Genomic DNA, 144,179 nt, shown 5'->3' with positions numbered 1-144,179 from the left:
TTAAAGGCACTTTAACATTTTTTGTAAAACTGGTAACAAAATCCTTTAGTTTTTTCTTTTCAGGAAGCCTCTTTATTTCTCCTTCAATTTTAAATGAAAGCTTTGCTAGGTAAAGTAATCTTGGTTGTAGGTCCTTGCTTTTCATCACTTTGAATATTTCATGCCAATCCCTTCTGGCCTGAAATGTTTCTATTGGAAAACCAGTCTTATGAGAGCTCCTTTGTTGTTAACTGTCTTTCTCTTACTGCTTTAAGATTTTCTGTTTGTCTTTAAGCTTTGCCATTTTAATTATGATGTGTCTTAGTGTGGATCTCTTTGGGGTCATCTTGTTTGGGACTCTCTGAGCTTCCTGGACTTGTGTGTTTATTTCCTTCACTAGGTTATGGAAGTTTTCAACCATTATATCTTCAAATATGTTGCCAATTCTTTGCTCTCTCTTTCTGTTCTCCTTTTGGTACCCCTATGATGTGAGTGTTTTTATGCTTCATGTTGTCCCAAAGGTCCCATAAAACATCCTTTTTTAAAATTCTTTTTTCATTTTGCTGCTCTGATTGGGTATTTTTTTACTTTGTCTTCCAAATTGCTGATTCGATCCTCTGCTCTAGTCAGACTACTATTTATTCCTTCCAGTGTATTCTTCATTTTAGACATTGTATTCTTCATTTCTAACTAGTTGGGTTGTTTTATGGTTTCTATGTCCTCTTTCATGGTGCTGAGAATCCTTGAACTTTGACTTTATATCTGACAAATTGCTTGCCTCCCTTTCACTTAGCTTATTTTCTGGAGATTTCTCCTGTTCTTTCATTTGGGGCTTGTTTCTTTGTCTCCCAATTTTGACTGCATCTTTGTGTTCATTTCTATTTATTAGATACAGGAGGCCTGGTGAACGAAATTCATGCACTCTGCGGGGGGCGGGAGAGGGTAGGGATCCCTCAGCTCGGCCTGTACCCTCTCACAGTCTGGGAGCTCTTGGGGGATGTGCAACTGATGGCTTAGGCCTGCTGCCCATAGGGAGTGGGCCTAAGCTGGCAGTCAGACATCCTTAGCACTGCTGTGGAGGCGGCAGAGGCTCCTGCCACCGCTGCTGCGCTCTCCAGCTGTGAGCCCAGCTTCTGGCTGAGTGGCATTCCCCCTGTGGGAGTGCACTGACCACCAGGGGGCTGACACTCAACACAGGAGCTGTCCACTGGTGGTCAATGCACGTCATAGCGACCAGTCGTTCTGACGTCAGGCTGAAACTGGCTCTCCAACGTCCCCCGAGGGGTCCCAGATTGTGAGAAGGCACAGGCCAGGCCAAGGGACCCCATTGGTGCATGATCGGGGCTGGGGAGGGACGCAGGAGGGCTTCAGGGCGTGTCTGGCCCTTCTCGCTCAGTTCTGATCAGCTGGACCCCAGCAGCAAGCTAACCTACTGGTTGAAGCATCTGCCCCCTGGTGGTCAGTGCACGTTATAGCGAATGGTTGAGCATCCTTAGCATATCATTAGCACATTATGCTTTGATTGGTTGAACAGCCGACTAGATGACTGGACACTTAGTATATTAGGCTTTTATTATATAGAATATCTGCTATGACTCCCAGGCATGGTAGGGTATTCTTATGTAATAGATATTCTGTGGTTTCCGGTGGTGCAGACTCCTTAATCCCTGGAGCTAGGTGCTCCAGCAATGCCCCTTGTGTGGGTTATGTGGGCCCTCCTGTTTTAATTGAGTACTGATTGCTATTGTCCCATTTGCACATGGGATCAACCCTCAGGCTTGCTGACTATAAGGCTCAACTCTGAACATGGCATTCAGGCTGCTGTGCAGGTCCTAACCACATGAGGTAGAATTCGCCTCTCCATGGTCTGGTGCTTGCCGAGATCTCTTGTGAAGTGTATGATCCTGCTCTGATGTTGTCTGAAGCTGGCCACTGGGTCTGTTGGTTCTGGGCCTCTCAGAAGGATTCTGATGCAGGCCATGGGCAACCAATTTGGAGCTATCAGTGATCCACAATGTGTGGTTTCCTTGCTGGGCCTGTTTCTACACAGGAAGGACCAAGATGTGTACCAAGGCTGGCCTTTACCAGCACTGGGCCCAGGGCAGGTTAGAAAAAGTCCCAAGGGACCCTGAGATCTGCCTCCACCTGCCTTTGACTGCCAGCTGCCTGTTAGGCTCAGTCACAGAAAGAGCTTCTCCAGTACTTGAGTTGCATGACTTAGGTTCTCGGTGAGTCACCAGGTACAGGTGATCAATTTTCACCAGATAGATACAGGTTCAAACTAAATGTCAGTGCCACTCAGCAAATGTCCCAGGTATAACAAGTCTTGCTGCTGCCCATTGCATGCTCTCACACCTTTTTGGGGAGTGGGGGGTCCCAGGGAGTCTGGATGAGGGCAGCAGAGTTTATCAGGCCCAAACAGACCAAGATTTGGCCATGTAAAGGGAGGGCTCTGCCCCAGTCCTAGAATCACTCAAGTCAGGCTGCCTGATTCTGCTGAAAGGAAATGGAGCTCAACAGGGTGGGGCCACTGGGAGTTGGGAGGTTGAGGCTAGTGAATCTCCCATGTGAGGGAGGTGCCAGTCAGGCTTTGGGAAAGGTAGGGGTGTGGCCTCCCTTTTGCCCAAGAGCCACACAACTTGGTCTGTTCTAAATTTTGCTCCAACCTTGGCAGGGTGGAGCCACTGCCAGTCGAGTGGGTGAGTCCACCAGAAGGCCAGAGGGTGGGGCTAGCGGATCTCCACTGAGGGGAACGTGCCAGTCAAGTTCACTGGAAATTGGGAAAATAGTACTCATACCAAAGGCACACAACTCAGTCACTGACACCCTCTGAGTCTTCCCAGAACTCTACATCTTGGCCAAGGCAGCCGACTTCCCAGCAAGGTGTAAGCTTTCGGGGGGCGGGGTGGGGGGCGGTGGAGGGAAAGGAGTCCAGAGGTGGGGCTATAGCTTTCCCCTGGGCTTATGTTGCACAAAAGGAGTGCTTCACCCCCAAAAATGGTATCTGTGGTATGGAAGATTGGGATCCTGGTGGCTGTTCCTTCAGCCCTCTCCCAGAGTCACAAACCCCAGACTCTCCTCACATGACTCCAGTCCACTCTGCCCTCCTGACGGGGCCCAGGGAAAGGGGCTGAGAATGAAATTGTGTGTGTTAGCCCTTTAAGAGTGAAACTGTATCTCTAGCAGACTCCTGTCTCTCCCTGGCAGGCAAAAACCCCACTGTTTTTTACAGTCAGTTGTCATATGGGTGACTCTTTCCAGCTCTGGTGGTCTGGGTTGGGGAGCCCAGCTTTGGCGTTGAGGCCACTTGCTTCTGGGGGGAACCCCCCCCCCCCCCACTGCTCAGATATACTTCCAGAGCCTAAACCAGCACCTGTGCATGCGGGAAATCTTTTTGCACCCCCATCCTTCCTAAAGTATCAATGAGGCTTCTTTAAATCCTTCTTCAGCTCATTCAGCATGATTGTTCTATAATTTGGTGGGAATTCCAGTTCGGTCCTGGAAGAAGGTGAATGTTGAGAAATGTCTTTTGACTGAAGCCTTCTCCACATTTGTTGCATATGTACACTGGTTTCCAATATGAGTCCACATGTACCATGAGATTTCCCTTCTGGATGAAGTCTCTCCCACATTCACTGTATATAAAGGGTTTCTCTCCTGCATTATATTCTGATGTATTTTTTATTTTCATTTACAGTTGACATTTAATGTTATATTTGTTTCAGGCGTACAACCTAGTGGTTAGACATTTATGTATCTTACAAAGTGACCACCTCCCTCCATAAATCTAGTATCAATCTGACACCATACATATATATTACAATAGTATTCACTATATTCCGTAGGGCAGTGGTCGGCAAACCGCAGCTCGCGAGCCACATGCAGCTCTTTGGCCCCTTGAGTGTGGCTCTTCCACAAAATACCACGTGCGGGCGCGCACATACAGTGCGATTGAAACTTCATGGCCCATGCACAGAAGTCAGTTTTTGGCCTGGGTGAGTCTATTTTGAAGAAGTGGCGTTAGAAGAAGTGGGGGGTGGACGTATAGAGAGGATGAACGAAAGGAGATAGATGAAACAAGTATACAAGACAAGTGTGGATGGGAGAGTTGGAAGGGGTTGACCTCAGCGAACGTACCTCAATCAGATTGAGGACATTTTAGTGAAGGCCAGCTTAGGAGGACCCTAATTAAGTTAATAACAATGTACCTGCCTATATAGTTTAAGTTTAAAAAATTTGGCTCTCAAAAGAAATTTCAATCGTACTGTTTATATTGGCTCTGTTTGGTTTGGCTCAGTGGATAGAGCATCAGCCTGCGAACTGAATGGCTCTGTTGACTAATGAGTTTGCTGACCACTGCCCTAGGCTGTACTTGACATACTCATGACTATCTTTTCCATCCCCAGGGGATCAGGCCTAAGCTGGCAGTCAGACATCCCTCTGGAAGCCCAGGAGCCCTCGGGTGATGTCCCCAAGGGAATAGGGAGCAGGCCTAAGCCACAGTCGGACATCCTTAGTTCTGCTGAGGAGGTGGGAGAGGCTCCTGCCACTGCCGCTGCACTTGCAGCCATCAGCCCGGCTTGTGGCTGAGCAGAGCTCCCCCTGTGGGAGTGCACTGACCACCAGGGGGCAGCTCCTGCATTGAACGTCTGCCCCCTGGTGCTCAGTGCATGTGATAGCAACCTGTCATTCCCAGTGTTCCTCAGTTAAGGTCAATTTGTATATTACCCTTTTATTATATAGGATTTATTTTACAAAATTAAATCTTTATTTTTGAAAGAATTACATATGTCCCTCTTTCTCCTCCATTGACCCCTTCTAGCCTACCACTTCCCCACCCGCATCCCAGGCCTTCATCAACCTATTGTCTGTGTCTATGGGTTATGCATGTATGCATACAAGTTCTTTAAAACTTTACCCACCCACAGTGGGAGCACCGCACAGCTGACGGGTGCCAGACACCGGGCTCACGGCTGGCAAGCACCACGATGGTGGCACAAGCCTCTCATGATCAGGACTGACTGGGCACAAGCCCACGGCAGGCACAGAGGGCTGGGATGAGTGGGAGCAGCACGACGCCAAGCCTGGGCTTGGGTTCCTCCCTAGCCGCCTGCCGCTTTGAGCACTACTATATCCCCCGAGGGGTTCCGGATTGCGAGAGGGTGCAAAGAAGATCACAAAATAATACTAAAAGGATAGATCCAACAAGAAAATATAACCCTTATAAACATATACAAACCCAGCATGGGGCAGCTAAATATATGTTTTAAACTTTTGGAGGATTTAAGGGGAGAGATCAATAACAACACAGTCATATTAAGGGACTTTGACACCCCATTGTCATAACTGGATAGATCTTCCAGACAAATATTCAAGGAAACAGTGACCTTAAATGACACACTAGATCAGATGGATTTGATTGATATTTACAGAACATTTCATAACAAAATGGCAACATATACATTCTTCTCAAGTATACATGGAACATTCTCAAAGATAGATCATATGTTAGGACACAAAATAAGTATCAACAAATTCAAGAACATTAAAATCATATCAAGCATCCTTTCAGATCACAATGGCATGAAACTAGAAATCAACTACAATAAAAATAATCTTAAAAACATTCAGAGACACCAAGATGGGCGGCATAGGTAAACACTGGAGATTGCTGCCTCACACAACCACTTCAAAAATACAACTAAAAGACGGAACGGACATCATCCAGAACCACACGAAGGCTGGCTGAGTGGAAATTCTACAACTAGAAGGAAAGAGAAAAGCATACCAAGACTCAGAGGAGGTGCGGTGTGGAAGTAAAGTACAGAGGTACAGAGGCGCATGCGGAGAGGACTGGCGGCTGAGGACATGGTTGTCTTTTTCAATCGGGAAGGAGTCTCAAGCTCTGAGCTCCAGTTCCAGGCAAGTCTGGGGACCCAGACTCATATGGGATAAACTGGACTGTCTGGCATCAGTTGGAACTCAAAGGCAGCTTTCTCTCGGGGGTGCTCACAGCGATTGTCAGGACACTGAGAAGCAGGGCCACCGAGGGCAGCCATAACTGCTCCCTCGCTCGGCCCTGTTGATCCCCTGGGACCCGCCTCGCCCGAGCTGTGCATGAAGGCTTTGCATATGAAAGGCCTGGCCCTTTGCAATCTGATAATTACCTAACAAACTGCAGCTGGCCCAAGGCCCCAGGACAACTTGCATTGCGTCACAGCTGGCTTCTGCTGGATAGCCTCAGGCAGAGGCTAGATTAGCACCTCCTTTGAGATCCAGGAGACAGTGCCCGGTGGTCAGAGTGGGACCATCCAGATTGCAGCTCCTCTGATCCATAAAGGACACACTCAGGGGGCAGACTCACTGAGCACCAAAGCCCCATTGAAGCAAATCTTGCCCCGGAGGGATGTCTCCAGCACAGAAGTTCTCCCACTGCAGACACAGCTGATTCTCGCAGCCAATTGGCCTAGAGCTCAATCCCTCCCAGAGTTACCTACAACAATCAAGGCTTAACTACAACAAGACTGTGCACAAAGCCCAAAAGGGTGTGCACCAAGAGTGTCTACCTCAGGTAATTGGGGAGGCTGAGTCACTGGACCCTATAGGACACCTAGCACAGAACGCAACTCTATCAACACAGGGAAGCATAAAAAATGCGGAGACAAAGAAACAGGACACAAATGACAGAAATGGAGGAAAGCAAACTACTGGATATAGAGTTCAAAACCACACTTTGAAGGTTTTTCAAGAATTTTCTAGAAACTGCCGATAAACTTAATGAGACCCTCAAGAAATCTAATGAGACCCTCGAGGTTGTGATAAAGAACCAACTAGAAATTAAGCATACACTGACTGAAATAAAGAATATTATACAGACTCCCAACAGTAGACAAGAGGATCGCAAGAATCAAGTCAAAGATTTGAAATACGAAGAAGCAAAAAACACCCAACCGGAAAAGCAAAAAGAAAAAAGAATCCAAAAATACGAAGATAGTGTAAGGAGCCCCTGGGACAGCTTCAAGCGTACCAACATCCAAATTATAGGGGTTCCAGAAGAAGAGAGAGAGCAAGATATTGAAAACCTATTTGAAGAAATAATGACAGAAAACTTCCCCTACCTGGTGAAAGAAATAGACTTACAAGTCCAGGAAGTGCAGAGAACCCCAAACAAAAGGAATCCAAAGAGGACCACACCAAGACACATCATAATTAAAATGCCAAGAGCAAAAGACAAAGAGAGAATCTTAAAAAGCAGCAAGAGAAAGAAACTCAGTTACCTACAAGGGAGTACCCATATGACTGTCGGCTGATTTCTCAACAGAAACTTTGCAGGCCAGAAGGGAGTGGCAAGAAATATTCAAAGTGATGAATACCAAGAACTTACAACCAAGATTACTTTATCCAGCAAAGCTATCATTCAGAACTGAAGGTCAGATAAAGAGCTTCACAGATAAGGAAAAGCTAAAGGAGTTCATCACCACCAAACCAGGATTATATGAAATGCTGAAAGATATCCTTTAAGAAGAGGAAGAAGAAGAAAAAGGTAAAGATACAAATTATGAACAACAAATATGCATCTATCAACAAGTGAATCTAAGAATCAAGTGAATAAATAATATGATGTACAGAATGAACTGGTGATTATAATAGAATCAGGGACATAGAAAGGGAATGGACTGACTATTTTGGGGGGGGAAAGGGGTGTGGGAGATGCGGGAAGAGACTGGACAAAAATCATGCACCTATGGATGAGGACAATGGGTGGGGAGTGAGGGCGGAGGGTGGGGTGGGAACTGGGAGGAGGGGAGTTATAGCAGGAAAAAAGAGGAACAAATGTAATAATCTGAACAATAAAGATTTAATTTTTAAAAAAACCAAGTGAATAAATAATCTGATGAACAGAATAAACTGGTGATTATAATAGAATCAGGGGCATAGAAAGGGAGTGAACTGACTATTCTTGGGGGGGAAATGGGTGTGGGGGATTCGGGAAGAGACTGAACAAAAATCGTGCACCTATCGATGAGGACAGTGGGAGGGGGAGTGAGGGCAGGGGTGGGAACCGGGTTGAGGGGAGCTATGGGGGGGAAAAGAGGAACAACTGTAATAATCTGAACAATAAAGATTTAATTTTAAAAAATCTTAAAAAAACATTCAAACAGGTGGAGGCTAAATAGCATGTTATTAAACAATGAGATCAATGAAGAAATATAATACATCCTGGAAATAAACTAAAATGAATACAAAACAATCCAAAAAATCTATGAGGGGAGGAGTTCATAGCATTACAGGCCTACCTCAAGAAACAAGTAGTAAACAATCTAATAAACAATCTAACACTACAACTAAAAGAATTAGAAAGAGAACAACTATAAAAGCCCAGAATAATTAGAAAGAAGGAAATAATAAAGGTCAGATTGGAAATAAATGACATAGAGACTAAAATAACAATACAAAAGATCAATAAAACCAAGAGCTGGTTCATTGAAACTATAAATTAAATTAGTGAACCTTTAGCCAAACTTATCAAGAAAAAAAGAGCAAAGACCAAATAAATAAAATCAGAAATGATAGAGGTGAAGTAACAACTGAACTCACAGAAATACAAAGGATTTTAAGACAATACTGTGAAGAATTCTATGCCAACAAACTGGACAACCTGGGTGAAATGGACATACAATCTTCCAAAAACTCAATCAAGAAGAATCAGAAAACCTGAATAGACCAATAACAACTAATGAAGTAAAAGCACTAATAAAACAAACACACAACAAAAAACTCCCATCAAACAAAAGTACAAGATTAGATGGCTTCACAGTGAGTTTTAACAAATATTCAAAGAAGAACTAATACCTATCCTACTCAAACTATTTTTTAAAAAATTTAAGAGGAGAGAAGACTTCTACATTCTTTTTATGAGGCCAGCATTATTCTAATTCCAAAACCAGATAAAGACACTACCAAGAAAGAAAATTGTAGGTCCATATCCCGATAAACATGGATGCTTAAATTCTCAACAAAACATTAGCAAATCACATCCAGCAATACATTAGAAAACCATACACCATGAACAAATGGGACTTATTCCAGGAATGCAAGGCTGGTACAATATTTGCAAATCAATAAATGTGATACATCACATAAAGAAAATGAAGGATTAAAAAAATCACATAATGCTATCAATGGATGCAGATAAATCATTTGACAAAATTCAGCATCATTTGTGATGAAAACACTGAGAAAAGTAGGAAAAAGGGGATCATAACTTAACATTATAAAGGCCATATATGAAAACCTACAGGCGAGATAATACTCAATGGGAAGAAATTAAAAGCATTTCGCTTAGGATCAGAACAAGACAGGAATTTCTGCTTTTACCACTCTCACTTTTTTCCCCCCACCACTCTTATTCAACATAGTACTGGAAGTCCTGGCCACAGCAATCAGAAATGAAGAAGAAATAAAAGGCATCCAAATTGGATAGGAGGAAATAAATTCATCATTCACAGATGACATGATATTGTACAAAGAAAATTCTAAGGACTCCACCACAAAACTGCTAGATCTGATAAATAAATTTGGCAAAGTAGCAGGATACAACATTAACATCAGAAATCAATGGCATTTTTATAAGCCAATAAGAACTCTCAGGAAGAGAAACTAAATAAACAATTCCATTTACCATTGCAACAACAACAACAAATAAGATAATAAACTGGGAAAAAACTTACCCAAGGAGGTAAAAGACTTATACTCAGAAAACTGCAGGACATTGAAAAAGGAACTAGAGGAAGATGAAAACAAGTGGAAGCATATACCATGTTCATGGATTGGAAGAATTAATAGCATTAAAATGTTCATACTACACAAAGTAAGCTACAAATTTAACACAGTCCCTATTAAAATACCAATGGCATATTTCATACATCAATAACAAATACTCCAAAAATGTATATGGAACCAAAAAAGATCCCAATAGCCTCAGCAATCTCGAGAAAGAAAAACAAAGTTGGAGGGACCACAATACCAGATTTCAAGTTATACTACAAAGCCATTGTAAACAAGATAGCCTGGAATTGGCACAAGAACAGGCATATAGATCAATGGAACAGAACAGAGAACCCAGAAATCAACCCAAGCCATTATGCTCAATTAATATTTGACAAAGGAGGCAAGAGCATACAAAGGAGTAAAGACAGTCTCTTCAGTAAATGGTGTTGTGCCTAGCCAGTTTGGTACAGTGGACAGAGTGTCCGCCTGCAGACTGAAGGGTCCCAGGTTCGATTCTGGTCAAGGGCACATACCTCAGTTGCAGTCTACCAGCCCTGGTTGGGGGCATGGGGGAGGAAACCAATCGATGTGTCTCTCACATCGGTGTTTCTCTCTGTGTCTCTCTCTCCCTTCCACTCTCTCTAAAAATCAATGGAAAAAGATATCTTTGTTTGAGAATTAAAAAAATAAAAGTCTTTTAAAAAATAAAAATTAAATGGTGGTGTGAAAATTGGACAGGTACATGCAAAAAAAATGAAAGTAGACCACCAATTGACACTATACACAATAATAAAAGATTTAAATGTAACTCACAAAACCATAAAAATCCTATAAGAAACTATAGGCAGTAAAATCTCAGACATCTCATGTAGCAGTATATTCATCCATACATTTCATAGGGCAAGAGGAACAAAGGAACAATAAACAAATGGAATGACATCAAACTCAAAAGCTTCTGCACAGTGAAGGAAACCACCACCAACAACAAAAAAATGGGAGCCCACTGTATAGGAGAACATATTCGCTAATGATACATTTGGTGAATGGTTTAATTACAAAATATACAAAGAACTCATACAACTCAGCATTAGGAAGACAAACAACCCAATTAAAAAATGGGTAAAGGGCCCTATCCAGCTTGGCTCAGTGGATAGAGCGTCAGCCTGCGAATTGAAGGGTCCCAGGTTTGATTCCGGCCAAGGGCACATGCCTGGTTGCGGGCTCAATCCTCAATAGGGGGTGTGTGCAGGAGGCAGCTGATCAATGATTCTCTCTCATCATTGATGTTTCTATCTCTCTCTCCTTCTCACTTCCTCTCTGAAATCAATAAAGAAATATATTTTTTAAAAAAAAATAAAAAATGGGTAAAGGGCATGAATAGACACTTTCCAAAGAGGACACACAGAAGGCCAAGAGACATGGGAAAATGCTCAAAGTCACTAATCATCAGATAGATGCAAATTAAAACGACAAGGAGGTATAAGCGAACACCTGTCAGAATGGCTACTGGCAACAAATCAACAAACAAGTACTGTTGAGGATGTGGAGAAAAGGGAACCTTAGTACACCGTTGGTGGGAATGCAGACTGGTGCAGCCACTGTGGAAACAGTATAGAGTTTTTTCAAAACCTTAAAATTGGCACAGCCAGTTCAGTGGTTGAGCATTGACCCATGAACCAGGAGGTCACAGTTTGATTACCTAGTCAGGGCACATGATGGGTTTCAGGCTCAATCCCCAGTAGGGGGTTAGTTGGAGGCAGGTGATTGATGACTCTTTCTCATCATTGATGTTTCTTTCTCTGTTTCCCACTCTCTTCCTCTCCCTGAAATTACAACAACAATAACAACAACAAAAAACAACTTAAAAATGAACTGCCGTTTGTCCCACTTCTGGGAATATATCCTAGGAACCCTGTAATACCAATCAGAAAAAACATACACACCTCTATGTTCAAAGCAGAGTTGCTTACAATAGCTAAGATCTGGAAACAGCCCAAGTAAGTGCCCATCAGCAGATGAGTGGATAAAAAATTGGTGATACATTTACACAATGGAATATTAACTATATATATAAAAGCCTAAGCGGCCATTGGACCAGTCGACTGGTCAACCGGTCAACCAGTCACTATGATGCACGCTGACCACCAGGGGGCAGACGCTCAATGCAGGAGTGTGCTTTTGACCAGTGTGCTCCCACAGCAGAAGCGCTGCTCAGCTGACCAATGGGTGCCAGACGCAGGGCTTATGTCTGGCCACCTTAGCCCGGGGACCACAGCGGAGAGGCAATGAGCCTACCGAGCAGCAGTGGCAGCTGGCACAGCGGGGCCAGGATGAGCAGGAGTGGCAGGCGGCGTTGGGCTGCTGGGTTCGGCCCGATCCCCACAGGCCACACCAAGGGACGCTACCAGTGCACAAATCCATGCACCAGGCATTTTATATTTAATAAATATTTGAATTGATGAACTCAATCACTTCTAAAAATCACCAAGACCACTAATGAAATACTTTGTTTGCTTAAGACTAAGTCCTGCCCTACCTGGCTTGGCTCAGTAGATAGAGCGTCGGCCTGCGGACTGAACAGTCCCAGGTTCGATTCTGGCCAAGGGCACATGCCTGGGTTGCAGGCTCGATCCCCAGTGGGGGGGTGTGCAGGAGGCAGCCAATCAATGATTCTCTCTCATCATTGATGTTTCTATCTCTCTCTCTCCTTCTCCCTTTCTCTCTGAAATCAATAAAGAAATATATTTTAAAAAAAGAGAGACTAAGTCCTACTGACTTGCATATAAAAATATATTCCAGACCGGCCAGTGTGGCTCAGTGGTTGAGTGTTGACCCATGCACCAAGAGGTCAACAGTTTGATTCCTGATCAGGGCACATACCTAGGTTTTGGGCTTGATCCCCAGCAGAAAGGCATGTACAAGAGGCAGCTAATCAATGTTGATGTCCCTCATCGATGTTTCTCTCTCTCTTTCTCTCTCTCTCCCCCCCCACATACCTCTTTCTGAAATCAATAAAAACATATTAAATATATATAGATATGTTTTTTCATTACAAAGAATCAACATAATTTCTGACAGTAACTCTCCTTTTATCTTTCCACATAAAAACATAAGATAAAATTGACACAACTGCTAATAGTCTAATAAAGCTGTTTCCTTACATTTATATGTATTATAAAATGATTGTGTATTTATGCATAAAGATGCAAAAAACAGACACTACAAAACCGAAGAAGTGAAGAGCAGTATCTTACTAAGAAATGAAATTAAGCCCCATCTCCCCAGATATTTAGGCCTAGAAGAAGATTATATTGCATCTATAACAGTGATGTTCCCAAATCTTTTAAAATATAAAAATTAACCCCTGCGGAGAAGCAAGCGGGCGGGCGAGGCAGGAGGGAAGCTTCGCTCCGGCCACAGGAAGCCCTATTCTTGCAGGAATCTTCCTGCAACAGGCCTCTGGTGGACTTATAAGCGTATATGCATAACCCATGGACATAGACAATAGTGCATGGAAGGGGTCCATGGAGGGACAAAAGGGACATCTATAATACTTTCAATGATAAAGATAAATTTTAAAAAAGAAGCCGAAACCGGTTTGGCTCAGTGGATAGAGCGTCAGCCTGCGGACTGAAAGGTCCCAGGTTCGATTCCGGTCAAGGGCATGTACCTGGGTTGCGGGCACATCCCCAGTAGGGAGTGTGCAGGAGGCAGCTGATCGATGTTTCTCTCTCATCGATGTTTCTAACTGTCTATCCCTCTCCCTTCCTCTCTGTAAAAAATCAATAAAATATATTTTAAAAAAAATCATATGATCTCACATGTGGACTCTAATGAACAAAGTAAACTGACAAATGAAATAGGACCAGAAGCATGGAAACATGGAAGAGACTGACGAATCTCAGAGGGAGGGGTGTGGCGAAGGGAAGAGACTAACCAAAGGACGTATATTCATGTATGTGTAGCCCGTGAACACAGACAACAGTGGGAAAGGACTGGGCCAGTAGGGGCTGTGTGGAGGGGAGAAAAGAGGTGGCACCCGGGGACACCTGTAACACTGTCAGCAAGAATCTTTTTGTTAGACACAGCGGACTCTCATAGCCAGTTAGCCTGGCGGTCAAATCACCCCCACTATTGCCGACAACAATCAAGGCTTAACTACAACAAGACTGCGCACAAAGACCACTAGGGGGTGCACCAAGAAAGCATAAAAAATGTGGAGACAAAGAAACAGGACAAAATTGTCCATGGAGGATATACAGTTCAGAACCACACTTTCAAGGTCTCTCAAGAACTGTCTAGAAGCTGCCGATAAACGTAGTGAGATCCTCAAGAAATCTAATGAGACCCTCGATGTTGTGATAAAGAACCAACTAGAAATTAAGCATACACTGACTGAAAAAGAATATTATACAGACACCCAACAGCAGACCAGAGGAGCGCAAGAATCAAGGCAAAGATTTGAAATGCGAAGAAGCAAAAAACACCCAACCAGAAAAGCAAAACGAAAAAAGAATCCGAAAATACGAAGATAGTGTAAGGAGCCTCTGGGACAGCTTCAAGCACACCAACATCAGAATTATAGGGGTGCCAGAAGATGAGAGAGAGCAAGATATTGAAAACCTATTTGAAGAAATACTGACAGAAAACTTCCCCCACCTGGTGAGAGAAATAGACTTACAAGTTCAGGAAGTGCAGAGAACCCCAAACAAAAGGAATCCAAAGAGGACCACACCAAGACACATCATAATTAAAATGCCAAGAGCAAAAGACAAAGAGAGAATCTTAAAAGCAGCAAGAGAAAGAAACTCAGTTACCTACAAGGGAGTACCCATATGACTGTCGGCTGATTTCTCAACAGAAACTTTGCAGGCCAGAAGGGAGTGGCAAGAAATATTCAAAGTGATGAATACCAAGAACTTACAACCAAGATTACTTTATCCAGCAAAGCTATCATTCAGAACTGAAGGTCAGATAAAGAGCTTCACAGATAAGGAAAAGCTAAAGGAGTTCATTACCACCAAACCAGTATTATATGAAATGCTGAAAGATATCCTTTAAGAAGAGGAAGAAGAAGAAAAAGGTAAAGATACAAATTATGAACAACAAACATGCATCTATCAACAAGTGAATCTAAGAATCAAGTGAATAAATAATCTGGTGAGCATAATAGAATCAGGGACATAGAAAGGGAATGGACTGACTATTCTTGGTGGGGAAAGGGGTGTGGGAGATGCGGGAAGAGACTGGACAAAAATCGTGCACCTATGGATGAGGACAGTGGGTGGGGAGTGAGGGCGGAGGGTGGGGTGGGAACTGGGAGGAGGGGAGTTATGGGGAGAAAAAAGAGGAACAAATGTAATAATCTGAACAATAAAGATTTAATTTAAAAAAAAGAATCTTTTTGTTAATTTCCACCCAAGGATATTTTTCCATTGGTTTTTAGAGAGAGTGGAAGGGAGAGGGAGAGACAGAAAGAGAGAAACATGGATGTGAGAGAGACACACGATTGGTTGCCTCCCACAGGCATGGATCCGGAGCAGAGCTGGGGATCCAGCCCGCCACCGAGGTCCAGGCCCTTGACCAGAATCGAACTTGGGACCCTTCAGTCCACAGGGCGGCGCTCTTGTCACTGAGCCACAGCAGCTAGAGCAACAACACATTTTTAGAAATTTGTTTACTGCCGTAAGCTCTGCAGGGTTCTTTATCTTATAGATTGCGCTCTGGCTAAGTAAAGTTACATCTGATTTTATACCTTTTCTCTGTGCAAACGTCATGATTTTGCCATAACAGAAAATGCGTTTTGCCTTGATGGGCAGAATGTTAAAATGTGTTACGTTCACGACGTTGTTCTCTGTTCCCCATGCTTTCATTTTGCGCGTCTTTAGCGGATGCGCCACCTTTTCGGACCCCGCGGGCTGGACCGCGGACTCCTCTTCCGCTGCGCCTGTAACCCCGTCCGTCCGCGCGGGCCGGGCGTCCGGGTGGCCGGCTGCTGGCCCGGCGGCCGCGAGCGCGGACAGCACGCACCCGAGACCACGGCCCGGGCGGTCAGCGGCGGGAGGGCACCGGCCGCCGCCCCGGCATCAGCGCGAGGGCCTCCCCCGCCCCGGCCGAGCCCGCCCTCCTCGCCTCTGAACCGCGGCCGAGGCGGAGCGTCTGCTGTCAATTTCTGTTCAGAAACCTCAGGCGCGGCCGTGCGCCTCGGAGCCGCCCCGCGCCCCGCGTCCCGCGTCCCGCCACGGCCTCCTGGGCGGACGCGCTGCGGCCCCAGATGCGGGAGAGGCCACGCGGCGCCGTTGAAAACGCTCCGGCTTCTAGCCCCGCTCACCGCCCGCCATTGACTTCAGAGCTCATTTCGCCATTTGGGCTGGGACTGTGCCCTGGTGCCGGCCGGCCGTCGCGCCCCCCACCCCCGCCCCCCGCCTAGCTCCCACGGTTAGCCTTCCTGGAGAGGCTGCGTGATTGCTGTGAAAGGGCCGGGCCAGCAGCTCAGGAAACAACTGCCATTGACAAGATAGTTGGTTTCTCAGTGACCAGGAGGCCGCGCGGAGACCCAGGACCCGCCAAGGGCTCAGGAGGGAGACCAGGCAAGAGACGGGATTGTGACCTCCAGGGTGAGGCAGGAAGAGAGGCTGCGGGAACCAGCCAGGTCTCCGGGTAGTCAAGGCTGGTGGGAGCACAGGGGCCTTGTTGTCAACACACCAGAATGGCCACAGGCCGAGCAGGGAGGAGCCTCATTGGAATGTCCAAGGACACTGAGCCTGGGAATCCTCACCAGGCCAACATACCGGGAGCAAATGCAAGGACACACGGCACACTGTGCCCTTCTGCCGCCAGTGTGATTGCTGTCACTGTTGGCACGAAGACTTCTTTGTGCAAATGGTGTAAAAGTAGGTTACTGACCAGCTAGTTGGCTGGAGTCGGCTGGAGGGAGAAAAAGTCTGCTGGACAGAGCAGCTGGGATGGAGGGAGAAGAAGTCTGTTGGAGAGAGCAGCTTGGATGGAGGGAGAAGTCTGCTGGAGAGAGCAGCTGGGATGGAGGGAGAAGAAGTCTGCTGGAGAGAGCAGCTGGGATGGAGGGAGAAGAAGTCTGCTGGAGAGAGCAGCTGGGATGGAGGGAGAAGAAGTCTGCTGGACAGAGCAGCTGGGATGGAGGAAGAAGTCTGCTGGAGAGAGCAGCTGGGATGGAGGGAGAAGAAGTCTGCCAGACAGAGCAGCTGGGATGGAGGGAGAAGAAGTCTGCTGGAGAGAGCAGCTGGGATGGAGGGAGAAGAAGTCTGCTGGACAGAGTAGCTGGGATGGAGGAAGAAGTCTGCTGGACAGAGCAGCTGGGATGGAGGGAGAAGTCTGCTGGACAGAGCAGCTGGGATGGAGGGAGAAGTCTGTAGACAGAGCAGCTGGGATGGAGGAAGAAGTCTGCTGGAGAGAGCAGCTGGGATGAGGAGAAGAAGACTGCTGGACAGAGCAGCTGGGATGGAGGGAGAAGAAGTCTGCTGGAGAGAGCAGCTGGGATGGAGGGAGAAGAAGTCTGCTGGAGAGAAGGCAACTGGGATGGAGGGAGAAGAAGTCTGCTGGAGAGAAGGCAACTGGGATGGAGGGAGAAGAAGTCTGCTGGACAGAGCAGCTGGGATGGGGGAGAAGAAGTCTGCTGGACAGAGCAGCTGGGATGGAGGGAGAAGAAGTCTGCTGGACAGAGCAGGTGGGATGGAGGGAGAAGAAGTCTGCTGGAGAGAGCAGCTGGGATGGAGGGAGAAGAAGTCTGCTGGACAGAGCAGGTGGGATGGAGGGAGAAGAAGTCTGCTGGACAGAGCAGCTGGGATGGAGGGAGAAGAAGTCTGCTGGACAGAGCAGCTGGGATGAAGGGAGAAGAAGTCTGCTGGAGAGAGCAGCTGGGATGGAGGGTGAAGAAATCTGCTGGACTGAGCAGCTGGGATGGAGGGAGAAGAAGTCTGCTGGAGAGAAGGCAACTGGGATGGAGGGAGAAGAAGTCTGCTGGAGAGAAGGCAACTGGGATGGAGGGAGAAGAAGTCTGCTGGACAGAGCAGCTGGGATGGGGGAGAAGAAGTCTGCTGGACAGAGCAGCTGGGATGGAGGGAGAAGAAGTCTGCTGGACAGAGCAGGTGGGATGGAGGGAGAAGAAGTCTGCTGGAGAGAGCAGCTGGGATGGAGGGAGAAGAAGTCTGCTGGACAGAGCAGCTGGGATGAAGGGAGAAGAAGTCTGTTGGAGAGAGCAGCTGGGATGGAGGGAGAAGAAGTCTGCTGGAGAGAGCAGCTGGGATGGAGGGTGAAGAAATCTGCTGGACTGAGCAGCTGGGATGGAGGGAGAAGAAGTCTGCTGGAGAGAAGGCAACTGGGATGGAGGGAGAAGAAGTCTGCTGGAGAGAAGGCAACTGGGATGGAGGGAGAAGAAGTCTGCTGGACAGAGCAGCTGGGATGGGGGAGAAGAAGTCTGCTGGACAGAGCAGCTGGGATGGAGGGAGAAGAAGTCTGCTGGACAGAGCAGGTGGGATGGAGGGAGAAGAAGTCTGCTGGAGAGAGCAGCTGGGATGGAGGGAGAAGAAGTCTGCTGGACAGAGCAGCTGGGATGAAGGGAGAAGAAGTCTGTTGGAGAGAGCAGCTGGGATGGAGGGAGAAGAAGTCTGCTGGAGAGAGCAGCTGGGATGGAGGGAGAAGAAGTCTGCTGGAGAGAGCAGCTGGGATGGAGGGAGAAGAAGACTGCTGGAGAGAGCAGCTGGGATGGAGGGAGAAGAAGACTGCTGGAGAGAGCATCTGGGACGGAGAGATGGGAGAAGCTGCTCAGTTGGAGCTCAGGTGCCGGTACGATGTGAGGCGGTGAATCTAGGAGGCAGCATGTGGCTGCTCAGCTGAAGGTGTGGGTTCAGGGAAGGAAGGTGCTTCATGGGCAAGAGAAATGCTCACCAGCCAGTGTCCGCTGCCTGCCTGCATGGACTTGGCTGTGGGGACTGTTCTGTCTGAGGGCTGTTTGGCCACTGGCTCCTGCAATAAGGACTCATCCTTATACACCCACAGCCTCTTGTGGCTTCTCTGACTAAGACCCAGCATCCTAGGAAGTCCAGCCCCAGGCAGAGGGGCTCAGACCCGACACCTGTGACTGTGAGCAAAGGACAGAGCAGGAACTTGGCTCTTGGACTGAGTTCCCACAGTCAGCACAGTGGGCCGGTTGGAGCAGGACATGCCCGGAACAGTCGGAGGGGAGGGTTGGGAGGATACGTGGACGCACAGCCACTCGGACCAGGCAGCCCGCTGGGCGGTGCTCTTGCTACTGGCCCTGACAGAGGCTAAGCAGGCTAAGGATTGGGAAATGGAAATAATTTCAGCAGGTGAAGGTGCAGGGGCCACCTACTACTTTTTGGATGTTAAGTTACATATTAGAGTGCTGGGATCAGGCCGCGGCGCTGCCGGATGAGTTGAGAATATGTTGGTCTTTCATGGTAGACAGAGTGGGCAGTTCATGGCAGGAGTCTCTGGAGAAACCCTTTGCAAGAGCAGAGGTGCCCTCGGGAAACACCCGTTTCTGTAGCCACCAGACTGTTTCCTAAAGAAAAGGAACCTTCTAGCCCTTGGATATAAAGCTGGCGATCAAAGCTTGGTTACAGCAGAGCAGTTTGAATGTAAGCATCAGTTTCAAATATAAGATTTTGCTTATATTTTAGTTCTATACTTAAAGTATTGATGGAAATCGGTGAAAAACCGTGTGTATAATGTGCTAGTAATTCTGTAATGGCAGTTTCTCACCTTGCTTTATACATTTCAATCAAAAGAGGAGACGTAAGTGGGTTACATGAACTCCATTGGTGACAGATTAGGGAGGCGGGAGAAAGCAAAGAGGGGGAGAACCTCTGGGATTGGATAAAAAGTAAAATGATGGACACATACTTCCTTTACATGAGTGGGTGCAGGATAGTTAACAGCCAGCAATGAACTCACTAACCATGAGGGGGTTTGTGGTCTCCACAGAGCGGTGCCTGAGCTTTGAGGGGTCCGGGAAAAGGAAAATCACGTTGACATTCCAGCTATTAGTATATGTTATGGTGGATGCAAAAGGACAATAGACAGGCCCAGTTAAGGTAAAGATCGACCTTGTCAGGGAAGATACTGGCCTAGGACATGACTACCCGCCATAAACTGCTTTTTAGTTTAAAAAGTTTTCATTGCAGACCATCCTTTGTTGTTACTTTAGGTCTCTGAGTTTGCAAGGCTGCCACGCAGACCACCCTGAGCTTGTCAGGTTAGCATGTGGCCCCTTTTGTACACACACTGTACATCCTATTCAAAAGAACAATATTTAAAACATAAAATGAAAGGACTCATGGTTATTGTGCCGGGAAGCCCAAACCCTGAATGTCAGGCTTTGTCATCACCATCAGAAATCGGCCCCGCTGAGCCACAGAAGGCAGGCCCAGCACCTGGCCCTTGGGAACAGCCTGCAGGAGCAGCCTCGCACCTGGCCTGCCGCTGTTGCCGCAGCTGAGAAGGCCAGCTCCCCCCTTCACAGCAGAGGCCCAGGGACCTTGGGGACATAGAGCAAATCAGAGCTATGGTTATGGATTGAAATTTTTAGGAGGAAGTTCTTGTTCTCAAGGGACACACACTGAAGTGTTTTAGGACGAAGCATCTTGATGCCTGAACTTACTTTCCAATGGTCAGGGAGAAAATGGGTATACACAAACACAATCTCACACCTAGGAGGGCTGTGAGGGCACAAAGAACATGGTGTTAAAATGTGTTAAGTCTGGTGGTGAGCTATAGCTGTTCATTGCACAGCGCTTCCAAATCTTGGGGAAGATTAAATATTTCTAAATTAAAAGTTGAGAAAAGTGCCGAAACCTGTTTGGCTCAGTGGATAGAGCGTCAGCCTGCGGACTGAAGGGCCCCAGGTTCGATTCCGGTCGGGGGCATGTGCCTGGCCTGCGGGCACATCCCCAATAGGAGATGTGCAGGAGGCGGCTGATCGATGTTTCTCTCTCATCGATGTTTCTAACTCTCTATCTCTCTCCCTTCCTCTCTGTAGAAAATCAATAAAATATATTTTTTAAAAAAGTTGAGAAAAGAAATAATATATTAAAGTGTTTCTAGCCCTAGCCAGTTTGGCTCAGTGGATAGAGCATCATCCTGTGGACTAAAGGGTCCCAGGTTTGATTCTGGTCAAGGGCACAATCCCCAGTTGGGGGCATGCAGGAGACAGCCAATCAATGATTCTCTCTCATGAGGTTTCTCTCTCCCTCTCCCTTCTTTTCTAAAAGCAATAAAAATATATAAAAGATAAAATAAAAAGATAAAGTGTTTCTAAAAAAATCAGCTTAAAGAAAAAAAAATTATGTAGAGCCTTGTTTATTCCTAGATAGTAGCCTATGTGCTATAAATACATACATTTGTCCTAGACTGGTCGCTTTCTAGATGTACCCACTGCACCTGATGCCAAAGACTGGAGTGCCTATTAAGAGAGTACTTGGGGAGAAACCAAGATGGCGGCATAGGTAAACACCGGAAATTGCTGCCTCCAACAACAACTTCAAAAATACAACTAAAAGACAAAACAGACATCATCCAGAACCACAGGAAGGCTGGCTGAGTGGACATTCTACAACTAGAAGGAATGAGAAAAGCACACTGAGACTCAGAGGAGGTGCAGAAGTAAAGTGCAGAGGTACGGAGGTGAACGTGGAAAGGGCTGGCAACTGAGGACGTGGCTGTCTTTTGCAATCTGGAGGGCGACAAGCTCCTAACTGCTCTGATCTCCAGTTCTGGGCGAGTCTCTGGGGACCCAGACTCATACGGGGAGAAACTGGATTGTCTGGCAGCAGGCGGAACTTGAGGGCGGCTTTCTCTCAGAGGTGCTTGCAGCGATTAGCGGGACACTGAGACATGGGGCCTCTTAGGGTAGGATCAGCCATAGCTGTTTGCTCCACCCTGTTGATTCCCTGAGACCCCACCCCACCCAGGCTGTGGCAGAGACTTTTGCATATGAATGCCCTGGCCCTTTGCAATCTGAAAATTACCTAACAAACTGCAGCTGAACCAGACAGACCAAGAACTTCCAAGAGAAGGCCCAAGACCCCACAGCAGCTTGCATTGCTTCACAGCTGGGCCTCATATGGGCACCTCCAAAACCCAAACAAGGAAGGGGAATCTGCAGATCTTTTCGTAGCTCCTGCTGGGTAGCCTCAGGCAGAGGCTAAATTAGCACCTCCTTAGATCCAAGAGCCAGTGTACCCAGTGGTCAGAGTGGGACCATCCAGATTACAACTCCTCAGATCCATAAGGGACACACTCAGGGGGCAAACTCAGTGAGCACCAAAGCCTCACTGAAGCATGTCTTGCCCCATAAGGGTGTCTTCAGCACAGAAGTTCTCCCACCTTAGACACAGCTGATTCTCACAGCCAATTGGCCTGGAGGTCAATTCCTCCCAGTGATACCTACAACAATCAAGGCTTAACTACAACAAGACTGTGCACAAAGCCCACAAAGGGGGTGCACCTAGAGTGTCCACCTCAGGTAATTGGGGAGGCTGAGCCACTGGGCCCTATAGGACACCTAGCACACAAAGCCACTCTACCAACACAGGGAAGCATAAAAAAATGCGGAGACAAAGAAACAGGACACAAATGACAGAAATGGAGGAAAGCAAACTACAGGATATAGAGTTCAAAACCACGGTTATAAGGTTTTTCAAGAATTTTCTAGAAACCGCCGATAAATTTAGTGAGACCCTGGAGGATATGAAAAAAAGACCAACTAGAAATTAAGCATACACTGACTGAAATAAAGAATAATATACAGAGATCCAACAGCAGACAAGAGGAGCGCAAGAATCAAGTCAAAGATTTGAAATACGAAGAAGCAAAAAACACCCAACTGGAAAAGCAAAAAGAAAAAAGAATCCAAAAACATGAAGATAGTGTAAGAAGACTCTGGGACAGCTTCAAGCGTACCAACATCCAAATTATAGGGGTGCCAGAAGAAGAGAGAGAGCAAGATATAGAAAACCTATTTGAAGAAATAATGACAGAAAACTTCCCCTACCTGGTGAAAGAAATAGACTTACAAGTCCAGGAAGTGCAGAGAACCCCAAACAAAAGGAATCCAAAGAGGACCACACCAAGACACATCATAATTAAAATGCCAAGAGCAAAAGACAAAGAGAGAATCTTAAAAGCAGCAAGAGAAAAACAGTCAGTTACCTACAAGGGAGTACTGGTACGGCTATCAGCTGATTTCTCAACAGAAACTATGCAGGCCAGAAGGAAGTGGGAAGAAATATTCAAAGTGATGAATAGCAAGAACTTACAACCAAGATTACTTTATCCAGCAAAGCTATCATTCAGAATTGAAGGTCAGATAAAGAGCTTCACAGATAAGAAAAAGCTAAAGGAGTTCATCACCACCAAACCAGGATTATATGAAATGCTGAAAGGTATCCTTTAAGAAGAGGAAGAAGAAGAAAAAGGTAAAGATACAAATTATGAACAACAAATACATATCTATCAACAAGCGAATCTAAAAATCAAGTGAATAAAAATTCTGATAAACAGAGTAAACTGGTGAATATAATAGAACCAAGGGCATAGAAAGGGAGTGGACTGACAATTCTTGGGGGAAAAGGGGTTTCGGGGTGCAGGCAGAGACTGGACAAAAATCGTACACCTATGTATGAGGACAGTGGGAGGGGTAAGGGCATGGGGTGGGGTGGGAACTGGGTGGAGGAGAGCTATGTGGGGAAAAAAGAGGAACAACTGTAATAATCTGAACAATAAAGATTTAATTTTTTTAAAAAAGAAAAAAAAGAAACAAAAGACTCATGAAGAATCTTTGACCCTCCCCCCTTACCTGCCCAAAGGAATTTAGGTAGAAAAACCTGCTTAAAGGAAGGGGCTACCACCTTAGCATCATAATATAAACTAAATATAGCAGACAGGGAGAAATCTAGCAAAGGCTATTTCTGGAGCTGCCCTCTCTGTCCTGTTGTTTTGGGTGGCTCAGCATGTTGTTTACCGCATTTGCTGTGTCTTGTCTACCTGCGTATTGCCTGCTTTCCCTTTGAAATCTCAGACCCCTGCCTTTCTTCTCCTTCGTCCAAAATAGCATAGAAGCCTCAATTGTCCAAAGTGTCTTTGGGTCTCATATTCTCATGGCACCTCCACATGTATGTCTGATACCAGAAAGCTACCTGTGTCGGAGGGACTCTCCCCTGCTCAGTTCTTTTTTTTCAACGCTGATTTCATGTTTTATTTTCTGGAACCATTTTATGTCTTCCAAGTTCAGAAATAAAAATAATATATTTATCCCTTAACCCTCTTCGGTTCTTGACACGCTCATGAGAAAGAATCCAGACAAGGACAGAAAGCAGTATTGAAGCAAATCAAGCAAATTTATTAAGAATGCACTTGGCATAAGCACAAGCAGGCAACAGCTAGTCTGAGCGACCCAGTGGGCGGGGATTTCCCCCTATAGGTTTCAAGGATCCCCTGCCGGATATCTTGGGCAACAGACTAGATTTCAAGGTTCCCCTTTTACATTGTTGCGGCTTTTCCCAGAGTTTATGAGGACATCTGGCAATTTTATCTTGGTGAGGATTAAAAGAAAAAGTTCTAGGTCCACCCTACCTGATTTGGCTCAGTGGATAGAGCATCTGCCTGCGAACTGAAGGGTCCAGGTTCGATTCCGGTCAAGGGCATGTACCTTGGTTGCGGGCACATCCCCAGTGGGAGGTGTGCAGGAGGCAGGTGATTGATGTTTCTCTCTCATTGATGTTTCTAGCTCTCTATCTCTCTCCCTCGCCCTTACCCTCTGTAAAAAATCAATTATAGCCCTGGCTGGTTTGGCTCAGTGGATAGAGCGTCGGCCTGCGGACTGAAGAGTCCCGGGTTCGATTCCGGTCAAGGGCATATACCTTGGTTGTGGGCACATACCCAGTGGGGAGCGTGCGGGAGGCGGCTGAATTGATGTTTCTCTCTCATCAATGTTTCTGACTCTATCGCTCTCCCTTTCTCTCTGTAAATAATCAATAAAATATATTTAAAAATCAATTATATACATAATATATACTCAGTATATATATAAATTTCTGACCTAGAGTCAGACAGCTGACTAGAAGCAAAGTTGGGACAGAAATCAGATCCCCTGTCCCCAGACATTAATCCGATGTAGTTCAACAGCTTAACACAGATGACCTCAACCTAATCCCCGGACTTAACATGGAAAAAGGAATTTGTTGATGTAATTAAGGTTATGAACCTTCAGTAGATTATTCTGGATTATCCTAAAAGCATAGACGTTTTCCCGGGTTGGTCAGAGAGATGAGGTAGAAGGAGGAGAGGAGATTTGAAATATGAGAGGGACTTAACTTGCATTGGTGGCTTTAAAGGTGGAGAAAGGGGACAAGACCAAGAAATGTGGGTGGCCTCTAGAAGCTAGAAACAACTCTCAGCTGAGATCAACAGGAAAACACACATCTCAGTCCTACAGCCGCAAGGAACTGAATTCTGCCAATAGCCCAAATAAGCAAGGAAATGGGTTCTCCCCTAGATTCTCCGGAAAAGAAAGCAGCTGACTTGATACCTGGTAAGTTTCACTGTTGTAATGTACCCCGCGAATCACAGAAGGATGCCTCAAGAAGTCGAATTAAGGAGTCATATGTATTGCAATCCATGACTATGAGGAGTCATTCCCAAATCTCATAGTAATAAGATGGTCGCAACTCCAGGTTTATATAGGCAAAAATCACAAAGGTATTGATTACATCCCAGGGTTTGGAATGAGGAACCTGGTTTGCAAAAAAAGCAGTTTACAGAAGCAGAATTAAGCATGTTAATTACAGTTTTGGGTCTCCGGATCACTTAAACACATTATCTGGGACCGATGGGTTGACATGAACACATTATCTAGAGCCCTCGCGTCTTGAGACCACTGAGTTGCCAGGAACATATTATCTAGAGCCATCGAGGCAATTTAGAGTAATTGTGCTGTCCTGGTCTTGGGACCACTGAGTTGACAGGGAAACATTATCTGGAACCCTCGGGTCTTGGGATAATTGTGCTGTCCTGTTTTCCAGGTACAGAGGAATTTGCTTTCTAAAACCAGTAAGATCACAATCAATGGGATATTCACATCACAGTCAATAAGGCATTCAATCAAATGGGATGATTTATACAATTCAGAAAATGAAAATAACTTTCCTATTGTTAAACAAAGCAAATAGGTGCAGAAGCCAAACATCAGGGCTAAAGTTAAACTACAGTTTCTACCTGAGATGACTGCTACCACACTTCATCACATCAGATGGATACCTGCAGAACAGTAACATAATAATGGTGGGTTTTGCCGGTGTGGCTCCGTGTTTGAGCATTGACCTATGAACCAGGAGGTCACGGTTGGATTCTCGGTCAGGGCACATGCCCAGGTTGTGGGCTTAATCCCCAGTGGGAGGACATGTGGGAGGCAGCCAATCAATGATTTTCACTCATCATTGATGTTTCTTCCTCTCTCTCTTTCCCTTCATTTATGAAATCAATTTTAAAAAGTTTGCCAAAACCGGTTTGGCTCAGTGAATAGAGCGTCGGCCTGCGGACTGAGGGGTCCCAGGTTCGATTCCGGTCACGGGCATGTGCCTGGGTTGCGGGCACATCCCCAGTGGGAGATGTGCAGGAGGCGGCTGATTGATGTTTCTCTCCCATCGATGTTTCTAGCTCTCTATCTCTCTCCCTTCCTCTCTGTAAAAAATCAATAAAATATATTAAAAAAAAAAAAGTTTGTGGGTCCCCCCCGCCAGATATATACTAGAGAACACACAGAACCAAAGGCAGAGCTGAAGGGGCAGATCTCAGAAGGGCAGGAGCCCAGGGGTTATCAGAACTCTGAGGGACTGTCTGTCACAGTGACGGGGCTCCATGCACCGCGTGTCTCCGCATGTCTCCGCGTGTCTCCATACAAGTGTCCAGTTCATGGGAGAGGATTCACCTTCCCGTGGGGCCCACACCCAACCTGCGGCCAGGGGAGAGGCCTTGGGATTGTCATCATTTCACAGAGGGGTGGGAAGATACGGATTCCTAAAAGGAAGGGCATTTGCTCACTACAATGTTCAATCGTGGTTCTCCTATTAAAGACATTTGAACAACTGTTCTTAAATGAGACTTCCATCGCCACATAGGCCTCACCATAAAAATATTGTCATAATAATGAGAGCAAATTATTAGTCCTTCGACTCTGCCTCCACTCCTCTGTAGGGAAGTTTTATTGTATTTACATAATACTCCCTGCATGCTTAGCCTCTGTGGCGTGCCTGTCACTCAGTCTACTGTTGAAGTGAGTAGTCCATTCCTCCTGTTGGCTCCATAGGATGTGCGCCATTGTCTTCTCTGGCTATGCTACCAAACTAAAGAATTTTGTTCACCTGCACTCATCAGAGCCCAATCAAATGAGAATGGGAGTTTGCAGCAAAGAAAGTAACGGTTTCTTTTTAAGAAAATGATGCCAAACCTGGGGTCACAGATGAGTTGTTGCTCTAAGACCTGGCTCCCTATGGCTTCCAGGGGATGGGCTATGTAGGGGGAATCATTAATCACGGTGACTAAGGGAGTTAGGCTCATGGTCTCTATTGATTGGTTGGTGCTAGTGTGGGAGGTCCTGATATCAGCCATGGCAATGCTCTGTTGGGTTTCACATGGGTGTGGTCAGTGAGGCCAGTCTGCTTTTCTGGGTGTGGAGCTGAAACACAACCAATGCCTACATATTATATTTAACTTGACTAAAACTCAATTTCTGTGGTCAACAGATCTGAGGTTTTGTTCAGAAGATTATTTGATACTGACCAAAACCTTATTGTCCTGAAGTCTTGATGATTAAGGGACTGGTTGTGCAAGGGTGAGGGAAGTGGCTGAGGATGGACAAGGCCAATTTGAACCAAAGGGAAAGAAGGAGAAAATTTCAAATGAAAGAAATGAAGTTTCTGTGCAGTGTTTCTGCACAGTTACAGCTGCGGGATGATCGTCCCTGTCTCTGCTGATCCCACAGACAGACAGGAAGCTCTGATGTGGGCACGCTCAGCTCTGCTGCTGGCAGCAATAGCCAGACCCCAGGATCTCAGGACACAACCCTGGCATTTGTTACCTTGGAAACTGCTCACAACTATGTTATTGGTTCCTTAAATTTCAACTTTCCAAAGAGGCTGAAGTGAAAGAACTTTCTACCTTTTGTGTTTCTCTTTATCCTTTGCATGAGTTCTATACAAATACCATTCATTGTTACTGAATAGCCAGGCTTCCCTTCTTTCTTAAAAATTGTCTCTTCAATTTTTAGCTAGATACATTGCCACATTGCCTTCAAGGTAAACAAAACGACATTTCCAGCCTCCCTGGCAGCACAGCTGTGTTCTGGTCATTGAGCTGTGAGTGAGACGCCCCATGCAGCTTCCAGGAAGTGTCTTTAAGGAGACAGAACAGGGCCTTCTTTGCCGCTTGCTCCTGACGAGATGAAGGAGTAAAGGCGTGGTGTAGTAAATAATTTGTCTAGTCTTTGGGCTGGGTTCCTGGCATCCAGCTTCAGGAACTTCCTGGCTGATAGATCCATCTTTGTTGTGCTAATAAGGTAACTCCTTGCGGTTCTTACTCCTGAGGGATACCTGCCGTGGAGGCTCCCCGCCAGGATGCAGCCCACCTGCCCGGCCCAGGAGTCTGGGGACAGCCACCTCAAGCCTGGGAGGATGGTGGTGGTCATGCAGCCCACCTGCCCGGCCCAGGAGTCTGGGGACAGCCACCTCAAGCCTGGGAGGATGGTGGTGGTCATGCAGCCCACCTGCCCGGCCCAGGAGTCTGTGGACAGCCACCTCAAGCCTGGGAGGATGGTGGTGGTCATGCAGCCCACCTGCCCCTTCAAAAAAGAGTCGTTGGTATTTGTGGATATCACAGTCACCAGGAACACAGAGAGGGTTCAAGATTATTTGCAACACCTCCCAGAAGCCAGAACAGTACCTGGAATCTTTATCAGTACGAGTGTATAGGTGGATACAGTGGTCCAGTGGAGACGGACAGACATGGGGAACTGACGGTGCGGCTAATAGAAATGGGGGCTCCACAGCCGTAATTACTGACCCAGGCTGATGTCTCCCTTGAGAGCACTGGACAGCGGCAACACTTCTGGTGGGTGGATCTGGGGCGACCATTACCCAGCAACCGATTACTCAATCTTCTGAAATATCTAAACCAAAAAAATGGGAGCATTCTCAGCAAAAACCGGCTTTTCTTCTTTCAACGCTATTGAAAGTGGAGCCACTTGCCACAAACCACAGGTCTGAGATGGTGGATGGACACCTTGGGTTTCTCCCGGATTGGCCCTTGGGTTTCAATAGACCAGCGGTTCTCAACCTGTGGGTCGCGACCCCTTTGGCGGTCGAACGACCCTTTCACAGGGGTCGCCTCAGACCATCCTGCCTATCAGATATGTACATGACGATTCATCACAGTAGCAACATGACAGTTATGAAGTAGCGATGAAAATAATGTTATGGTTGGGCCACAACATGAGGAGCTGTATTTAAAGGGCCAGAAGGTTGAGAACCACTGCCATAGACCGTAACAAGTTGTGGCTCAGGGCTCCCTCACTGACCCACAAAAGTTCTTTCTCTTACACGTGGCTCTTACTATTGTTCGTGTGCCAGGATTCCTGCCGCTCAGCCAGTGTTTCCCAACCAGTGTATCCCAGGCTCCCTAGGATGAATTGATAGTTAACTTTACGCTACTGCCCAAAAATTATTTTGTGGCGTTTGAATTTATAGTTTGTATTTTGAAATCAATAGGTATTTTGAATGTGCTTTTCCAAACTCCATGTGTCTCCCCCATCCTATCTTGATCACTGCTCTGAACTTGTGTTCTTAACCTTGACAACTCACGGAGGTCATAGGAAATGCTCAACAATTCTGGGAAGGGTCTGAGGGCCGATGTGAGAAGGGCCACATGAAATGTTAAGCAAAGTGGGTCTTTACTTGGTCTGCAGGGCTCAGAGGTACATGTGCAGATGCTGTGATCATGTGGCAACACTGTTTTGTGAGATGATCGGCCAGGTACTCCTGCACAAGTGTGTATGAATTTGTTTCGATGATGAACAAAAGTTAAATTTAAAACATTATCATAAAAATCTTGCAACCCCCCTCCCAAGAATGTCTGTGAAAGTAGCTCTATTTGAGAAACACTGTCTTACGTGATTTTATCACCTTTTATTCCATACTCTATGAAAACTTTAGAATCCCTCATTATGAAGTTTGTTCTAGAATTACAAGATTAACTTAACTTCCTTTTGCAGTCTCTAGGGTGAAAGGTTAATATATTTTGGTAATAAAAAGCAGTCATAGATGACTTGACTTTTTTTGTCCAATTCTCTTCTATGTTCTCAGGTCCTTAAGGAATGATATTAGTGTGAACACATCAAGTTGAAGCTTTATTCATGTCTGTCCCCTGCCATTATAAATAAAGGTACATGCTATTCACTGAGGGGGGGGGGGTAACTCCTTGTGAGCCTCTAAATTGCTTTATTTTAGTGTAGAGGTGGCGCGTAGGGACGTTTAGATGTGGGAATGAGAAGGGGGCTGGGAGTGGGGCTGGAGATTGAGCTCAATTGTGCGGCCAATGATTTACTTTATCATGCCTACATAGTTAAACCCCAATAAAGATTCGGACATTGGAGTTCAGAGGGGTTTCCTAGCTGGTGAACATACTGATATGCGGGTAGGGTGACCTGCCCCAATTCTATGAGGAGGGCATGAAAGCTCTGTGGTCCCTCTCAGACCTCACTCTGTGTGTATCCTTTGAAATAAAACTGTAATCATAAGTAGAGTGCTTTCTGAGTTCTGAGTCATCCTAGTTAATTATTGAACAAATCTGTGAGAGCCCCCACATTTATAGCAGACAGAAGTGCAAGTGGCCGGGGGATCACCTGAGACTTATGGCTGGCGTCTGAAGTAAGAGCAGCTTTGTGAGAAACTCTGCCCTCAACCTGTGGACCCTGTGCCGAATGGGTGGTTAGTGTCAGAGTTGAACTGTAGTTCACTCAGTGTTAGACCAGAAGGTTAGAGCTGATGCTGCCAGCTTGGATCGTGAGCCAGAGAATGAAATCTGGCAATGCAGAAGGTAGTCATCTGGACCCTTCTAGGTTGTGCAGCCACCTTACCAACGCTGCACTCTCTACCTTCAGATGCTACGCTTTACCTTCTCAGCTTTTGGCCACCACAACCAGACTCACTCAGGTTAATGTGAATTTATCAAAGAATTATGCATGGCTTTAAAAATGGGTGCTTGTTCTGTCATAAGGAGCAGGCCACAGGTTAAGACCCATGAGGTTCCTGATAAGTTTAGAGACTGAGTAGCTGGTCAGTCTGGCTTAAGAGGTGTTTGTTCCTCTCCCACCCACTGCCTAGTGAATCGGTCCCTCCACATTTCCAGCTTCTACAGCTGTCCCCGATTGCTCACTGACCCTGGGGACTCCGTGCTACACTTTTCTGTCATGGCTTCAGCTTATTCCTGGTTCAGCTTTCTCGTGGCTGTCATGGGCGCAGGCTTGCTAGCCTCAAATCTCGCTACATCACGTTCACGTTCTGGAGAGAAGTGAGGTTGCTTAGCTGTATGCTTTTTAGTGTGCACAGACCTTTCCTTTCAGTCAGACTACAGAATAGCTGCCCTAGCATCAGATGGCATCCCACACTTGGTGTATCTGTTAGCTATTGCTGTGTAACAATAACCACAAAATTAGCATCTTAAAACCACACACATTTCTTTTTCTTTTTTTAAATATATACTTCTTTATTGGTTTCAGAGAGGAAAGGAGAAGGAGAGAGAGATAGAAACATCAATGATGAGAGAGAATCATTGATCGGCTGCCTCCTGCACACCCGCACTGGGGATTGAGCCCGCAACCCAGGCCTGTGCCCTTGGCCGGAATCGAACCTGGGACCCTTCAGTCCTCAGGCCGACGCTCTATCCACTGAACCAAGCTGGCTAGGGCAACACACACATTTCTTATCTCACAATATCTGTGTTCAGGAGTTCAGGCCTATCTTAGCTCAGTCCTCTGCCCAGGTATCACAGGCTATAGTTAAGGTGTCAGCTAGACTAGGTTTTCCTCTGGAAGTTCAACTATGAAAGAATCGGCTTCCAAGTTCACTCAGATTGTTGGCAGAATTCATTTCCTTGGTGTGTAAAACTTAGGGTCCAGCCACTCTAACTCGTGGAGGTTTCTTGTAGTTCCTACAGGCCACCTGCAGTCCTTGCCATGTGAGCCATACAGCTGCTTCGTCAGGCCAAGCAGGAGCGCCTCTGGTCTGGCAGCAAGGCCGTCTTATGTAATATAACATGGTCCAGGCAGTGACAGCCCATCATTTTTGCCACCGTCTATTGGTTAGATAAAATTACAGGTCCTGCCTATATTCAAGGCAGAGGAATTATACAAAGGCAGGACCGCCAGGAGAGGAATCATGGGAGGTCATCCTAGGGTCTGTTGCCACAACTCGCATATGTACATTTGGGATAGGGACGGTGGGGCAGAATGTGGTGCTTGGAGGGGACAGATGCTGAGTTTGTCCTGGGTATAAACAGATGGAGGTTATAAACACAGCAGACGGAAGCAAGTTCAAAAGTTTCATATCCTTTATATGTGTCGCTCATTTAACCGATACAATCAAATTGAGGTAAGTAACGGTATTCTCAATTTATGAGTAAGTGATCAGGAAGAGACTAGTATTTCCCTGGCTAGTGAGTTGGCCAAGGGGGGTGTCTGGACTTAAAAAAACCACTGAAGACTATGACTCCCTGGCTTGGTGAGGCAAACCAGCCCCAAGGAGAGCAGACCAGACAGCACGGAGCAGGCTGGCACGGAGCAGAGCTCTCTAGCTGGAGCGGGGCCTGGCCCCAGGGTGGCCTCACAGCTGTGCTGTATCACATTGACCTGCTTTGCACTAGTTTCCTTCTTCACTGCACCCCCAATTGGGGATTCCTTTTGGCCTGGAAATGGCGCTAACAACCATTGCTTGACACTTTCTAGGTAGGCACTGTGGAGTTGGAAGCGCTCTACCAGGTGACTGCCGAAGGCTGAGGTCTAGAAAAGGCACTTCAGGCTTGGGCAAAACCCTGGAGCCAAACTGTGGAGAACTGGTGGAACTATTGTTGAGATCCAATGTTTGGAGAGGTCAGAGAAACTAAATTATTAAGCCTTTGAATACTGGGATTCAAAATTTGGAATATATTCTAAATTAGCATATCGTGGATGAAAAGGACTCAGATTAATGCTTTAGAAAAAACTCTGTGGAGAGCAGATTGTGGGTAGGAAGAGAGGGAGTAGAGGCAGCACTCCTGTAATCCACACAAGCAATAATGAAAGTGTGATCCAAGCCCTAGCTGGTTTGGCTCAGTGGATAGAGTGTCGACCTGCAGACCAAAGGGTCCCAGGTTCGAGTCAGGTCAAGGGCACATGCCTGGGGTTGTGCAGGAGGTAGCCGATCAATGATTCTCTCTCATCATTGATGTTTCTATCTCTCTTTTCCTCTCCCTTCCTCTCTGAAATCAATAAAAGTATATTTTTTTAAAAAACAAAAAAGAAAAGAAAGTGTGACCCAAGGCTTATGGAAGGGATGGAAAGCGGGTAAAGAGGTACATATGGTGACTCTGGAAGATGAAAGAGTAGAAACAAGATAAAACTAAAGGCAGCAAGACTGGTGATGCCATTAACCAAATCCAGAATCACGAGGAGTAGGGATGAAGCGCATTAATAAAGGTGACTGATATGCTAAATTGCAGGCGCTTGTAAGACACATGCATTGATTGGTGCAGCAGGTGGAACTGTAGGTGTAAAACTCACTGCCATGTATTGTAAAGGGGCTGGGAAGGCTGGTTTTTGTGAAGAAGGCACAGTGGAGATGGACAGGGGTAAGCGGAGAACCAGGAAAAGGGTGGCCACAGAGGCCGAGGGGAGGAGGTTTTAAGCAGCATTATCCTGAGCCGGACAAGGAGAAGTCGAGCAAGGCGCCTGCGAGTTTGGGGGCGCATTTAAAGACGGGTGGCAGGAGCAGAACCCATCAAGGGTGGAGCCTGCCTAAGGAGAGGCGGCTAAAGTGTGTTGCAGCAGTTATTTCAGAAGAAACGTGGTAAGGGAAGAAGGTGCGAGCGGGGGAAGGCCTGAGGAAGGAGGCGGGACGCTGAGACTCATCGGGCGGCGCGTGCGGGTAGGAGGCGGGCACAAAGCTCCAGCCTCCACTTCCACCCGGGAAGGCGGGCCGTCCCGGTTATTGCCAGCCCCAGCTGTGCCCCGGCAGCTCGGGCGCAGACCTGCCCACGGGATCAACGCCCACCTGCACCCCCTCACCGCCCCGCAAAACAGTGCTATCCCCCTGCGCTTCCCCGGAATCGGGAAAGACAGCAGGCGCAGCGCCGAGCCGCTGCCGGAAGCGCTGTCGGAGCCGGCGGCTTCAACCCGGCACTGTGCCCCGATCGGCGCGGCCGTCCGTGGCCTCCGGTGGCGGCGTCCAGTGCCACTATCAGCGCGGGGAAGGCAGCCTCTTCGGGAACCCCCCCCGGCCCCTGCTCCGCTGCGGCAGGCCTCCCTCACCCGGTTCCCGCGCCGCTCTCCCCTGGGGAACGTGAAAGCTAGCGCCCTCAGCAGAAGCAAAAGGGCGGGACCCACTCTTCTTAACGCGCAAAGGGAAGGGCCAGAACCACCCTGAACATCGAGGAGGGCCTTTTGCCTCTGCTGAACCGTCCGGAGGCCCCGCCCAAGCCCGCCTCCCAGCGCCGGGGACTACATTTCCCGCCGGCCTTCGCGGCCCCGAGGGGCAGACCCGCCCTCTCTCCCGCTCACACTGGCGGTGACTGGCTCCCCGGAGGAGGGCGGGGCTTGCCCCAGCCAATAGATGAGGGGCTCGTTACGGCGGCGGAAGCAGCGGCGCTGGGCTAAGTGGTGGGGGACAGAGTGCTTGCGCCCCGGCGGCGGCGGGGGCGGCGGCTGCAGCGGAGGGTCCGGAGCCGAGGACGTGGGCCCCCGAGCTGCGAGCGCACGGGAACGAGCTCGAGGCGGCGTGGTGACCACTCGGTGCAGCGCCCAAGTAATGGCGGGACGGGCGCCCGGGAATGGAGGGGCGAAGAGGGGAGGAGACGAGGGGGCGGGGCGGTCGAGTCGGGCTGCAACGTCCGTCCCGCTGCGCGTCCCCGGGGAAGGGCAGTGGTGCCGTGTCCCCAGTGGCTCGGACCCAGGCTGTGTGGCGAGCTGGGCTCAGCGGGCGGACCCGGCGTCCTGCAGCCAGAAGGGGAGAGGCGCTGCGTTGCTTCGGGTGGGCCTGGGCTTTGGCGGGGAAGCGAGCGGCTGGCGGGCGGGCAGGCAGCCTGGGAGTTTGGCTCCCGGAGCAGTTTAAAGTGACTCTCCACATCCGGGCCCTGCGCCCGCCGCTTTTAGACCCCGGCGGAGGCGAGGCCTCCGGCTCTCCGCCCCCCGCTCCGGAGCGCCCGTCTTCCCCTGTCATTGGCTCCGCCTCGCAGGGCTGGGACGGCCACGGCCAGGCTCGCGCCTGATTGGCTGGCAGTCGGCGGGAGGGCGGGAGGGACCGGAACGCGCAGGGCGCGGCGGATTGGTGCCAGCCTCGGTGACGCGCTTCGGGGGCCAATGGACCGGCAGGGCTGTTGGGGGCGGGTTCGGGGAGAGGGCTGGAACCCTGCCGCCCGGAGCGGCCGGGCGCCGGGCTGAGCGAGCGGAGGGGCTGGACGTCGTCGGGGCCGAAGCGCACTCCGTGGAGTCCGGTCCGCGGCTCGGAGATTAGCGCTGCCGCCGAGATGGGCCCTCCGCGGCCCCCCCAGGCCGGCGAGATGCAGGCGGGGGCGGCGGGCGGCGGCCGCAGGTAGAGACCCACGGCGGTCCTGGGCTCCCGGACGCCCGCTCCCGCTCCACGTAGCCTCGGAGGCCCGCGGTGTCTGGAAACTGTTCTCCCGTCTCAGCGGGGGGCTTGGGGCTGGGAGGGGGCTGAGGGCGAACAGGCATGTCCGTAGAGCGGGGCTTGGAGGAAAAGGGGGTGCATTTTAGAGAAGGCGTGAAGGCCTCCGGTCCCTCTGGCTCTGAGGGGGTCTGTGAAAGCGAGCAGCGGAAATCCGGCCGGGGAGCCGGGCAGAAGAAAGCTCTTGGGAATTCGGCTCGGATCAGGGCCTCCCGGGAGGCTTCTGGTTCTTAGGACAGGGCATCTCCCCCCGCCTCCTGCGGCTCCCCTTGCCGTGAGGGTCACAGATGCACACCCGCTGTGTTAACGTGTTGTGGCTGTTGTGCAGGGCTCAGTGTTGACGTTTTAGTGTGGCAACCCTCAAAAATATTTGTGGAGGGCCAGCATCCCCCAACACCATATTAAACTTCCGTACATCCAAAATTACAGACTGTAGTTCATTTCCGCACTGTATATTGATCACAAGTAGTTGTCATAGATGAATGATGCTGCAGTAATTGTTTCTGAGGGGAGATATAGATACTAAAGGTACTTTAATTTTTCATTATAGATTCTAATCTCAGAATCCAGTAATAACCATATGACTGTATGCACTGCAGGTGGAAATGAGTTCTCAACAGTTTCCTCGGTTAGGAACTCCTTCCACTGGGCTAAGCCAGGCTCCTTCGCAGATCGCCAGCAGTGGTTCTGCAGGACTGATAAACCCAGCAGCTACAGGTGAGACCTGTGATATTCTATATTGCTTCTGTTTTAAGAATATTGCCAGTTTTCTCATTAAAAATTAGCAAATTTCTTCTGGGATTTTAGTAAAGACTAGGTTATCAAATTTAAAGAAAGGATATGTTACAATTCTAATTTAAATTTAAGCAAGTCTTTTTTTTTCCTGTTTTAATCACATCATGTTCTAGTGTATACATGAAAGTTATAGTAAAGCATGCCTGCAAGAACTATTTTTATAGATGTATTGATGCCTTCTCATTTTCCTAAGGCCCAGAGATACGGTAATAAGAGCCCAAAGGTAGGTCGGGCATAGGCCTTGTTTTAGAGGTCAGAGATGCTGCTAAACATTCTACAATATGCAGGACAGTCCCCCACAGCAAAGAATTCAGTTGAATTAACAGGGCTGAAGATGAAGAACTCCAAACAGTCTAGTTCTCTTTAGATATCAAGTAAAAAGATGGTGCTGCAAAGGGAAATGAAGCACTTTTTCTGTTTATTTTTCTTTGCTACCTGATTGCTATGTTCTTTATCATGGTAAATGGTACCACTGTCTACTCATTGCTCAAACCAGGAACTCAGGCATCATCTTTAATTGCTCTGTCTTTGTCTCTTGCCTATGAGCTCTGGCCTTTTGTCTAACGTTTCAGCCTCCTTTTCCATTGCTTGGCTTCCCTCTGCCAGCTTAGTTTTTGTTACAAATTTATTTTAGTTCTGTTTATTCTTGAAGTAACTCAGAGCAACTCTATGCCTCCTGCATAATAATATCTATCACATTTTCTGACTCATGATAACAAATTCTAGGCTTTCTTGACCTTGAGAATTTGAACATTCTGTTCCTTTTGCCACAATCTTGCTTCTTCCTTTCCACACTTATTTGTCTGGCTAATTCCTGTTCTTAAGGCTTTGAGTCAGATGTCACTTTCTCTAGGAAGCCTTTGCTGACTCCCTTGATCCACAACAGTTGATTTAGGACCATGTCTGTCTCCTGCAGTTTTGCTGACCGGTGTAGGGCACACAGTAGTATTCAGCAAGTTATTGTAGAGCAACGAGAAGTGCTGTACTCCTTCAATATTGTTACACTATTTTGTCTTTGGTGTAAGTTCAAACCGAATAATTTAAAAGAGCATAGCTAAGAATATTTTTGAACATCTCTTCTTTACATGGAATAATATTGCTCATTTTAAAAGCTGTCAGCAATAATTGCACTCAGATTTTGTTGAGAAGGAAATCATTGACTCAGACCAAAGTTGTCTATAATTTCAAAGTTCAGACGTATAGATTACAACAATTCTCTATTGCTTCAAGATTCTTTTCTGGTAAAAAAAAAAAAAACCGGAAATCGAGAACTCCAGATGTCTGGAAGGAAATGATAAATGGTTCCAAAAAGAGCTTAATGGTAGATGATCAGTACATTATATCTTTTTAAAAATATATATTTTTATTGATTTCAGAGAGGGAGGGAGAGATGGAAACATCAATGATGAGAGAGAATCATTGATTGGCTGCCTCCTGTATGCTCCACACTAGGGATCAAACCCATAATCTGGGAATATGCCCCCCAACCTGAAATCAAACCGTGACCTCCTGGCTCATAGGTCGATGCTCAACCATCGGGCCACGCTGGCCGGGCAGTACGTTATATCTTAATGCAATTGTCAACAATCAAAGTCTTCCTGAACAAATAGATTTGGGAGAAAGTTATGAAATTGTCCATTTCCCTTAAAATTCTAATTAGGGGAAAAAATCTGCCTAGACAGTGGGGAAGGTTAAAAATTGATAATGAGAGACAGAAGTAAAACTGCTTTTATTCACAAACAACATGATCGTCTATGCAAAAAATCCTAAAGAATGTTTGTAACAAGCTGTTAGAACTAATAAATGAAATTAGTAATGGTTTCAGGATAAATGTTTAATATACAAAAAGCAATTCTATTTACTAGCAATGACCAATGAAATTTTTTAAATCTCAGTTACAGTGGTATAAAAAAAAAAAAAAGACCACAGAAAAGTTAGGGACATGCTAACAAAATATGTGTAAGACCTAAGATTAGAAAGATACGTAAAACATTGCTGAGAGAAATTAAAGATCTAGATAAATGTAAAGATCTGTCATGTTCGTAGATTGGAAAACTCAGTATTTTTTTTAATAGTATGTTTGGGGGGGGGGGGCGGGGCGGGGAGAGAAACATCGATTGGAGGCTGTCTCCTACAATGTCCGTCCCTCCCGCCCCCAAGATCAAGCTAGCAACCTTTCAGTGCATGGGACAACCAACTGAGCCACACCAGCAAGGGTGGAAAACTCAGGATTTTATTTTTTTTCGTTAATCCTCACCCGAGGATATTTTTTTCATTGATTTTTATAGAGAGTGGAAAGGAGCGGGAGAGACAGAAACATGTATGTGAGAGAGACACTTCCGATTGGTTGCCTCCCACATGTGCCCTGACCAGGGCCGGGAATCAAGCTGCAACCGTTAAGTGCCCTTGACTGGAATTGAACTCAGGACCCTTCAGTCTGGCTAGGGCAAAAAACTCAGTATTTCTAAGAGATCACTTCTACCAGAGGGATCTATAGATTCAAAGAAATTCTAATCAAAATTTCATCAGGCTCAGTGTAAAAATTGACAGCCTAACTGTAAAATTTGTGTGGAAACCTAAGGACCTAAAATAAAATAGGCAAAGCAGTTTTGACTAAAAAGAGAAATTTGGAGGATTCTGCTACCTTACTAAGACTTGTTATAGCTACACTAATCAAGACAGTGTAGTTTTGGCATAAAGATAGAAATATGTATCATTGGAACAAAGTAGAAATAAATCCACACATAATGGTCACTTGATTTTTAACAAAAGTACATAGGTAATTCAAGAGGGAAGTGATAAAAAAAAAATAGGGAAGTGATAGATTTTTTCAACAAAATAATGCCAGAACACCAAAATACACATGGAAAAAAATGAACCTTGACCTTTACCTTCACCGTACACAAAAGGTAACACCAAATGTGTCATCATGAATCTAATATAAAACTTAAATTTTCTAAAACAAAACATTAAAGAAACTTTGCAACCGTAGAGTAAGCAAAAATGGCCCTGCATCACGAAAAAAAACTCTGTATAAAGAAGGAACTAATACATTACAGATGACTGCTTGTCAAGACACTTAATAAAATAAAAAGGTAAGCCACAGATTGAGAGAAAATTTGCAATAAATGTATCTACAAAGGACTTACATTCTAAATTCATAAAGAACTCTTGTAACTCAGTAGTAAAAAGACAAACATCCTGATTGTTTGTTTTTTGTGTTTTTTTTTTTTTTTTTTTTCAGGGCCCACATTTCACATTTTATTGCACTTTTTCCACAATCACTGAATCCTGCTGGGCTGTGCCCAGGGCTCCGCTGATTGTTTTTTAATGGGCAAATATTTGAATGGAAACTTTACCAAAGACTCTTTTTTAATGTCAAATAAGCACAAAAAAGATACTCAACAGAATTAACCCTCAGGGCAGTGCAAATTAAAACCCCAGTGGGAAACACAGCCATCCACTGAAGTCACTAAAATGAAAAGACCACCAGTACCAAGCTTTGATGTGTCTACGGAGCAAGTAGAACTCATACATTGTTGGTAGAAATGCAAAATAATTTAGCCACTTTAGGAAACAGTTTGTATCTTATAAAATTACATAAACGCATTTCTATACAACCCAGCAGTCCCATTCATAGGTATTTACCCAAGACAAGTGAAAACATATCATACATACAAAGACTTACCCTTCAATATTTATCAAAGCATTATTCATAACTAGAGGCCTAGTGCAGGGATTCATGCACTGGTAGGGTCCCTTGGCCTGGCCTGCAGGGATCGGGCTGACACCAGCCCCATGCATGGGTTTGTCCAGGGCGTGTCCGGCTCGTGTCCAGCCTGTCTCGCCTAGTCCCAATCAGGGCCAGTGGGCTGGGGAGGGACTGCAGGAGATTGGCTGACTGGGAAGAGACTGGGAGGGCTCCAGGGTGTGTCCAACCTCTCTTTCCCAGTCCCAATCTGCCAGACCCCCCCACCCCCCGGTGGTCAGTGCACGTCACAGCGACTGGTTGACCAGTCAGACACTTAGCATATTAGGCTTTTATTATATGGGATAGCCAAAAACTGGAAACAACCCAAATTTTCTCACCTGGTGACTAGATAAGCAAAGTTTGCTTTACCCATTTAATGGAATACTAAGCAATAAAAATAAATAAACTTACTGGAATATACAACATGAATGAGCCTCAAAAACATAATAGAAAATCTAGACACAAGGGACCACGTGTGTTGTATGATTTCTGTTTATATGAAATTCCAGAAAAGACAAAGCTGTAGTGATAGAAAACACATCAGTGGCTTTTAACCCTTTGAGTGCCAACCAATATCCTAGGAACTATGCTAAAATTGCCAAGGCATTTTTGCTGATTTTACTGCAGTTTAGGAAAAAAACTATGAATCGCAAGTAAATGAAGTTACATATTCAATATCTTCCACAAAATCGTCATCTTCACAGCAAGAATTGACATTTAGCAATATCATCATCACTAATAAAAGCAGACTTAGAACTGAACACTGCAGGAGGAGCGCGATAGTGCTCTTGGCGAAAGACAGGAGGAGCGCGATCACACTCCCTGGCACTCTAGGGGTTAAGGAATAAATGGGAGGAAGAGAATTCCCTGCAAAGGGCCATGGTTGAACTTGTTAGAGTGGTGGGAAGTGTTCTATATCATGATTATGGTGTGTTCCAGTAATGTGTACTCTTGTAAAAATGTACCTAATTTTAAACAAGGAATTAGTGGATTTTATGTGTAAATTGTACTTCAGTAAGGCTGATTTAAAAAATGGGGGAAAAGTCTGGCTGGTGTGGCTCAGTGATTGAGTGTCAACCCATGAACCAAGAAGTCGCTGGTTCTATTCCTGGTCAGGGCACATGCCCAGGTTGCAGGCTTGATCCCCTATAGGGGGCATGCAGGGGGCAGCCAATTGATGATGTTTCTGTCTATCCCTCTCCCTCTCCCTCTCAAAAAATCAATAAAAACATTAAACAATTGAAAAAAGATACAAGCATATCCTTGACAAAGGAAGATATATATGAATGGCCTATGATCACATAAAAATTCAACATTACTAATCGCCATAGAAATGCTCCAAAACCACAGTGAGATACCCACTGCATGTCCAGTAAAATGTCTGTATCAAGAATTGGTAAGGATGAGAGCAGACTGCTGGTGGGAACAAAATAGCAACTGGTCAACCAGTAGACTTTCTGCCCCCTGGTGGTCAGTGCACTTCATAGCGAGCGGTTGAGCAGCCTTAGCATATCATTAGCATACTATGCTTTGGTTGGTTGAATGGACGACTGGACACTTAGCGTATTAGGCTTTTATTATATAGGATAGGATTGCACTTTAGTAAAGTTCTAAATATCAAAATTTAGAAAAATCTGAATGATCTGGGGGGAAAATCAATATATGGCAAAATATTAAATATATATCCATCTTTTCATCTAACACTTGTACTTTTGGAAAATTTTTCCTAAAATGATTGAATAAGGACTCAAAGTACATATGTAGCCCAGCCAGTGTGGCTCAGTGGTTGAGCATCCACCCACGAACCAAGAGTTCTATTCCCGGTCAGTACACAAACCTGGTTGCGGGCTAGATCCCCAGTGTGGGTGTGCAAAGAGGCAGCCAATCAATGATTCTCTCTCATCATTGATGTTTGTATCTCCCTTTCCCTCTCCGTTCCTCTCTGAAATCAATAAAAATATATTTTTAAAAGTACATATGTATATTCATCCCAGAGATTTGTTAACAGCAAAAATTTGGAAATAACACAAAAACCCATCATTGATATAATGGTTAAAAAAGCTATAGAAAATGTATATAATGGAATTCCATGTAGCATTTTAAAAATGATGCAGAGCCCTGGCTGGCTGGCTCTGTTGGTTGGAGCATTGTCCAGTACACCAAAAGGTTGAAGGTTTGATTCCTAGTCAGGGCACATACCTAGGTTTCAGGTTTGATCCCCTGGTGTGTGTATATGAGGCAACCAATTGATGTTTCTCTTTCACGTCAATGTTTCTCCCTTTTCCTCTCCTAAAACCAATAAACATATCCTCAGGTGAGGATAAAATAACAGTAACAATAATAATAAAATAAGATGATGCAGAATATTTTTTTCTATCACTCAGCAGTTTCATTCCTAGGTATATATCCAATAGAAATGGATCACATGTTCACCAAAAGACATGCAGGAATATAACTAACACTATTATTCACAATAGCGGAAACAAATCTAGCTAAATGCCTATTAACAGTAAAATGGATAATTTTTGTTTATTCATGCAATGGCACACTATACTGAGTTTGAAAGATCTATAACTACGTGTAATAGCATGGGTGAATCTCATACCTGTGAGTGAAAGGAGCAAGACACCACAGTGGGATAACATAGATTCTGATCCTATATAAAGTCCAAAAACAGACAATATTAATCTATTGTGTTAGAAGTTGATGAATATGCTTGGAGGAATAAGAACTGGAATTGGGCTGGATATAGGGGTTCTGGGAAACCAGGAATGCTTTGCTTTTTAAAAATCTAATTTGCAAATCAACCGAAAAGTGGACTGACTGGTCGCTATGATGCGCACTGACCACCAGGGGGCAGATGCTCACTACAGGAGCTGCCCCTGGTGGTCAGTGTGCTCCCACAGAGGGGAGCACTGCTCAGCCAGAAGCCTCCAAGGCATTGCTAAGGAGCAGCGAGCCCAGCTTTAGGCTGGCGAGTGCAGCCACGGTGGTGGGAGACTCTCCCGCCTCCATCTTTGCTGCAGGTAGGCAGTAAGGAGTGACGGGTCCTGGACTGCAAGAGGGCGCGGCAGGGCTGAGGGGGGACCTCTGATACATACATATTTATTATATTTATTAAAATTTCGTGCACCAGGGCCTCTAGTACATATATATTTATTAATTTCAGAGAGGAAGGGAGAGGGAAAGGGAGATAGAAACATCAGTGATGAGAGAGAATCATTGATCAGCTGCATCCTATATGCCCCACTCTGGACAGATCCCACAACCCAGGCATGTGCCCTAACTGTGAACCGAACCGCGACCTCCTGGTTCATAGGTTGACGCCCAACCACTGAGCAACTCTGGCTGGGCTGTTGTGTTTCTTGATTTGGGGTGCTGGTTACTCAGGTGTATTCAGTTTGTGAAAGTTCATTGAACACAAGTCTTTATGAGGGTTTTATTTCAGTTAAATAGCCCTGGCCAATTTGGCTCAGTGGATAAAGCATTGGCCTGCAGACTGAAGGTCTTGGGTTCAATTCCGGTCAAGGGCATGTATCTCGGTTGCAGGCTCCATCCCTGGCCCCAGTTGGGGTTTATGCAGGAAGCAACCAATCAATGTCTCTCTCTCACATCTATGTTTCTCTCTCTCTATCCATCTCTTAAGATCAATGAAAACATATCCTTTGGTAAGGATTAAAAGAAAAAGAATCTGAGTGAAAAAAAAAAAAAAAGCCTTCATTAAAAAACAAAACAAAGTAATAATAATTTGCCCCAGACCAGGGATCAGACCCACAACCTAGGTTTGTGCCTGACCGGGATTGAACCCTCGACCCTTCAGTGTCTAGGTCTAGGACAATGCTCCAACCAATTGAGCCACACTGGCCAGGGCTTAGATTATCTTTTTAATGTTAGTTTTTATAATACTTTAAATAAACATTTCAAATGAAATTATATCATGTATTGCACGTTCAATAAGTTGAGCTCATTTTAGTAGTTGTCAAGTCCTTTGTTCATAGGAAAGGGAAAGCCACAGGAACCAAAACAAGTCCCGTGTCTCCCAGCTGTGACTTTTGGTTTGCTCTCCATCAGGGGAACTTAATGCCCAAATTCTCTTAAGAAAACCTTGCAAGGAAATTGTCAGTTTATCAACTGAAATTAACTGCAAGTTCCAGTCTTGTATATGCTGTTAAGTTAACTAATATTGGAAAGGTGTGACATGCTGTGTTACCTTATGTCTTTACTAGTCAACGATGAATCTACTCGAGATGCTGAAGTCACTGCCAGGGAGCACGTGGGTTCCAGCAGCTCCCTCCAGGCCCGTGAAGAGAAGCAAGAGCCCGTTGTGGTGAGGCCCTACCCACAGGTGCAGATGCTGTCGACACACCATGCTGTCGCATCGGGCACCCCTGTCACTGTGACAGCCCCGCCAGCACATTTGACGCCTGCAGTGCCACTCTCATTTTCGGAGGGACTCATGAAGGTAATGGAGAGGTTTAAAATTTGAACCACAGCTAAAGACTGGCTGTAATATTGCTGACAGTTTTTACAAAGTTTTAGGCTGTATCCTAGTATCATAGTTTGTTTTGACCTATCAGTTCAGCTCTTCTCTGGAACTCCGAGTTCTGCTGTTCTGCAGTGTCTAGTCTTGTGCGGCTGAGCAGTTGGCGTCACAGGAACTTTTCCAGTGCTCATTTGACATTGATTTTATTCAAGTTACCGACATGCTAACTCAGTTTTTATCTTGGAGTAGCACTCTTCTCCAAGGTTTGGTTTGGTTTTATTCCTCACCCAAGGATATGGTTACTGATCTTTTTTAGAGAAAGAGAGAGAGAAACATCCATGTGAGAGGGAACATCAATTGGTTGCCTTCCATACATGTCCTGATGGGGGATTAAACCCACAACCTAGTTGTGCGTTCTGATGGAGAGTTGGACCCACACCCTTTCAGTGGACGGGAGGGCACTCCAAGCCAACTGAGCCACCTGCCAGGGCCAAGCTTTTATTTTTTGTGTGTGAGGGGTTTTTTTGTTTGTTTTTAAAATATATTTTTATTGATTTCAGAGAGGAAGAGAGAGAGGGGGACAGAGAGAGAAACATCAGTGATGAGAGAGAATTATTGATCAGCTGCCTTCTGCACGCCCCACACTGGGGATCGAGCCCGCAACTCGGGGATGTGCCCTGACTGGAATCAACCCTGGGACCCCTCAGTTCGCAGGCCGATGCTCTATTCACTGAGCCAAATCAGCTAGGGCCTAAGGTTTTATTTTAATAGCTTGCTAATTTGAAGATATAGGAGAATATTGCCTTGTATATTGCCTTGTAGTTATGTTTCCGTTACTGTGAGTTGTTTACTTCTGCTCAACCTTGGGGGAGGCAGCATTGTATGGAAGAATGTAGGCTGTGAGCCATACAGATCTGGGCTTTATTCCCCGTTCCAGTTGTTGCTCTGTGTGTGGCTTTGAGCAAATGACTTAGACTTGTTTTGCATGTTTCCTCATCTGTACAGTGGAAACGCTATGATGATGCGAGAGAAAACATATAAGGCTTCTGGCATCTTTCCTGGCACTCTCCAGGGTGGACTTGTGTACTTTGAACTTGAGAAGGAAACACATTGCTAGTCAGATGTCACTGATCATGTTTCGTGTGCTTTTCTGTTGGCAGCCGCCTCCGAAGCCCACGATGCCCAGCCGCCCCATTGCTCCTGCTCCACCTTCTACCCTGTCACTGCCCCCCAAGGCCCCAGGGCAGGTCACGGTTACCATGGAGAGCAGCCTCCCGCAGGCCTCAGCCATTCCCGTGGCAACCATCAGTGGACAACAGGTTTTTTCCTTCTTAATCTACTGATTTTCAAACTGAGATGCCCAACTGTTTATCATTATTTATTGGATGCCAGCAGTATATTAGGCACGGTACTAAGTAAACAATAAAGTCATTTATATCTGCAAGAGGATGACGGTAGATTTGAGAGAGAAGTAGCTACAGTGAATAAAACCAGTATGCACAGTGGTCTTTGTCATTTAGCCAGTAGATACTGAGATCTGCTGTGTGTGAAGCACTACCTTCCCTGAGGTACAAATCTAGATAAGACAGCCCATGTCCTTGCGCCCAGAGCCCCTTGTGCTTGGTTGTAGCTCAGAATCTGGGTGGGTTGACAACTCCCACAGCAGTCGTGCTTTTCTGGGTTTTGCTCTGAGGACAGCAAATGTGTATCTCTTGAGTGACTGGCGGGTTCTCGCAAGGAGCCCACCTATCACGAACAGTTATTTATTTTTAACCCTTTGAGTGCCAACCAATATCCTAGGAACTATGCTAAAATTGCCAAGGCATTTTTGCTGATTTTATAGCAGTTTAGGAAAAAAATTATGAATGGCAAGCAAATGAAGTTACATATTAAAAAACTTAAGGAAACCTTTACTACATTGACATATTTAGCAATATCATCATCACTAATAAAAGCAGACTTAAAACTGGACACCATTTCGAAGCTTTGATAGCGCTCCCGGCACTTTTGGCGGAAGACCGGAGGAGCGCGGATCACGCTCCCTGGCACTCGAGGGGTTAAGTCTTGTGGGGGTTTTTGGTATGTGTGTGTTTTTGTTTTTTTTTAATCCTCACCCAAGGATATTTTTCCATTGATTTTAGAGAGCATGGAAGAGAGAGGGAAAGACAGAGAGAAATATTGATGTGAGAGAAACACATCGATTTGTTGCCTCCTGCATGTGCCCTGACCAGGGCCTGGGCCAGGGAGGAGCCTGCAACCCAGGTACATGCCCTTGACTAGAATCGAACCTGGGACCCTTTGGTCTGCAGGTGAACTCTCTATCCACTGAGCCAAACCGGCCAGGGCTTGAAGTCTTATGTTTTAACTTAAAAATTTTTTTTGAAAAGGTAATCCTTATACATAATATATACAGTATTTGATTTACTTAAATATTTTAAATTACCAATGGAGAAAAACTAAATCTCAAAACTATCCCTTTTAAGTTTTTAAGAAACAAAATTGGTATTCCAAAAAGATGCATTGTGTTTTACTTTTGTCCCATTGCTGAGTACTCCCAGAACCCAGAAGTTACCCCTTCCACCCCCCGCACAGCCCTCCCCCCGCTGCGCGCGCGCGCACACACACACACACACACACACACACACACCCCTGAGAAGCACTGGCATTGGGTGGGAGGATTTGAGGAAGGGGTGTTTGAGGGTGAGCTGGAGAACTGGTAGGGAAGGGCTTGCTTGATGCTAATTGACATTTACTTAGAAACAGAGCATAAAGAATGGATGACTGCAGTGGCATGCGAAGGATATGGTGAGAACAGGAAAAATAAGCTTTTGGCCAAGACAGAAAACAAGCCTGAAAGACTAATACTGAAGATGAGAGTGTCCAAAAGTGGCCAGTCTGTTGTGTCATCTGTCCCAGGGTCTAGCTAGTGGGTGTGTTCTTGCAGTCACTCACCATGCCTGCCAGCACAGGCCACCGTGCAGTGGGCTATGGGGAGAGCTCACTGTCCTTTCCCTGGGCGATACCCTGTCTGAAAGGAGCAGCCTGGTCCACATTTGGAGACAGCTGACTTCCCAGAAGCAACGTCTAAGCAACAGGTGCTACGACTAAGCAGGTAGATGACATTGCAGCCTGTCCGTTGCAGGGCCATCCCAGTAACCTGCATCACATCATGACCACCAACGTGCAGATGTCCATTATCCGCAGCAGTGCTCCTGGGCCCCCTCTACACATTGGAGCTTCTCACTTACCTCGAGGTAAAGTCTGCACATTTTGTTCAAATTCTCGAAATACAATATACATTTGGTAGGAGACACAAAACATATCCGGAATCAGTTTAATCGCATTACAAGACAGCAGAAATTAGTGCAGTACATGTTTTTGGCATCGTCCAGTATGTGCATGTTATAGATACAACAAGTATGTGTACGTGTGTGTAAACTTAAAGCAATTGAGGTTTTTAATGTCTAAAAAATGTCCTTTTTAATGAACTCATCAAGGCTATGATAGCCTAAATATGGTCTTATTTTTACTAAATTGCAAATACAAATACTGATTAGTTGCTAATACTAATTCCTATATGTTTAAAGTTTAGTGATAACAGTTAACCAAAATTTTCTACTCCCTTAGCAGTAAGATGAATTTATTCTTACAGTTAAGTTCAAATCGGTGATGAGTTACTAAATTTAATGAGTTTTCTCAACTACTTGGTCAAAAGTTATTACCTTCTAATGGAGAGTATAAAATCATTGTTTGCAAAATTAGATCAACAAATACAAAATCAGGTTTACTCTGTCTTAACGTAACTTAGTAAGTTACAGGGTGAGGCTCACAGATGGCAAGGCGTCTGTGTAAGATGGAAGCTGTTTTCAGGAACATACTAAGACATCGTCCGCCTGTCGCGGCGTTGGCATTTGCACTGATGGGGCAAAGGCAGTGGCGGACCCAGTGAACTCTCCCTGTCGTTCTGGTGCTCAGACTGTCGGAGTGTTGGCCTGCATCAGCAGTGGCACCAACCAGGCTACCCACTGCTTCATTGCTACATACTTGCAGCTAAAAAATAACAAAAAAACAGCCAATTTCATTTAAGAATGTCTTTCAAGAAGCAATACAGATCAATAAACTTGTTAAATCTTAGCCCTTGAGTGCACATTTTCTTAGTTTTCTATGTGATGAAATAGGAAGAATTTCCACTGAATACTGACATTGAGTTTTAGAAATTCTGATTATATTCCCAAGGAATATAATGAGAACTATTTAAATTTTGAGTCTACTAATGAGAAAAAACTTTCTCCAGGTGCAGCAGCTGCTGCTGTGATGTCTAGTTCTAAAGTAACCACAGTCCTGAGGCCCACTTCCCAGTTGCCAAATGCTGCAGCAGCTCCATCAGCAGTCCAGCACATCATTCACCAGCCAATCCAGGTGCGTGTAGGGTGTGGGGAGTCAGCCAGGACGTGTGAATGCCTACTCGGAGTCACTCCTTCTGCTCGGCAGTGAGCGTCCTTGGACCTTAGTGACTTTCAGTCTACTTGGGAAGATGTAGGGAAGGTTGAATTGTATACAGTGTCTCATCCTCTATAAGAATTTAGAAGAGGTAGTAAAGAAAATTCGCTTTTTTTTTTTTTAAATCATCACCCGAGGATTTATGTTTTTATTGATTTTAGAGAAAGGAAGGGAGAAAGAGAGAGAAACATCAGTGTGAGAGAGACATGCATCAGTTGCCTCCCGTATATGCCTGACCAGGATCAAACCTGAAACCTTTTGGTGCACGAGATGACACTCCAACCAGCTGAGCCACACTGGCCAGGGCACGGCTTTCTGTTAGGATGGGTGTGGTCATGGGGATTCAGAGAAGTGAGGGGGCAATACAATGAACAGTGGCAGGGAAGACAGGGAAGATTATAGACAATGCTTATTAGTAAAGGCAGTTAGAACTGAGCGGCTCTCATTTGAACCCCTGAATGTTTTATGCACATATGTGTACTTTTTTAGGAAAACAGTCTATGTATGCTTTTCAGCTTCTTTTCAAGGAAATTTGCAGTCTCAGTACTACTGAAGTATAATGCATGATTAAGTGATATTGTGGTGTCTCAAATCAGAACTCTTAAGATATGGAGTGAAAACTTGATTTTGTACGCTGCAGAGTGCTACTTAAAGTTTTTTGAATAGAGTAATGTATGGTCAGACAAGTATCTGTGAAAGATTAACATAGCTGAATTACATGTAGGAGGTAGAAATTGAAATGCTTTTGGGGACCAGATTGGTAATATGTATCAAAACAGGTTTAAAACAATAAGGAAACGTGCTGATTAGGACACTGGGTAATACATGTCCAGCCTAGAGCTTTCTAATTAAAACAAATAGAAGACCTTGCTGGTTAACAAAACATTTGGAAACTGATTAGGCCCCCCAGGAGGATATGTGGCATAGAGGGAGGATTGGAGAAGGAGGAGAACCAAACGGGAAAGACAGTGAAGCAGCTCTCGTGTAAGACAACAAGCTGTAACCATAGGCACATAGGGAAGAGGTTGGAAGGTGAAGCACAGAGATCAAGAATGGCCAGAGTTTGCCTGGCTGTGCCGCTCAGTGGTTGAGCATTGACCCATGAGCCAGGAGGTCACGGTTCGATTCCGGTCACGGGCACATGCCTAGGTTGCAGGCTCAAACCCCAGGAGGTGGCATGCAGGAGGCAGCCGATCAGTGATTTTCTCTCATCATGATGTTTTTCTCTCTCTCTCTCCCATCTCCCTTCCTCTCTCTGAAATCAATAAAAAATATTGTGACTTTTTTTAAAAAAAAGAATGGGCAGAGTTTTCAGATTTTAGTATATGTAACAAGGTCAAAAAAAGAGGTAATGCCGATGTGCAGACAATGCAAGAATTGACAGTGGACAAGCAGGGGAAGCCCGTGTGGAGCTCAGTTGTCAGATGGAAGGCCTTACACACACGTAGCAGTAAGGGGAGTGTGTCCATGTGAACACCTCCAGAGAGCATCTGGGCACTGAATTTGGGCCAGCAAGAATGCCGCCACTGTATGTTTGCCTTTAGTACGCTGACGTGGATGCCCTGAGGGTCAGCCGCTCTGTCCAGTGGCTGAGGAGGCCCTCTGTGGACAGCTCTGGTTGCATGGTCGTGTAAAATGTCTGCACCTGGGCCAACAGCAGACCTGTGGGAAATCTGGATCTGAAAGGTTCAGTCCAATTTGTACTGACACTGATAGTAGGACAGAATTTTTAATCCAGTTGTACTTAGAAAGAAGGGACTTATGTTTTATCCAACCAGAATTGGATTTGTTTTTTATAATTCTGACTCTTGTATAACAGCGTATCTAAAAAGAGAATTCCTTAATAAGAATGGGACATAAACATACTTACTTGAAGGCCCAAGTTTCAAAGTGTACTTTTAGTGTTTGGCTTACTATATTTTATTTTGATTTTTGTTTTAAGTGAAATATTTTTTTCTCTACCTTGGTAGTCTCGTCCACCTGTGACGACTTCTAATACCATCCCTCCTGCTGTGGTAGCAACTGTCTCAGCCACCAGAGCTCAGTCTCCAGTCATTACTACAACAGCAGCACATGCTACTGATTCAGCACTTAGGTATGTTTGGGGGTTTGATGATCAAGCCATTCTTCCTTCTCCTTCTCTCCGTTTTTCCTTTCCATCCTTAATGCCTTTTTCTGACTCAATACTTATTGAGTCCTTTTTAAAATGAGCTATTTGGTGCTCTAATTACTGAGGATAAAACAAATTCCTGCCTCAGAGTTTCTATTTCTAGGGTTTGGAGACACAATAAATATATATATACGTATACTTCTTTAGATGATGAAAAACGTTTTTGGGGAAAATAAGGTAGGGTGAATGACATTAGGAGTGATAGAGTGAGCACTACAGGGGCCTTAATTTTTCGTAAGGTGACCAGGGAGGGCTTTGTTGAATACATTTGAGAAGATGTGATGAAGTAAACCATATGGCTGTTGGGCTGAGAGCATTCTATGGTGGGGCCCTGAGACAGGATATGTTTGCCCATAAAAGGAGCAGCAGGAGATTATTTTAGTAGTTTACAGGGTTCCCAAACCACGTAGGGCATTATGGCCCACACTGCAGTTTGGACTTTGCTGGGCGTCAGTGGAGAGCCTTAGTGGAGTGTGATCTGAAGTTTTAGTAGGATCAGCCTGGTTACTGGATAGAGGAGGCTTTAGAGAGGCAAAGTTGGAAACAGGAATTGTTTAGAAGGGCATGGCAGAAATCCAAGAGATGATTGTTGGGTGTAAAAAGGCATGGTTTAGATTCTGAATAGAATTTTTTAAGATAGTCAAGAGGATTTTGGAGGAATTGCATAGAGAACTGTGGAAGAAAGAAAAGAGTTAGGATTATGCCAGCACTAGTTGGGCTTGCAGCTAGGAGGGTGGAGTTGCATTAACTTCAAATGGAGAACAGTGGGGGGATAAGTTTTGGGGAGGAAGTCCAGACTTTGGTGCTGGGTATTTTAAGGTTGTACTGACTTCTGAGCATCCAAGTGGAGATACTGAGATAGGATAATATACGACTTTGGAGCCAGGGAGGAGTTCTGGAGTAGAAAATTTAGGGTGACAATATAGTTTGGCAAGAGGTTTATGCGGGAAAAATAGCTCCCAGTTGAGAGAGCTGTAGGGGCAGAAGTGTTCACAGGAGAACCAAGATTCATTAGAGCAGGAAGGTAAGGCTATATATTCAGAGATGAGGTGGAGGATACATGTGATTTTACTAAAGATGAAGTTCTGGTGGTCTTTCTTGATTTGTCATTGCTTCTGTGGATGCCAGGGAAAACCTTTGGCAGTAGAAACACAAAGTGATTCACTAAAGGAAAGAAGGAGTAGTAGGTATCAGGAATAGAGCTGTCAAAAACTAGAGACTCTCCATAAAACTCCATTACCAGGTGGAGGCAGGAGAGACTAGAACAGCGGGGAGTCTGGGACTCTGCGTGAATTTCTTCTTGCCGGACCAAGTACATTGAGAGGAAGCAAGGACAAGAAAGCACATTTAGAAAGAAGGTTGTATTTTAGGTTACTGGGTTTCTCGGGGACTATCAAATGGCTATGGTGAACAGGTGGTTGAAGAGAGAATGGATTTGGAAGTCATTGACCTACAATTAAATGTGTGAGGTATCTGAGTCTATTCAGGAGAAATCAATAGAGTGATGGGGCCTAGAACCAAACTGAAGAAAATAACATTTCAATACAGAATAGTGCCTAGAACTCAGCTAGTAAGTGATAGTGCCTATTAGCTCTGTCATTACTAGCTGTGTGACATAAGGCAGGCTTCTCAGCTTCCCTCATCTTTAGTCCCCTCTTCAATAAAATGAGGACACGTTACTTCTTTAGTAATTTAATATATTGCCTGAGGTACAAAGAGACACAACTACCCAACGTAAAATAGACTCTGTGTAATCATTTTAACTTTATATTACCTTTAAAAAGTTAATAGATTCCGATGGTATGTTGAAACTCAAAGGCATAAATATGTATACAATGAAAACTAGGGCTAAAGTGGGGTTTTTTCCCCGTGTTATTGGAGCATCTATTTTTTCTAATATATTGAGTTTTTAATAAAAAATGGACATTGAATTTTGTCAGATTGTTTCAGCATTCATTCATACAACAAATATTTGTGTACCAGTCAGTGCTCTAGACACTGGAAATACATTAGTGAAACAGACAAAAACCCTAATGATCAGATGATTTTTCTACTTACATAAATGTGATAAATTTCTAGTATCTAACTTCCTTTGAATTCTGGAGATAGAAAATTTAAGCAGACCATTTTCCATAGACTGAATAGAATAAAATTTTAAAGTAGTATCTCCCAGAAAAGCAACAGGCCCAGATTATTTCACTGAATTCTACCAAATTCCCAAAGAGCAGATAAGCCAATGATGATTAAACTGATTCAAGACAGAAAAAGAAGGAAAGTTAAAATAAAAATTTAAGTAGTAGGTGGCTGTTAAATGATTCAGTCTTTTCTATCAGTATTTGATTATTTTGTTGTTTTTCATTATTTGGTGGAATGAAATTCTCTTACTTTCTTTGAGAAGGGCTTATGGGCATGGAATAGAGTGTGTCATCTCAGAGGGAAGTTGGGAAGGGCGGAGAGGGGAGATAATCAACCAAGGACCTTGTTTGCATATATGTATGGCCCATGGACACAGACAATGGGCCTGTGAGGGCCTGGGCAGGCAAGAGGGGACCAGTGGGGGAAAACGGGATAGATATATATAATGCTTTCAACAATAATTTTTTTTTTTTTTTAAAAAGAGGGGCTTATAGGATCCTGTGGAGTTGAACAGGGATAGCCACAGCTAATTTGGAGCAGGTTGGGGTTCTTGTTCTACCCTGCCTGGGGGGCAAAAGCTGGTTCCAGACTGACCTTTTGGTGTGTGAAATTTTTCTTCAGCATCTGCATGGGAAGGCGGTGGTTGAGGGGGTAAGAGATCAACCAAAGGATCAATTTCTGGGTTTTCTGTTGTGTTCCATTGGTCTATATGTCTGTTCTTGTGCCAGTACCAGGCAGTTTTTAGAACATCGGCTTTATATTATAGCTTGATGTCTGGTATTGTGATCCCTCCAACTTTGTCCTTCTTTCCCAAGATTGCTGTGGCTATTGGGGGTCTTTTTTATTCCATGTAAACTTTTGGAGAATTTGTTCTAAGTCTTTGAAGTATGCCGTTGGTATTTTAATGGGATTGCATTGAACCTATAGATTGCTTTGGGTAGTATGGACATTTTAATGATGTGGATTCTGCCAATCCATGAACATGGTATATTCTTCCATTTGTTCATGTCTTGCCCTATCTCTTTTTTCAGTGTCCTGTAATTTTCTGAGTACAGGTCCTTTACCTCCTTGGTTAAATTTATTCCTAGGTATCCTAATTTTTTTGTTGCAATGGTAAATAGGATTGTTTTTTTAGTTTCTCTTTATGTAGAGTTCATTATTGATGTATAAAAAAGCCATAGGTTCTGGGTGTTAATTTTGTATCTTGTTACATTGCCGAATTCATTTATTAGTTTTAGTAGCTTTTTGATGGAGTCTTTAGAGTTTTCTATGTACAATATCACGTCATCTGTGGATAATGACAATTTTACTTCTTTTCCAATTTGGGTGCCTTTTATTTCTTCTTCTTGTCTGATTGCTCTGGCTAGCACTTCAGTACTATGTCGAACAGGAGTGGTGAGAGGGGACATCCCTGTCTTGTTCCTGTTCTTAGGGGAAATGGTTTTAGTTTTTGCCCACTAAGTATGATGTTGGCTGAAGGTTTGTCATAGGAGGTTTTTATTATGTTGAGGTATGATCCCTCTATTCACATTTTGCTGAAAGTATCAGGAAAGGGTGTTGAATTTTGTCAAATGCCTTTTCTGCATCAATTGATATGATTATGTGATTTTTGTCTCTCAGTTAGTTTATGTGATTTATCACATTTATTGTTTTGCAGATATTGTACCAGCCTTGCATCCCTGGAATAAATCCCATTTGGTCATGGTGTATGATCTTTCTAATATAATGCTGGATCCCATTTGCTAGAATTTTGTTGAGGATTTTAGGATCTATGTTCATCGGGGGGATTGGCCTGTAATTCTCTTTCTTTGTAGCGTCTGTCTGGTTTGGGGATCAGGGTAGTGCTGGCTTCATAGAAAGAGCTTGGAAGTATCCTTCCTCTTGAATTTTTTGGAATAGTCTAAGGAGAATAGGTTTTAGTTCCTCTTTGAATGTTTGGTAAAACTCCCCTGTGAAGCCCTCTGGCCCCGGAGTTTTGTTTGCTGGGAGCTTTTTGATGACTGCTTCGATTTCCTCTTTATCTGCCTATTGAGATTTTTCTATTCTTCATTGAGTTTTGGAAGGTCGTATTTTTCTAGGAATATTTCCTCTAGGTTATTTAGTTTGTTGGAGTAGAGTTGTTCATAGTATTTTTTTTTTTATAATCCTTTGTATTTCTGTTGGGTGTGTTATTTCACCTCTTTTATTTCTGATTTTGTTTATTTGGGGCCTCGCTCTATGTTTCTTGGTGAGCCTGGCTAGAGGTTCATCAATCTTGATTATCCTTTCAAAGAACCAGCTCTTGGTTTCATTGATTTTATGTATTGTGTTTTTTTTTGGTCTCTATGTCATTTATTTCTGCTCTAATCTTTATTATCTCCTTCCTTCTGCTCACTCTGGGCTTTTCTTGTTGCTCTCTTTCTAATTCTTTGAGTTGTAGGGTTAGATAATTTATTACCATTTTTTCTTGTTTTTTGAGGTAGGCCTGTAATGCTGTTGAACTTCCCTCTCAGGACTGCTTTCACTGTGTCCCATAGGTTTTGGATTGTTGTGTTTTCATTGTCATTCGTTTCCAGGATGTTTTTAATTTCTTCTTTGTTCTCTTTGGTAACCCAGTCATTGTTTAATAGCATGTTAGTGTTTGAATCTTTGTGGTTGGTTTTTTTTTGTAGTTGATTTCTAATATTATGCCACTGTGATCTGAGAAGATGCTTGATATGATTTCAGTCTTCCAGAATTTGGAGAGTCTTTGCCTGTGACCCAATATGTGGTCTATCTTTGAAATTGCCCCATGTGCACTCGAGAAAAATGTATATTCTGTAGCTTTGGGATGAAATGTTCTGAAGATGTCAATTAAGTCCATCTGATCTAGTGAGTCATTTGGGATTGCTGTTTCTTTACTTTTTTTTTTTTTTGTCTATAGGATTTATCTAGTGATGTCAGTGGGGTATTAAAGTCCCGTACTATGATTATATTACTGTTGCTCTCTCCCTTGATATCTTCTAGAAGTTTTATATATTTGAGTGCTCCTGCATTAGGTGCATATATGTTTACCAGGGTTATATCCTCTTGTTGTATTGATCCCTTTAGTATTATGAAGTGCCCTTCTTTATCTGTTGTTATGGCCTTCACTTTGAGGTCTATTTTGTCAAATATAAGTATTGCTACCCCTGCTTTGTTTTCATTTCCATTTGCCTGAAATATATTTTTGCATCTCTTCACTTTCGTTCTGTGTAAGTCTCTTGTTCTGAGGTGGGTCTCTTGTAGACAGCATATATATGGGTCATGTTTTTTTTTATCCATTCAGCCACTCTATGCCTTTAGATTGGAGCATTTAGTCCGTTTACATTTAAAGTTAATAGTGATAGGTATTTGTTTGTAGCCATTTTTATTTTTTGTTCTTTCTTTCTCCTTTTTTCCTTCTATTTACAACAGTCCCTCTAGCATTTCTTGTATTTCTGGCTTGGTAGTGATAAATTCCCTTAGCCTTTTTTTGTCTGTGAAGCTCCTTATTTCTCCTTCAATTTTGAATGATAGCCTTGCTGGATAAAGTATTTTGTATTCAGTCCCTTGTGTTGCATCACTTTGTATACTTCCTTTCATTCCTTTGTGGCCTGATGTGTTTCTGTTGTGAAATCATTTGATAATCTAATGAGAGATCCCTTGTATGTAACTTTCTGTCTTTCTCTTGCAGCCTTTAAGATTCTCTCTTTATCATTAACGTTGGCCATTGTAATTACGTGTCTCGATGTGGGTCTTTTGAGGTTCATGTTGTTTGGGACTCTGCACTTGTATAATTTTTTTCTTCCCCACATCAGGGAAATTTTCTGACATTATTTCTTCAAATAGGTTTTCTAACCCTTGTTCCTCTTCCCGTCGGTCTGGCACTCCTCTTGTACATCTGTTGATTTGTTTCATGTTGTCCCAAAGCTCCCTCAGGCTCTCCTGTCTTTTGATTTTTTTTCTCCAATTTCAGTTCAGATTGGGAGGATTTTGCTTCCCTGTCTTCTAATTTGCTAATTCTGCCCTCTGCTTCTTCTAGTCTACTGTTGAATGCTTCCATGGAGGTTTTTATTGTAGCTATCATTCTTTATTTCTTCCTGGTTCTTGCATAGGTTGTTGATTTTCTCATCCATCTGGTTCATGAATTATATGACCCTTACCTGAATTCTTTTTCTGACATATTGGTATGCCTCTGTTTCATTTAGTACTTTTCTGGCGATTTCTCCTTTTCTTTCCTTTGGGTGTGTTTGTTTTTTTGTCTCCCCATTTTTGCTCTCTCTTTCTGCTGACTTTGGTATCCTGTTAAGTGTTCTTGCTGTTGTTGAGTTTCAGTCACTTGTTGCCAGTTAATTTGACATTTGCATTGGTAACCTTTTAAATCATTAGACAGTCACAAATAATTTTTTATTATTTGGTAAGAAATGGTGTAAAATTGTGGGGCAGGGGTTTCAGTACTTCAGGTGTCACAGGTTAAGCTGCTCTGAATCAAGGTTGTCTGTTATCTTCCCTGATAACAGTGAAAACCTTGCTGTGTATCTTTAGTTTTCTCCATAGAGCACAGTGTGTTTATCACAGTAACTTGTGGCCTGGTGCACGAATTTGTGCACATTGAAAGGAAATTAATTAGAAGAAATGTTTTAATATTGCTCTTCACCCTTTCTCTATAATTGAAGTGTCAACCAAATTCATGATTGACAATGACAGATGGAAACACACGCATGCAATTGATGCCAGCGAGAGCTTTAACCCTTTGTGGTCGTTTGTCTACTCTCCGCCACCAAAGCTTTTGTACCGTTCTGGTCGTATGTCTGCTCTCAGCCACCACAGCAAGGAACTGTACGAATCTTAACTCTATTCATTCATTTATCAGTTCATAATTTCTCTGAAAGTTCTTAAGTGTCTAAGCGACCTTGTCACGAACCAAAACACTGCCCCGACAAATCGGAGATATCGAAACTCAATATAAACAAACGCGGTCGTTCCACACTCGCAATACAAAACACCGTGGCAAGTCAGTCGCCTTTTGAGAGTGAAGAAATCGACAAGCTTCGGAGATACTTCGCAGAATTTCAAATAAAGCTTTACAAATTACGTTTAACTGTAATTAGGCATTCTCGCTTGTTATTTCAAAATATTACTCCAAAAGGGCAAAAATAAAGTTACCGAAAGAAATGTACTGCGAATCTGAAAGTAACAATGAAGAGTTTTATTTTGGCACCTTGAATACTGACTCTGACGTAGAAAGTGATAACGTTTGTAGTGATTCTACTAGTAGTGATGTAGTTCCAAAAAAGAATTAATAAATCTTGTTTATCCTTCATAATCTTGCATGTTATGTATCACTGCTCTTTCAATGGAAATTAATTCCGACCAGTACGACACCCATGTCCAAATTTAATACGACCGCAAAGGGTTATATGTATTGTGCATGTGCGATTTAGCTTAGCCTTTTATAGATATAGAACGAACTTGCTTAATTAGACCTGCTTCCCGATGTAGCTAAACTTCTTCCAGCCCAGTGAAGCACCCCAACTTCTCTTTCAGGTAGTTGTCAGCAACACAGCAGTAAATAATCAACATGAAGCAGATTATTATTGTAGATCACGCAGGGAGAACAAAGGGTAAAATATTTAACTGCAACAGTGTTTGACTATAATCTGTGCAGTGAGAAAACCTGAAGTCATTTTCAAGGTCCACCATTTCTTTTCAGTCAGGTCAAGTTTCTAAGCTTTCTAAATCTCTCTTTTCCGGCGAATGAAAAGAAAATAGGATTCTGCCGAGTCTCCTATCTACCTACTCCAGGAATTCTGTGAGGGTCAAATGAGATGAGGCACGGGAAAACGCTTCACAGACATTTGGTTACAGTGTAAAACGTTTCCACCTGGCTATATAGCAAATCGTGTTCCTGGGCTGAAGAAACTGCAAGGTGGCTAATTGCTAGGGAGAGGAAGCCGGGCGTTGCTACGTGGGGCCCACAGTGACCGTTTCCGGGCTGGGCTGCGCTGTGGGCCACAATTTGTGGGTCTCGGCAGCATAGGCTGCGACTTGGTGGGTTTTACTCCAAGGTGGTGGCTGGGCCTCTGTCCTACTTAGAGGAAACCAAGTGTTGCTTTGTCAGCGCCGGGTCCACATTGCCGTTTCTGTAAATGGCAAGTGCGTGTCACGGCAGCTCCTGTGTTGAGTGTCTGCCCCTGGTGTCCGTGTGCGCCATAGCAACCGGTCAGACGGGTGGAGGGACACAGCATATTAGCCTATTATATATATAGATGCTTCCTTGAGATTGTCATAGAGCTTTGATTTAACTATATGGAGGGTGCTGAGAATGACCTAGGTTTAACTTCTTCAGGTCATGTTACATGTTGATTGCTTTTGAAATGGGGCTCACAGTTTCAGAAGAGAAACTTGATGGGCCATTTACTTTACTGGTTCGACAATGGACCTCACAGACTTCTGAAAAAATACAACTCTCTCTGGCTAGTGTTTGAGTGGTTAGAGCATTGGCCCACTGTCCAAAAGGTCGTGGGTTTGATTCCCTGTCAAGGGTGCACACCTGGGTTGCAGGTTCAATCCCCAGCCCTGGTCGTGACACAACGTGGGGGGCTAACAGTCCATGTGTCTCTTGGGTCGATGTTTGTCTCTCTCTTTCTCCCTCTCTCTTCCTCCCCCCCCCACTCTTTTTCCTTCCTCCCCCTTCCTTTCCACTCTCTCTAAAATTCAAGGGAGTAAGTACCAGGGAGTAAGTGGCATCGGTGCCTGAGCTGTGTCTGGAGACAAGTTAAAGATCATGTCTGTCTGTCTTTTCAGTCGGCCAGCTTTGTCTATCCAGCACCCACCATCTGCGGCCATCAGCATTCAGCGCCCCCCCCAGTCACGGGATGCAGCAACAAGAATCACACTGCCCTCACACCCTGCCTTAGGGACACCAAAGCAGCAGCTTCACACCATGGCTCAGGTAAACCAGAGGGGAGAACCATCTGCGTGCTTCTGCTGTGGTTCAAGTGAGGACTGTGCAAAAGTTGCGAAGCACATGCAATACTGAAGGCAGTGGTTGCTTCTGAACTAGATGGAGTGGCAGATGCTCGTCTGTAACTCTGTGTTCTGGGTCTCCCCACAGAAAACAATCTTCAGCACGGGCACCCCAGTGGCTGCGGCGACAGTGGCACCTATTTTGGCAACCAACACAATCTCTTCAGCGACCACAGCCGGTGAGTCAGCAGCCCTGCTCTTGCTTTCTGCCCGGTTCATTTTCACTCCTCGCTGAAAGAGTAGGCTATGAAAATTATCTTAACTTTTCCCAAGAGCTTGTTTCAGGTTTTAGAGAATCTATAATGTTCAGAGAGGCAATTGTTGAAGAATTTTCCTTTTTTTCTCCCTTTTTAGGATCTGTGTCACACACACAAGCCCCCACGAGTACAATTGTTACCATGACAGTGCCCTCCCATTCATCCCATGCTACTGCTGTGACCACCTCAAACATCCCAGTTGGTAAGTGTGGTATACCCTTCAGACAGGAGTTTCAAAGGGATTTTTCAGCCCCTCTGACCAACTCTTCTTATAGATGGATAGTATTGATTTTTTTTTAGTTGTTGATTTTCAAAGTAGCAGTGAATTTAACTTTTAACATTATTTGTTGTACAGATTTGGCATGACGGTGGGGAGAAAGGAATAATAATCTTTGAGAGCTCAAAGTAAACTTTAACTCTACTTTTAACTTTCTTGTGCATCAAACTACTCTTTTTATGTGTACCTTTTAAAGAAATAAATTAAATTTACTGACACGAAAACAACAGGAAAAGCCAGCAAGAAGCAGAGATCTGAAATGAGGAGAACTGATGGATTGTTCAGGAGAAATCTTTGGGTGACAGTAGTGGGAAGACAGCTAAATGTAGGCTTTCGTTGAAGTGCTATCTCAAAACACTTGATAACTGTTTTAAAGTTTCTTCTAGGCTTCATTATTCCCCCTTTTAAATATTGTATACTTTGAATATTTTAAACATCTTTGAAAGGTTTCTGGCAGTAGACGTTGGTCACTGAGAGCAGGGCCTGGCCAACGACCCGTATAGCAGGGCCAGATAGTAGATGCAGGCCTCCTAGGTCTCTGCCCCAGCTGCTCGCCAGTGGCCAGTGTGCACAGGGGCTTTCTGGACATGGACATTTGCATTTCATATAATTTTTAAGTGTCACAAAATGCTTCTTCTCCCTCAGCCGCTTCAATCCATATGCCTTGCTTAGCGCAGGCCTCACGGAAGCGGGCAACAGGCAGCATTTGGCTCTTGGGCCGCAGGTTGCCAGCCTCTATCCTAGGGGCTGCTCTCACTTTCACGGGCTCCCAGACAGACTGTGGCCTGTGAGGCTGCTCTCGCTAGTCCTCTGGCTGCAGGTTTTAGCTCTAGTGTTAGCTTCACCTCCGGCCAGCATGATGAGCATGCCATCGCGCGCCGCCCCCCTCCCACCGCCCCCAAAATAAGACTGTGTTCTATCAGATGGCATGCTCACATGCTGAGCACTGAGGCCTCGGGGTCTAGTGGCCAGATCAGAGATGTGGCTGCCCACCCATATATATAATAACCTGGCTGCTCTTCTCCTTGCTTGCTTTTTGCACATGCGAGACAGACTGCAGCTGCACGGTCCTCCTACCAAACTTTGAGGACACTTTTCAGAATAATGGTAACCCAGGAAATCCTTACTCCTCTTTCAGGTAACTGGGCTTTGCCCACCCTAAATTGGTACTAAGCACCCCCCCACCTCCCAAGACAGGTAACCGAGAAGACACTGCTGCTGGCTCTTTCTCCTATCACTGCTCACTCCAGCCTGCCACCACACTTCTCTCATGTCCCTCTGGAGTTCACTTCTCTTCTGTGAAAAGAAGTTTGTTATGTGTGTCTGGTTTCAGCAGTAATGCACTGTTATTGAAAAGATCATTGATAATTCCATATTTTCGTGTCAAACCAATGTCTGGCTATACTTGCCATTGTCGGCAGTTATCCTCAGCTGTAACATCAGAGCCCAGCCCGTTCTTTTCATGTTTTCAGTCCAGAGTCTCACGAAGGAATCTGCAGCTGTGAAGAAAATCAGAACAGTAAAGAGGGGGCAGTGTATCTTATAGGGGCGCTTTGGTTTTCTCTTGATCCCTCTGAAAAATTATTTTGAGATTAGTTCTTGTTAATGTCACTGTATCTTCCTAAGAAATCACAGTGGAAGTCACCTCATAAATGTACCAGGAGATGGTCTGGAATCTCAGTGGTTAGAGCATTGTCCCAATACACCAAGGTTGCGGGTTTGATCTCTGGTCATAGCATATACAAGAACCAACCAATGAATGCACGAGTAAGTGGAACAACAAAATTGATGTTTCTCTCTCTCTTTCTCTATCTCCCTTCCACCCTTTCTCTCTTCTCCCTTCCTTCCCACACTCTCTCAAATCAATAAATAAAAATTTTAAGTAAAAGTACCAGGAGACAGAACTATGATCATACATTTTTGCTTAAACTAGCAACTTTATACCTGTCCTAAGTTACTGTATTACTATATTCTATATCTACCCAGCTCATTTATTTTTTAATTTTAACCATTTACTGAATTCTAGATATGAAAATCATTTGACAGAAATACCAGAACATTTAACATCTGCCACCTTAATGTGATTGGTTTCATCTAAGTTCAGTTGGGTTTATGCTCTAGTTTTGTTTTCCTCTTTTATAGTAACCCAAATACTTTTTTGTTATGTCATAATAGGATCCTTGTACAAAGGTTGAGAAGGAAAACTTGACATTGAACCTAGAGCATTGATCTTCAAGTTTAGGTCTAGGGGATATATTAAATCACCTAAGTGGTTTTTTCCAGGTGAGATTAAATATTGAATTCAGCCATTGTTTCTAATAAAAATATATTGGGTCAGGAATAAAAATGATAAACAATGAACATAGGGTTTTCTCCTCTGATGAATGCTCATCTCCAGTAGATGACCATACTGTCTTAGAATATACAAAGCAGAGTCAGTCACAGCATTCAGAAAATGAAATTATCTTTGGAGGTAGCAGTATGGCCAAGTTATGATTTCTGCATTATATTTTTCCTTAAATTTTATTTATTTTTAATAATAGAGAATATGGCTTTTTTAATTAGAAAAAAGTAAAGATTTAAAATTTGGGATGTGTTTACGTTTATGAACCACTGTTTAGTTATCCTACAAATGATAACTGCATTCTTTGGAAGTATTATTTTTCCTGCCTTTCATGGGAAGAGTGAAAAACAAGGCTTCGTTGCTTTCCACTCAATACTCTATCTCCAACTGATGGAAAATGTGCCATTACAGTGCCTCTCTGCCTTAGCCAGCAGATGCCATCATCAGTGCTCCAATTGGGCACCCAGGGCATCCTGCAGAAACTTCTCCGGCTATCTCCCTCAGGAAACGGCTGGGCATCCATGGTGGTTTGTGCTGCTTACCTTTGGTGTTTGATGCATTGCACTGTGGGTAATGTGGGGCATCATCCTAGTCTCTAGTGGTTATGTGCCTGTCACTGGTGTAACCTGCGTCTTTACACAGATGGAACCTTTGTCCCTCTGGAGCGGGTGGGGAGCGTCCCGCCCGTGGGCCATATAGGCCGGAGAAATCATTTGGTCTGGCCCTACCAAAGCATTAGGGGTGAGTTTATGTTTGACCAAGTATAGCAGACTAATTTTTTAAATATATTTTTATTGATTTCAGAGAAGAAGGGAAAGGGAGATAGAGATCAATTATTGATCAACTGCCTCCTGTACACCCCACCCACTGGGGATCAAATCGCGACCTCCTGGTTCATAGGTCAATGCTCAACCCGTGAGCCACACCAGCCAGCCTAGCAGGCTGATTTTTAAGTTGATAATTGTGTGTGGCCTGAGAATGATGTTATAACTATCCAAATGGCCCTTGCTCTGTATCTCTGAGGTCACAGCTTTTATTTGCAAATTTCAAGGCATAGAGTTAATAGGTCTCTTAAGAACCATAAAGTATGTCCCAGTTCAGCTATACCTTCGGCACAAAATTTGATTGTAAATTGTAGAGGAAAGCAAATTTTGAGCCTGATATTAAATTTGAAAACTCTGTTGTTTATTTTGACTTTGCTGTAAGGTTTTAGATAAAGTCATAGGATATTCAAAATTAAATGATTATCTAGAGAAAGCCTAAGAGATGAGGAAGCTGGGACTTAGAAATTAAAATGATCTACTCAGTACTAATTAGCCACATTGCTACTTCCTTATGGACCCAATTACTTATGGAGTAGAATCTAAGGTCTTTGTCATTTCTATAGCTATATTTTCATTTGTTTATGGTCTGTTTGATATTTTTAATAAAAAGTTTTCTCCTCAAAAAAAGGATATCGAAGAAGCCAGGTCAGGGGAATGGGGCCTGGTTGCTGATATTTTTGTTAAAGGAATAATGCTGAACCCTGCTTTGACAGTGTGAATATATTAGTGGACTAGAGGCCTGTTGCATGAATTCGTGCACAGGTGGGATCCTTCTGCCTGGACGGCGATCGGGGCCATCTCGCCCAGTCCTGATCGGGGCCAGCCGGCCAGGGGGAGGGGTCACAGGAGGTTGGCTGTCTGTGGGAGCACACTGACCACCAGGGGGCAGCTCCTGCATTGACATCTGCCCTCTGGTGGTCAGTGCGCATCATAGCAACCATCTGGTTTTAACGGTCGCTTAGGCTTAGATGAGATACATATTTACATCATCTAAATTGCCAAAATTTGTGCACAGGGGCAGGGTCCCTCAGCCCGGCCTGCACCCTCTTACAATCTGGGACCCCTTGGGGGATGCAGTCGGACATCCCTCTCACAATCCGGGGCTGCTGGCCGGCCTGCCTGCCTCATCGCCCCTAACCGCCTCTGCCTCCGCCCCCGCTGCCGCAGCTTTGTCTGGAAGGATGTCCGGAATGATGTTTGGAAGGTTGTTCCGCTATCTGGTCTAATAAGCATGTTTCGCTTTTATTATTATAGATTAGATTGAAATAATTTAGTTGAACCTTGTGTACTTATCTTTCATTTTTTATTTTGATTAAAACTAAAATCCAGACTTCTTATTACTATTTGCATTAAGATTGTTGGGCAAGAATGATTTGTCTTGACAGTGAAAGCATATGAACAGTGATGTCATTGGTTTTCCTTTTTGTAGCTAAGGTGGTGCCTCAGCAGATCACACACACTTCTCCTAGGATCCAGCCTGATTACCCCACGGAGAGGAGCAGCCTGATTCCCATCTCAGGACATCGGGCCTCTCCAAATCCTGTGGCCATGGAGACTCGCAGTGACAATAGGTAGGAGGCAACGTGCCAGTTACACTGCCTCAGTGTGTCATTCATTGTTTTGATTTTTCAATATTATAAAATGTCCCACAAATATGGCATGCATGTACTTATTCTTATTTTTAAACTAGAGGCCCGGTGCACGGATTTATGCACCAGTGGGGTCCCTCGGCTGGCCTGTGCCCTCTCACAATCTGTGACCCTTCAGGGGATGTGGGACTGCCGGTTTCAACGCAATCACCACAGGCCAGGCCGAGGAACCCCACCAGTGCACAAATATGTGCACTGGGCCTCTAGTATGCATAGAAGATCTTTGGTTACTCTCTTCCCGCCCTCCTCCCTTCCCCCTTAGATTCATCAGTCTGCTCCATGTTTCCATGCCTGTGCATTGAGTATCTGCTCCATGGTGGTCAGTGCACATCATAGGTACCAGTCCAACAGTCAGATACTTAGCATATTAGCCTTTTATTTATATAGATTTTCTCCCTGAAAATAATACATTGTATTATTTCTCTTTTAGTTTTATGAAAATGTCTGTATTCAGCCATTCTCCTTTTGATGGCTGATCTCTTAGGATCCATTGTTTTGTTTTGTGTGTTTCTCTGTATAATTTATTTTAAGAGTAAAGGTTGCAGTATTATGGCTCTGAATATTTCCATTTTCATCGCTGAAGAACAAAGGCATTCTTACTTAATCTTGAAAATATAGTTACTCCTGAAACAATTTTTTAGCTTTCTATCCTCTTTCATACATTGACATTTTTTAAGGATATGGATAGACCAGTTTTTGTAGAATACTCAGTTTGGGCTTATCAGATTGTTTTCTCGTAGTTAGATTCAAGCTATGCATTTTTGGAGTGAATACCACGTGGTTGATGTGCTCTTATCACTACTATTACATTAGAGAGCTCATGCTATTTTTTTGTCTCATTATTAGTTAGGTCAACATTAGTTATTTAGTGAAGATGTGATGTTTGCCAGATTTTCCTACTATAAAGGGATGTTTTTCTTTTAATTAAGTAATCTGTGTGGAAATACTTTGAGGCTATAAATATCCTTTCCCCCAATAAACTTTCACGAAATAGTTTGTTTACCGATGATTCCTGGCTAAATCAGTTGAGGTTTGTTGAAATATGTTGGTTGCAAAATAGTGACTTTTTCTAACTATTGTTTCACATTTATCAGTTGACATTTTGATATAAAGTTATTTCTCCCATTTATTTATTTTGTGTATTTTTTTTTTTTTTTTTTTTTAGAAACAGAATAGGCTCATAGATTTGTTTTTATTCATTACTACAGTCTCAGTATCATCTATTTTGATGTTCAAATTCTCTCTGGGTTGGTCCATGGGAGCCCCTTCAGACTAGTTCCTGTGGTTTTGCCATGGCCTGGTCATTCCAGCCCTTCCCACCACCATAAGGTTATCAGGCCCCTCCTGAACTTTGTCAGCATCTTGGAGTCCGCCATTTCTCCAAGGAGCCTGGTACCTTTCATCATTTATTTATTTATTTATTTATTTATTTTTAAATATATTTTAATGATTTTTTACATAGAGGAAGGGAGATAGAGAGTTAGAAACATCAATGAGAGAGAAGCATCGATCAGCTGCCTCCTGCACACCCCCTACTGGGGATGTGCCCGCAACCAAGGTACATGCCCTTGACCCGAATCGAACCTGGGACTCTTCAGTCCCCAGGCCGATGCTCTATCCAGTGAGCCAAACCGGCCAGGGCCCTTTCATCATTTAGAAACCAAGATGTAGTCATTAGCTGTTTATTGTCGTTTTCTCTAGGCTCTTTCAGCAGGCAAGAAGTATGTAACATTTTAAAAACTCTTTACTTAGCACATGGTTATACGTCTAATTCCACCCCATCCCCTCCCCCATTGCGTACGTGCACAGGAACTCACTTTAGCATCGGGTCACTTTTCAGTTGTCCTGTCCCATTATGGTGCATAGGGGTGCTCCTAGCTTTTCCTGTATCCCATGTCCATCCTTTCTGCTGAGCATGACTTAGCTCTGAAAGGTTGGAAGTCCTTTTGGATTTCCTACTTAGATGTTTATCTCATCTACAAATAAGGACAAGTTTTTGAGGGATAAGGGAGTTTTTTCATTTCTGTTTTGTATACTTATGTTTTTCTTGTTGGCTAAACTTCCAATGTGATGTTGAATGTAGCAGAGATAGTGGGCATCCTTGTCTTGTTCCTGACTGAAATGGGAAGTCTCTGAAATGTCATAATCAATTTTTGTAGATACTGTTTTCAGTTTGAGGAACAAAGTTTTGTTTCTGTCCCACTTTCTTAGACATTTATGTCAAAAATAAGTATTGAATGCTAATTTAATAGCAATTTTTATATCTTTTGCAAAGTTTCAAGTGATTGTTCTTTTGTACATTTTTAATATGATCTAAAACATTAATAGAAATTCTGATATTGAATCATTCCTACTTCCCTGTGATGAATCTTATTTGATCATGATGTATTTAATTTTATATAATAACTAGTGACCCAGTGCACGGATTCGTGCACATTGAAAGGAAATTAATTAGAAGTTGGCCACAGGGCGGGACTGGGTGAGACGGGCCAGGCACACCCTGGAGCCAACCTCTCACCGTCCCTCCCCAGCCGGCCACACCAGAGGTGGTGCTGTGGCTCAAAGGGCTTCTGTGGAATGAGTGGGTCCCTCTGCCAGGTGGGGTCCCTCAGCCTGGCCTGCAGGGATCTGGCCGAAACCGGCTCTCCAACATCCACCAAGGGGTCCCCGAGTGTAAGAGGGCACTCTGCAAAGTTGCTGTCGTGCAGGGTGTGGAACACAAACGCAAGTGTGCAGTAAACCAGATTCGGGGCTGGCAGTGCCCCAGCAGCTACATAACCCATGGCCGAAGGTGGAATCGCCTGGCCCCATGAGGAATCGGGCTCCCTCCTTTCTGGTTCCAGGGTGCATCACCCAAGAACCACCACTGCCAAGTCACTGCACCTGGTCAGTTTATGCATTGAGCATCTTCCCCCTGGTGGTCAGTGCTTGTCATAGGTACTGGTCAGATGGGAACTTAGCCTTATATATATATATACTATAGGCCCGGTGCACAAAAATTTGTGCACTTGGTGGGGGTCTCTCAGCTCAGCCTGTGCCCTCTCACAGTCTGGGACCCTTCGGGGGATGACCACCTGCTGGCTTAGGCCTGCTCCCTGGGGGGATTGGGCCTAAGCTGGCAATCAGAAATCCCTCTGGCAGCCCGGGAGCCCTCAGGGGATGTCCACTTGCCAGCGGGGAGCAGGCCTAAGCTGCAGTCGGACATCCTTAGTGCTGCTGAGGAGGCAGGAGAGGCTCCCACCATCACTACTGTACTGGCAGCCATCAGCCTGCCTTGTGGCTGAGCAGAGCTCCTCCTGTGGGAGCGCACTGACCACCAGGGGGCAGCTCCTGCATTGAGCGTCTGCCCCCTGGTGGTCAGTGTGTGTCATAGTGACCAGCCATTCCCAGTCTTTCTGCTGTTAGGGTCAGTTTGCATATTACCCTTCTATTATATAGGATAGAGGCCTGGTGCTCGGGTGGGAGCCAGCTGGTTTGCCCTGAAGGGTGTCCCGGATCAGGGTGGGGGTCCCGCTGGGGTGCCTGGCCAGCCTGGGTGAGGGGCTGATGGCTGTTTGCAGCTGGTCACACCCCCTTCAGGGTGGGGGTCCCCACTGGGGTGCCTGGCCAGCCTGGGTGAGGAGCTGATGGCTGTTTGCCAGCTGGTCAAGCCCCCCCACACAGTGGGGACCCTCACCCCATGGAGGTTTGGCCAGCCTGGGTGAGGGGCTGATAGCTATTTTCAGGCTGGCTGAACCCCCTTTAGGGTGGTGGGTCCCCACTAGGGTGCCTGGCCCATCTGGGTGAGGGGCTGAGGGCCGTTTTCAGGCTGGCCAAGCCCCCCAGCGACAGAAGCTCCCAACCTCTCCTTATTTTCTCTTTTTTTGGTTCTGGGATTTATTTACCTTCTATAATTGAAAGTTTGTTGCCTTTAGTGGAGCTCAGAGCCAGCCAGGACGGGCGGGAGGGAAGCTTGGCTTCCTCCATCACTGGAGCAACGAAGCCTCCTGATCGCTCCAGCTCCTTGGCTGCCGGCCGCCATCTTGGTTGGGTCAATTTGCATATAGTCGCTCTGATTGGCTGGTGGGCGTTGCTTAAGGTGTAGCGAAGGTATGGTCAAATTGCATGTTTATCTTTTATTAGATTAGACTAGTAGCCCGGTGCACGAAATTCGTGCGCATTGAAAGGGAATTAATTAGAAGAACGTAATTTGGACTCACTATCTAATATCAATAATATGTGAGCGTGAGGCAGTCTGCATTTCTGAAATTCAATGACATGAATTTTAGCTATTACTTTGCCAAAGAAATGGAATTTACATATATCATTTAAAAGAGCATTCAGCTTAATATTACAAACTCTGGCTACCAAGTCAGGTCTGTTTTCAACTTTTTGCCAGAGTTGTAAATTGTTTGCAACATTTGCCCATTTGGGGTTGCATGTCATGGTTATGAATAAATCAGGCTTGCCATACTTTGTTACAATTGCCATAGCATCCTGATATCACTGCTGCATATTTCTGGGACGACCCTCCGAAGATGATGGAAGTATTATCATTTTACCAATCGGCACATTGTCATTTTCAGATCTAGATTTGAGATAATCCATCAAACCACTATATTTTTCAACTCTCAACTTAGATTGGTTTGCTTTGATGAAGTTTATCCGATTGGCCTCCATTTTTTAATATTAATCCACAATAAACTGTTGAGTTAATTTTCCTGCATTTAAAGTAGGATTGAATGTGTCCCGCACAGAGATATGAAATCTATAATACTGCATTTGTGTGACTCGTGTCCTTATACTTTGTCTAGTATTATTGTCGATTACACTGTTGTCTCTGAGTCTTAATGCAATATCCATTCCCCAGCCTTGTTCACCATGTGGAAAAAGAATGGGATATGTCATTGCATCTAATGTAGGAAACAGGATATTGATTTGTTTGATTTTAGTGGCATTTGGATTAATGGGATCTGGTTTACAATGCATGAGCAAGTCCCTTTTCAAAAGGAGGTTCTCCATCTTCGTTTCTGAAAGGACAGCAACCTCAGTTACATGGGGAGAATTATATCAACCCAGATCACTGTTACGCTCATATTTAATCGCCATTGTTACCTCTGTGGGAGCAAAATACCCTTTGCTGCTGCTTCAGATTGGGCTTCCTTTTCTACCTCATGTAGCATCTTGTACGATTTTGTTAATTCATTTATTTCATGCATGAGGTTGTTGATGTTGATCATGAGTCTTTCTGAGCAGCCCTGGTTTTCTGGCATTGCTAATCTTTTACTTTTGGCTTTGGCTGTATCCAAAATATAGAGTTAAGCAAACTTCCGAGAAACACCATCCAAAGGATTTAAAGTTCCAGTATGGTGATAAACTTGTCCGTGTATTCTAAAACAGTATGGCCCATATCCTGATGGCAATGCAATATTTGCACCCATGGAAGCAAAAGCAAAAGAACTAATTATGGAATGAATATTTTCCATGAAATTTTTACTGTCAGAATCTTTGTTTGTCATTAATCTTTTTAAATATGCCGGGTAATCTGGAAAATGTATATGATTTGGACAGACTTTCCCTTTGCTACAATATCCAGTAAATTTCCCATCGGTTGGTTTTTCATCCAAGAAATTTAGTAATAGGCAAAATTCACATCGAACAGTCATTCCACCACAACTATGTTTGAGGATTGCATCCTCGTGTACTCCATTTTCGCTGAGAAGGCAGTTCCTACCGGTATTGGTCGTACTTGTTGATGACTGTTCTCTCGACATATTCTGTCGTCGCCACCGCCTTCTTTCAGCTTCAAAGGCACGTTGGTCTTACATTTTCTGTCGATGACACCAGTGTTTTTTGGCATCAGAGCGACGTTTTTCCAGTAGCTGGTGTTCAGATACATTCTGTCACAGGTGCCGCCTTCTTTCAAGATCAGACGCACGCTGCTCTGCAGACACTTTCTGTCTATAACGCCGGCATCTTTCGGCTGCAGAGCTACGTTGTGTCAACAGGTGTTCTTTAGACAGAGTCCCACCTCTCTACTGTCACGGTCTGAGATGCAGGTGAATGAGAGTCCTGGCTGTCGGGCCGCTGAGAGCTATCTGACCAATGGCTGATTCTGGCTCATTCTGTGGGGGTGGGACTTCCTCCTCCCTGCTGTCAGTTTCCACAGCTGTGATGAGGAAGCTGGGGTGACAGAGGGAGCCACGCCCTCTCTCGCTCTGCTCTATGTCCAGCGGTCTCCTGCTCTGCCAAGTCCTCCAAACCTCCCAACCTCCCGCTCTCTGGCGGCAAGGTCCCGGGAGCCTGCGGGCGTTGCCACTGTCACCTCCTGGGGCGCTTGACACCTGTGTATGCAAATTAACTGCCATCTTTTTTTGTTTTTCGTTTTTTGTTGTTTTTTTTTAATTTTGTTTTATCACTTAAAGTATTACAGAGAGTATTACATATGTCTCCTTTCCCTCCCTCCCCCCCCCTTGACATGCCCCCGGCCTCCCTTACCACCCAGTGTCTTATGTCCATTGGTTATGCTTATAAATGAGTGAGATCATGTGGTATTTTTCTTTCATTGACTGGCTTATTTCACTTAGCGTAATGCTCTCCAGTTCCATCTTTTTCGGGTTAATTTGCATAGTCAGTCTGGCTGGTGGGTGTGGTTTGTGGGCGTGGCTTGAGTATAGCAGAGGAACGGTTGATTTGCATGTTTCTATTTTATTATATAGGACTCGAAGCTCGGTGTACAAAATTCATGCACTTGGGGATTCCCTCAGCCTGGCTTGCACCCTCTCTCAGTCCAGCAGCCCTCGGGGGATGTCCGACTGCCTTGGAAGTGGGAGAGGCTCCCACCATCGCTGCTGTGCTCACCAACTGTGAGCTCAGCTCAGGGCTTCTGGCTGAGCGGCGCTCCCCCTGTGGGAGCTCACTGACCACCAGGAGCTTCTGGCCCCTGCTGGTCAACGCACGTCATAACGACCGGTCGTTCTGCTGTTCAGTCGATTTGCATATTAGCCTTTTACTATATAGAACTATGTAGGATAGATTGGTTCAGTTTTGTTTAGGAACTTTTGTGTCAGTGTAGAGAGTGAGATTTGTTTATAATCCTTTCTGATACTGTCCCTGTCCAGTTTTGATATCAAGGCTATCTTAACCTCAAAAAGTAAGCTAAGGCCCTAACCGGTTTGGCTCAGTGGATAGAGCGTCGGCCTGCGGACTAAAGGGTCCCAGGTTCGATTCTGGTCAAGGGCATGTACTGTGGTTGCGGGAACATCTCCAGTGGGGGGTATGCAGGAGGCAGCTGATTGATGTTTCTCTCTCATCGATGTTTCAAACTCTCTGTCCCTCTCTCTTCCTCTCTGTAAAAATCAATAAAATATATTTTTTTTTAAAAAAAAGTAAGCTAAGGCCACTTTTCTTCTTTTTCTGGTCTCTGAATCAGTTTGTATAAGTTTAGATTATCTGTTTTACGTATATTTGATAAAATTTGCCAGTAAAAACAGTATGAGCTTAGCGTCTTTCAAGTGGAATTGAACAGGGAAGACCTTTTATTAATGCAGGGGCTTTTTAGTCAGTTTTGCCGAGTATTGTTCCATGTATATTTACATTTATTGATACAGTTATTTATAATATTCATTTATTTTAAAAATAGAGGCCTAAAACAAATTCATGCAAAGATAGGATCCCTCAGCCTGGCCAGCGATTGAGGCCTATTGTGGAGGCCATACGACCAGGGTGAGAAACCCCAGGAGGTTGATCAGCCTGCCCCTGATCAGGGCTGATGGGGGGCCGACCAGCCAGGAGATTTACCCCAGCCGGCCTGGCCCCAATCAGGACTATGCGAGACGCCCTAATAAGCCCTGATCACTGGCCAGCCCTAGGGACCGCACTCATGCATGAATTTTGTGCACCAGGCCTCTGGTGCAAGAAATACAGATACTACTCTGTAGATCTGTGTCCTTCGATCTGACATGTTTGAGACCCAGTGGGAGATGTTGGTATGGCCGTAAGGGTGTGGGAAGGGTCTGGGGACAGGATCATTTGCAGGTAAAGAAGACACCAGGCCGCTCTGGTTCATTATTATTTGTGTTCCACCCATAGACCGTCTGTTCCCGTCCAGTTCCAGTACTTTCTGCCAACATACCCACCTTCTGCATACCCACTGACGGCACACACATACACCCCAATCACCAGCTCTGTGTCCACCATCCGACAGTATCCAGGTATGATTCCCACTGTGAAGATGACTTCACATTTTCATTTTTTCAAGCAATGAGATCGAAATTGATCACTGGGTATTTACTATGGCTTTAACTACTCTAGCTTCTATGTTCAACTTCATTTCAGGCTAAAATGTGAAGCTTTAATGTTTTAAATTACCATCTCTTTGTTCAATAAAAAGTTGTTAGTATTGTTAGTGACATTTGCATGATTTTTGTCCCACCTGAGGAGAATTATGTTAACAATTTTTGTTACACCTTAAAATGGTAGTGCAGTTAAAACGAATAAAGCTGCACTCTTACAGGGCTTCTTTCGTTTTATGGGGTGTTTGTTGTGTTTTTAACGTTGGTCCAATTATGCTCAACACTCACTATTCTTTCTTGTAAATGGCATGTTTTCTTTATCCAGAAAACAATTCTTAGACGTCAGTGTTTGTATAATATGTTCCTTGGGACTCAGCTCACTTTAGGTATGAGAAAGCCAGGTTGTCTCTCTGTGGACATGGCCTTCTGTTGTGCCAACGAGGCCTGCAGCCAGGGCCACAGGTGGCCATTGAGCATTTGAAGGGGGAGGTGGGGGACTCAGCGCAGATGAAGAACTGAATTTTTTGTTTTACTTAATTAAAACTAGACAAACTTCAAATATGTTTGGAGAAACTTACTGATATGAAACTACTTTCTCAAAATGTAGATTTTATGGAATCAAAATATAAATCCAATATTTCTAATAAAAATTTTTTATCTGAATTGAGAATGTGCTGTCATAGCAAAATATGCCCTGAATTTTGAGGACATACTATAGAAATAAAATGTAAAATAACTTAATAAAAATTTTATAGTGATTACATTTTGAAATGATAATATTTTGGATACATTAGGTTAAACAAAATATATCTTTTTTTTTTTAACAAAATATATCTTAAACATATACTAATATTAATCTGGCCTGCATCTTTTTACTTTATGAATTTGGCTACAGAAAATGTTTAAACTGCACGTATGGTATATTTCAATTGGAATGCTGGTCTAAAACTTTGAAAACATGGTATTTAAATCTCTTTAAAAACCGGTTCCTTCATCTCTGCATTGGTTTTTGTATATTGGTTGGTTTTATTTTTAATAAAAATTTCTCCAAATTTTATTCTAATTTTTATCTCTAATGTGAAAAAGTAGCTGAATTTTCCTGAATATTCTATCATTTTTTGCTGTTCATCAAATTAATATCTTTTTAAAGGACATTCATATCCATGTTCTTTATTAACAATCTTACAGAGATAAAGTCATGCTTAATTGCTGCCAGAAGTATTAAGATTATTGATGCAAAGTCTTAAGTCTTTTTCTCAGTGGCAGCACTTACCTCCTCCTACCACCTTGGCCCTCTCTCACAGTGCAGTCATTGTGCCTGTCTCCAGAAGGTAGCGTGTGAGCGACATGTATTTCTCTGATAGTAGCCAACTGTAAAGGATGTGCAGAGTATCTCTTAAGCTGACATTGTCATTGTATATAAATATTTATTGTCAAAACCCATGATACTAGCACTGTCAGTAGTGTTGTGCATCCTGCCAGTCACCTGTGTTTCCACATTATTATTCCAAGTATCTTCTCTTACCGCTGCAGCAGACCTGAAAACGAGTAGCACAAGCCACAGGGCTTCTTCCCATCCCAGTCTGTGCACCAGTGTGCTGCAGGCGAGAGGGAGGGGTATGTCTTTCTCTGACATCATAGCAAGCAGTCCAACTCCCATTCGGTCAAACTCCCGAGGGGACAATTTGCATATTAGCCTTTTATTATATAGGATTGTTCAAGGTCTCTAGTTGCTTATAAAGATGGAATCTTGTTGGGCCAACAAGATATTAGTAGAATATTTATATGACTATATAATTATAAATATATATACATAATCTATATAGTTTGTAAGTGATTGATCCCTCTCAGATTGTTCCTGAAATTTCACTTGTTTCAGAGGTGTATCTCATTCATTTAGTTATTTGTTCATGCATTTATTAATTCCACAAATATTTATTGACACTCTACTATATGTAAGGTCCTATGCCAGGCTTTCTTTTTAAAGCTCACTTTTTTTGTTTAAAGAAATATTATTTTTTTTAAAAAAAATATTTTTATTGATTTCAGAGAGGAAGGGCGAGGGAGAGAGTTAGAAATATCAATGATGAGAGAGAATCACTGATCAGCTGCCTCGTGCACGCCCCCTGCTGGGGATCAAGCCCACAACCTGGGCATGTGCCCTTAATCAGAATTGAACCCAGGACCCTTCAGTTCACAGACCTACGTAAAGCTGACTCTTAAACAGATATTGCTGTCAGCGAGCTTAGAGTCTAGTAAGAAGAGTAGGACTTAAAGAGATATTACAGTAGACAAACGTATGGGGTCCCAGAAGAGAGGCTTGAGCAAAACCGTGCTGCTTCTGCCGTTCGAGATGTGATTTCTACATGAGACAGTAGGGCTGGAAGTCAGGAGTGACCTTCCTCGGGGAAGTAATATGTGGAAAGCATCGCTCAGAATGGAGAGGACAGAGGCATGGCAGTTCAGTATTGGCTGAGCACAGGGAGTGACCTGGAGAGGAACGGTGACTGATTGCATGCTCTCCAGGCAGACAGCCCAACTACCACTGAACAGAGACAACAAAGCTCACTTCTCAGAGACACGAATAATGCTCTGTGGGTTATTTATTTTACAGCAGGGAAGAATGACATAGCAATGGCTGGAAATTCACACGTGTACTAACTTCACTATACTTTTCTCTTTCATAATAAAAATTTATCTTTTTTTCTCTGGTTCATAAAACTTTTAATTATATCTTTTTTTAAATTGAGGTGTAATTGACATATGACATTAGTGTCAGGTGTACAATATAATGATTTGATAATTTCTGTGATAGCTTTTAAAATATATTTTTATTGATTTCAGAGAGAGGAAGAGAGATAGAAACATCAATGATGAGAGAGAATCATTGATTGGCTGCCTCCTGCACGCCCCACACGGGATCGAGCCCGAAACCCGAGCATATGCCCTGACTGGGAATGAAACTGTGGCCTCCAGGTTCATAAGTCAACGCTCAACCACTGAGCCATGCCAGCTGGGCAGTAACTTTTAAGATCTCTCTTGATAGCTTTCAAATATGCAATTTAGTCACCCTGCTATATTTTACATCCCTGTGACTTATTTTGTAACTGGAAGTTTGTACCTTTTGACCCCTTCATCCATTTTACCTACCCCTTCCAGCCCTCCTACTTCCCCCAGCCCAGCCTCTGGCAACAGTTAATCTGTTGTCTGTGTCTGTCAAGTTGGTGTACTGGTATTTTTTTTTCTACATGCCACAGATAGGTAAGTTCATCCATTATCTGTCTTTCTCTTCCTGGATTACTCACGTAGCATAATACCCCAAGGTCTGTCCATGTTGCAGATGGCAAGATTCCCTTCCTCTTTATGGCTGAGTAGTATTCGTGTGTGTGTCCCGTTTTCTTTATCCACTTAACTGTCAGCAGACACTGAGGTTGTTTCTGTATCTCAGCTGTTGTAAAGGATGAGGGTGAGATACCTTCCTCTGGATTTTTTTTGTTAACTGGGGAGAAGGGTTGTGTTTGTTTTCTTTCCACAGTAGTGAGAAAGTTTTTTTTGTTGTTGCTTCCTGGGAGTGCTTTTATTTTCAGTTTTGTTGTTTTTGAGGTTTTTTTTAATGTACACATAGATGATGTGTTTGCCTGATAGGAAAAAGGAAACTTGCGTGTTCTCTCTTTTTAATGGGTATATGGAACTTAAAATTCATAATTATTGTATTTCAGAAATGCCTATATAGTGATTCTATAGATTAAAACAAAAATTACTGACTTGGGAGCTATGGGTGTGTCTCAGAAGTTTTAAATTACTTATTTAGCACAGTTGCCTGGCTCACATTTGGAGTTTAATAGAGTGCTTTTTTGCTTTTTTTTAATGCCATTTCTATTAATCTGCAAAAAATTCATATCAGATTGGTAGGAAGTGAGTGGAGAAGAACACCTTAACGCATTAAGTGCCATGTCAGTCACCGGTGACTGACACTCTACTTTCCATCCGGACCTCATCAGTTACTGGTTCAGGCCGGTCAGTCACTGTTGGCTGATGATATACAATTTAAAAAATTATATTCTTCTATTCATAAATTTTAAATAACTTGAAGATCATAAAAGAATGTACTTAAATATTACTTGTTACCAAAAAAAATTTTAATGAATATTATTAAAACATAGTCTACATAGAAATGGTTGTCCTGTGCAGGTTTCACAGACTGTTATAACTTGTTTTGTGAACTTTATGGCAATAGTTCATCCAAATCGTGCTGCATTATCTTCGTAGCATTTCTTACAATATCTTTGAACTTTAGCCACTCTTCTAGTTTTTTGTTGCAGTTTGTGATGAGATATTTGAGGTATATTTACAGCACTGCCACTTGGAATTTCTTCATCCCGACAATTTGTTAGATGGACAGCTAATTTTTTCTGAAATTCTGTGATACTCATATTCTTCTTGCTAATATTTTTAAATAAAATATGAGCATTGAGAACAGCAGTATTTAGTAGGAGCTCAAAGGCTAGCTTTTATACCATTTCATGGGTTTTCATAACGGATTATTATAGGCACTCATTTGATCAGATATGTCAACTGCTTTTCCTGCATTATAATCCACTACAATTTTTGGTTTCAAGTAGTGACCTGATCTATTTTCAGCAATCACCATCTCTGACGTGTGTTTTGTTGAAAGAAGTAAGATGTCCCGCTTATCTTTCCATTTCAAAATGGTTATTCCTTTTTTGTTCTCTTTTGCTATAATTTCTCCCCGTTTTAATTTCTTTGACGTTACATCATGAGGATTTCCCCATCAATTTGAATGTAATGTTCCTACTAAATGAGTATTATTATCGAGTAATTTATATGCTAACTCTAAACTCGTGTACCAGTTGTGTGTACAACGTGTGTCCCTTATTGAATACATCTCTACAAAGAGACATTACAACATTAGTTGGTGTCATATTTTCTTTTTCTAAACTTTTCCCTGCATATACACAAAAAGCATACGTGTACCCAGATCCTCAGTACAACTTAAATAATTTAATACCATATTTATGGCATTTTTGTTTTAAATATTGCCTAAATATTATGTGGCCACGAAATGGTATCAAAGATTCATCGATACATACAGCTTCACATGGATAATATTTTTTGACATTTCATGTTATCTATTAGTTGTATTTTGCATAAACGATTGGAAACATCTGTCTCCCTATTGTCTGAAAAATTCAGCATTTGTAATATTTCAAATCTATTTCTTGACATTTTTTTCGGGAAAGTTTGCATTTATGCAGGATCATGGGACCAGTATAAATGTAAAGATGGTAGTCTAACTAGTCCATCCATAGCATCAACCAAAAAATCATTTCATTTCATTTCATTTCTGTTTGTCACAGTCCACCTGCACAAACGCTGCGAGTTTTCAGCCCCTAATTTTTGCGATGCATATAAGTTCGTTTGGCAATATCCTCAAACAATTCATCAGGCACAAATAGTTCATAAGAATTCTCTACTGTTGCACATGACTTTACATTCAAGTCTTCAATCCTAAAGCCAAACGGATAGGTGAAAGGCATAGTCCTTGGTTAATGACCTCTCGGATCATGCCATTCTTCAAAATCCTTATCCTCATCCTCTGATGAAGAAAAAGAACGACTTTACGACATTACTTAGAAAAACTAATTTCACTTGAATCGCTTTCACGTGCTTCTTCTACTGACATTGTCACCGTTACGGGTAAAGAAAAATTTTTAAACTGCACTGGAACACGAACCACAGACAACTGACCGAAGAGAAAGCATTTCTAAAAGAATACAGAGTACAGATTGCGATAAATACATACAGGAATATGCCTGAAGATGTACATGCAGTCTTATCGCAACCTTACACAGATCTCCGGCCGCCAGCATATCGGTGAAATCAGATATCGCGGGCTAAATGGAAAGGAAGACAAAACGGGCCTGGCACTTAACGTGCTAATATATGGTTTATGTAGTGATTTTTCTTTTGTTTATTTGTTAATCCTCACTCAAGGATATTTTTCATTGATTTTTAGAGAGAGTGGAAGGGAGGAAAAGAGGGAAAGAGAAAACATCCATTTAGTTGCTTCCCACATGGGCCCTGACTGGCGCCTAGTCAGGATCAAATCTACAACCCAGGTCTGTGCCCTTGACTGAGAATTGGACCAGATGCTCTAACCCAGGGGTGGGCAAACTTTTTGACTCGAGGGCCACAATGGGTTCTTAAACTGGACTGGAGGGCCGGAACAAAAGCATGGATGGAGTGTTTGTGTGAACTAATATAAATTCAAAGTAAACATCATTACATAAAAGGGTACGGTCTTTTATTTCAATAGTTTTATTCATTTCAAACGGGCCGGATCCGGCCCACGGGCCGTAGTTTTCCCACGGCTGCTCTAACCACTAAGCACACCAGCTGGGGCTGTAGTTATTTTTATTTTTTTCAGAGAGTAAGGGAGAGGGAGAGAAAGATAGAAACATCAGTGATGAGAGAGTCACTCACTCACTCCTGCACAACCCACACTGGAGACAGAGCCCGAAATCCCACATGTGCCCTGACTGGGAATCAAACTGTGACCTCCTGGTTCATAGGTCAAAGCTCAACCGGCCGGGCTTTTTTTTTTGAGGATTTAGATGTTGTGCAGTTTTCACTTTGGTGTTTTTCTTCTTATGTGGACTGTGTCTAATCAAAGCTGCTATTGTAGTCAGTTTTTGCATCTTTTTCAGTTTCAGCTCAGGCTCCAAACTCTGCCATAACAGCTCCGACTGGTGTTGGGGTGGCATCTACAGTTCACCTAAACCCCATGCAGTTGATGACAGTGGATGCATCTCATGCTCGACATATTCAGGGGATCCAGCCTGCACCCATCAGTACACAGGGGATCCAGCCAGCCCCCATTGGGACCCCAGGAATACAGCCAGCACCAATTGGCACACAGGGCATTCACTCAGCAACCCCACTCAGCACTCAAGGACTTCAGCCTGCAGCAGTGGGGACTCAGCAGCCTCCGCCTGAAGGCAAAACTTCAGGTAATTGTCATGTTGGGGTGAACTTTGGTGTGGAGAAAAGAGAGACCCTGGGTTTCAATTCTGATCTGCCACTTGCTGGCTTGTGGTCTCATCATTTCTCTAAGCTTTCGTTTTCACTTTGTAACATGAGATGCTTAGAACCTATCTGTCAGGGTCATTGTTGCTTTAGAAATGCATGAGCAGCCTTATAGCTGTTGGCACAGGTGAGGAGCACTCCGTGGAAAGAGTTCTAAGTTGAGAGAACAGATTCACCTTGTAATAGGAGGACTCTCATTCCTTGCAGGAGGTTTTTTAGGAGAGTTTATGTAACGCTGTAAAATTAAGATAGACTGGAATGTTTGGCACCATTTTTAGGATTGAACGTGGTTGTATTTTACCAAAACTGGGAGATTTCCTGAAATATACTATACAATTATGTATTTTTCTCATTTTATTAATAATTACGATTGTAAACCAATGAAAATGATTATTGATCATGCATCAGTAGGTGAGTAACCTCCTACTTGCCTTTTGCTTTTAGGCTCATGAGCATGATGTTCCTATTTCTTATCGTCTTGAAATTGGATGGTCAGAACATAGAGACACTAAGTCTGGTGGTCTGATTGTTTCTACTTATCTTATGTGATACTTTAGTAATGTTATTTCATTTCCCTCTCCTCATTGTTCTTGTCTGCCCCGCCCCTGCCTGTCTCCCAGCAATGGTGTTGGCAGATGGAGCCACAATCGTAGCCAATCCTATTAGCAGCCCATTCAGTGCTACTCCAGCAGCAACCACTGTGGTGCAGACCCACAGCCAGAGCGCCAGCACCAGCGCCCCCGCCCAGGGCTCCTCCCCCCGGCCAAGCATCCTTCGGAAGAAGCCTGCCACAGATGGGTGAGTGAACCCAGTAGTGCAGTAACCCCTCTGGTTCTGGTGTCACTTACATAATTGGTGTGATTGGGGTGTAGGCTGTGCTTGTGTTCAGCTCTAGTAGCTCATGCCAATAGTGTTTCCAAGTGTTTATATCCACTTACACCCTCACCAGCTGTGCGAGTCACTGCGTTCATCGCGACCAGGAGACACGGTGCTTGTGGGTTTGAGGACCAGCGTCTGGATGATTATTAGGCGTTGTAACACGAGACACTCTGGTTGTCGCCACCTTCTCTCAGATCCACTCTTGTCTAACATTTGCTCCCACTCTGCGAAACTGAACGTGTCGAGCTCCCTCTGGACTCCACATTGTTAAATCCAGTGGTTAGTTCTCAGTCTGAAAAGTATTGGTCTTTGATCGCCTTGATCCATGTATGTTACTTATCTTCCAGGAACTTGCTAGGTCAGCACAGATACACAGACACAATAATGATCATAAATACTTACCATGGATTTAAATTATAATGTGAAGTAGAAAGGAGATAAGGCGTGCTAGAAAAACAGCTAGAAGAGTCACGGTGCCTGCTTCCTAGAGCATGCTGGGTCAGAAGTGAGGAGGGCAGGGAAGGGACTTGCTGTATTCTGTCTTGTAGTACTGTTTGACTATTCTCATAATATCGTGCCTATGTTACTTTGATAAAATTCTTTAAAATCCATGAAAAGTACTTAGCCAATGTAGTGCTTTTATTTTGCTGTCCATAGCCTGGGAAATGTGCCTGGTACGTCTTTTAATTCCCTTGAACTGCTGTTTTTTGTGTTTGTCTCTTTCAGAATTGCAGTTCGGAAAACCCTCATTCCTCCTCAGCCTCCTGAAGTAGCCAGTCCTCGAGTGGAGGGCTCTGTGCGGAGCACATCCGGGTCCCCGAGGCCTGCAGGGTGAGCACGTCACTCAGGCCTCCAACTTCCACTCGGGCCTCCAACAGCACATACAGTGGGGCCTTGACTTATGAGTTTAATTCGTTCCGTGATGGAGCTCGTAACTCAGATTACTCATATGTCAAATCAGTTTTCACCATTACAATGAATTGAAGTGCTGGGCTGATGTTGTGGCGTTTACTGTGACGTTCGCTGCGCCAACTCGCAGTGGGGTATCTGAAGCTGGCTCGTAACCCGAAGTTTAGCTCGCAACTCAAAGCAAAAAATCGGCCAAGAGATGGCTGGTATCTTGAAAAACTCGTTCGTCGGGACACTCGTAAGTCAAGGCCCCACTGTAATTGGGAAGCAAAGGGTCTCACACATGTGACAGATTTCACATCATGTGCTTGTGTGCATTGTTAATGTGCTCTTTCTAGCTCTGTGGTCGGCACACAGTTTTCCACCTCTCTAACCCTCATTTGCTTCGCTTATGAAATGGGCATATATATATAACATTGAGCTCATCAGATACTTATCTTTTTATTTTTTGTAATGAGGTTTTTTTTAAATATATTTTTATTGATTTCAGAGAGGCAGGAAGAGGGAGAGAAAGATAAAAATATCAGTGATGAGAGATAATCATTGATTGGCTGCCTCCTGCACGGCCCCCTACTGGGGATAAAGCCGGCAACCCGGGCCTGTGCCCTTGACTAGAATCAGTCCGCAGGCCAGCACTCTATCCACAGGGCCAAACCAGCTAGGGGGATACTTAACTTTTTAAATAAAATGACTCATTGAAAGTACTTAGAACCTGTGACATAGTAAATACCCAGTTATTTCTGCTATCATCAATGGCATTATGACAATAGTTTATTCACCCTTTTTTCTTTATTTTTTGTCACCTTAGTTCCAGAAGAGGAATTATTTTGGATAAAAATGAGACAATATAAAGACATTTAAAGTATAAAGTCAAAATCACTGTTTTATTCTTCACCCACCTTGTCCATCCCATTCCTCAGAATATTATTGATTGGTTAAGTATCTTTCCATGTCTTTTTCTACATACACAAATAGATAGATTGACAGATCCTTCCTCAAAAACAAGATCTTACTGATTGATTTTTCTGTATCTTACTTTTTTCTACTTATCGCTATTAGCTTACCATGTTAATATTTTTAGATCTACTTCATTCCAAATAATTATGAATGCCTAATATGTGCCAAGTGTCGTTTTAAAATCTGGAATTATATAAGAGTGACTAAAATTACTTTCTAGTGAGTGTAAAGAAATAATAAAAAGAAAATGTAAAGGGAACATAAACTGATGGAGGAAGAGATGCCGTCTTACAGAAAGGCTCATCTCACCAGACGCCAAAGAGCGTGAAGGAGTCAGCCACATGCTCCCTGGCCTTGGACTGTCGGGCAGAGCAAAGAGCGGGGATCAAGGTTTTGGGGCCATAACTTTGCACACTAATGCAGGAATGTTAAAAAGTAAAATGCAGACTGAAACTGCAAAGTGGTCTTAATCAGTGGGGCAAAATAAAATCATTATATGAGCTTTAAAAACATTTGTGAAAATATTAACAACTATCAGTTACAATAGATAGGAAATGACAAAATAGTGAAACTAATATTTACTTAGTATGCTGTAATTCAAAACATTAGAAATATTGAGAATGCAAATGTTTTCTTTCTCATGATTCAAAAATATTGAGAACATGCTGACCGTCACATTGTGTGACTTGAACGCAGGACAGGAGTTTGTCTGCCATGATGAACTGCATCGCCCCTCTGAGTTTGGGTCTGCTCTGCCACTTGATTAGCACAGTTGGCATACAATCGGATACTGTCAAGCCTCGGCCTTGATTATCTCCCATCTTCAACAGTTTGGTTCCTGACCAAGTTGTTCACAGAAAAAATGTCTCAGTTGTTGAGCAAAACTTCGGTTCTCAACCCAACACTTCCCTTTCATGCTGATACCTGTAGGAACAGCCACGTGTCTCTCAGGCATCCAACAAAGGAGAGAGGGTGCGAGTGTGAGTCAGTCACCCCTAAACCTCACAGTAACGTCTCAGGAAATTGTGCTGTGAATATTTTGGTGGGTTTCTTTTTTCTGCTTTTGTTGCTGCTGCTTATTATTAAATACATACAGTAAGTCACCATGGGTCCTAAGAAGGTTAGCCATAGCAGCAAAGTGAAAAGGAAAGTTGTGAGAACAACAATAGAGCTTAGACATGTAGTGTAGATAAAAAAGGTTAAAACGGAATCATTTGGGGGTTTGGAATGGATTAATTCAATTTAAATTAATTCTAAAGGGAAATAATGATCCGGTTTTTGTACAAATCGCTTCTTGAATTGCCTTCTGGAACAAATTAGGTTTGAGAACCAAGATTCCACTGTAGTAGTTTCAGGTGTAAAACGATGAGTAGACGTTTGTATATCTTGCCGTGTGCTTTCCCCATATTCTTTACTGTACACCCTTCAACTTTCCTCCCAGCCTCAGCCCCTCCTCTCTGGCAACCATCATTTGTTTCTATGTAACTGAAATTACTCAGTATTTGTCTTTCTCTGACTTATTTCACTTAGCATAGAACCCTTTAGGTTCATTTATGTTGTCACAAATAGGATTTAATACTTTTTATTTCTGAGTAATATTCCATTATATATATGTGCCGCATCTTCCTTATCCATTCAACTATCGATGGATACCTAAGTTACTTCCATCTTGGCTATTTTAGATAATGCTGAAATGAACATTTTTAAAAATAGTTCAGCTAAGTGCCGTGACGGCGGTATGGCATAGGCTGGTAAAGAGCCCACCGACAAGGTCATCTGGCCAGAGGAGGGCAGAACGGGCCAGCCATGCCGAGTGCTGCGGCACCCAGCTCCTGCTGTGGCAGCAGGAGGACCTGGTGGTGCAAGCCCTGCTGGCAGGAGGCAGGGATCTGGAAAACTGGTGTTTTTCATTTCTTTCTAATAAAAACCTAGAAATGGAATTGCTGGGTTATCTGGTAGATGTACTTTATTGTTTTGAGGAATCTCTGTATTGTTTTCCACGGTGGTTATACCAGGTTACACTTCCGCCAACAGTGCCCGCGGGTTCCTTCTCTCCACATCCTCGCCCACACTTACTGTGCATTGCCTTTTCTCAGAGCCATTCCGGCAGGTGTGAGGTGGTCTGGTTTTGCATTACATTTCCCTGATGATTACTAATGTTGAGCAAGTTTTCATACGTCTGTTGGCCATCTCTATGTCTTTGAAGAAATGTCTCTTCCCTCTTAGAACTGTTTTCGCTGCATCCCATAAATTTTGGAAATTTGTGTTTTGTTTCAAGGTATTTTTGGATTTTCTGTTTGATTGTCTCTTTGATCCATGAGTTACGTAGTAGCATGTTATTTAATCTCCACATGTTTGTGTTTTTTCTAGTTTTCTTGCTGTAGTTGATTTCTATTTTTATGCCAGTTTGGGCAGAAAATATATTTGATATAATTTCAATCTTGAATTCTTTGAGGCTTGTTTAATGCCCTAACATGGTCTATCCTGGAAAATGGTCCATGTGCATGTGAGAAAAATGTGTACCTGCAGTTTGGGGATGAAATGTTCTATAAATGTTTGTTAAGTAATCTGCTCTAATATGACATTAAAGCCATTGTTTCCTTATTAACTGCCTTGTGTAGGTGATCTATGCATTGTGGCACGTAAGGTATTAGGTCCCCAATTGTTATTGTATTAACTGTTAACTTCTGCCTTTGTGTCCATTAATATTTGCTTTATGCCGAAACCGGTTTGGCTCAGTGGATAGAGCGTCGCCTGCGGACTGAAAGGTCCCAGGTTCGATTCCGGTCAAGGGCATGTACCTGGGTTGCGGGCACGTACCTGGGTTGCGGGCACATCCCCAGTAGATGTGCAGGAGGCAGCTGATCGATGTTTCTCTCTCATCGATGTTTCTAACTCTCTATCTCTCTCCCTTCCTCTCTGTAAAAAATCAATAAAATATATTAAAAAAAAATATTTGCTTTATGTTCTTTGGTTCTCCTCTGTGGGATACACCTGTATTTAGAGTTATATCCTCTTCTTGGGTGGACCCCTTTATCATTATGTAATGTCCTTTGTCTCTTCACAGTCACTTCTGTCTGAGTGTTGCTACCACAGCTTTCTTTTTGTTTCTATCTGCACAAAATTTTTTTTCCATCCCTTCACCTTCTGTCTGTGTGTCTTTTATCTAAATTGAGTCTCTCATAGGCAACATATACAGTGGGGCCTTGACTTATGAGTTTAATTCGTTCCATGATGGAGCTCGTAACTCAGATTACTCATATGTCAAATCAATTTTCACCATTACAATGAATTGAAATGCCATTAATCCGTTCCGGACACCCAAAAAACACCGCAATTGTTTTGTTAAATGTTTTTAAATAAGAAAAATGTATTTAAAAATAACGAATATTGTATAAAAACACAATACTGAGCAATAGAATGTAGTGCAATAAACTTGTTTTATTAAGTTTAATGTACAGCATTTACCTTGGAGATCAAACGACTTAAAGATGCTGATGGAGTTAGAGTAGAAAGGCTGAACTGAATAACTGAATAACTGAATCTTATTTGCTGATTTTTGCCCTTTTCGCCACGCTTTCATCACTTTCATCTACAGGAGTTTTCGATAAAAACCTGTCCAATGAGATCTGTTCCATCCTCCCTTTCAGAATATTTCTGAAATGAGTTAGGTAAGTGTCATTAAATAGCTCCATCGCACGCCTAGTTGCAATTTTTTCTGGGTGTTTCTTTTGAATAAAGTCTGGAAGTTTCTCCCACATTCCAAACATTTCCTTTATCTCACTTATAGAGATAACCTCCTCCTCCTCCTCCTCCGTGTCATCTATTTCCTGCAAAACCTCCGTGTGCTGCTGCGTCTGTAGCTCCTTTAGCTCCTGCATTGTCAGTTCCTGGGAGTGCTCCTTGATAAGCTCGTTGATGTCACCTTCCTTTATATCCACGCTTGCTGCCTCACCATGTCTGACAATGGAGTGAATGCCAGTCCTCTTTTTAAAATTTTCGAACCAGCCCCGACTGGCTTTAAACGGCTCTCCCGATGCCTCATCCATTGAAGTGCCTGGGGTCTACTGCAGCAAATCTGCGTAAATAGCTCGCGCCTTATCGCAGATAATAGCCTTCGTCACGGTATCTCCTGCGAGCTGCTTCTCCGTTAACCACACCATCAGCAGCTTCTCCATATTTTCATGGCTAGATGTCCGCTGTTGGGAAATGATCTTAACGCCCTTGGCTGGAGTTGTAGCCTGTATCGACTCCTCCTGCTTCAGTGTGGTGCAGGTCGTAGAAGTGCTGCGCTCGCACTGCTTCGCCAAGTCGATTACACATACACCTCGGTCATGTTTTTCGATAATTTCTTTCTTTAATTCAATGCACATCATCCGCTTCTTCTTCTCAGCCCTGTCCTTCGCACTTACTTTCTTCAGATCCATGGCTGAAAAACCGAAGTTTTGCAAAATAACTGCAAGCACAAATGTGAGCACAACCGCTTAAAGTGAACGAGTGAGACACGTGATGCTGGGCTGATGTGGCGTTCACTGTGACGTTCGCTGCGCCAACTAGCAGTGGGGTATCTGAAGCTGGCTCGTAACCCGAATTTTAGCTCGCAACTCAAAGCAAAAAATTGGCCGAGAGACGGCTCGTATCTCAAAAAACTCGTTAGTCAGGACACTCGTAAGTCAAGGCCCCACTGTAGGTGGATCTTACTGTTTTATCCATTAAGACAGTGGTCGCCAACTGATGGTCCGCAGACCACTGGTGATCCGTGAGGTCCGAAAGGTTGGCAACCACTGCCTTAAGCCACCCTATCTTTTATTGGAACATTTAGTTCATCTACAATTAAAATACTTATTGCCATTTTATTCAACATTTTTCGGTTGTTTTTGTTATTCTTCTCTGTTCCTTATTCTGTTGCTCTCTTTTGATTTGCTGGTTTTCTGCCGGGGTCCAACCCCAGCAGGTCCAGGGGTCCCCAAAGGTGTGGACGGAGTCGGCGAAGAAGGAATGACACGGAGACAACGTTCAGTTGATCAGTAGCCTAGCCAGGATCTCCAGCCAGGATCTCCAGCCAAGTTCTGGTCTGGATCTCCAGAGAGGTTCTGTGTTCATGTTCTCTTGCTAGGTTCTCCAGCCAGGTTCAGTCACTAGGTTCTAGTCAGGCTCTCTTGCCAACCTCTGGAGTCAGGTTCAGTCCAGGATCCCTTGCCATGTTCTCTCCAGCGAAGCTCCTCCATCTCCTGGTTCCCTGTAGGTTCTGTGTTCTGAGTTCTGTCTCTTGCTGTCTTGTTACATCTGTATTTATACCAGTTGATTCAATCCTATCAATCTCTATTACAAAGGTTAGGGCGTTTCTTATCTCCATTCCAGGGAGTAAAGATTATGTAGCTTAAGCATGATTGTTCGTAGTTAAAGTGATTAATTACCCGCCTGGCACTTAGTTAAAGGGTTTTATTCCCTCCCTAACTTCAGGGGAAAATCCCTACCTGGGGATTCAACCTATCTCGGAGAGGTGACCTTGGTTAAAACACATAGTGCCAAGAAGGTGAGCAAACATATTAAGAACAGTATGCCATATATGCCAGGTCCTTTGAAACAGCAAGGATGCACCGGCTCCCGGCAGTTTTCTTCAGTGATGTCCTTGGGTTCCTTTCTCTTTATGTATTTCTTGTAAGTTTTTGTAGGATTGTGGTTACCATGAGGTTCATGTATATCTACCCATATCTATAGAAGTCTGTTTAAAGCTAATTGGCATGTAAATTCAAACACATTCTAAAATTAGTACATTTTTTCTACCTGGCCATTAAGAGTGGGTTCCGAGTGGAACAGCCTGGGGCACAGCGGGCGGTGGCGTTCTGTTCTGGCTGTCCATGGCGGAATGGAGTTGGGCCTGATGCATGTGACCTTCCTTGCCCTTCTGATTCAAGTGGAGCTTCCTGGTGACCCTGAATTTTGGGGTTTTCTGTTTGATTTTCTCTTTGTCTATTGTCCAAATTAGGTCTCAGTGGGGCTGCCCTGATTGTGCGTGTTGCAGCCCCCCACATGCTCCCCACTTTCTACAGGTGGAGCAGCCCTGTGTGCTCCCACACTGTACCCCACTAGTTTCACATGTGCGCTGGGTAGGGCTGCCCTGCATATGCTTGCAGCAGCCCCCTCTAGTTCTGCACTTTCTCTGGATGACACAGCCCCACATGTGCGTGCAGAAGCTCCCCACTATCTGTGCAGTTTCTCCTGGCACGGCAGCCCTACGTGCAGACGTCATACATAATGCTTTGCTGGCTCCTCACTCTCCCGGCAAGGGAGCCGCATGCACGTGCATCCCAGTGGCTGTGCCAAGAGCACCCTGGTTAATATTGGATGTAGAGACCCCGTGCCTGTCACTCTCTCGCTTCCCTGTTCTTCCTGGAGGATCTCCAGGGAGAGTGGCCTGCAGGTCAGCCTGAGCACCTGGGTGGGCTCACACAGCTCAAGTGCGGTGACAGCCAGCGCGCTCCCCAGCTCCTGTGGTCCTGAGCGTTCCCTCTGCTCCCAAAGAGCTTTTGTGGTTTGCTGGCCTTCTCTATGCGGCCTCTCTTGTTTGTTGTGCAGAAGCTGTTCAATGGCCATCAGTTGTCTCTTGGGAGAAATTGCTCCAAATAGGGCATACATTCCTTCAGCGTGCTCTTCGCCGGAGGCAGCCCGCCATCCTGCCCCGCCAGCTTGCACCGCCTTTGGCCTGCCATGTCACCCTTTGGCTTTGTGGGTGAAATGTCTTCAAGAGTTTCTTTCACAGGGAGTGTTTGCCAGCATCATTTCTAGGAATAACCTCATCCTTTTTTTCAAAACCATCAGCCTTAACTAATCACAGAACCTAAGTGCACATTTCACAGCAGCTTTTTTACCTGAGCTAGCAGCTTCGGCAGGTAGGCTTTTGAAACAATAAAAGTAGCCTTTATCGGTAGCAAAAGGTTTCTTTTTGTTCCTTGTAATTGCCACTTTCTTTCAATGTGGCAGCTACGTTCAACACTTTGGCTTGTATTGTTAGGATTTTTTTTTATAGTTCTCAATACAAAGTAGAAGTGAATACTTCATTTCACCATAGTGACTTTCTGTTCCTACAGCAGTTTAAACTAAAGGGTGATATGAAGTACGTTGCCTTCTTTCTTCATGTTCATTGGGCTTTCTCAGTTTGTCCATTCCATAGCTTCGTACAAGGCTAGGTCTCTTCCTGTCTTCTCTTTGCTGTTGCCGTTTTCAGTCTTCTAATCAGACCCAATTTTATTTCAGAAGTAACACTTTTTTTCCAGAATTCTCTTTTTTTTTTTCTTTTCTTTTTTTTTGCCTGTTCTCTCTTCCAATCATCCATTTCTGTAAAATTTCACATGGGCTTATCACTGGGAAACAAAAGATAGCACAACTACACACTTTGCTGTCTGCATGAACTAAGTAACAGACATGCAGTGACCAGTGAGTGACATACTCCAAAAGAAGTGATGTGATTGGCACAGATCATGGTATGTGGTGCGTCGGCTACATGGTGATCTGTAGGCTGCAGAGCAAAGCTAGCAGTAAGGTTTGCAATTTATGCAGAACAATTAATATACTGTTACAACTGAACTATGAATAGTGTTGGTGGGGGACTGATATGGTTTTGTGTATATGTAAGCATGTATGTATGTATTTGGTGTGTGTGTAATTCACACATATCAGCATCATGTGAGGTAAGGACTTAGTGTTGAGAATATGCAAGGGAGCCTGTCCTAAAACATGGAGAGAGTGTACAAGATGGTTCAGAGATATCATTGAGGGCTGGATTACTTAGTGCTAGTGCCGTTCAGAATTCTTTGGACTTTATTGTGGGTGAAATGGAGAGCCATCAGAGGGCAAACACAGGAGTGGTGTGATTTGGCTTCTTTTAAAAAGGAGTTACTCTGGCTCCTAATGAAAGTGAACTTCAAGTAGGTGAGAGTGGAGGAGGTAGGCCAGTGGGTGATGATGGAAACGCAGACTGTCTCCATGTCCTGGACCTGCGTGGCGGGAGAAACGCCTCAGGAAGAGCGTGGCTCTGGGCACCATGGAAGGTGCAGCCGACAGACGCTCTGAGGGAGCGGGAGGAAGGAGGAGTGAGGGCAGCTACTGCCGCGGCCTGGATCTTTCTAAATGAGGGCGGCTGTAGTCATCGTGGGGCAGGGGAATCAAGAGTTTGGTTTTAAACATTTGTGGTTAGACATACCCAAGTGGAGGTGTCAGTTGCATTGGTGGATGTAAAATTCTGATGTATATACAGTCTTAGACTTGAAGATAAAGGTCCACACTGGTGATTAAGATTTGGGAATACAAGCAGAAAAATCTTGAACACCATGAGCGTCTACGAGAACCCATTGACAATGCACATGAGTAGGAAATAGAGGTGGTGCGAGAACCACACGTAGGACATGCCATCTTTAGAGGTCAGGCCACGGAAACCAGGAGAGGAGACTGTGCCTGTACGGTGTGATTTTCCCAGCTGTGCTGGTGCCATAATTCGCCCCAATTCATGAGCAGTCAGTTACTGCCGGCGTGGCCAGTGTTGCCATGAATCTCTGTCCTTGGGCCTCTTGGCAGGCATTTCTCTGGGGTCTGTCTCCGGAGTCTCGTTGCTGCGGCAAAGGGAACGCGCCCTGTGAGTTCTGATTTCCAGTCGCTACACCTGTTTACATCCTCGGGAATTAGTTCTCCAAAATTCTTCAGATTTTATTCTGATGAAATTTCTCCACATTTTTGCCAACACTAGGTATTAAATTTTATAAATGGTAAATATTAGTTTTCATTGTTTAAAATACTTTTTTTTTTTAAGTAGCATATGGAGCCCGACTGGTGTGGCTCAGTGGTTGAATGTTGACCCATGAACCAGGAGATCACAGTTCAATTCCCAGTCAGGGCACATGCCCAGGTTGTGGACTCAATTTCCAGTAAGGAATGAAATCTATAGCAGAATATTTGACTGAATTTATATTATTACCTAATGAAATAACCACAACCCCATGAAGGAAAATGCAAAGATGAAATGCAGAGACTTCCAAGAGTAAATGATAAAGTGTAAAGCGGTGACACATGAGTTGACAAAACTCTAATTAAAGATCTGGAAGAAACTATCACTGAATAAGCCAGAATTAAAAAGGAAGATAGCCCTGCCTGGTTTGGCTCAGTGGTTAGAGTGTCAGCCACTGGACCAAAGGGTCTCTTGTTTGATTCCTGTTGGGGCAGATGTGGGAGGCAGCCAGTCGATGTGTCTCACATCAGTGTTCTCTCTCTTTCCCGCCTCTTCCCTTCCTTCTAGTCTCTCTCTAAAAATCAATGGGAAAAATACCCTCAGATGAGGATTAAAAAAAATAAAGTAAAATAATGTAGACATAGAGGATAGAAATGAAAAAGGTGAGTAAAATTTTTAAAGAAAGATAAAAACCATAATATAAAAGATCAACATACAAACATCAGCATCTTTAAAATCAATATGTGATTTAAAATTGATAGCATGTTAATATTCTGTCATTAATGTATCCTTAAGTAATACACAAAATATTTGCGTGTTCTGTAATTGTTGGCAACTACGATTCAATGAAATAAGGAAATAGTGGTATTATGTGATGGTAAGTAGATGGGTTTAGGGAGTGAGGGAGATCTCTAATTTTGAAATCTGAAAATTAAACTAATTTAAAACAAACAAAATAAAGTGTTTTAAAATAGAAAACTAAAATTTTAAAAAGTAAATCCAAAAGCTGTAAAAATGAAAATTGCATTCATTTTTTTTTTTTAATCCTCACCTACATACATGCTTAGAGAGAGAGAGAGATGGATTTAAGAGAGAAACATCAGTCAGTTGCCTTTCATGGGATTGGCTCGCAACCCAGGTATGTGCCCTGACTGGGGATTGAACCAGCAACCTGCTGGTGCACAAGATGACACTCCAGCCAACTGAGCCACTCCGGCAGGGCGAAAGCTGAATTTCAACCAGTTAACTGCCATGATACTTTGAATTCAATTTTAAAAGGTCCGCCGCTTGCATCTATAGGCGCTTATGGCGTACAAATGGTTAAAAGCAGTCACAAGGCTACTACTAACGTTTGCTAAGTTTTCCCTGCCAATCACTAATGAGTCCTCAAACTCCACCAAACCTATAGAGCTGAATACAGGCAGATGTTACCAGATCTCTGTGGGTGCCATTTCTCCTGGGTGAGATCCTTGAAGCCTGGCCTCCTCCTCCGCAGGCTGCATGGGTTGCTTCCTGGACCTGATGCCCTCATTCCTGTGCCCTTCCTCCGTGCTGCTCTCCCTCCCCCGCGGCTCACCACTGAGCCTACACGCTTCCTTCTTCTTGGTTTACTTTCTTCAATGTGAGAGCACCTTCTGTAGCAGAGGAAGTACAGAAGATGCCAAATTTTGACACTTCTTATATCAGAAAAAATGTATTTATTCTGCCTTCGCTCTTCATTCTATTTTCCCTTGTTGAGGTTAGTAAATTTTCCTGCTGTATCTTCAGAGGACTGATCATGGCCTCTCTCATCTCTCCTACTGAGAATATTCCGGGAGCTTATTTGTTCCATTATAATATTTCTCAGTTCTATAATTTCCATCGTTTTTTTTTACAACTTTGATTTCTTTACTGATATTTTTCTGTTTTTTGTTTGTTGATGTCTGCATTAGTGTCCAGCCAGCTGATTGCTACATCATCTCTCTATGTGTGGTTTTCCTGACTTGAGTAGATAGTGGTTTTCTGTGTGTACCTGGGCATCGTAGGCATTCTGAGACCTACACGCACATAACAGCTTTTGGTTCAGCAGCCCCCGGGGGTGGGGGACACAGAGAACAGGGCCTCAGGGCCAGTTGAGGCATGAAGTCCAGGCTCCCTACATGGCATCTCCTCACAGCACTGTAGTAGTCGGGGGAGACAGCACGGAGGGCCGCATGGCGCCTGGCAGGCTCCACTAGAGGGCAGCCACGCTGCAATTTTAATGCCTGTGTCACTGGGGTAGAGCAGTCACTGTCTGAAACTTTCTCATCTTGCTAAGCAGCCCCTTTCCTGGCTGCTTGGCTCTTTGGCTCTAGAGAACAGAATTGTTGGGAAATCCTTTGTCAGTGCCCTTTGACATTTCTTGCTGGCCAGCTCACTAGCCCTCAGTCTGGGACACGAGGCCAATGGAAACCCCAGGAATTGGCTGCAGGGGCGTTCCACAGGCACTGCCAGCCCTGCCATGTCTGTCTGCTCTTCACCTTTCAGCACCCTATTTTATATATAAACCGTGACTTTTAGCTGTATTTAGCAGGAATATAGGAAGATGTATATGCCATTTTCCTGTAATCATAAGTCCTAAGTCCTGCCCATGCTCTTAAATGATAGAATGGCTAGGCAAATTTTAAATTGAAAATCTTTTTCTTTTTACATATCTTCAACTTTTTTACGGCACTCTCTTTTTTTAAGTTGTTTTTTTTTCTTTTTTTAATTAAGTCTTTACTGTTCAGATTATTACAGTTGTTCCTCTTTTTTTCCCCCATAGCTCCCCTCCACCCAGTTCCACCCCACCTTCTGCCCTTACCCCCCCCCACTGTCCTCATCCATAGGTGTATTTTTTTTAAATCTATATTGTTCAGATTATTACATTTGTTCCTCTTTTTCCCCCCCATAACTCCCCTCCTCCCAGTTCCTGCCCCACCCTCTGCCCTCACTCCCCACCCACTGTCCTCTTCCATAGGTGCACGATTTTTGTCCAGTCTCTTCCCACATCTCCCACACCCCTTTCCCCCCCAAGAATAGTCAGTCCATTCCCTTTCTATGTCCCTGATTCTATTATAATCAACAGTTCATTCTGTTCATCAGATTATTTATTCACTTGATTCTTAGATTCACTTGTTGATAGATGCATGTTTGTTGTTCATAATTTATATCTTTACCTTTTTCTTCCTCTTCCTCTTCTTAAAGGATACCTTTCAGCATTTCATATAATACTGGCTTGGTGGTGATGAACTCCTTTAGCTTTTTCTTATCTGTGAAGCTCTTTATCTGACCTTCAATTCTGAATGATAGCTTTGCTGGATAAAGTAATCTTGGTTGTAGGTTCTTGGTATTCATCACTTTGAATATTTCTTGCCACTCCCTTCTGGCCTGCAAAGTTTCTATTGAGAAATCAGCTGACAGTCCTATGGGTACTCCCTTGTAGGTAACTGACTTTCTTTCTCTTGCTGCTTTTAAGATTCTCTCTTTGTCTTTTGCTCTTGGCATTTTAATTATGATGTGTCTTGGTGTGGTCCTCTTTGGATTCCTTTTGTTTGGGGTTCCCTGCGCTTCCTGGACTTGTAAGTCTATTTCTTCCACCAGGTAGGGGAAGTTTTCTGTCATTATTTCTTCAAATAGGTTTTCAATATCTTGCTCTCTCTCTTCTTCTGGCACCCCCATAATTTGGATGTTGGTACGCTTGAAGCTGTCCCAGAGGCTCCTTACACTATCTTCATGTTTTTGGATTCTTTTTTCTTTTCTTTTTTCCGGTTGGGCATTTTTTGCTTCTTGGTATTTCAAATCTTTGACTTGATTCTTGGGATCCTCTAGTCTGCTGTTGGGTCTCTGTATATTTTTTATTTCAGTCATTATATGCTTAATTTCTAGTTGGTCCTTTTTCATATCCTCGAGGGTCTCACTAAATTTATCAGCGGTTTCTAGAAAATGCTTGAAAAACCTTATAACCGTGGTTCTGAACTCTGTATCTAGTAGTTTGCTTTCCTCCATTTCTGTCATTTGTGACCTGTTTCTTTGTCTCTGCATTTTTTATGCTTCCCTGTGTTGATAGAGTGGCTTTGTATGCTAGGTGTCCTATAGGGTCCAGTGGCTCAGCCTCCCCAATTACCTGAGGTGGACACTCTTGGTACACCCCTTTAAGTTGTTAATATGAAAATCTATAAATGTAGAGGAAAATATTCAACTGGATTTAACTTGTAACAGTTTACCATATATTATCTTTTTTGGTACAATTAAGTTACAGAATTTCACTTTTAAATACTTCCTTGTGCATTTTGACAATTTAATTATGATGTGTCTAGTTGTGGGTTTCTTTTCATTTATTCTACTTAGAGATTGTTGAACTTTGAGGTGTATAGACTAATGGTTTTCATCACATTTAGGGAGTCGTTGGCCATTATTTCTTTAGATATTCTTTCCCCTTCCTCTCCTTGCCTCCCATGGGGCGCACATTGCTGTCCCGAAGATCTCGGGGCTCTGTTTCTTTTTCTCCCGTTTTGTTTTCTGTACAGACTGGGAATCTCAATTGACCTGTCTTCGTGTATGTGGATCTTTTCCTTATGCCTGTTAAACGATGCTTTTGAGCCTTCCATTGACTTCTTTCCTTTCAGCTTTTATATTTTTCAATTTTATCTATTTTATAATTTCTCTGTATTGACATTCTCAATTTCCTGAGACATCATTTTCGTGATCTTTTTTTTTTTTTCATGATGTTCTTTAGCCATGATCTTCTTTAGTTCCTTGAAGTTATTTAAAATAGCTCATTTAGCCCAGTAGCTCAGTGATTTAGCATCGAACGATGAATCAGGAGGTCACTGTTTGATTTCTGGTCTGGGCGTATGCCCAGGTTGTGGGCTCGATACCCCGTAGAGGGCATGCAGTAGGCAGCCAGTCAATGGTTCTCGCTCATCATTGATGTTTCTATTTCTTCCTCTCCCTTCCTCTCTGAAATCATTAAAAATATATATATATATATATTTTAAGTTTTATGTAAACAGAATCTCATAATTATTCTATGTGTATTGCATACATTATGTATATTGCATACAATAATCTAATGATACTGGCTTATACCCACTCAACATTTTCTTTAGAGATCCACTCAAGTTGCAGCTTGTATCAGTAGTTCTCTTTTGAGTGGGTAGTGTTGCATCATAGGAATGTACAGAATTTGTTTACTTGCTTATTGAAATATATTGAGGTTGTTGCTAGTTGGGGACTATTACAAATAAAGCTGCTGTGGATGTTCCTGTATTGTTTTCTTGGTAGAAACACGCTTTCCTTTCTCTAGGATAAATCCAAAGAGTACACAAGCTGAATTGCATATATTTGTAATTTTATAAAAAACTTCCCAACTATTTTTCCAGAGTGGCTCTACCATTTTAAATTCTTACCTGCAACATATGAGATTCTTTTATCCTACAACCTTGCTAAATAAATTCAGTTGTTTGGCCCTGGTAGGTGTCCCAGTGGTTAGAGCATTAGCCCGTGCTCCGGGTCGAGGGTTCGATTTCCAGGCAAGGCATGTACCTGGGTTTCAGGGCCCATCCCTGGCCCTGATCTGAGTACCTGTGGGAAGCAACCAATCAATGTGTGTGTCTCACATCTATGTTTCTCTCTCCCCCTCTATTTTTAGCACAAAAATGGGAAAACAAGCAAAGGAAACGTTTTCCATTTTAATGAAGCTCTGTTTATCAGTTTTTTCTTTCATGGGTTGTGCTTTGGTGTCATGTCTAAGAACTTCACCTAAGTCTAGGTTTTCTTTTGTATTTTCTTATATACATTTTCCATTGAGTTTTGCACCATGTTGAGTTCATTTTTGTATATGGTCTGAGGTTAATAGGCCAATGTTGAATTTTTTGCCTATGGAAGCCCATTTGGTTTCGGTTTGAACTTAAGAGGTATCGTTTTGTGTTGTTTTTTATATCCTGAATTTTCAGCAATCTATATATATAAAGCTTAAGCAACCAAATGACGGTTTGACCAGTCTCTATGACACATACCAACCACCAGGGGGCAGACGCTCAACGCAGGAGCTGCCCCCTGGTGGTCAGTGCACTCCCACAATGGGAGCACCACTCAGCTGACTGACAGATGCCAGATGCCAGGCTCACAGCTGGTGAGCGTAGCTGCGGTGGCGCAAGCCTCCTGCCTCTCTGGCAGCACTATTGAGTGGCGGGGGCAGCAGACACAGTGGGGCCAGGATGAGCGGGAGCAGTGTGGCGCCCAGCCCGGGCTCAGGGCTCTTCCCTAGCCACCTGCTGCTTTGCACACTACATCCCTCGGTTGATGTCAGACTGCAGGCTGGCCTGCAGGGATTGGTCCAAAACCAGCAATCCGACATCCCCCGAGGGGTCCTGGATTGGAAGAGGGTGCAAGCCAGGTTAAGGGACCCTACTAGTGCACGAATCCGTGCACTGGGCCTCTAGTAGTAATATAAGTAGGTAAATCTTTGCAGCTATTAAATAAAATATTTTACTTAAAAATAATGTTTAAGAGAGAAACCAAGATGACGGCATAGGTAAACACTGGATTTTGCTGCCTCGAACAACCACTTCGAAAATACAACTAAATGACGGAACGGACAGCATCCAGAACCACAGGAAGGCTGGCTGAGTGGAAATTCTACAACTAGAAGAAAAGAAAAGCACACTGAGACTCAGAGGAGGCGCAGTGTGGAAGTAAAATACTAAGATTCGGAGGTGCATGCGGAGCGGGCTGGCGGCTGAGGGCGCAGTTGTTGCTTTCAATCGGGAGGGAGTCTCAGGCTCTGAGCTCCAGTTCCGGGCGAGTCTCTAGGGACCCAGACTCATACGGGAAAAGCGGGACTGTCTGGCATCAGTCCGAACTCGAGGGCAGCTTTCTCTCTGAGGGGCTTGCAGTGATTACCGGGACACTGAGAAGCAGAGCCTCTGAGGGCTGGACTGAGCGCAGCCATAACTGCTAGTCCCGCCCTGTTGATCCTGTGGGACCCGCCCCCCCCCCCCAAGCCCTGCAGGGAGTCTTTTGCCAGATAGCCTCAGGCAAAGGCTAGATTAGCACCTCCCTAGAGATCCAGGAGCCAGTGTGCCCAGAGGTAAGAGTGGGTTTGCAGCTCCGTGGAACTATAAAGTACACACTCAGGGGGGAGACTCAGTGAGCAGCAAAGCCCCATTGAAGCAAGTCTTGCCCCAGAGGGGTGTCTCCAGCACAGAAGTTCTCCCACTGCAGACACAGCTGATTCTCACAGCCAATTGGCCTGGAGGTCAATTTCTCCCAGTGATACCTACAACAATCAAGGCTTAACTACAACAAGACTGTGCTCAAAGCCCACAAGGGGGTGCACCAAGAGTTTCCACCTCAGGTAATTGGGGAGGCTGAGCCACTGGGCCCTAGAGGACACTCAGCACAGGAAACCACTTTATCAACACAGGGAAGCAAAAAAAAATGCAGAGACAAAGAAAAAGGACACAAATGACAGAAATGGAGGAAAGTAAACTACTTGATATAGAGTTCAAAACCACACTTTTAAGCTTTTTCAAGAATTTTCTAGAAACTGCCAATAAACAATGAGATCTACAAGAAATCTAATGAGACCCTCAATGTTGTGATAAAGGACCAACTAGAAATTAAGCATACACTGACTGAAATAAAGAATATTATACAGACTCCCAACAGCAGACTAGAGGATTGCAAGAATCAAGTCAACGATTTGAAATACGAAGAAGCAAAAAACACCCAACCGGAAAAGCAAAAAGAAAAAAGAATCCAAAAATACGAAGATAGTGTAAGGAGCCCCTGGGACAGCTTCAAGCGTACCAACATCCAAATTATGGGGGTGCCAGAAGAAGAGAGAGAGCAAGATATTAAAAACCTATTTGAAGAAATAATGACAGAAAACTTCCCCCACCTGGTGAAAGAAATTGACTTACAAGTCCAGGAGGTGCAGAGAACCCCAAACAAAAGGAATCCAAAGAGGACCACACCAAGACACATCATAATTAAAATGCCAAGAGCAAAAGACAAAGAGAGAATCTTAAAAGCAGCAAGAGAAAGAAAGTCAGTTACCTACAAGGCAGCACCCATATGACTGTTAGCTGATTTCTCAACAGATACTTTGCAGGCCAGAAGGGAGTGGCAAGAAATATTCAAAGTGATGAATAGCAAGAACCTACAACCAAGATTACTTTATCCAGCAAAGCTATCATTCAGAATTGAAGGTCAGATAAAGAGCTTCACAGATAAGGAAAAGCTAAAGGAGTTCATTACCACCAAACCAGAATTATATGAAATGCTGAAAGGTATCCTTTAAGAAGAGGAAGAAGAAGAAAAGGGTAAAGATACAAATTATGAACAACAAGCATGCATCTATCAACAAGTGAATCTGAAAATCAAGTGAATAATCTGATGAACAGAATGAACTGGTGATTATAATAGAATCAGGGACATAGAAAGGAGTGGACTGACTATTCTTGGCGGGAAAAGGGTTGAGGGGGATGCGGGAATAGACTGGATGAGGACAGTGGATGGGGAGTGAGGGAGGAGAGTGGGGTGGGAACTGGGTGGAGGGGAGTTATGGGAGGAAAAAACGAGGAACTGTAATAATCTGAACAATAAAGATTTAATTAATAAAAAAAATAATAATGTTTAAGAAGTTGTAATGACATGTATGAGTTGTTCTTATAAACCTAAGCAAACAGGCTTGGCTGTGGGCTGGGCAGCGCCCATGCACTGGGAGGTGCTGGTTCAGTTCTCACGCAGTCGGCTGGGCAGCGTCCCGTGCACCAAAAGGTCGCTGGTTCAGTTCTGGGTCAGGACACAGGCCTGGGTTGTGGGCTCCATCCCCAGTAGATGACATGCAGGAGACAGCCGATCTATGTTTCCCTCTTACATTGATGTTTCTCTTTGTCTCTCCCTCTCCCTTCCTCTCTCTCTAAAAATAAAATATTTTTTAAAAAATTGAAAAAAATAGCCCTCGTTTGTTTGGCTCAGTGGATAAAGTGTCGGCCTGCACACTGAATTGTCCCAGATTTGATACCGGTCAAGGGCACATGCCCGGGTTGCAGGCTTGATCCACAGTAGGGGTTGTGCTGGAGGCAGCCGATCAGTGATTCTCTCATCATTGATGTTTCTCTCTCCCTCTCCCTTCCTCTCTGAAATCAGTAAAAATGTATTTTAAAAAACTGATAAAATAGGATGTACATTTTTTTTTAAATATATTTTATTGATTTTTTACGGAGAGAAAGGGAGAGAGATAGAGAGTTAGAAACATCGATGAGAGAGAAACATCGATCAGCTGCCTCCTGCACATCTCCCACTGGGGATGTGCCTGCAACCCAGGTACATGCCCTTGACCGGAATCGAACCTGGGACCCTTCAGTCCGCAGGCGGAAGCTCTATCCACTGAGCCAAACCGGTTTTGGCAGGATGTACATTTTTAAACACTGTATTTGTAGCTACTTTAGATGTCTGAAGTATCTCTGATAACATATGCAGTCAAGCCTCGTTTTTCGAATGTCTCCCACCTCGAACAGTCATGTTGTGCACAGAAAAAAGGTCTTGGTCGTCGACCAAAACTTCCGTTCTGGACCTGAAAACCCTTTTATGCTGATACCTCAGTGTGACAAAAAGTGTCTCTCAGGCAACAAACAAAGGAGAGATGCTTGTGTTGCGGCTAACTCTATGATTAGCACAATGTTAAAACATGAAGAGGCGGACCAGAGTGCCAGTGTTGCTAAGGGTATGAAGTGCTTACAAAACAACAACCACGGGCACTTAAGAGGTAGGAAAACTGCTGTTAATTGGATAAATGAAAAGCAGTTAGCTGGTGATAGCATTTCTGAGGCAGTGACATATGAAAAATTTGTTTAAAACTGGTAGGAGGGTGCATCGATAAATTTAAGAAAGGAAGAATTTGCTTATATATGAAACAGTACTGTTTCATAAGAAAAGTTAAAACATTTATTTTGGGGGTCTGGAACCCATTAATTCAATTTACATTATTCCTAAGGGGAAAAAATAATGTGTTTTTCACTCAAATTGGTTCTCAAACAGCCTTCCATAGTGAATTAAGTTCGAGAACTGAGGTTCCACTGTACTGGTGCCTCTGAATAGAGGTCTGCATGTGTGAAGTGGAGGGAAATTACTTTTAATTTGTATTCTTTCCTATCTTCGCCATGTGCATGAGTTTCCTCTTTTATAAGAGAAACCACATATGAAGCATGAATACAATTGTAATCAATCAAAAGACCTCCTAAAACAGCATATGCATTAAGGAATTCTGGGAGGAAAATGCACAACATAATGAAAATTGGTCGTTTTTGATGACATAACTTTGATTTCTTTACAATGGACTTGGTTTTCTAAATTAATTTTATTACTGCTTATAAAAACATGTTGGGTGGCACAAGGAGGTATATTTTTAAAACTGCAATTCCCTTTCAAACTTTAAAGTTCAACTATTAGAATTAAGAAATATTTTAGTTTTGCTGTGTTTTACAAAACGAATTGGATAAATACCATCCTCTAAGATGTTGCAGATTAAGGAAATTTTCTGTTGTTTGCTACATTATCTTTGTTTTTGTATTTCAGTGCCAAACCTAAGTCAGAAATCCACGTATCAATGGCCACTCCAGTCACTGTGTCCATGGACACTGTGTCCAATCAGAGTAATGATCAACCCACCATTGCAGTGCCTCCCACTGCTCAGCAGCCTCCACCAGCCATTCCAACCATGATTGCAGCTAGTCCCCCGTCACAGCCTGCGGCTGCCCTCTCCACCATGCCTGGAGCCGTTCCCATCACTCCACCTATCACCACCATCGCAGCTGCCCCCCTGCCTGCAGCAGCTGTAGGTGGCAATCCCTCCTCGATTTTGGGCCCTCCTGTACCTGAGATAAAAGTTAAAGAAGAAGTGGAACCAATGGATATCATGAGACCAGTTTCTGGTAAGTTCATTCAAAGAATACAGTTTTGGCAGTTGCTTCTTCCCCTTTTCCTGATTTTCCTCAGAGTCCCAACTTGTGTTACCCTTAGCTAGGAATGCTGACCCCTCCATTCTCATTTTAAATTTGCACTTTATTACTTTTTAATAAATGGAAGCTCCTTTTGAAAACTAAACCATTTTGCTGGTTTTATCTTTAATTTTATTTCTTAACCAAAATTAAGAAAAAGATTACTATTTCCCCAAAGATATTTACATATTCTTCATGATAGCTTTTTGTATCCTATCTAATAAAAGCCTAATATGCTAAGTGTATGGTTGTCCGTTCAACCAATCAAAGTGTAATATACTAATGATATGCTAAGGCTGCTCAACTGCTCACTATGATGTGCACTGACGACCAGGAGGCAAGACGCTCAGACCAGTAGGTTAGCTTGCTGCTGGGGTCTGGCCGATCGGGACTAAGCGGGACACGCCACACATGCCCTGGAGCCCTCCCGTGGTCCTTCCCTGGCTGGCCAACCTCCCCAGCCCCGAACATGCACCGGTGGAGTCCCTCGGCCTGGCCTGTGCCCTCTCGCAATCTGGGCTGAGGGACCAACCCCAAGTGCATGAATTTCTTGCACCAGGCCTCTAGTTCATTAATAAAATACTGCCCCAAAAAAGAATTAAAAATCGCCATGTAAGAGGATACAATCGTCATCGTCGCTAAGTCCCGCTATTTACAATTTATTACCTGCCCATTTTTGTTACACAGTAAAGTAAGATTTATGTTGTTGAAAATACTCTCTTGTTAAACTTAATATGTGTTTAGTAAAATCTTAAAACTATACATTACCCCTTTTTTCCTCTTCTCGTCTGCAAACTCTCTGTAAAAGGCAGATGACTGGAAGTTTTCTTTCTGTTTGATTTTGTTTTTTAATAATTTTTTGTGGATCTTGTTTTTCATAACTACAAAAGTAATATTCAGTGTTAAGAAATTTATAAAAACAGACAAAGCCCAAGTGAAAAAAGCACAACTCTGTCATCTAGCAAATGTGACAAACAGTCAAAAAAAGAGGCAGGGTCAAAATAGAAGGGAAAGTTAGGGCTGGAGCTGTGATATTTAAAGACTTAAAGGAAGGCTTCCTGAGAAAGCATCTTTGAGTAGAGACATTAGAGAGGCGGGGGCCTGGGACAGCAACAGGCCGTGGCAGGGAGCAGAGGCACACAGGTGGAGCCTCCTGCCGAGGAAGTGGTCAAAGGGCAGGTCAGAGGACCAGGGGCGAACTGAGGGCTGTGGACCATTGTGAGGACGGGAGGGCTGGGAGAGGGTTTAGAGCGGAGGAGGGACTGCAGGTCCCTTGCATTTCTTACAGACCGCTCTGGCTGCCGCGTACAGAAAAGACGGGAGCAAGGATGGAATCTAGGAGCTCTGTTCAGAGGTTATTGCATAAACTGCAGGGAACAATGGAGGCTTCAACCAAGTTAGTAGCAACAGAAGTGGTATGAAATGATTGGATTAGGCATATTGTTAAAGTAGAGCTGAGGATTTCTTTCAGGATTGGATGCTGAGTGGGAGAACAGCATCAAGGTCAGGTCTCAGTAACTGGGAGCACAGAGTTGCCAACAGCTGAGAGAGGGAAGGTTGCAGGCGGAGCACATTCTATAGGGAGGGACTGACGTTTTGATTTGGTAAGTTTGAGGTATCTGCCTCCAGACAGACACATCAGGTAGGCGTTTGGGCCTGTGAACCTGGCTTTTGGAATAGGGAGCTGTCGTGTATAAAATGTGTTTAATGCCATGAGTCTGGATAAAATCCCTTAAGGAATGAGTGCAAATAAAAACAGAGGCCGCTGTGCACTGAGCTCCTCCAGGCCACTGCCCGTTCTGTGGAGGAAGAAGAGGCAGAGCAAACAGGAGATTGAGTGAAGGGGCCAGAGTGGAGAGAATCAACTTGGGGTACGTGATGTCCTGGAAGCAGGGCAGAAATATTTCAGGGAAAGTGGAGTCATCAGCTGGGTCACACGCTGTTGAAAGCTCCATTAGGTTAAGGACTCCTGAATGAACCTCAAGGGTATTAAGCTAACTGAAAGCCGTCAGTCAGAGAGACAAATGCCATGTGATTTCACTTACATGTGGAGACTAAAGAACAAACGAAACAGAAGCATGCACAGGTGCAGAGAACAGGCGGATGGTTGCCAGAGAGGAGGGGGATTGGAGGACTGTGTGGAAAAGGTGAAGGGACTGAGAAGGACAGATTGGTAGTTACAGAATAGTCGCGGGGACACCAAGTGCAGCCTAGGAATAGTGTCCGCAGTATTGCAGTGACTGTGTATGGTGCCAGGTGGAAGTATCAGTGGGAACACTTGGTGACGTATTTGATTGTCTAACCCAGGGGTGGGCAAACTTTTTGACTCGAGGGCCACAATGGGTTCTTAAACTGGACCGGAGGCCGGAATAAAAGCATGGATGGAGTGTTTGTGTAAACTAATATAAATTCAAAGTAAGCATCATTACATAAAAGGGTACGGTCTTTTTTTTTTTTTTTTCAAAAGGGCCGGATCTGGCCCTCGGGCCGTAGTTTGCCCATGGCTGGTCTAACCACTGTGCTGTACTAATACAAAGTAATTATGAAAATAAACTGTAATTGAAAAATTTTTTAATAAAACATACATTTTTCAAAAACATAAGGACTGAGCTGCGACCATGGGATTTAACAGCATGTGGAGATCTTGAGAAGAGCTGTTTTCATGTAGTGCTATTAGTCCAGGATGATTGGCTGTGGGTTCAAGAGAAAACTGGAGAGGAGCATTGGAGCCAATAAGTGTGAACAGTCCTTGAGCGGTTTGTTAAAAAGGGGTAGAAAAGGGAAGGGCAGTAGCTGAAGGGAAGTAATGCCAAGAGGAGTGACTTTTAAGCTGGGGCATTACAAGTCCATGTGGGAATGATCCTGTCCAAGGAAAGAATTGATGGTGTGGAGAAAGATGAGGATTCCTGGAGCAGTGTCAGGGCAGGACACACAAAGATAAGGAAATATGTGGTCCCGGTGCAAGGAAGACAGCATACATGGTGGGGGAATTTATGAGCATTTTCTGATTGTTCCTTTTATTGTATGTATATATGTATGTATTTATTTATTTATTTGCAGTAAGATTGAAAGCAAGGTAATCGGCTAAGAGCAGGGCTGGGAAAAGAGGTGCTGGAGGTGTGAGGAAGGAGAAGGGTGAAATGGCCATGTGGAGAGAGTGAACTCAGCAGATACCCTGGGATTGCCCCGCAGCAGGAAAGTAATAGGAGGGGGATAAGCAATAGCAAGAAAAAAAAAAAAGGTAGGATTAATGGATAATAGTTCCTAGTTCCTATTTAATAGTTCCTATTAATGGATAATAGCTCCTCAACTAGAGGTTGTTGGAGACTGGTTGCTAAGAGGAGTGACCTGGAAAAATAGTTGGTTTTTGGCTGGAGAATCAGATGCTAGAAATTAAGATGTGATGACAGTGTTCAGGGTGTGCCTGTTGGGACTGGGCGCAGAGGTAGGGTGGGGGCAGGGACATAGGGACATGGCAGATGGGGTAAGGGTGGAGGCAAGCTTTCGTCCAGATTTGTAAGGCCCCAGGTGTATGATTCACGCACGCCCAGGCAAGTGCTCCCCTCCCAGTGGAGGCTGCTTGATAGGAGGCCGTGTGCCATGGGTGCCAGAGCTTGAGCTCAGCCCGGCTCTGCGCCGCCCCTGCGCTTGCCGTGACCTGTGCCTTGTTTTCTCATCTTTAAATTGGGAGCAATAAAATAAGCCCACTAATTCAGATTATCTTAAGAGTATGTGACTAAATAGGTTAACTTCTAAGAATTCATGCTCAAAAGCTTGAAATATTGGCTTGACCATGTGGTTTCTTGTTCCCCTTGGACCAGAAGCCCAGAGGCAGGCAGACGCTCAGAGGTGGTATGTGGGCCCCAGAAAGCCCTCAGGGTCGGCCCTAGGGGCTTGACACCGGTGCTTTTGTCACTCCTGCGTCTTCCTGCAAGGACAGTGGAGGTGTGAGGTGTTAGGGAGCACCTGGCCACCTCTGCACAACTGGTGCTTACCCGGCGCCGGGCACACAAGGGTTTCTCTGTTCTACTTATTTTCACTGGTGGACGTCTGGTGATGCCGTCCGTATGCTCAGGTTCTCATGCACGTGTGCGCTCTCTCTCCCATGCAGCAGTTCCTCCACTAGCTGCCAGCACCATGTCGCCATCTCTTGCATTGCTGGCTAACAATCTGTCCCTGCCCACAAGTGACCTACCGCCTGGTGCCTCCCCGAGGAAAAAGCCTCGGAAGCAACAGCATGTGATTTCCACAGAAGAGGGGGACATGATGGAGACAAACAGCACTGACGACGAGAAGTCCACAGCCAAGAGTCTACTGGTGAAGGCAGAGAAGCGCAAGTCTCCTCCCAAGGAGTACATTGGTAATGGAATCTGCTGTCGTGTGAAGCTTTCCCACTTGAATCAGGACCAATCCCAAAGCTGTTTACATAGTCCAGTCTCACTAGGGCTCACTTACTGGAACTGTACCTTGAGGATTGTGGCAAATACTATATAGTAAAAGGCTAATATGCAAATCGACTGAACAGCAGAATGACCGGTCGCTATGACACACACTGACCACCAGGGGGCAGACGCTCAATGCAGGAGCTGTCCCCTGGTAGTCAGTGCACTCTCACAGGGGGAGTGCTGCTGAGCCAGAGGCCAGGCTCACATCTGGCGAGCGCAGCCGCGGTGGCGGGAGCCTCTCCCGCCTCCGCAGCAGCACTAAGGATGTCCGACTGCCAGCTTAGGTGCGGGAAGCAGGCCTAAGCCAGCAGTGGGACACCCCCCAAGGTCTCTTGGACTGTGAGAGGGTGCAGGCCAGGCTGAGGGCCCCCCCACCCCCAAGTGCATGGATTTCATCCACCGGGCCTCTAGTATGTAATAAGGTACTTAGCATCTTCTTTTTGTTCCCTTTAAACAGATGAAGAAGGAGTGAGGTACGTCCCCGTGCGTCCAAGACCTCCCATTACTTTGCTCCGTCACTATCGGAACCCCTGGAAAGCTGCTTACCACCACTTTCAGCGATACAGTGATGTCCGGGTTAAAGGTTAGCTTCCCCCAGGAACTTCAGTGTTAATGCATGAAATTGGTCTTTTACTGTGATTACAATCACAGTAGAACAGACCGGTTTACAAGTTTTCACTTTCTAAAAAACCTTAAGTTTTTGTTATAAAATCTGAAGACTTTAATGTTTAACTTAGACAGAATGTACATTTGGGTATAAAATTTGGAAAATTACTCTTTGCCTGAGAAAGCTATGTCTATTTTATTGGAAACTCAGTCTAATAAATAGGTGACAACATTGTTCTTAGTAAATTTCATGTATTCCCAGCTCCTCAAGTGGTGGTAGATGACTCCTCCGCCCCACAGAGCTGTGGAAGGAGCTATACTGGGTGTTTGGCATAGTCCATCTGAGTCCCTTGATGCTCAGATGCACGTGCATCATAAGCTCCAGGGAGTTTTATTTCCCAAAGGACCACCTTTATTTAACATGTGTAACTCTTGCAGTGGTCAACCTTAACTCTTGTTGTTGAACTTAAGAGTAACATTTTGATAAACCAACATGTAATAAAAATGGCTGATAGTACTTCGTAAATATTTGTGCTGATAGACTTTAAGTGTCCTTAATCTCAGATATAGTCATTGCACAAAGAAGTATAAGTTAGCAGAGGGTTGGTCATTTTTCCCATTTCCTTATAGAAAGTCTACTTGGGCAGTTCTCTGAGGGCTTCCTTGTGGCCTCAAGGTGAGCAGAGCTGGACTGGACTGACTAATCTCTGAGCAGGGATGAGAGTCCTGGCAGTTCAGTCTCTAAAGCAAGCGTGTCAAACTCAAAGGCTAACGGGACGAATAAACAAGGTGTAAGTGTACGTGGCCACAAAAAACAAAAGCTTCAATTTTCCTAGAAACGTAGGTTTCTTTCGATAAAGAAATGCTGAATACAAAGGGCTGAAATACATGAGTCATCGTTAACATAAAATAATAGAACATTTTAATAAAAATTAATATTTTTTCTTGAACATTAACTTACCAGACACTGAATAACTTCACAAATTAATAAGCGTAATACAAATAAACCCATTTTTCTTGTTCTCCAAAAGCGAAATATTTCCTGTTGCGCACACCAAACAAATCAGTACAAGATTAATGACATGGCCATCGGCTGCTACAATATTCACTGCTGGTATTTGTGGAGAGAAATGGTGCGCCTGCGCAGAAGGCACATAAGGGCAGTGAATGCAACACGATTCTAGTAATCTGTCACTAGCGAACGGTGTAGTTTGTTATTAATAATTATGTATAACAGGATATTGTAAAAATTAAGTCACAAAATTTTTATTAAAACGTTTCTTACATACTATTATATTGGCTCAGCTGCAAAAATATTCGTTGTGGACTGCATACGGCCTGCAGGCCACGAGTTTGACATGCTTGCTCTAAATGGAAGTATAGAAGTATAGAAGTGGCAACACATTCCAGGTTTTCTTCCTCACAAGTGTTCCCTGAGGTTTGAAGAGCAGGTAAGATTTCCAAAGGTAGAGAATGTTGGCCTGTGATAGAAGCAGGGTATGGACCACTAAACCTCTCCTCATGCCAGAATTCCACAGCCTAGAAGTTAACATTTAAAGGGTTCCCTAGTAACATTTTAAGCCATTCTAAAAAAGTCTTATTGCTTCTTGGGACTCACCATAACTGTATCAAGAAAGGTAATTTGATGACTTTAAATGTTCACGATTCCTACATCTTCTGTTTGAACATATCCATATTCATCACCTTTGCGCCAAGTCTCTTGACTATTAAACTAGTTGAATTGTTTTGCCTAAGTTTTAAAATCATATTCTTAAAAATAAATCAAGATTAAATGTTAAAAACTGGTCAGGTCATTTACAGGAAGGAAAGAAAAGAAATAGAGGATCAAGAAGCCCAAGAAATTCCCTGGCCCTTTGGCTAACTGGTTAGAGTGTCAGCCCAGGGACTGAAAGGTCATGAGTTCAATTTCCAGTCAAGGGCACATACCTCAGTTGCAAGCTTGTGCAGGAGGCAACCAATCACTGTATCTCTCTCACATCAGTGTCTCTCTCGCTTTCATTTTCCTCCCTCCCTTCCACTGTCTCTAAAAAAAAAATTGGTGGAAAAAATACCCTTGGGTAAGAATTTAAAAACTAGAAGCAGCACAGGAAAGCAATAATAACATGGCAGATTTAACCTTACATATCAATAATTACCTTAATTCTGAATATACCAATTAAAACACAGAATGACAGAATGGATGGCAAAAAGATCCACCTATATTCTGTCTATAAGAAACTCACTTCAAGTACATTGACATAGGTAGATTGACAGATGGAAATTATATACAATGGAAAAATTTTAAAAAGCAAAAGTAGCTATATTAATATCAAATAAAAGTAGACCAGAGGAAAGAAAATTACTGGAAACAAAGAAGGGCATTGTGTGCTATTAAAAAATGTAGAGGCAACAAAAACCAAGAGCCTCAGAATACTTGAAGCAAAACGCTGGAGCTGGAGGAGAGATTGGCAGGTGTGTGGTGACGTGAGCGCTTCAGCGCCTTGGTCTCAGCGACTGGTAGGGAGCGCTTGGCAGAGTCAGCGAGGATGTAGAGCTGAGCACCATACACCAGCATCTAAGAAACGTTCATACACACTTGAGCAGCGGCAGAAAATACACATTCTCTCAAGTGCACACAGAGCATGTAAAGACAGACAGTGTCCTGGACCAGAAAGCAAATCTTAGCAGATTTAACGGAGTTGAAATTATATAGATTTTATCTTCATTTCCTGTAATGGAATCACACTGGAAACCAAAAACAATGAGAACCAAAAACCTCCAAACCATGGAAATTACACAACACACTTCTAAGCAATGGGTCGAAGAGGAAGTGTCGAAACTTTTTAAAATACATAAACTGAATGGAAATAAAATGAAGGGTAATCAAAATATATGGGAGGCAACTAAAGCAGTGCCAACAGGGAAATTTATAGCACGAAATGCTACATTAGACAAGAGGGAGCATCGCAAAGTTCCTACAACAAAAACAGTAAAAAGAGCAACATAAACTCAAAGCAAATACAAGGAAGAAAATAGTAAAGACAGCAGAAATCAGTGAAATGGAAAAGAGGAAATTAAGCCCTGGCCGGTGTGGCTCGGTTGAGTGTTGTCCCATACACCAAAAGGTCACTGGTTCCATTCAGGGCACATGCCCGGGTTCAGGCTCAGTCCCCACTAGGGGACATGCTTGAGGTAGCTGATTTATGTTTCTCATCAATGTTTTTCTCTCTTTCCATTCCTTGCTCTCTAAAATCAATAAAAGTAACATTTTTTTAAAGAGGAAATTAGTAAAATCAATAAAACAAAAACTGGTTCTTTGAAAAAAGATCAATAAAATCAAATCTCTAGCAAAACTGAAAAAGATAAAGGAAAACAGGCAAATTGGGATTATCAGGAGTGAAACAGGATATTACTACATATTGTGCAGCCATTAAAAGCATCCTATATAATAAAAGCTTAATATGCTAAGTGTTCTTTTGGCCATTCAACCAGTCAAAGCATAATATGCTAAGGCCGCTCAACCGCTTGCTGTGACGTGCACTGACCACCAGGGGCAGATGCTCCGACCAGTAGGTTAGCTTGCTGCTGGGTTCTGGCCCATCAGGACTGAGTAAGATGGGCCGGACACTCCCTGGAGCCCTCCTGTGGTCCCTCCCCAGCCCCAATCGTGCACTGGTGGGGTCCCTCAGCCTGGCCGACACCCTCTCACAATCCAGGCTGAGGGACTTCCAGCCCACCCCACCACTCCTCCCCTGCCCGAGTGTACCAATTTCGTGCACCAGGCCTCTAGTAAGAAAATACTACGCAGTCCCTCCCTGGCTGGCCAACCTCCCGTGTCCTTCCCCAGCCCCAGTTGGGTACCAGTGGGGTCCCTTGACCTGTCCTGCACCCTCTTGCAATATGGGATCCCACAGGCCAGGCCGAGGGACCCCACTGGTGCACGAATTCGTGCACCGGCCCTCTAACGTCTTAGATAAAATGAACCGATAACTTCAAAACCATAAATTACCAAAACGCCACCATAAATAGACAAATCTTAGTAGTCCTATAACCATTAAATAAGTTGAATCCGTAATTCAAAAGGTTCCAAATAGAATCCCTAGGCTCAGCTACTTTTTTTTTATATAATATATTTTTTATTGATTTCAGAGAGGAAGGGAGAGGGATAGAGAGAGAGTCATCGATTGGCTGCCTCCTACATGCCCCCAACTGGGGACTGAGCCCATAACCCGGGCATGTGTTCTTTACCAAAATCAAACCTGGGACCCAGTCCGCAGGCCAATGCTCTATCCACTGAGCCAAACCGGATAGGACAGCTCAGCTACTTTTACTGGGAAACTCTTCAAATGTTTAAATGAACAATCAACATAATTTTTTACAATCTCTTCCAAAATACAGGATGGAACAGTTTCAAATTCATTTTTTGAAGTCTTATTTCCCTTATAGAAAAACCAAAAAGGGTATCAATACAGAAAACTACAGATTGATATTTCTCATGAATATGGAAGCAAAATAACTTAAACTGTTAGTAAATTACAATCCAGCAATATATAAATAGAATTTTACACGTTTATCAAATGAGATTTGTTGCATCTCTACAAAACTTGTTTAATATTTGAAAATCATAAAGTACCACAAACAAGAGCGCTTAAAATAAGACATTTACCTCATGGCTCTGGAGCCCAGAAGTCCGAAATGCAGGCATCAGCAGGACCACCTCTCTGAAGGCTGCAGAAGGCCATTCTCCTGGCCTGTCCAGCTTCTGGCCAGCAAGCGTTCGGTAACACTGGGCGTGCAGCTGCTTCCCTCTGGTTTCGCCTCCAGAACCACAAGTGTTCTTCCCTGGGTATCTGAGTCTTCTCTTCAGAAAGACATTCGTCATTGGAGTTAGGGTCCCTCTTAGCTCCGTATAAGTGCGTTACATCTGCAAAGACCATCAAGTTTTAGGTACCAAGGCTTAAGACTTTAACATGTCTTTCCGGGGGAACACAATTCATCCCACAACAAAAGCTACAAAAGAAAAATTACATGATTATATTAATTGATGCTGAAAATTATTTGACAAAATTCAACACTTATAAAAACTCAGAAATTGGAAAAGAGAAAGACTTCCCTCAACTGAGTAAAATGTCTTCAACAGGGGTGGGAAACTTTTCTGCCAAGGGCCATTTGGATATTTATAACATCATTCGTGGGCCATACAGAATTACCGACTTAAACATTAGCCTTACCTGAGATGAGCAAAATGACAAGGCTGTTCTGTCCCACTACTCCACAGAGAACTAGAAGTTCTAGCCACACTTTTAGACAAGAAAAAGAATAAACAGCTATACAGGTTCGAGAGAAATAAATGAACCCTATTTGCAGATGACATCATCTGCATAGAAAATCTCAAAGGATTCTTTGCAAAAACTCCTGGACCTAGTCAATGAGTTCAGCAAAATCACAGGGTCCAATATCCACACACAAAAATTTTAGATACTTGTAATGAACTTATGAGAATTTTGAGAGGACATACAATGTTCATGGGTTAGAAAGCTCTATAAAGATGTCAGTTCTCCCAACGTTGATCAATAGGTTTAATATAATTCCTATCAAAATCACACAAAGGCTTTTGTAGACATAATAAAGGATATTTTAAACTTGACATTGAAAAGCACAGGAGGCAGAATAGCTAAAATAATCTTGAAGCCCTGACTGGTTTGGCTCAGTGGATAGAGCGTCAGCCTGCGGACTGAAAGGTCCCAGGTTCGGTTCCGGTCAGGGGCATGTACCTTGATTGCAGGCACATCCCCAGTAGGGGGTGTGCAGGAGGCAGCTGATCAATGTTTCTCTCTCAGTGATGTTTCTAACTCCCTATCCCTCTCCCTTCCTCTCTGTAAAAAATCAATAAAATATATTTTGAAAAATAATAATAATCTTGAAAAAAAAAAGCCTATAATTTAGCTACAGTAATTGTGGCAGAGGTATTTGCGGAGGGCTAGACATATAGATGCTGTAATGGTATAGAAAACACAGAAATAAGTCCACACAGATATGCTCAGCTGTTTTGTTTTGTTTTGTTTTTTACTGAAGTGCAATACCAATTCAGTGGAGGAAGTAAAGTCTTTTAACAGACAGTCCTAGACATTCATAAGTTAAAAAAAACACAACCTCAACCTAATTTATATAAGAATTTACTCAAAATGGATTTAACTTTGAAATGTAAGACTTTTAGAAGAATACCTGGTAGACATTCTTTTGCACCTAGAGCCTGGTGAACACTTCTTAGGACTGATGCACATCCCTGTGAACATTTTAGATATGCTACCTTCAGCCTCTATTGTAAAAACACCATCCTACATAATAAAAGCCTAATATGCAAATTGACTGAACAGCAGAACGACCGGTCGCTATGATGCACACTGACCACCAGGGGGCAGATGCTCAACGCAGGAGCTGCCCACAGGCTCCAACCCGTGGTGGCGGCAGTAGGGGACAGGCCGGCAAGCAGCAGTGCTAGGCCGCCAGCCAAGGCGGGTGCCAGCGGAAGCCCCCCCCCCCCCCCCCCAATCGCCCCACCGGTCATCCCACAGATCGGCCCTGATCACCATTCAGGCCTAGGGACCCTACCTGTGCAGGAATTTTATGCACAGTGTATTAAAAAAACTGAAGAAATTGAGCTTCATAAGAACTTGTTATCTGTGAAGACCCGTTAGGAAGATGAAAAGACAAGCCATAAGCTGGGAGGTAATGTTAACAAACCTCGTAAAGGACACAAGCGTGAAGATACATTTCCCCAAAGAGGATCCAGCACAGGAGATGCTGAAGGTCCTTAAGTGTTGGCTGTGTGGACTTCCCCAGGGTGCTGTGCCGGGGAAGGGGATTGGATAAGGTCACTGACCTCCACAGGGTGCTGTGCCCACGGGGGAGGGGGTAAAGTCACAGGCTTCCCCAGGGTGCTGTGCCGGGGAGTGGGTGGGGGTTGGGTAAGGTCACAGACCTCCACGGGGTGCAGTGGAGGGGGCGGGTGGCTTCACAGAGAAGCAACCTGCCAAACACCCCTCAGTGAGGTGGCCAAGGCCGTGGCAACACGACTGAGTCAGGTTAATAGTATGTTCTCTATAGACTGTGACGGCCCCTCAGATTCCCAGAACCCAGTCTAGCCTGTGAGCCAGGCCTGTTGGCAGGAAAGGGCACCCTGCAGCTCTGGCCAGAATCGGCAGCCTGGGGTCATCGGGAGCAGGAGCCATCAGCCAGGAGGCGTCTAGGAAGACATGAGTGAGTGGCATGTGGTATCCTGATTAGATCCTGGAACAGAAAACAACTATTTTTTAAATGTTCAGTCACTAGCCATTAGCGAAATGTACATTGAGATGTCACTACACACCCTTCAGAACAGCTGACGGAGTCGTGGGGTGCTAAGTGCGGGGAGCCGAGGACCCGTCCCCCCTGCGCTGCGTGGCCTGCTGCCTGTCGCCCGGGCCGTGGCTTTGACCTGACGGATTGTCTGGAGAATGGCACCTCGTTTTTCTCTTGCTACTTTGAAGATTTTCTCAACTTTGACTTTTAATGTTTTTCCTGCAATGTGCCTGTTGGTGGTGTTCCTTGAGCTTCCTGGGCATAGAGGGGTTTTGTGGGTTTGACGTGTTTTTCCCAGGAAGCTTTCAGCCGTCTTTTCCTTGGCGCCTTCCTCCTCCTCCTCCTCCTCCCCCTTCCCTTGTGCCTCCTTACACAGACCTTCTCCAAGGCACTGCTCACTCTCTTCTTTTTTCTCTCAACAACGTGGATACTCTCTTTTGATCTGATTCTCTGCTGTACAGTTCAGATCTACTGTTGCTCCCACTAGTGGATTTTAAAATGTTCATTTATTGTACTTTTCAACTCCAGGATTTTGTCTTTTTCTTTTCTCTTTTAATTTCTTTCTCTCTGGCGTGCTCATCATGCCGTCCTGCTTCTCTCGCGCTCTCCTTTCAGTCTGTGGGCTTACGTGTGATCGCTGCTCTGGAATCTCTTTCTGGTCAGTGACACTGGTCATTCTCAAAAAGCAGTTTGCTCCCATGATAGGTCACACTCTCCTGTTTCTTTTGCATGACTCATCGTTCCTTGTGGAAAAGTGGGCTTTTAGATGCTATCACGCAGCACCTCGGGCACTGCATCCCCACCCGTGTTACTGCTATCGGCACCTTTATCTGTTTGGTGGCTGGTTATTCTCCTGACCTCTAACTGCTGCCCCTACCCCACCACCGCTGCCCAGAGTCGAGCCGCCGCTGCTGCTCCTCAGGGAGGCGCTGCTCTGGGGTGCCCATGCTCCTGGGAGAGCAGCGCTGCAAGGGCTCTCTGCTCTTCCTGATGACACCAGCTGCTAAGCCCACGGTCGCCTGCCTTTGCTCTGCTAGGACACAGGGCATGCTGGAATTTGTCCTGCGGCACAAGGTCAATTCCTCTGCAAACAAACCCAGTGAACTTGCAGCTTCACGGCAGAATCGCGTCTGAGGTCAGTGTTGGCTGTCACTGTCTGTCCTGCCCACAGTGAGCCCACAGTCTCGGCTGCGTCTCCCTTAGACCTACAGGGGTTCTCTCCCTGCCCTTCCTACACCCCCTTCTGGGGCACCTTTATGTCAGAACTTATCCCTTTACAAATGGAGTCAGTTCTTTCGGGAAGAGAGTAGCAGCTCCCTGCTTTAGAGACTGTTTCTCCTGAGGGCTGGGGGCGGGGGTGGGGGGCACCCTGAGGAACACCTGCTTTCTGGGGGTGCGCTCTGTGGGGGGAAGGCCTGAGCAGCTGGAGGTCCTCGGCTCGCCTCACCTCACAGGACCACACGCACGCGGGGAGGGGCCCCTCCCGCTGTCCTCAGCATGTCATTCCCAGGCACAGTCCGTTCCAAGGTGGGGTTGAGCCCAAGGAAGCCCCAAAGCTCAGTTCTCACCTGTGACTTCACCTCCGCACCAGGTGCAGGGCAGGCAGGGGAGTGCTCGTGCCCTGCCCAGGGTGGGGCCTGCTTGTGGCAGCGAGGGGGGCGGGGGGTGTGGTTCGGAGGCTGCAGACATTGGCAGGACCTTTTCCAGAGGGTTCAGTGGTTATTTTAACACGTTTCGCCAGTCTCACTCGGGAGCAGATGAGCAGAGCACACTCGTACATGCTGAGCTGCTCTGAAAATAAATGAGCAATTTCATAAACATGAAATACACACTTGTATGACCCAACAGTTGCACTTCTAAGCATTTACCCCAGAAGAATGAAAACCTATATCCACACAAAAATCTGCCCAGATATGCATAGCAACTGTTTTGTAATAACCAAACACTGGAGACAAGGCGGACGATGTCGTGGGCAGCGGTCACACAGGCTGTGGCTGATTAGATAGGAATGGAAAGGGAAGACTGTCAGTCGTGCCGATTTTAAAGGCACGTGGTATGACGTGTGGAAGGGACTCCTATCTATGTCACCTCAAAGTGACAGTCGTGCAGTCGGTGGGGCAGGGGGGTGACCTCACGGTGCGGCAGGAGGGGCTCTTCCATTTGGAGTCTTGGGGAGGGGTGGGCGCCACGGGAGTCGCCGGCCTGTGAAGCGGCAGGTGCACCCTTTCCGTCCACGGTGATTTCCTGGGTTTAATACTGTTCTCTGGTGACGTCACATGCAACCAGTGGGGTGAACTTGACCTCTTTACTATTTTTCATTAGCTTTATTGAGATATAATTCACATATTAAAATGGACAATTTAGTGACTTTTCATATATCCACAAAGTTGTGCCTCCATCACTACAGTTAGTCTTTAAACATTTTCTTTGCGCCAGTAAGAGACGCCATGCTTGCCCTAACCGGTTTTGCTCAGTGGATAGAGCATCGCCCTGCGGACTGAAGGGTCCCAGGTTCGATTCCGGTCAAGGGCATGTACCTTGGTTGCGGGCACATCCCCAGTAGCGGGTGTGCTGGAGGCAGCTGATCAATGTTTCTCTCTCAGTGATGTTTCTAACTCTCTATCCCTCTCCCTTCCTCTCTGTAAAAAATCAATAAAATATATTTTTTTAAAAAGAGAGACGCCATGCCGTTGGCTCGCCATCACCCCCAGTCCTGCCATCTTCACTCCCTGCCCCTCCGCCAAGGCCACCTCTGATCTACTTTCCGTCTCTATAGGTTTCCCAATGCTGCATATGTCAGATGCATGGAATCATACCATATGCCATCTTCCGTCATCCACGTAGCATGTATCAGTACTTCATTCCTTATGTACCATGTTGTATCCATCATCACTTGATGGGCATTTGGGCTGTTTCCACTGTTTATTATGAAAATGATGATACGAACATTGGTCCAATTTGTAGGGTATCCTTTCATTTTGCTTGGATATATAATTAGGAATAGAATTTCTGGCTTGTTTAGTAACTTTGTATTTAACATTCTAATAACTGCTAGACTGTTTTCCCAAGTGAATACACTTTATTTTTCCATCAGCTATGTGTGAGCCCTTCTGATTTCTCCATAGCCTTATCATAACTTACTGACTTCTTTATTGCAGCATGCTGGTGGGTGGGCAGTGGGGCTTCTTGGTTTTGATTTTGTGTGTTTTTTAATCCTCGCCCAAGGATATATTTTTATCGCTTAGAGAAACATTGATGTGAGAAACATCAATCGGTTGCCTCCCACATGTGCCTTGACTGGGGATTGGACTCAAAACCTTCTGGTGTGCACCACAACATTCCAGTGACTGCGCTCGGCCGGGGCCCCTCAAGGTGGTTCCGATTGCTATTTCCCTCGTGACGTTGAACATCATGTAGTTATTGACTGTTTGTGTTCTTCTGGAGAGATGTCCTTTTGGATGTTTTTGCCCTTTTTATTTTTTTTTTAATTAAGTCTTTATTGTTCAGATTATTACAATTGTTCCTCTTTTTAACCCCCATAGCTCCCCTCCTCCCAGTTCCCGCCCCACCCTCCACCCTCACTCCCTCCCCCACTGTTCTCATCCGTAGGTGCACGATTTTTGTCCAGTCTCTTCCTGCATCCCCCTCACCCCTTCTCCCCCAAGAATAGTCAGTCCACTCCCTTTCTATGCCCCTAATCAACACTAATAAAAGAGAAAAATGGTAATTGGCGTACGAGCTACCCTTTTCATTGGCTAATCAGGGCTATATGCAAATTAACTGCCAACTGAGATGGCAGTTAACTGCCAACAAGATAGCGGTTAATTTGCATATGTAGGCACAATGCAGGGAGGCCAAAGGGAAAGCAGGAAGAAGCCCCCTGCCACTGACAGTGATCGGAAACCCAGGGGGGAGCTAAGAGCTGGGGGGCAGGGCAAAGGTGGCCCTGGGGCCGCCTTTGCCCTGCCCCCCAGCCATGATCAGAGAATCAGGTGCCTTTTCCGCCCTGGCCAGTGATAGCAGGAAGTAGGGGTGGAGCCAGCGATGGGCGCTGGGCATGGTCGAATCTGGTAGTCCCAGGAGCTAGGGGTCCCTTGCCTGGGCCTAAAGCGAAGCCCACGATCCTGGGGCCGCTGCAGCTGCGGGTCCCCGCTGCCCGGGTCGAACGCCTAGGCCAGAGGCATCAGGCCTGGGCAACGGGCCGATCCTGCGATTGGAGGGTGATGGGGGTCAACGCCTGAGGGCTCCCAGTATGTGAGAGGGGACAGGCTGGGCTGAGGGACACCCCCCACACACACACACCCAGTGCACGGGGATCAGCGGAGCCGCGAGGCCTCCCGGCACCAGCATCAGTGTGACAGGGGGCAGTGCCCAAACCCCCTGAACCCCCTGATCGCCCTGCGGCTCTGTGTGCGACAGGGGGCGGGGCCACAACCTCCCTATCCGCCCTGCTCTGTTTGGGACAGGAGAAGGCGCCCCAACCCCCTGATCAGCCCTGCTCTGTGCCTGATAGGGGGGAGCTGCCCAACCCCCTGATCGCTCTGCGGCTCTGTGTGTGACAGGGTGCAGTGCCCCAACCCCCTGATCGGCCCTGCTCTGTGTGTGACAGGGTGTGGTGCCCCAACCCCCTCCCCCCCGCCCCCCCCCAACGGGTCCTGCTCTGTGTGTGACGGGGTAGAGCCATAACCTCCCCTTCGGCCCTGCCCTGAGTGTGAGAGTGGCAGCGCCCCAACCCCTCTGATGGGCTCTGCTCTGTGAGTGACAGGGGCCAGCGCCCCAACCCCCTGATTGGCCCTGCTCTGTGCGTGACAGGGGGTTGCACCGCAACCTCCCCATCGACCCTGCCTTGAGTGTGACAGGGGGCGGTGCCCCAATCCCCCAATCGGCCCTACCCTGAGTGTGACTGAGGGTGGCATTGCAACCTCCTGATCCTCCCTGCTCTGTGCATGACATGGGGCGGTGCCCCAACTCCCCAAATGGCCCTGCTCTGAGCCCGACCAGGGGCTGCACCTAGGGATTGGGCCTGCCCTCTGCCACCCGGGAGCAGGCCTAAGCCAGCAGGTCGTTATCTCCCGAGGGTTCCCAGACTGGGAGAGGGCACAGGCCGGGCTGAGGGACCCCCCCTCCCTCCCCGAGTGCACAAATTTTTGTGCACCGGGCCTCTAGTTCTATTATAATCACCTGTTCATTCTGTTCATCAGATTATTTATTCACTTGATTCTTAGATTCACTTGTTGATAGATGCATATTTGTTGTTCATAATTTGTATCTTTACCTTTTTCTTCTTCTTCCTCTTCTTAAAGGATACCTTTCAACATTTCATATAATCCTGGTTTGGTGGTGATGAACTCCTTTAGCTTTTCCTAATCTGTGAAGCTCTTTATCTGACCTTCAATTCTGAATGATAGCTTTGCTGGATAAAGTAATCTTGGTTGTAGGTTCTTGGCATTCATCACTTCGAATATTTCTTGCCACTCCCTTCTGGCCTGCAAAGTTTCTGTTGAGAAATCAGCTGACAGTCGTATGGGTATTCCCTTGTAGGTAACTGGCTTTCTTTCTCTTGCTGCTTTTAAGATTCTCTCTTTATCTTTTGCTCTTGGCATTTTAATTATGATGTGTCTTGGTGTGGTCCTCTTTGGATTCCTTTTGTTTGGGGTTCTCTGCGCTTCCTGGACTTGTAAGTCTATTTCTTTCACCAGGTAAGGGAAGTTTTCTGTCATTTCTTCAAATAGGTTTTCAATATCTTGCGCTCTCTCTTCTTCTGGCACCCCTATAATTTGGATGTTGGTATGTTTAAAGCTGTCTCAGAGGCTCCTTACACTATCTTCATATTTTAGGATTCTTTTTTTTTTTTTTTATTGCTTAAAGTATTACAAAGAGTATTACATATGTCTCCTTCCCCCCCCCCCCCCCCCGCCCTTGACAATCCCCTGGCTTCCCCTACCCCCCAGTGTCTTATGTCCATTGGTTATGCTTATATGCATGCATACAAGTCCTTTGGTTGATCTCTTACCCACCCCCCACCTGCCCTCCCACCCACCCTGGCCTTCCTGCTGTAGTTTGACAGTCTGTTCGAGGCAGCTCTGCCTCTGTATCTATTTTTGTTCATAAGTTTATAATGGTCTTTATTATCCAGAAATGAGTGACATCATGTGGTAATTTTCCTTCATTGACTGGCTTATTTCACTTAGCATAATGCTCTCCAGTTCCATCCATGCTGTTGCAAATGGTAAGAGTTCCTTCTTTTTTATAGCAGCATGGTATTCCATCGTGTAGATGTACCACAGTTTTCTAATCCATTCATCTACTGATGGGCACTTAGGCTGTTTCCAGATCTTAGCTATGGTGAATTGTGCTGCTATGAACATAGGGGTGCATATATCCTTTCTGATTGGTGTTTCTGGTTCCCTGGGATATATTCCTAGAAGTGGGATCACAGGGTCAAATGGGAGTTCCATTTGTAGTTTTTTGAGGAAACTCCATACTGTCTTCCATAGTGGCTGCACCAGTCTGCATTCCCACCAGCAGTGCATGGGTGTTCCTTTTTCTCCACATCCTCTCCAGCACTTGTCGTTTGTTGATTTGTTGATGATAGCCAGTCTGACAGGTGTGAGATGGTACCTTTTTGATTTGCATCTCTCGGATGATTAGTGACTTTGAGCATGTTTTCATATGTCTCTTGGCTTTCTGAATGTCCTCTTTTGAAAGGTGTCTATTTAGATCCTTTGCCCATCTTTTGACTGGATTGTTTATCTTCCTTTTGTTAAGTTGTATGAGTTCCCTATAAATTTTGGAGATTAGGCCCTTATCAGATATGACATTGGCAAATGTTTTCCCACGCAGTGGGCTTTCTTGTTGTTTTGTTGATGGTTTCTTTTGCTGTGCGGAAGCTTTTTATTTTGATGTAGTCCCATTTGTTTATTTTCTCTTTAGTTTCCAATGCCCTAGGAGCTGTATCGGTGAAGAAATTGCTTCGGCATATGTCTGAGATTTTGTTGCCTTTGGATTCTTCTAGTATTTGTATGGTTTCCCATCGTATATTTAAGTCCTTTATCCATTTTCAGTTTATTCTTGTGTATGGTGTAAATTGGTGGTCTAGTTTCATTTTCTTGCATGTATCTGTCCAGTTTTCCCAACACCATTTATTGAAGAGACTATCTTGACTCCATTGTATGTTCTTGCCTCCTTTTTCAAATATTAATTGAATGCATTGGTTGGGGCTGATTTCTGGGCTCTCTATTCTATTCCATTGATCTATATGTCTGTTCTTGTGCCAGTATCAGGCAGTTTTGAGAACAGTGGCTTTGTAATACAGCTTGATATCTGGTATCGAGATCCCACCTACTTTGTTCTTTTTCAGGGTCATTTTTTATTCCAGATGAATTTTTGGAGAGTACGTTCTAGGTCTGTGAAATATGCCATTGGTATTTTAATGGGAAGTGCGTTGAATTTATAGATTGCTTTGGGTAGTATGGACATTTTAATGATGTTGATTCTACCAATCCAAGAACATGGTATGTTCTTCCATCTCTTTGTGTCTTCCTCTATCTCTTTTTTCAACGTCCTGTAGTTTTCTGAGAAGAGGTCTTTTACCTCTTTAGTTAAGTTTATTCCTAGGTAGCTTAATTTTTTTGGTGCGATGGTAAATGGGATTGCTTTTTTAGTCTCTCTTTCTGCACATTCACTATTGGTGTATAGAAATGCCATAGATTTCTTGGGGTTAATTTTGTATCCTGCTACATTGCCAAATTCATGTATTAAGTCTAGTAGCTTTTTGATGGAGTCTCTAGGGTTTTGTATGTATAATATCATGTCGTCTGCAAATAAGGACAGTTTTACTTCCTCTTTTCCAATTTGGATGCCTTTTATTTCTTCTTCTTGCCTAATTGCAATGGCTAATACTTCCAGTACTATGTCGAACAGGAGTGGTGAGAGTGGGCATCCCTGTCTTGTTCCTGTTCTTAGGGGAAATGGTTTTAGTTTTTGTCCATTGAGTATGATGTTGGCTGTGGGCCTGTCATATATGGCTTTTATTATGTTGAGGTATGATCCTTCTATTCCCACCTTGCTGAGAGTTTTTATCAAAAATGGGTGTTGAATTTTGTCAAACGCTTTTTCTGCATCAATTGATATTACTATGTGGTTTTTTTCTTTTAATTTGTTTATGTGATATATCACGTTTATTGATTTGTGGATATTGTACCATCCTTGCATCCCTGGGATAAATCCTACTTGGTCATGGTGTATGATCTTTCTGATGTACTGCTGGATCCGATTTGCTAAGATCTTGTTGAAGATTTTGGCATCTATGTTCATGAGGGATATTGGCCTGTAATTCCCTTTCATTGTGTTGTCTTTACCTGGTTTTGGTATTAGGGTGATGCTGGCTTCATAGAATGAGCTTGGAAGTGTTCCTTCCTCTTGGATTTTTTGTAGTAGTCTGAGGAGGATAGGTTTAGTTCTTCCTTGAATGTTTGATAAAACTCCCCTGTGAAGCCGTCTGGTCCGGGGCTTTTGTTTGCTGGAAGCTTTTTGATGACTGCTTCAATTTCTTCCATAGTTATTGGCCTATTGAGATTTTTAGATTCTTCCTGATCAAGTTTTGGAATGTTGTATTTTTCTAGGACTTTGTCCATTTCCTCCAGGTTGTCTAGTTTGTTGGAGTAGAGTTGTCCATAGTATTTTTTAACAATCATTTGTATTTCTGTGGGATCTGTTGTTATTTCGCCTCTATCATTTCTGATTTTGTTTATTTGGGTCCTCTCTCTTTGCTTCTTGGTGAGCCTGGCTAGAGGTTTGTCAATCTTGTTTATCCTTTCAAAGAACCAGCTCTTGGTTTCATTGATTTTCTGTATTGTTTTTTTTGGTCTCTATGTCATTTATTTCTGCTCTAATCTTTATTATCTCCTTCCTTCTGCTCACTCTGGGGTTTTCTTGTTGCTGTCTTTCTAATTCTTTGAGCTGTAGATTTAGATGATTTACTACCATTTTTTCTTGTTTGTTGAGATAGGCCTGTAGAGCTATAAACTTCCCTCTCAGGACTGCTTTCACTGTGTCCCATAGGTTTTGGATTGTTGTGTTTTCATTGTCATTAGTTTCCAGGATGTTTTTAATTTCTTCTTTGATCTCATTGGTAACCCAATCAATATTTAATAACGTGCTATTCAGCTCCCAAGTTTTTGAGTATTTTGGGTTGTTTTTGTTGTAGTTTATTTCTAATATTATGGCCTTGTGGTCTGAGAAGATGCTTGGTATGATTTCAGTCTTCTTGAATTTGGGGAGACTTTGTTTGTGACCCAATATGTGGTCTATTTTTGAAGATGTCCCATGAGCACTTGAGAAGAACGTATATTTTGTGGCTTTGGGGTGAAGTGTTCTGAAGATGTCAATTAAGTCCATCTGATGTAGTGAGTCATTTAGGATTGTTGTTTCTTTGCTGAGTTTTTGTCTAGGGGATTTATCCAGTGATGTCAGTGGTGTATTAAAGTCCTCTACTATGATTGTATTGTGGTCGATCTCTCCCCTGATATCTTCCAGGAGTTTTCTTATGTATGTTGGTGCTCCTGCATTGGGTGCATATATGTTTATCAGGGTTATATCCTCTTGTTGTATTGATCCCTTTAGTATTATGAAGTGGCCTTTCTTATCTCTTGTTATGGCCTTCACTTTGAGGTTTATTTTGTCCGATATAAGTATTGCTACCCCAGCTTTTTTCTCATTTCCATTTGCCTGAAAGATATTTTTCCATCCCTTCACTTTCAGTCCGTGTGAGTCCCTTCTAATGAGGTGGGTCTCTTGTAGACAGCAAATGTATGGGTCATGATTTTTTATCCATTCAGCCACTCGATGTCTTTTGATTGGACCATTTAGTCCATTTACGTTTAAAGTTATTATAGAAAGGTACTTGTTTGTAGCCATTTCTATTTTTTGTGTGTGGCTGTTTTCTTTCTTGGCTTTTTAGTTCTTCTTTTTACACCAGTCCCTTTAGCATTTCTTGCATTGCTGGCTTGGTGGTGATAAACTCCCTTAGCCTTTTTTTGTCTGTGAAGCTTCTTATTTCCCCTTCAATTTTGAATGCTAGCCTGGCTGGATAGAGTATTCTTGGATTCAGTCCTTTGCTTTGCATCACTTTGTAAATTTCTGTCCATTCTGTTCTAGCCTGATGTGTTTCTGTTGAGAAATCATTTGATAATCTGATGGGGGATCCTTTGTAGGTAACTCTCTGTTTCTCTTTTGCAGCCTTTAAGATTCTGTCTTTGTCTTGTACATTTGCCATCGTTATTATGACATGTCTTGGTGTGGGTCTTTTGGGGTTCATCTTTCCTGGGACTCTCTGTACTTGTGTAACTTTTTTCTTCCCCATATCTGGGAAGTTTTCTGACATCATTTCTTCAAATAGATTTTTCTAATCCTTGCTGCTCTTCTTGCCCTTCTGGCAGCCATATTATGCGTATGTTACTTCGTTTCATGTTGTCCCGAAGCTCCCTTAGGCTCTCCTGCTTTTTAATTTTTTTCTCCAGTTGCTGTTCAGATTGAGCTTGTTTCTCTGCCTTATCTTCTAATTCACTAATTCGGTCCTCTGCTTCTTCTAGTCTGCTGTTGAAACTTTCCATGGTGTTTTTGATTGTAGCTATATCACTTTTCATTTCTTCCTGATTCTTGAATAGGTTGTTGATTTTCTCATCCATCCGGTGAATGAATTGTACAACCATTATTCTGAATTCTTTTTCTGTCATGTTGCATGCTTCGACTTCATTAATGTCCTTTCTTGGTGACTCTTCATTGTCTCTCCTCTGGGTGTTGTTTCGTCTCTTCATTCTGATTATCTCCTGATGGTTCAAACGTCAAGTTGCGTGGGCCTGGGCCGTGTGCAGTGGGAGCCTCCCACCACCCTAGTGTCACTGAAGAGCTCTGACACTAAGATGTGTGGTTGTTGTGGGTTGGTGGGAACCAGGCTCGCTCAGAGTCAGTGTTGTCAGCGCTCAATGTGGCCTCGTACGCGCCCTTAGAATCAGGGACCCTGCCTGCACCGTGCTGAAACAGAGACCCCCCTGAAGCGTGTTGAAAACCAGAGCCCCCTAGCGTGCGCCAGGAGTCAGAGTTCCCCAGAATCCAGTATCAGAGTCTCTGTTGCTTCACGCGCGACCTTGCCTTGAGAATCAGAGTCCCTGTGTGCCCTTGCACCAGGAATTGGAGTCACTGGCTCTTAGTATGAATGCACAGGAAATCAGGATCTCAGGCGCAGGTGATAAGAAACACAGTCAAGTCACTGGTGCTTGGTGCTGCCTCCTGCCCAGAGAATCAGGGTCCCTGGGCCTGTGATACGCGGGACAAATTCCCGGTGTTCGCGCGATTGCTCCCAGCCCAGGGCTCAGAAGCCAGCAGTGCGCATAGGCTCAGTTCCTGGGGTTTGCGCGTTTGCTCCCAGCCCAGGGCTCAGAAGCCGGCAGTGCGCATAGGCTCAGTTCCTGGGGTTCGCGCGATTGCTCCCAGCCCAGGACTCCTGAACCCGGCCCTGTGCAGGATCAGTTCCAAGGTGCTTGTGCACTTCCAGGCTAAAGTTCCTGGAGCTCTGAGGCCCTGGCAAGGGGTGGGTCTATCAGTTAGTTACTCTGGTGCTGCCTGCAAGCCTACGGGAAGGGGGGATGGGCTCTGTTACTCACGGATCTGCCGCGGGGATTTCTGAACTTTCGGTGTCCGCAGGTCTGTAGCTGTGGTCACAGGTCTCTGTCCCCAGTGGCTGCAGGGTCCTGGTATGCGTCTGAGATCAGACTGGGTGGTGCCGAGGCCAGGATCCTAGTCTCAAGCAGCTCTGTGTCCCAAGATGGCATGGTCGCCGTGCCTGTGCTGGCCGCCCAGGAGTGTCCGCACAGGGAGCGGGACTCCGCCGCCTAAGACTGCCCCGTTTAGCAGCCCCTTAGAAGACCTGCAGAATCTAACTGTCCCTAGCTCATACACACACACCACACGTGTCCACACACTCCTCTATCACTTCCTTGCGCTCTCACACTCTCTCCCTCCCTACCTTCCTGCTGGTCGCCATTTTTCTTAGGGTTCTTTTTTTCATTTTGCTTTTCCAGTTGGGTGTTCTTTGCTTCTCTGTATTTCAAATCGTTGACTTGATTCTTGCGATCCTCTAATCTGCTGTTGGAACTCTGCATAATATCCTTTATTTCAGTCAGTGTATGCTTAATTTCTAATTGGTCTTTTTTCATAACCCCGAGGGTCTCACTAGATTTCTTGAGGGTCTCACTACATTTATCGGCGGTCTCACCAGACTTTTTGAGGGTCTTACTAAATTTATCAGCGGTTTCAAGAAAGTTCTTGAAAAACCTTAAAAGTGTGGTTTTGAACTCTAAATCCAGTGGTTTGCTTTCCTCCATTTCTGTCATTTGTGACCTGTTTCTTTGTCTCCGCATTTTTTATGCTTCCCTGTGTTGATAGAGTGGCTTTCTGTGCTAGGTGTCCTATAGGGCCCAGTGGCTCAGCCTCCCCAATTACCTGAGGTGGACACTCTTGGTGCACCCCTTTGTGGGCTTTGTGCACAGTCTTGTTGTAGTTAAGCCTTGATTGTTGTAGGTATCACTGGGAGGAATTGACCTCCAGGTCAATTGGCTATGAGAATCAACTGTGTCTGCAGTGGGAGAACTTCTGTGCTGGAGACACCCCTCCAGGGCAAGACTTGCTTTAATGGGGCTTTGGTGCTCAGTGAGTCTGCCCCCTGAGTGTGTCCTTTATGGATCAGAGGAGCTGCAATCTGGATGGTCCCACTCTGACCACAGGGCACACTTGCTCCTGGATCTCTAAGGAAGTGCTAATCTAGTCTCTGCTTGAGGCTACCCAGCAGGAGCTCAGCTATGAAGCAATGCAAGTTGCCCTGGGGCCTTGGGCCAGCTGCAAGTTTGTTAGGTAATTTTCAGATTGCAAAGGGCCAGGCCAGGCCTTTCATATGCAAAAGCCTCTGGGCACAGCTTGGGTGGGGCGGGGGTCCCAGGGGATCAACAGGGCGGAGCAAGCAGCTATGGCAGATCCTCAGTCCTGCCCTCAGAGGCCCTGCTTCTCAGTGTCCCGGCAATCGCTGCAAGCACCCCCGAGAGAAAGCTGCCCTCGTGTTCCAACCGATGCCAGACAGTCCAGTTTCTCCCGTATGAGTCTGGGTCCCCAGAGACTCGCCCGGAACTGGGGCTCAGAGCTTGAGACTTCCTACCGATTGAAAAAGACAACCGTGTCCTCAGCTGCCAGCCCTCTCCATGTGTGCCTCCGTACCTCTGTACTTTACTTCCGCACCGCACCTCCTCTGAGTCTCGGTATGCTTTTCTCTTTCCTTCTAGTTGTAGAATTTCCACTCAGCCAGCCTTCCTGTGGTTCTGGATGATGTCCGTTCCGTCTTTTAGTTGTATTCTTGAAGTTGTTGTGCGAGGCAGTAATCTCTGGTGTTTACCTATGCCACCATCTTGGTTTTTCTCTTCTGTTTTTGCCCTTTTTAATTGGTTTGTCATTTTATTGCTGAATTGTAATTCTTCATGTGTTCTACATAAAAATCCCTTATCAAATATATCTCTACTGTCTTTGCAATTTCCTGTGAATCTTCATTTCAATCTGAAAATGTATTTAAACGCTTACAGTGGGATCCATAAGCACATCTCAAATGTGGTGCCTATGGGTCAGTTCTGTGTCAGCGTTGTGGTTGTGATGTACAAAACTGCAGCACAGTATTCTTTTGAGTAATTCCGAAGCATTGGGGAAAACTGGGTGAGATGACACAGTATCTCTGTTACTCTGTACAGCTGCATGTGAATGTACAATTACCTCAAAAAGTTTAAAAATTGTTTAATCATATTCATGCTAATATTTGCCTGCTACATAGGGTTTTGGGTTTTTTTTAATTGACGAACTTTCTAGAGCAGTTTTAGGTTCACAACAAAAACAGAAAGTGCAGAGATTTCCCATGCACCCCTGCCCCCCACACAGAGCCTCCCACTAGCAGCCCCACCGTGGGCACCGTCGTCACCACAGTTCACCAGGAGGGCCTGCACTGGCACTGTCGTCAGCTCGCCGGACGGGCCTGCACTGGCACCGTTGTCAGCTCGCCGGACGGGCCTGCACTGGCACTGTCGTCAGCTCGCCGGACGGGCCTGCACTGGCACTGTCGTCAGCTCGCCGGACGGGCCTGCACTGGCACTGTCGTCAGCTCGCCGGACGGGCCTGCACTGGCACCGTCGTCAGCTCGCCGGATGGCCGGCATGGCTCCGTGGTCATCACAGCTCACTGTGTGCATCGGGCTCAGTGCTCGTGGTGTGCATCCTTTGGGTTTTGACAAACACATAGTGGGTGTTTGGTGTTTTTAACACGTTGTATGCGGGAAGCGTGTTTACACGTTTTACGTATTTATACGTTCTACCAGTGTAGTAGAGCGCGGGACACGTATTAATACGTTTTTTATAGACTAGCGGTAGAATGCGGGTAACGTATAAATACGTAAACTAAAGTTATCGTGATTTTACTGAACGGTGCCATTTGCGCAAAAAATCAGCAAAAATGGCCCACGTCACCTGTTAGTGCGCGATAAAAACTACCCGCAAACAATGTGTTAGGCATTTTTAAAATAATTTTTAAAATAATTTTTAAATTTTTAAAAAATACTTTTTGTCGTACTACACAGTTCTGATTACTGGACGTTTCTACCCAAATTTAAGTGTCATACAGATTGGGTTCCTGTGGTTTCTCCAAGACCTGGTAGCACCGAGGAGCCTCTGAGGACGTCTTGCCCAGCTCCCCACCTGCTTGCGAGCATCACACATGAGCGAGGCTTCTGCCCACTGAGGACCATTTCCCTCTTTTAAGAAAGTAGAATAATAACTTGCCGTCTTTTGAACTCACTAGATCAGCAGAGCCTGTCTTTCAAGCATTCTTAGTGATGGACAAAGAGCTTTTACTCATGTTGTGACCTCTATTCCTAATGGCTTAAATGCAAAGGATTTATATTTAAAGACATTTAAGTAAAGGAATTATTTTGTTTCTTATTGTCTGAAGTTTTACATATGTCTTTTTTTTTCTTCCCATTGACCGCCCCCCCCAGCCACTCCCATCCCCGAGGGCAAGCCCCCACCACCCAGTGTCTGTGTCCTTTGGTTCTGCTAGTTGCATGCATACAAGTCCTTTGGGTGATCTCTAACCCTCCCCCAAGGAAATTCTTGATAAAATAGTTGCACTTAAGGATTTTACTTTCTGGAAATTGATTGTGCTCTGTTTTTTCATGTTCCAGAGGAGAAGAAAGCCATGCTGCAGGAAATCGCCAGCCAAAAGGGAGTGTCCTGTCGTGCCCAAGGCTGGAAAGTCCACCTCTGTGCTGCCCAGTTGCTACAGCTGGTAGGTGGGGGGTGGGGGTGGGGCTGCAGGTGCGCGTTCCCGCCGAGGTTCTCCTGAGCGATCCGAAGCGTCTCCAATCGCATGGCGCTGAGATAATTGGTAGGGCGTGCCCATTCCTGTGTCTGCTTCATACGTGTAATTAGGATCTGACTACATCTTAGTTCTGGTTCGCAGAACCAAAGCCTATGCGCACCTCTGGTGTGAGACCTGCAGTTCAGCTCAGTGACCTGAAACGGCCTCAGACAGCCCAATGTGCACCCTCCCCACTCTGCTCTTCCCCAGCCACCAGGCACGGTCCCGCTGCTCACTGCCCTGTGGGAGCCCTGGCTCCCTCACCCTCTGACACTACAGAGCCTGCCTGCTGCAGCCGCTGCATGCGCACTGGGTCCTGAGGACAACCCTCCTGGCCCTGCAGCCCCGCGAGGTGCAGTGTCCTCCCCCCTGGGCTGGGAGTATATTGGCTAGTAAACTGCTCTTGATCCCATCTGTCCGGTGTTGGTGAGGGTCGCGGTTTCAGCCATTTCCAGAACCCTGGGGCGGGGGTCTCCTCTTCACCAGTGAGGGAAGGGCACAGGGAAGCAACCGCCTCAGGAGTCTCTCCATCACTGGAGTAGCTGGTACCCGACTGTGGTTTTGTGTGTAAATGGGGCGGGGCTAGATCTGTACTTCACAGAGGAGCACGTGTCTGTGCACCATGTGGACTTGTTTCCCAGGGTTTATCCAGGGCAGTGTGTAATCCTTGCCGGCCCACGGGGCTCAGTGGTGAGCGGTGACCTACAAACCAGGAGGTCACAGCCTGATTCCCAGTCAGGGCACATGCCCGGGTTTGGGGCTCGATCCCCCATGGGGGGCGTGCAGGAGGCAGCCAATCAATGATTCTCTGTTATTGATTTTTCTATCTCTTTCTCCTTCCTTCTCTGAAATCAGTAAAAATATATATATATTTTAAAATTATCCTTACCCTAGCCATTTTGCTTCAGTGGATAGAGCATGAGCCTTTGGACTGAAGGGTCCTGGGTTCGATTTGGGTCAAGGGCACGTACCTCTGTTGCAGGCTTGATCCCTGTGCAGAGGCAACCAGTCCATGTGTCTCTCACATCAGTGTCTCTCTCTCTGTCTCTCCTCCTCCCTTCCACACTCTCTCAAAAATCAATGGGGAAAGTATTCCTGGGCCAGGATTAACCAAAAGAAATTACCCTTGACTGTGAGCTCTGAACGACAGCAGATTGTATTGTGAGTTGTTACTGATCACTTTCGTCATTGAGAGAACAGCCCACACCAGTTTAAAAAGGTGGTTCAAGGTGGTTTGTTTGCCTTGGTGGTGTTCCTTGAGCTTTTCAGACAAAAGCATTTCTAAGGTCCCACTGTCACCGCCTTGTGTGTTACAGACGAATCTAGAGCACGACGTTTATGAAAGGCTCACCACCCTCCAGGAAGGGATCATCCCCAAGAAGAAAGCGGCGACTGACGACGACCTGCACCGCATCAACGAACTCATCCAGGTTGGAGCGAGCTCTTCCTTCCTCCTCACCCGCTTGCTTGTTCCTTTCTCTCCTCCAGCCACTCCTTAGTTTATCAAAAGCTTATTCTTCAGCCTGCATACCAAGAAACACTCGGACATTTTCTGTGTGAAAGCCTCAAAGTGTCTCAGTCCACAGATGGACACGTTCTTTAAAGCCGAGGCACCTCACGATGACTGACTGACAGTGGCCTGTCTTTTGTTCCAGGGGAACATGCAGAGGTGTAAGCTGGTGATGGATCAGATCAGCGAGGCCAGAGACTCCATGCTGAAGGTTCTAGATCATAAAGACCGTGTCCTGAAGCTTCTCAACAAGAATGGGACTGTCAAGAAGGTATCGAAACTGAAGCGAAAGGAAAAAGTCTAGACCCCGGAGTCAGGGCTGCGGAGACGGAGTTGGTGAAGAAAGGTGCGGGGCGGCGGAGGGTTTAGCTATCTCCAGGTGGAGCATTGAGATGAAGGCAGCGCTCCTAATGCCCACGCGCAGGCAGAGGGCCCGGTGTCGGTGTCACGGAGGCTCAGAGCTGAGTGACTCCTCCGTGCACTGTCAGCAGGGACTCCTGGGCCCAGGGCTGCCCACTGGAATCAGTGGACGGTGATGGCTGGATTTGTCAGCTTTCCGGTTTAAAACTGTTTACCTGACGAGTCCTGTCGGCCTGTGCTGAGCCTGGGCTGGGAGTAGCCCCTGGACCGCTGTTCTCATCCACACAGAAGCCCCCCTCCCGCTGTCTTGATTCTGTCCACCTTTCTCAGCTGCGCCATGGCACTGAGAACGGCACATCTCACACTCTAAGGGGTTTGGACTATCAATTATTGTCATTTTTAAGAACCATTTCAAAGTGAAACTATTCTATTCTGCCCTGCGTGTGTCCTTTGGGTTTTGTGGAGGCTCGGAGCAGGCAGCACCACGAATGGCCCTGAGGTCCCCGTTCTGAAGTGGCTCCTGGTTGTCTGTGCTGCTGCGGCCGGTGTGACGCCATCAGCTGTATGTACCACACATCTCCCAAGGTCAATAAAGGACTCGCGGGGTTTTGTACATGAGCATCTGAGTGGTTTTAGAGTCAGTGCTACGCTGAACGCCACTGGCATGCTGACCCCCTGGTCTTGTGGTCATAGTTACCTGCTTCCTGGTAACTAGCTCGACGGGCGCGGTAGCCCAGGCCTCCCTGGGCACCAGCACCCTGTCTCCCGCCCAGCCTGGTTTCTGCTGGCTACACCTGTAGTTCCAGTTGCCACCTTGGGGCTGGCGCTCCTCCCTTTGCCCTGATCTCAGCAGACTTGAGACCGCTGGTGCCGATGCTGACAGGCCTCCCTGAGCACCCTTCCTAGACCTGGAGCCGGAAGGTCTCACCTGGGGAGGGCTGAAAGAGAGGCTTTTGGCTTCTGGTTCGAACACAGGCCCGCACGACCTTGGGGAGAAGTCCTTGGAGCAGGCGAGCTGCTCCCCCTGAGGCTCCGTGGGGCGTGGAGCCCACGTGGAAAACACTGCTGCTTGCTACGGCACCGGCTGGCGTGCCTGCTGAGGAGCGCTCCCCGGCTTGGCTCCGCTCCATGCACATCGCCCTGTGGCTGGGGGGGTGCTGGCCAGTGAAGGGCAGTCTCGGGTATTAGGGACCCTGCTTCACAAGCCTGTTCTCCAAAGGATCAGCCCCTTCATTTAAACAAGACTTGGGCCACCTGTCAAAGGACGACCGGCAGCGCGGGCCTCGCTGTCAGCGCGGGCAGAACAAGTGTCCGTTTGCCGTCAACTTTGAGGGAGCACAGTCAGAAGCTGGGGGAGCGGGGCTGCGTCTTGCCTTTGTGCACAACGATATTAAACAGTTTTGTTGAAAACTAACTGGTATCCAATAAACTAAACATTTTAAAGTATGAAATTCGGTTTGATATTTGTTTATACCCATGAAAGCACCAAAAGCAAAATAGTCAACGTGTCTTTGAGAACCATAAGTTTCCTTGTACCTGTGACTCCTCTCGCCCTTACCTGCCTCCCCAGTTTCGGCTGATGTGCTTTCTGTCGCTCTGGTGTGCATTTTCTGGGATGTATGAATGGGATCATCCAGTATATTACTTTTTATGGGAAGTAGTCTGGCTTTTTTTACACAGTGTAATGGGAAGCTATACTGAGTCATATTCATGTTGCTAGTTTCAAGAGCTCATTGCTTTTTTTAATTAAATTTATTGAGGTGACGTTGTTCATTGCTTTTTATTGCTGATGAGCGAGCATTCCATCGTATGGCTGTCCCACAGCTTGGTTCCCGTCACCAGTGAAAGGCCCTCTTGTGGCGGTGGGGGTCACTGCAGATTCAGCCGTCCACGCGTTCTGTTCTGTTTTAACCTTCACCCGAGGTTATTTTCCTATTGACTTTTAGAGAAAGTGGAAGGGAGAGAGAGAAACATCTAGGAGAGACACATCAATTGGTTACCTTCCACATGCACCCAGACCTGGGCCAAGGATCAAGCCAGTAACGGGAATATGTGCCCTTGACCAAGAATCGAACCCACAACCCTTTGGTCTGAGGGCTGTCGATCTAACTGCTGAGCCAAACCCGGTAGGACTTGCATATAGCCTTTTTTTTTTCCTTAACTGATTTTAATCGTATGACTTAAAACCCCTACACTTGATATAATCATTATGCAAAATACACAGATGAATCGTCTTAAAATATAAAATAAATAAGCAAGACATGAAAATAGGCAGGTTTCCATTAAAATAAATGAAAATTTTTTTTTTGATTAAATCTTTATTGTTCAGATTATTACATTTGTTCCTTTTTTTCCCCCCCATAACTCCCCTCCTCCCAGTTCCCGCCCCACCCTCCGCCCTCACTCCCCATCCACTGTCCTCATCCATAGGTGCACGATTTTTGTCCAGTCTCTTCCCACATCTCCCACACCCCTTTCCCCCCCAAGAATAGTCAGTCCATTCCCTTTCTATGTCCCTGATTCTATTATAATCAACAGTTCATTCTGTTCATCAGATTATTTATTCACTTGATTCTTAGATTCACTTGTTGATAGATGCATATTTGTTGTTCATAATTTGTATCTTTACCTTTTTCTTCCTCTTCCTCTTCTTAAAGGATACCTTTCAGCATTTCATATAATCCTGGTTTGGTGGTGATGAACTCCTTTAGCTTTTCCTTATCTGTGAAGCTCTTTATCTGACCTTCAATTCTGAATGATAGCTTTGCTGGATAAAGTAATCTTGGTTGTAGGTTCTTGGTATTCATCACTTTGAATATTTCTTGCCACTCCCTTCTGGCCTGCAAAGTTTCTGTTGAGAAATCAGCTGACAGTCGTATGGGTATTCCCTTGTAGGTAACTGAGTTTCTTTCTCTTGCTGTTTTTAAGATTCTCTCTTTATCTTTTGCTCTTGGCATTTTAATTATGATGTGTCTTGGTGTGGTCCTCTTTGGATTCCTTTTGTTTGGGGTTCTCCGCGCTTCTTGGACCTGTAAGTCCATTTCTTTCACCAGGTGGGGGAAGTTTTCTGTCATTATTTCTTCAAATAGGTTTTCAATATCTTGCTCTCTCTCATCTTCTGGCACCCCTATAATTCTGATGTTGGTGTGCTTGAAGCTGTCCCAGAGGCTCCTTACACTATCCTCGCATTTTTGGATTCTTTTTTCATTTTGCTTTTCCGGTTGGATGTTTTTTGCTTCCTCGCATTTCAAATCATTGACTTGATTCTTGTGCTCCTCTGGTCTGCTGTCGGGCGTCTGTATAATATTCGTTATTTCAGTCCGTGTGTGCTTAATTTCTAGTTGGTTCCCCAATATAAGATCGAGGGTCTTATTAGTTTTCGTGTAGATCTCATTAAGTTTATCGGCAGCTTCTAAACAGTTCTTGAGAGACCTTAAAAGTGTGGTTCTGAACTCTATTTCTTCCATTGACAATTTTGTCCTGTTTCTTTGTCTCCGCATTTTGTTATGCTTCCTTGGTGCACCCCCTAGTGGTCTTTGTTCGGAGTCTTATAGATAAATCTTGATTGTTGTAGCTAATTCCAGGGAGGGTTTGACCTCCAGGCCAAGTGGCTATGAGAATCAGCTGTGTCAGCAGTGAGAGAACTTCTGTCCTCTAGGGAGGTGCTAATCTAGCCTTTGCCTGAGGCTATCCGGCAAATGCCTCTGTGCAGGGCTTGGGCGGGGCGGGTGGCACAGGATCAACAGGGTGGGCTGGAGAGAGCAGTTATGGCGGCTCTCAGTCCTGTCCCCAGGGGCTCTGCCTCTCTGAGTCCCAGCACCCGCTGCAAAGCTCAGAGAGAAAGCTGCACTCGCTCTGACGGAAGCCAGAGAGTCCACTTCTCCCGTTTGAGTCTGGGTCCCTAAAGACTCGCCCGGATCTGGTGCTCAGAGTCTGCGACTCCCTCCCGATTGAAAACAACAACCGCGCCCTCCGCCGCCAGCCCGCTCCGCGCACTCCGCACCTCAGATTTTGACTTCAGCACTGCGCCTCCTCTGAGTGTCCATGTGCGTTTCTCTTTCCTCCTAGTTGTAGGACTTCCACTCAGCCAGCGCCCCTGTGGTTCTGGGTGATGTCCGTTCCGTGTTTTAGTTTCACTTTTGAAGTAGTTGTTCAAAGCAGCAAACTCCGGCGTTAACCTATGCCGCCATCTTGGTTTCTCTCAAATGAAAATTTTTTTACGAAAGAAAATTTTGCCTTCGTATCCTTTGAAGAAGAGAAATCATTTAAACAATATTCAAGTTTGTTAAGCAAGTTTTTTAAGTATTATAAAATATTTAGCTTTTTATATGTATTTATTTTTTAATTGATTTCAGAGAGGGAGAGATTGAAACATCAATAATGAGAATCATTGATCAGCTGCCTCCTGCACACCCCCTATTGGGGATTGAGCCCGCAACCCTGGGCATGTGCCCTGACAGGATTGAACCGTAACCTAGTTCATAGGTCAACGCCCATCCCCTGAGCCACACCAGCCAGGCAAAATGTTTAACGTTCATCAGCTGCAAGGTCTATGTTGTTCCCCAAATTTTTCATATAAACTGAACTTTCAAAACTGCAACACCCGCTGAGCTGGGTTCTAAGGCATCAGGTTCTTGAACATTTTCTTTGCATCTTCTAACATTTCTTGTGCTTCTTTTGGAGAATGGCTGTGAAGCCACCAATGTGGTAAGATGGCATTGAGCACTGCAGGATGTCCTCACAAGCACCTTCCACGTTTGGGGTTGTATCTTTTTTGCATCTGTTTCTCCCTTCAGCTCTGATTCCACTTGTATTCTGTGCAGACTTGTTTACCTTTTGTTGATCTTCAAAAGTAACATCGACATCCTCTGCAGCTTCCTTCATGGTAGCCACCAGCTAAGCTTTTAGTTGGTGATTCTGTTAGTTGTGCTCTCCAGGAATTTATGACCAGGAGGTAGTGCTGATAAGTCCAGATATTAAGGGCTGTTGGTCCAGAAAACTACCACTCATATACTTATTTGAAGATTAGAAAGAATTGGAAATGTATTTGAGATGAGACTTGGATTTGGCATCTGTTTATAGTGAAAAAGAAAAATAAACCTGGAGAAAAGTGTTAATCCATCTGCTTGGATTAGAAAATTGTATTTTTTTTAAACCTAGAAATTTCAGAAGCTCATTTTTAAAATGCTATTTCATTTTCAGCTACTTTGTCAGAGTAATGTAGACAGCACTTAGAGTTTAAAAGTTATTTAGAGGCTATCTGACCCAGCCGAGCCCGGGGTGAAATTGACACCTTTGAAAGGCATTTTCTGTACTCTTTTGTCATATAGCACAGATCCACAAAACTAAATGAAACAAATGTATAGCTTCATAAATTCTTAAAAAACAATTTTGAAATTACTCCCCAACGTGAGACATAGAACTTTGCTGGTGTCCATGGAAAGCCACCGTTGCAGTACTGAGGAGTCCCCAGTTTGGGGGTGGTGATTGGAGACTCCAGTGAAAATGGCTTAACTGTGGATTAGCACACTGTTCAGTAGCAGGGCTGTGGGGCCGCTCAGGGGAGCAGCCTGGCCAGGGGCCCAAGGTTGGGGAGGGTCACAGTTTAGCTCAGTGAGCCAGCCCCGCCCACGCAGGTGGGACAGCTCCAGCACCCAGGGCCTTGCCCAGCTCAGCCAGAACTGGAAGTGTGCTCTGCTGAGACCCAGGTGACACTGACTTACCTGGCACAGAGTGCCTGCCCCCATCCCTGATTGGCCCACTTCTATGCAAATGAGGACTCCAAGTCTTCACAGCTTGATTAATCCAAATAGCACTGTCCTGATTGGTAGGAATGGAACTGCTCTGATTGGATGGTGAAGATGCAAATAAGGATATAGCTGTGCAGCTCCAATTGGACAGGACAGACCAAGTTCTATTGGTCAAATTCTATCCTAGGAACTGCGTTCTAAGGGTCAACTCCTAGCGCAGGAGCACATGCAGGCCAGGAGGCTGGCAGCCCAGTCTGGGTTTTCCCTGGAATGCAGCCTGGGCGAGGGACCACTGTAAACAATGGCTACAAATTTGAGCCCAATTAACCACAGGTGTCTTTTCGCAGCCAACATTAGTCACCTCAAAAGCCCTGAAACTGCTCTGCCCCAATCACAACCCCTATGACCCTCCAAAATAGCCAGTATCTTGACATTTTTTAAGTAACCAATTTTACTGTGGTATACTATTGCATGAAGTAAAATACCTAAGTCTTAAGTGTACCATTTTATGTATTTTGACAAATACATATATACCCATAGCCAACATCTGCGTGAAGGCGCATGACATCACCAAAACTCCAGGAAGTGCCCCTTTGTAGTCAGTACACCTCTGCCCCACCCAAGGGCAACACTGGTCTCACGGGTTTGTCTGTCCTTGCACTTCATGTAAATGGAATTATCCCATCCATACTTATTTGTGTCTGGCTTTTATACTCAACATAACCTGAGATTCAAACATTTGTTTTATGTATTATAATTTCCTTTTACTGCTGAGTGAGACTATGCAACCATTTGTTTATTCATTTCCCTATTAAAGGACCTACTGTTTCCAGGTATCGACTATTATGAATAAAGCTGTTATAAACATTTGCATGCAGGTTCTTGTGTGGAAATAAATTTTCAAGTCAGTTGGGTAAAAACCGGACTGTGGGTCATAGGTGAAAAGAAACTGCCTTCCAAAGTGACGGCCCCATTTTGCGTTCCCACCAGCAGTAAGGAGTTTCTGTTGCTCACATTGGCCAACATTTAGTGTTGTCCTTGATTTGTAGCTCATCCATTTTAAAGGTGTGTAGTGGCATCTCACTGATTCTATTTGTAATTCCCTAATGATATATGATGTTAAGCATTTTATATGTTCCTTGGCCATTTTTATATTGTTTTTTTATATATTGTTCGTTTTCTGATTGTGTTTGAAGAGAGTACTTTATATATTTTGGATATCAGTCCTCCTTCAGATGCGTTTTGCAAATATTTGCTCACTGTTTGTGGCCTATCTTCTGAAGAGCATAAGTTTTTTATTTTAATAAATTACAACATCAGGTTTTTTCTTTCAGGGGTTGTGCTTTTGAGTTACACCTAATGACTCATCACCAAACCCAAGATGATCACCTGTGTTTTGTTACAGGCTTTGTTATTGTTAGTCCTCACCCAAGGACACTTTTCCATTGCTTTTCAGAGAGAGTGAGGAGGGACGGAGAGAAGGAGGGGGGGAGAGAGAGAAGAAAGAGAAACATTAATGTGAGAGAGACACACAATGACTGGTTGCCTCCTGCATGCGCCCGGGAGCAAACCCGCAACCCAGGTACATGTCCTTGAACAGAAATGGAATCCGTAACCCTTCCGTGCACTGGACGGTGCTCTAACCATTGAGCACACCAGCCAGGGCTTATATAGGCTTTTTTATAGTTTTGTGATTTACAAAATGGATCATCACTTTGAGGTAATTTTTGTTAAAGTATAAGTCTGTGTTAAGATTTATTTATTTTTTGCTATGACAATCTGTTGGAAAGTCTTTTTTCTGCAGTAAATTATCCCAGCAATCTGTTTATGTGAAAGCTTGTGTCTGGACTCTCAATTATATTCCACTCATCTATGTCTAGCCTTCCACTACCACACACTGTCATATCTACTGAAACTTTTAAGTTAGTTGTGAAACTGGAAGTGTGAGTCCTCCATTTTGTTACTTTTTAAAAGATGGTTCTAGCTGTTCTGCATTCCTTAGATTTCCAGGCAAATTTTAGGATCTGCCTGTCAATTTCTGCAAAAATGTCATTGGAAATGTTGAAGATATATTGAGTCTATAAATTCTGGAAATTTTTCCACCTTATTATAGTCTTCTGGCTATTATCATAGCTTGTTTTTCTACTAATTTAGTACTAATTTAATTCCTTTCAATAGGGTTCTGTAGTATTCAGAGTAAAAGCTTTTTGTTCAACTCATTCCTAAATTTTATTATTTTTTTATTGATTGATTTTTAGAAACAGGAAGGGAGAGAGAGAGAAAGAGAGAGAAACATCGATCTGTTTTTCTCCCTAATCATGCCTTCATTGGTTGCTGCTTGTGTGTGCCCTGACCGGGGTCACTCCATAATCTTGATGTTTGGACGAAGCCGTCATCAGCTGAGCCCGGCCAGGGCCAGCATCAATTGATGCTGGTGTAACTGAAATTGTTTTCTTAATTTCATTTTTGTTTACTCATTACTACTGTACACATACAATTGATTTTTTAATACTGTATTTTTTATTTATTTGAAACAGTTTGAAATATAATTTACAACCAATACAATTCACCTATTTAAGGTATATAATTCAATGTTTTTTATATATTACATTATTAATTTTGAAATTGTAAAAAATATATAACACAAAATTTGCCATTTTAACCACGTTAAGTATACAATTTTGTGGCATGAATTACATTATGAAAACATCACCAGTATCTATATCCAAAGTGTTTTTATTGCCCCTGTGTAATCATTGAGCAATAATTCCTCATTCTCCCTAACCCAACCCCTGATAATCTCTAAACTATTTCCTGTCTCTATGTATTTGCCTAATTTAGGTAACTTATATAGGTAGATTCATGAGATATTTGTCCATTTATGTCTGGATTATTTCATTTTGCATAAGATTTTATTAGGTTTATCCAGGTTGTAACATGAATCAGAACTTTATTCCCTTTTCTGTCTTAATAAATTCCTTACATGCATGTATGTATCACTTTTTATTTTATCCATTTATCAATTCATAGACACTTTGATTGTTTTTACCTTTTGGCTATTGTATACTGTATACTGACATCACTGAATAGATCTTCTAGACCAGTGGTCGGCAAACTCATTAGTCAACAGAGCCAAATATCAACAGTACAACGATTGAAATTTCTTTTGAAAGCCAAAATTTTTAAACTTAAACTATATAGGTAGGTACACTGTTATTAACTTAATTAGGGTACTCCTAAACTGGCCTTTGCTAAAAACATCCTCACGCCCTGGCCAGTTCGTCTCAGTGGATAGAGCGTTGGCCTGCGGACTCAGGGGTCCTGGGTTCGATTCTGGTCAAGGGCATGTGCCTTGGTTGCGGGCGCATCCCCAGTGGGGGGTGTACAGGGGGCGGCTGATCGATGTTTCTCTCTTTTCGATGTTTCTGGCTCTCTATCCCTCTCCCTCTCTGTAAAAAATAAAATATATATTTTAAAAAAATAAAAAAATAAAACATCCTCAATCTGATTGAGGTACGTTTGCTGAGGTCAACCCCTTCCAACTCTCCCTTCCACGCTCATCTTGTATACTTGTTTCGTCTATCTCTTGTCACCTGCATGATTTGCGGATGCGATTAGCACTAACCACTGCACAATGCGACTGCTGACTAGCTCACTCAACTTGTGCATGAATCACGCGCGCCTCCCCCACGCTGCATATCCCGCAGCCCACCTGCGCCGTGTCGCCCAACCGACCGACACCCCCCACTTCTTTTAACGCAACTTCTTCAAAATAGACTCACCCAGGCCGAAAACCAACATCTGCGCATGGGCCATGAAGTTTCAATTGCACTGTTACGTGCGCGCCCACTCATGGTATTTTGTGGAAGAGCCACACTCAAGGGGCCAAAGAGCCGCATGTGGCTCACAAGCCGCGGTTTGCTGACCACTGTTCTAGACAAAAAAAGCAAACAGGAAACAACCCTAAATGACACACTATATCTCCTGGATTTAATTGACATGTACAAAACATTTCAACCCAAAGCTACAGAATATACATTCTCTCAAGTGCACAGGGGACATTCTCAAAGATACAACACATGTTAGGATACAAATTAAGTCTCTACAAGTTCAAGAGCATTCAAATTATATCCAGCATCTTCTCAGATCACAGTGGCATGAAACTAGAAATCACCTACAATAAAAACACCCCAAAACATTTAAACACGTGAAGGTTAAATAGCATGTTATTACATAATGAGTGGATTACCAATGAGATCAAGAAACAAATAAAGATAGGCAATGCTGAGAGGCCAAAGGGATCGGAAACCCAGGCGGCAGGAGAAAAAAATGGCGGAGGTTTAGACAGACGTGTCGGTGCCTTGTCCCGGAGCAGGTAAGGGCGAGCAGTTGAAACGGGTAACATACACCCAAATAAGCAGAGGAGATTCAGCTGAGAGACAGTCTGCAGCCAGGAAAGACAGAGAACTAGGAAAAGGGAACAGTTAGAGACTGAGGCTGAAACCTCTCCCGGTGCGCCAGCTCAGCCACGGAGACCGCACCATCTCGAGTGGCTGTTACCGGCATCCATAGATCGGCTGCCAACCTGGAAACAACGGCTCTCAAGCAGTGCGACTACGTGAACTCAGAGGAGCCCTGCCTCTCCCCACAGAAAGGTTAGACTTCCCCCAAAGGTGCGGTTTGCAATTCAGGTTGGAGAGTGGAACACGCGCAGTGGGGGGAACTCTGCGCCCCAAAAATTCTGCGGCCGTTGGGGCCAGGGTGACCCACGAGTGTGGAAGGGCTCCCTCAGGGCTGCTGGCAGAAGGGAACCGTATAAATAAGCCCATAGTTGGACTGGATACAAACGGGCAGCCTCAGATTTTGCCAGTCAGCAGGCTACTTGGTGCCAGGGGCCAGAGCGCACGCAGAGACTCCACGCAGATCTGGAAGGTGGGACCCTGCGAGTTC

At 44.4% G+C, this 144,179-nt stretch overlaps 1 protein-coding gene across 6 annotated transcripts; it reads left to right on the top strand.

The window, feature by feature from the left end:
• The first annotated feature begins 34,680 nt into the window (after positions 1 to 34,680).
• SAP130 (Sin3A associated protein 130) lies at positions 34,681 to 134,930 on the top strand. Of its 6 annotated transcripts, none has more exons than XM_059704822.1 (21): positions 34,683 to 34,850; positions 36,329 to 36,446; positions 44,502 to 44,737; positions 45,919 to 46,077; positions 47,901 to 48,012; positions 49,053 to 49,177; positions 51,229 to 51,353; positions 60,351 to 60,498; positions 60,661 to 60,751; positions 60,927 to 61,031; positions 65,704 to 65,845; positions 73,994 to 74,115; positions 80,925 to 81,227; positions 81,924 to 82,101; positions 82,909 to 83,013; positions 103,355 to 103,710; positions 107,888 to 108,136; positions 108,679 to 108,804; positions 131,434 to 131,537; positions 132,926 to 133,039; positions 133,265 to 134,930. In XM_059704822.1, the coding sequence occupies exons 2-21, from the start codon at positions 36,335 to 36,337 to the stop codon at positions 133,421 to 133,423; spliced, it is 3,171 nt and encodes a 1,056-aa protein (XP_059560805.1). In that variant the 5' UTR covers positions 34,683 to 34,850; positions 36,329 to 36,334; the 3' UTR covers positions 133,424 to 134,930. The 6 variants fall into 6 exon arrangements, with proteins under 6 accessions (XP_059560809.1, XP_059560811.1, XP_059560805.1 ...); XM_059704825.1 differs by having other exon boundaries at positions 34,710 to 34,850; positions 36,280 to 36,446; XM_059704823.1 differs by lacking the exon at positions 34,683 to 34,850 and adding an exon at positions 35,458 to 35,636.
• The last annotated feature ends 9,249 nt before the right edge of the window (positions 134,931 to 144,179 follow it).

Source organism: Myotis daubentonii, chromosome 7, assembly GCF_963259705.1.
Source record: "Myotis daubentonii chromosome 7, mMyoDau2.1, whole genome shotgun sequence".
Lineage (NCBI taxonomy): Eukaryota > Metazoa > Chordata > Mammalia > Chiroptera > Vespertilionidae > Myotis > Myotis daubentonii.
This window is presented reverse-complemented; position numbering and strand designations above follow the sequence as displayed.

Coding starts and splice junctions, on each gene's coding strand:
- SAP130 (XM_059704822.1), top strand. CDS start 36,335: ATGAGTTCTCAACAGTTTCCTCGGTTAGGAACTCCTTCCACTGGGCTA. Junction 61,032..65,703: donor CACCTCAAACATCCCAGTTG/GTAAGTGTGGTA, acceptor TCCTTTTTGTAG/CTAAGGTGGTGCCTCAGCAG. Junction 83,014..103,354: donor GGGTCCCCGAGGCCTGCAGG/GTGAGCACGTCA, acceptor TTTGTATTTCAG/TGCCAAACCTAAGTCAGAAA.